This window comes from Hyla sarda, chromosome 8, assembly GCF_029499605.1.
Source record: "Hyla sarda isolate aHylSar1 chromosome 8, aHylSar1.hap1, whole genome shotgun sequence".
In the NCBI taxonomy this organism is placed as follows: domain Eukaryota; kingdom Metazoa; phylum Chordata; class Amphibia; order Anura; family Hylidae; genus Hyla; species Hyla sarda.
The window spans coordinates 50057743-50201921 of record NC_079196.1 but is presented as its reverse complement, the minus strand read 5'-3'; the positions used below and the strand labels follow the sequence as shown (position 1 = coordinate 50201921).

Below are 144179 nucleotides of genomic sequence, written 5' to 3'. Positions count from 1 at the left end.
CACTTACTGAATGTCATTTTGAATACTTTGGGGGGTGTAGTTTTTATAATGGGGTCATTTATGGGGTATTTCTAATATGAAGACCCTTCAAATCCACTTCAAAACTGGTCCCTGAAAAATACTGAGTTTGAAAATTTTGTGAAAAATCGGAAAATTGCTGCTGACCGTTGAAGCCCTCTGGTGTCTTCCAAAAGTAAAAACATGTCAATTTTATGATGTAAACATAAAGTAGACATATTGTATATGTGAACCAAAAAAAAATGTATTCGTAATATCCATTTTCCTTACAAGCAGAAAGCTTCAAAGTTAGAAAAATGCTAAATTTTCAAATTTTTCATCAAATTTACGGATTTTTCACCAAGAAAGGATGCAAGTATCGACAAAAATTTACCACTATGTTAAAGTAGAATATGTCACGAAAAAACAATCTCGGAATCAGATTGATAAGTAAAAGCATTCCAGAGTTATTAATGTTTAAAGTGACAGTGGTCAGATGTGCAAAAAACGCTCCGGTCCTTAAGGCCAAAATGGGCTCCGTCCTGAAGGGGTTAATGAGACTGTTACTGTTCATTGGATGTACCGCAAGTCTTTAAGTAAAGTTTATCCAAGTTCAAGTTCAACTACCTTGTGGACCTTCAGTCATTATATGCATGCACCTATCATTACTGGGAAGGGCGGCTATAGGCCGGAGAATTACCTCAGCATACTAGCCCTCAGCCTGGCGTCACGAGTGATAGGGTTAACCTTAACCCCTGATATACTGAAGCAACACCCTGACTACACTACCCCTACCCCTGAGGCCTACCACAAAGCCTTTTTGACGTTGCACGAACAGGATTCGGGTGTGTGCCTACTACAGTTGCCACTAGCGAAAGCTTACTCCCCCACAAGCAACAAACTTTATTCATGTGCTGTAAACCATGTTGTTGTGTACGAGAGCCATGTCCGTGGTGCACCATGCAAGGGGGCCACGAGAAAAGTAAGGGGGGAGGTGAAAATATATCTGCAACTAAGATGTGTAAACTGCGTAATGAGTTCATGCTGCGATCCTCTGATTCGGTCAGCACAGGCGGAGCTGAACTGCTGCCAGAAAAGCGCACGAAGAAGGCCCGCGCTGCGCCACACCCCGGAGAGCAGCGTTCCACATGGTGAAGTTGGCAAAATGGCGCCGGAAAAGCGGCAAGTTGTGTCAGTCGCAGCCCTACTTTTCCAAGAACTTGCTGACTTTCTGCAGCGGTTGTCATTAGACAAAGAGGGGGCCTGCAATCTTCCCCCACTACCTGATGATGACGACGATTGGCCAGAGACATCTCCAGCAGAGAGCGCAGGGACACCTGGAGGTCCATCGCCGGTGAGACTGTCCCCTCACCACAGAACTTGGGGCTCGTGGGCCGAGATCCCATCGGAGGAGTCTGCAGTGAGTACCCCGCCAGAGGCGGACTTCTCTTCCCCCTCCAGCCCTGAGGTCATACCTCAATCGAGCTTGCCAAGTGCACGACCGTGCTCACCAAAATTGCCGCAATGGGTGTTCGGAGATGAGCCGGAGCTGATTGAGTACATGCACAGAGTACTTCAACCATTACCTGGGAAGCCACTCCCACCAATCCCAACTGCAGAAAAAGAAAGGGCCCGTCAAGAAGCCGAGCTGGCCAAATTGATGGAAAAGCTAAAGGCCCGACACAAAGAACTCTATGCCCCCAAGCACGTGCATTTGCCTCATGAAGAGAAAGTACGGTGGCAAGAAAACACCAAAGAAATGGAGGCATTGTACATTCGTAAATGGGATCACCCCCGAGAAGGGGAGGAGCCATTGGAGAGAAGAAGAGCAACCGTGGCCAAGTTCGACAAGGTCAGAGGTTATGGGACACTCCTTGACTGCCACACTGGGCAGGCCATCCTCGTAAACCGGCGAGCAATTGCAAAGGCCATATCTCCATAAGAAATTCTACACCTTGGAGGTGGGTGAGATTGTAGAGTACACCCCCATCCATAGCCTTCGTGGAGAATGGGCTGCAGCGATCACCAGACCAACAGCCCCAACACAGCTTCCCTTCAAATATTTTCCGTCAACTGATTGGGAGTCCGATCCCTTCAACTTGAGGCCGAAAAGGTCTGCTCCCAAAGCCTCCACCAGCGTACCCAAGGAGGAGGAGCCTCAACAGCAAAGATCATCTTCTATGTACAGCAAAGAGTCAAGTTCATCATCTTCTGTGAACAGCAAAGAGCCAAGTTCATCATCTTCTGTGTCCCGCTAAGAGCCAAGTCCTGCACAGGATCAGGAAAGTAGGCCAAAGTTGCGGCCACCACAATCAGTACCTAGTCTTTAGTAAAGTTTATCCAAGTTCAAGTTCAACTACCTTGTGGACCTTCAGTCATTATATGCATGCACCTATCGTTACTGGGAAGGGCGGCGATAGGCCGGAGAATTACCTCAGCATACTAGCCCTCAGCCTGGCGTCACGAGTGATAGGGTTAACCTTAACCCCTGATATACTGAAGCAACACCCTGACTACCCCTACCCCTGAGGACTACCACATCACTTATGGGAGATACTGTATATATAATGTGAGCGGTGGACTCACTTATGGGAGATACTGTATATAATGTGAGGGGTGGACTCACTTATGGGAGATACGGTATATAATGTGAGAGGTGGACTCACTTATGGGAGATACTGTATATATAATGTGAGGGGTGGACTCACTTATGGAAGATACTGTATATAATGTGAGGGGTGGACTCACTTATGGGAGATACTGTATATAATGTGAGGGATGGACTCACTTATGGGAGATACTGTTTATATAATGTGAGGGGAGGACTCACTTATAGGAGATACTGTATATAATGTGAGAGGTGGACTCACTTATGGTAGATACTGTATATAATATTAGGGGTGGACTCACTTATGGGAGATACTGTATATAATGTGAGGGATGGACTCACTTATGGGAGATACTGTATATAATGTGAGGGGTGGACTCATTTATGGGAGATACTGTATATAATGTGAGGAGTGGACTCACTTATGGGAGATACTGTATATAATGTGAGGAGTGGACTCACTTATGGGAGATACTGTATATAATGTGAGGGGTGGACTCACTTATGGTATATACTGTATATATAATGTGAGGGGGGGACTCACTTATGGGAGATACTGTATATATAATGTGAGGGGTGGACTCACTTATGGGAGATACTGTATATAATGTGAGGGGTGGACTCACTTATGGAAGATACTGTATATATAATGTGAGGGGTGGACTCACTTATGGGAGATACTGTATATATAATGTGAGGGGTGGACTCACTTATGGGAGATACTGTATATAATGTGAGGGGCGGACTCTCTTATGGGAGATACTGTATATAATGTGAAAGGTAGACTCACTTATGGGAGATACTGTATATAATGTGAAGGGTGAACTCATTTAAAGGCTGAGGATCTCCCTGGGCAGGTGTTGGGACACTACAGTGACTGTCTCTTCTATTTAATCTGTTTAAGCAGTTTATACTATATTGTATCACGTTTCTTATATGCACTGTAAAATATGTTATTTATGTGTAATGTACCTTTAAGAGCAGAGAAACAGTGTAAGCCATGTGACCCTGCTTGCCAAATGGGAACCCCTAAATTCTGTAATATATAGTGTAGTGGGGGAGGAGTTGCCTCCAGTTCTTAGTGCAGGCTGAGCTCAAGTGTGGTAAAGAAGTGAAGTGGCGTGTGGAAAAATCCTGAAGGAGGCCCAAGAACAAATCTCTTCTCAATCCTATCCAGCCATTCTGCAAATGATCCCCTGTACAGTGGAAAGTCAAGCCCTGTCGGAGAAAGTAACAGGACCTTGTCAGAGCCCTAGCAGGGCTGGAAAATCTTCAGTCTCATATCAAATCAGTATTCGCATTCAATAGTTTATTTTTATTATATTTCGTAGAAGAATATACAACCAAGAAAAACAAGGAACATGTAACTCTATGTACAGACGCGATTGTGGGGCTATGCCCAGACACTGAGAACTGATAAGCTGAAAAGCTCTTTGTATACATTTAAAGGTTCCGTTACAGGTATGTTAAGACCCAATTCCCGCTCCCACTGCCTAAAAGGATAAGATGTAATGCAAATATCCGCTTATGTGTACACTAAGTAGAGTGGTTTAAGATCTTTCCACCGAGATGTTAGATATGTAAAAGTAACTGAATCAGTGCAAATAGTAGTAGATTTGAGGGATCCCAAGAAGTGTTGAACCCTTAAGAACTTATAAAAGTCTGTATTAGAGAGACCAAACTACCGGTGTATAGAGGTGAACACCATTAGTTCATGTCTCTCGTAGATGTGCCCAACTAGAGAAATTCCAGCAGCCAACCAGTTTGATAAATCGATATTAGGGATAGAGGCTTGTACAAAAGATAATGGTAGGTCCAGGGGATTAGGATCTACCCGACTTGTACTTTTAGACAGGTAGTCTGACCAGGCACGCGGGGAGGCACAAACGATAGGGTTAGTTATGGTTGGAGTGTCCACATTCCAAGCCGGTGTGTAAAGGACATCATCAAAAGAGAAAGGAGCGACCTACAGGCTTTCAATAGCAATCCAAGGAGGAGGAGAAGGAGAAGACCACCAATGCTTCAGAGAGGCCACCATTATAGAAATGTAATAACCCTTGATATCAAGAGTACCGAGTCCTCCAGCTAGGTTAGAATTAGATAAAAGTGATGCTTTTAAGTGAGGTTTTTTCCCCGCCCAAACAAATTTACATAGGAAGGAAGAAATCTTCCCTAAAGAAGGATTCAGGTAGTTAAATTGGTAGAGTGCGAAAAAGGTACAAAAGCTTAGGCAATAGAAACATTTTAAAGGTGGCTACACGACCCATCAAGGAAATTTCAGTTTTAGAATAAGTACAGTGGGGATCAAAAGTTTAGGCACCCCAGGTAAAAATTTGCATTAATGTGCATAAAGAAGCCAAGGAAAGATGGAAAAATCTCCAAAAGGCATCAAATTACAGATTAGACATTCTTATAATATGTCAACAAAAGTTAGATTTTATTTCCATCATTTACCCTTTCAAAATAACAGAAAACAAAAAAATGGCATCTTCAAAAGTTTGGGCACCCTGCAGAGTTAATATCTTGTACTGCCCCCTATGGCAAGTATCACAGCTTGTAAACGCTTTTTGTAGCCAGACAAGAGTCTTTCAATTCTTGTTTGAGGTATCTTTGCCCATTCTTCCTCACAAAAGTCTTCCAGTTCTTTGAGATTTCTGGGCTGTCTGTCACGCACTGCTCTTTTAAGGTCTATCTATAGATTTTCAATTATGTTGAGGTCAGGAGATTGTGAAGGCCATGGCAAAACCTTCAGTTTACGCCTCTTGATGTAATCCCCCAGTGGATTTCGAGGTGTGTTTAGGTTCATTATCCATTTGTAGAAGCCATCCTCTCTTTAACTTTTTCACAGATGGCATCAAGTTAGCATCCAAAATTTGCTGAAATTTTATTGAATCCATTTTTCCTTCTACTCGTGGGATGTCCCCTGTGCCACTGGCTGCAATACACCCCTAAAGCATGATTGATCCACCCCCAAGCTTAACAGTTGGACAGAGGTTCTTTTCATTAAATTCTGTTCCCCTTCTTCTCCAAACATACCTTTGCTCATTCCAGCCAAAATGTTCAATTCTAACTTCATGGGTCCACGGAACTTGTTTCCAAAATGCATCAGGCTTGTTTATATGTTCATTTGCAAAGTTCAAACGCTGATTTTTGTGGTGAGGACGTAGAAGAGGTTTTCTTCTGATGACTCTTCCATGAAGACCATATTTGTACAAGTATCTATAGTGGAATAGTGTACCACAACTCCAGTGTCTGCCAGATCTTTCTGGAGGGATTGTGCAGTCAAACGTGGGTTTTGAATTGTTTTTCTCACAATCCTGCGAGCTGTTCTGTCTGATATTTTTCTTGGTCTTCCAGATCTTGCTTTAACTTCCACTGTTCCTGATGACTGCCATTTCTTAATTACATTCTGAACAGAGGATATTGACATCTGAAAACATTTTGCTATCTTCTTATAGCCTTCTCCAGCTTTGTGAGCGTCAACTATTTTCAGTTTCAGATTTCTAGACAACTGCTTAGAAGAACACATGGTGCTGATTGCTGGGGCAAGGTCAGATGAGTCTGGGCATTTAAAACCTTTGAGATTGACATCACCTGGTCTTTCCAGATGATGATTGAGAACAATCCATGACACTGGCAGGTCTCAGCTTTGCAAAGGGGGCAGTGCATGCTATAAATTCTGCAGGGTGTCCAAACTTTTGCAGACGCCATTTTTTTTGTTTTCTGTTATTTTGAAAGTGTAAATGATGGAAATAAAATCTAACTTTTGTTGACATGTTATAAGAATGTCAAATCTGTAATTTGATGCCTTTTGGAGATTTTTCCATCTTTCCTTGGCTTCTTTATGCACATTAATAAAATTTTTTACCTGGGGTGCCCAAACTTTTGATCCTAACTGTAAGTATATCAGAAGTCAGTTCTGCTAGGAGTGGAACATAGTTTATTTTATATAGTGTGGAGTGAGGGTATGCCAGGTTAACTCCAAGGTATTTAATGCTCTTCTGGCACCACTCAAAAGCATAGGCGGTCTTTGAAGGTAAGTTGTATTTTACTTGTATTGAGACGATAGTAAGAAAACTCACCAAAAGTCTTGATTGTGTCCATAACTGCAGGGAGGTAGACCAAATATCAAATCAGTATTAATCAATTGGGTGAAATGCACCATCAGTCCCAGCAAGGCAACATGGTTCTCAAAGGGTTACACTGGATCCCCTCCACTCTGCTCCATACTTTCTGAATGAAATAACATCTGCACACTGCTCAGTAAAAGGCAGTTATCCGTAATCCGACATTGGTGTGTTTCTTTACTCCCCGTGTCTGGCCCAGGAGAAGCTGTCTCCAACCTCGGATCATTTATAGGCTAAGGGTGCCCTGGCGTCACAAAGTGATCAGGTATCCCTTGCAGCCCCCGTGGCACCACATATATATATATAATGTGAGGGGTGGACTCACTTTAGTATGATACTGTATGATATACTAATATATGACCAGAGACTTTACCCTCTATAGGTCCAGGCTTTGGTCCCACCATGGCACATGAGACACTTCCTGCAGTCTGTACATATGGCCAACAATTATTTCAGTAAGTATTCCAGCTGTCATGTAAGTTCACTTTTCGTTCTAATAAACCCAGCCAAGGTAACTCTTTAGTATTCAGTGTCATTCATACAAATGGGGCAATGTAACCAAGTTCACTGTCAAAGCTTTTTGTTCACTCTGACAGAAGTCATTTTCGGGTTTGTGAATGTTTTGTCTCACAGGTGACCTTAGTACAAAAAATGGAGACTTGCTGGAAATCTATAACCAATCCCGAATATGCATACAGTGTTTTTCACCCCATAAGCAGAAGAGTCATTGAACTGTCAGAGAGGTACTCGCCCGGCCATTTACCTTTCTGCAAACATTTAGTACTGTATACCCTTTAAAACTTCTCTTCCTAATACACCACCCTCATTCTCAGTCCTGGAAGCCACAATGGACACGCTGCTCTCCCTCTAACAATCCTCAAGCAAATAATTTTATAGAAGCTAGGGTTGGACTACAGTGCAGGTAAATGAGTTTTATATTTTTTTATTTCTTGATTTATCTTTTTTGCTTTTCAATTCTAAGTATAGATTGTCATAATCACACTATTTTTGCAGTATCTGTAGCTATAGACTGAGTTGATTCTAATGACTTATTACAGTTCAACATGCAACTGAAGCCAAATTGCATTATTATTATTTTTATTGTATAATTTACATATTTATTCAACTTTGTTTTACTCTTTACTTTTCCAAACAAAAATGTAAGGGTGCATTCACACACACACTTAGGATCTGCTGCAGATTTTACAAGTCAGTTCTTATGTAATTTTGACTGCTTTGTGAAATTAATAAGTGAAAAATTTACAACTGCAGACCTGCAACTGCGAATTTGTTGTGTGTGTGAATACACCCTAAAAAGAATAATATTGTAAAGGGTAATCTACAACTCCCAGCAATCTCTGGCAGCCACAGGCCAGGAGTGCAGCTCTGCAGCAGCTGGTAGAGCCATGGCTTAGAGATAATGGAGTTGTTGCCTGTATGCATTAAAGGGGTACTAATGACCATAAACATCTCCCCTAGACCTCTAAAAGGGACACCGCACTCAAAACAATCCTAGTGATTAGTTAAAAAAATAAATAGAGCAGGAGAGATTTGCTATGGAGATTTGCTCCTGCTTTGGACAGTTCCTGACATGGACAGAGGTGTCAGCAGAGAGCACTGTGGTCAGACAGCACTGAAATTCGAAAAGAAAAGAACTTCCTCTGTAGTATACAGCAGCTGATAACTACTGGAAGTACCCCTTTAAAGTATGAGTTTTACAGAGGGGAGAGTCATGTTTGGTGTTTATGCAGATTTGGAGAGACAGCTGTTGGGATGATGGTCACAGAGGAATTTTTATTCACAGTGCACATTATTTTATTATTATTTTATTTTTTTTAACTGGGCTTGTTCACTAGGATTGTTTTGAGTGCGGTGTCCTTTTAAGTGTCCATTTTAGAGGTCTAGGGGAGATGTGTATGGTCATCAGGTTCCTCAACTTAGAACAACCTCTAGATCCCTATTGTAGGGGATGCTAACCAGTTTGGCTCTCCCAAGATCCTAGGTTGATACTAGAAGCATGTTGGTTCCACCTAAGTTTTGGTAAATGGGGGAGATAAATCCCAGACCCTTGCAGGTGCCTTTTGGCCCAGAGGTGAAGGGAATGGTCTATGAGGCCCCTCTCCTTTAGGAGAAGGACTTGCAATAGACTATATCCTCATCCCTTTTTTTGTGTGACACATTTGCACTTTTTTTGCACAAGGATCATAGAAAAAAAAAAGCTGATGGCCATACTCTTGTTTCTATTGCATGTGTATGGGCACCATTACAACTACTGATGGATTTCACTCTGCCAGAGAAATGTAACTCTCTTGCCAGTTCACTAACTCTAATTACTATTATTATTACTACTTGTTGTTATTACCAGCATTATTACCACTTACAGTATATAATATACAGACAACATATACCACAGCACTGTACTGAGAATATGTTGGCTCTAATGCTCTTTATAAAGCCATTATTTTTCACAAAGTAAAAATAAATACATACAATTAAAATCCAATTAATTAAAAAAAAAAGTAGACCCAATAAAGTAGTAGACACTGTTTCAGTAGAAATGCCAGGTACACTTTGTTGCTGTACACAGGCCATCGCTGATCACATGGTCAGCGGACCCTTGATCTGTCATTATGCAATTGCTTTGTACTTGCATAATTTAACTAGTGGAGGTCAGGTGTTGGAAACCTTTACTGAATACAGCATTTCAGGTTCTCTTACATGGGCTGTTTTGATGATCTTTTGACAGTGTCACCTGTCTAGGGGTGGGATATAATAAGTAGCAGGTGAACTGTCAGTTCTTGACTTTGTTGTGTTGGAAGCAGGAAAAAAGGAAAACATACAGATCTGAGCCATATAGATAAGGACCAAATTGTGATGACTAGTCAACAGAGTCAGCCTATAACAAGAACTGAAATTATTGTGGGGTGTTCACAATACGCAATAGTTAGTAGTAGTACCTACCAAGAGTGGTCCAAGGAAGAACAACTTTTACTAAAAAGGTCAATGTTGGACATAACAGATAGATATAAAAATGCACAGTATACCACAGCTTGAAGCATATGGGGTTGCTATTTATCATAGTGCCCATGCTGACCCCTGTTCATTGTGCCTACAAAGGGCACCTGAACATCAGAACTGGACTATGGAGTAACAGAAGAAGGTGTCCTGGACCTGTTGGCCCAGTGTGTGACTTGAGAAAGAGTTGGCAATAGGATGCATTAGGGGAAGAAGACAAGTCCCAGAAGCAGTGTGTTGCTTTGGGCAGTGTTCTGCTGGGAAACCTTGGGTCCTGGCATTTATGTAGATTTTACTATGATATGTACCACCTACCACATTGTTGTAGACCAAGTACATACCTTCGTGGTAATGGAATTTCAGAATGATGGTGGCTTCTTTCAGGTAGAAAATGCACCTTGCCACACTGCAAAAAATGTTTAGGAATAAGGAACATGAGAATGTGATCAAGGTGTTGACTTGGTCTCCAGATTCCTCAGATCTTAACCTGATCAAGCATCTGTGGGATATGCTGGAAAAACTATTTTGATCCATGGACGTCACACCTCAAAACCTGCAGGACGTAAAGGATCTGTTACTAACATCTTTGTGCCAGAAACCACAGAGCACTCTCAGGTGACTTTTGGAATCCATGCTTAGACAGATCAGAGATGTTTTGCTACAGATGGGGGTTGATCAGTACATAGCATAAGGGAACAGTATGTGTTTAAATACAGTATAATAAAGTCTACGATAAGAGATCAATTTAAACACACTAAAATACATAAAAACATCACAAGGTAAAACGTTTGTGCATCTTCTTAACCTGAAAAGTTACAGGGGATGTTAATAGTTAATAACAACAACATAACACAATGTTTAGGGGGCGGAGGTCTGACGTGGACATACCATATATGCAAACAGTGCACTTGCACAAGAAGCCCATTAAGGAAAGGGGGGCACTTTGTCATGCAGTAATAACTCAATTATGAATTATGGTCATAAAAACATCAATTATGAAAAATTTAAAATTATGAAAAAATATTATTAAAATTTTCAAAATTATGACCTGGTGAATTGTAGACAAAGCTGATCAATACAATTCACATCTGAGTCCGACTATTTCCTCAGATATCAACAAGTTCTTTTTATGACGGGATGACATTAACGCTTAAGGATGTAGTTTTGCAATATACAATAATACACAGGTATTATAAAGTATGCAGATTTATTGGTTATAAGGTTATAAACATAAATGAGTAACGAACACAATGATATATGCAAATGCATATCAATTAGATATATTAGTAAACATTATAAGCTTGTTAATTGACTACATATAGTAGAACAATACATGTGAGTAGTAAGTAACTTGTTAAAATAAAACAAAAGCTACTAGGTTAGGAATATCATAGAAGAAAAAGGTTACATATCACTGTGTTCAAAGGAAACCTTATGATATCAAGATGGGCAATATTTAATTATTGACATTTCAATATGGAATGCTAAATACACTCCCCGCCCCCTTCTAACCAACTACAAATCACATGACACAATGAATGTGGAAATCCATCTAAGGAAATAAACATGGAAGAACTATGATATACTTCCACCCCATTCTGGCCTATTTTCTATACATGATCTTGGTAAGACATTAAGACAAATAGCAGAGTTTCATGATCTCACTAGACTATATTTTAGGAGGAAGAACTTGAAACAAGTTTCCTGTGTGGGAAATATACTTATAACACTTAGCTTGGCGAGTAGGAATTCTATCAATATCTAAGCAATTATTTAATGCTTTGATATGATTCTTGATTCTTCTGCAGGTAGAATGAAGTCTCACAATATCCTAAAACTATAATCTCAATATGGACATAATTAATTATTTTATTTAAATAATCTATTCGCCAATCTAAATGGTATAATTCCATCCACATTATCCAAATTGGTCTTAATTAAATGCAACACCCTTTTTGTGTCTCTTACCAAGTCAATGTAAGAACCTTTCTTCGGCTCTTAGGAATGCTGGACGATCCATCTCATCGTCATGGATAGCCATTGGGTCGGGTACCGTGTGATCAGTCCGTCTGCTGGGATCTCACATGGCTTTCACCTGGTTAGACCTTTTTCCTGTGTCTTTGTGTTCTCTACAGCATAGCACAGTCTACAGTACAGAACAGTCTACAGTACAGAACAGTCTACAGTACAGTCCCGTCCACCTCTAACATCTGGTTTACCAGACTTTTTAATTAGTTAGACACACCCTCCTAAATTGGAATTCCCCAATAAATGTAGGTTGGGCGTGTACATATGGTAATGACTATGACATCACTATACCTAGAATGCATTGAGCATATCACCCATAATGCCTTTCCTGTGGGTGTAATGTCAACTACCCATCCGCTAGGGGGTGCTATTGCATAAGCAATTAGCATCATTACCATTAAGGGTTAACTGTCAATAACTGGTTTCAAACCCACATTCCACACTTAACATATGGAGCACTATATTAATAGGTGTGACACATATGTCACGATTCGGCTGGCTGGAGGTGGATCCTCTGTGCCAGAGAGGGATTGGCGTGGACCGTGTTGGTGGACCGGTTCTAAGTTGCTACTGGTATTCACCAGAGCCCGCCGCAAAGCGGGATGGTCTTGCAGCGGCGGTAGCAACCAGGTCATATCCACCAGCAACGGCTCAACCTCTCTGACTGCTGAAGATAGGCGCGGTACAAGGGAGTAGACAAGAGCAAGGTCGGACGTAGCAGAAGGTCAGGGCAGGTAGCAAGGATCGTAGTCAGGGGCAACGGCAGGAGGTCTGGAACACAGGCTAGGAACACACAAGGAAACGCTTTCACTGGCACAATGGCAACAAGATCCGGCGAGGGAGTGCAGGGGAAGTGAGGTATAAGTAGGGAGTGCACAGGTGAACACACTGATTAAGCCTGCTGCGCCAATCAGTGGCGCAGTGGCCCTTTAAATTGCAGAGACCCGGCGCGCGTGTGCCCTAAGGAGCGGGGCCGCGCGCGCCGGGACAAGACAGACGGGGAAAGAGTCAGGTACGGGAGCCAGGATGCGCATCGCGAGCGGGCGCCTCCCACATCGCGAATCGCATCCCGGCTGAGAGTGATATTGCAGCGCACCCGGTCAGCAGGTCTGACCGGGGCGCTGCGAATGAGAGGATGTTGCGAGCGCTCCGGGGAGGAGCGGGGACCCGGAGCGCTCGGCGTAACAACATGTAAGTAATCACACCATGGTTTCTCCAGGCATAGAGTCACCAACAAGAGATTCAAATTTATTGGAGAGATAAGAGTGCCATGGATGATTCTCCAACACAGATGTGTGAATGTCTATCTGTGAATGTCTATCTAGAATAACATTCACAAGAATGGCAAACTAGCCCTGTACAAAGGCTCATTCTCAAAGTCTATACTTGAGACCTTCCCAACATGTCTTAGGAATGCAAACACTGAGCAATACTGAGCAATCATATATAAGATAATAGATATATACTGATGTCCTTTACAATACTAACAGTATATGACAATACCATATGTCCTACTGATTACCATATATATATATATATATATATATATATATATATATATATATATATATAAAGAACTAATGTTCATTCGGTTGAGACATAGTTATTTCATAGTTTCTTATCTCACCCCCTTTCTGTTCATTCACCCCCCCCCCCCCTTTTACCTTGGGTGAATTGTAGTAGTGTCGTCTAGAGAGTGTAACTAGACCGGATCAGTCTTATCTAAATAGCCATAAATATCTAAGGAGACATCTAAGTATTCTTCGGACTGGTACTTTTAGAATAGAACTTTAGAATTGTGGCCTACTTAGATTATACACAAAATGGCCAACATCATGCTATTAAACATAGTGATTCATTTTGGGGGGTTAATTAGCACGACAACTTTCACCCTTAATACAGCTTCTTACCCTCTATTGCAGGGTTACTCAACAATTTTTAGTGAGGGTCCGCTTATCCAGTGTAACATCTGCGCTCTGGCCAGACATGCTGGCCGTGAGTGCTCTCGTCTTGTCCCCGCTGCCAGCGGGGCTGGGATTCACATCGCGGGACATGCCCACATGCGAAATCCCAGTCTGTCACTCACCTCCCTGATCTTCCTGTCCTTGCAGCCCCAATGCGCGTCCCCCCGTCTCCTAGGGCGCGCAAGCCAGAGCTCTTACATTTAAAGGGCCAGTACTCATTTAATTAAGTGTTCACACCTGCACCTTGTCTTTAAGTATCAGCTCCTCCCTTTGTTTCCTGCCGGATCTTTGTTGCCTTTGTGCCCTAGAGAAAGCATACTGTGTTTCTGTGTTCCTGATACCTGTGTACCAAACCCTTGTTCCGTTACCTGACCCTGCACCTGTGCCGCCTGCCCTGACCTACTGCTACCTAGACCACGTCTTGCCAGTTTCCTTTTGTGCCACGCCACATCCCAGCTCACTGTGTGGACGAGTCGTGCCAGTAGTAGCAACCTGGGTGCCGCCTGCCACAGCAAGACCATCCCAATTTGCGGTGGGCTCTGGTGAAAACCAGCGGCACCTTAGACTCCATGGGCTCCATGGCACAGCTCACATTATCATCCACACAGGCCAATAGGATCCACCACCTGCCATGACCAGTTACATCCAGGTCTGCAACTGGTAAAGGTCCGAGCAAAGCGCTGAGGCCTGGTTCACACTTAGTGGCCGCAGTGCCATGAAGGAAATAGGCCAAACGACTGGAGTCTGGAGGATGTAAACCTAAAGTTTCCTGTATTTTCTGAATACTGCCAAAGACTGTACCCCTGAAAATAATACTGCTGCATACTGTACTCCTGAATATGATACTGGTGCATACTGTACTCCTGAATAAAATACTTATACAGAATCCCACCCTTGTACTGTCCTCCCCCAGACCCCTAAGGGCTCATCCAAACTGCAAACATTCAGAAGGGGGAATGTTCCCTTGCAGCAGGCGCCACCGAACAGGACCATGTGGACGTGCACCACCTGTTAGACACCTCTTAGGCTGGGTTCACACTGCTGAATTTCTGTGTGGTATTTCCGTAGGAGATTCTGCGGGCGGCACTAGGACCGAGCGGACTGCATTGCTGCCCCCATAGATAGCAATGCATTTCTGGGTGGATCTTTTGGGAAATCTCAGAAATGCATTGCCATCTATGGGGACGGCAATGAAGTCCACGTGGTCCTAGTGCCACCAGGTCGATCTCCGACAGAAGTGAACCCAGCCTTAGAATGCCCATATTTATTCTTTAGACATCCATTCCACCAGCAGAATTCCACTGCTGTGATTCCGCAGTAAGCACAGAGCAGCAGAATCCCATTGAAAACAATGGGGCTCTGCTGCAAGTGAAATTCTGCAGTGTAATTTTACAGGTGAAATCTCTGCAGTGTGGAGAAGTACGAAGTCCCCCCAAACCTCTTAGTCCTGCTTCCTAAGTCCTCCACTAGACCCCTAAGTTCTCCTTTAGACCCCTCTTCTCCACACTCCTTCTCCCCCAGGCCCCATCTCCTCCACTTTTTTGACCCCCACCCATCCGCTCTCTCTGAGTCCCTCTGTCATCCTCCACACTCCAACAGGCCCCCTATCCTCCACACTCCAACAGCGCCCCCCGTCATCCTTCACACTCCCCCATCATCTTCCACACTCCTACAATGCCCCCCATCCTCCACACTCTTACAGTTCCCCCCCATCCCCCACACTCCTACAATGCCCCCATCCTCCACACTCCTACAGTGCCCCCCCATCCTCCACATTCCTATAGCCCTCCATCTCCACACTCCTATAGCCCCCCTCTCCCCCATCATTCTCCACACTCCTACAGTGCCCCTACCCCTCTGTCATCCTAAACTACACATTTCATCCCCAGCTGAAACCAGCCCAGCCCCACCCCTCTGTACACCTCCCTAGTGACCGCATCTTGTAGAAGCTGCAGATCTTATATCTCTCTCTGCAGCGTAGCAGCCGGGGCAGGAATGCATCCATAATGTCGGGCGTATTGGCAGTGTCTTTGCCCCAGCTCACTTTACTTGGGGTCGGGGGACTGGCCGAAGAGGGGAGCACTGAAAATAAAAAAAAAACAGTATGCCCGATGGCCAGTCCGGCCCTGCCTATACAAATGAATGAGGAGAAAGTTGGCGGGATGTTCGCATGACTGGCGGCAGCGGTCTGGATCTGGACCACGGTCCGCCAGTTGAGTACCCCTGCTCTATTGGCATGTAAGGGACCGAGCCTAAACATTTTAAAGCTCATTATCATAGTAGGCAAGTTTACAATGAGTTATATGATAAGGGTGATGATTATGTTTGATTAAAAAGAAATTATGAGATGCTTGTTATACTATCAGGAAAAACATTATTACCCTTATGAAGCTATCAGTTTGCTATTGTTAGTAACTAAGATGGTGCCTGTATCCGGGGACCAGCACTACGTCTGGCCACAAGAAGATGAAGATTTACAGTGCCATAAAAAGAAAAGTAACATCTAACTGAAATATATGAAGAAATGGGTCGACATGAACAGGAAGCCTGCATCATATAGCTGCAAAATCAATCACAAAAGGACAAGTTATCCTATACATTGAATCAAACCCTCCCCTTTTTGATAACCCTATATAATGTGTTTCCTAAATAAATTAAGCCAGTGTGCGCTCCAACCTTGGCAGAGTGAGGAGTTTAAACCAACTCTGTGTCTGTGTCGGTTCCTCTTGCCGGCACTCAGCTATTCATCTCTAAATAGGATAACAGTCAATCACTATTGTGGTCGAACCAGAACCGAACAGAGCCCTGACATATGCATAACAGAGGATCCACCATTTCCAATAGGTGATGTGCCCAGCTAAGGTCTCACATCTGCATCGGAGTCTTAGTTCTGGGCCAGAAAGAGGCACTGGATGGTCCATAATACAACAGACACTGTCCCCTTCGCTAATTAAAAGGATTCTGTGACAGAGCTCCACTGTGCAATGTATAAATTATTCTGGGGCATAAGGGATTCTTTACTATCTAAAATATTTGCATTTTTTGTCTTTATATGGCATACCAGGCCTGTCCATACACTACATAGTCACCAATTCAATGAGCGTCCAGCCCCAAGTTTCCTAAAATCCTCACTTCAGTGCTGTTTTCATACTTTACATTTGTTACAGGTAACCCCAGCGGTTACAGATGATTCCCAGGGGTTAGGGAAGCTAAGTTTAATTCAATAGGGTTTGTCCAGAAATAGACAACAAAAAGGAGAAAGGATCTTCAGTAAGGTCCTATGTGGTGTCCCGGCACCAAAGACTGTATTGTGGGCTAAATATTGCTTCAGGAATCGCTGCTGTCTCTATGTTGGGCCCATTGCTCCATGGTCAAATTTATTGTGTTAAAGGAGAAATGCGGCACTAAACTGTTAACTCCAATAGTGCCCGGGCTGCAAAAACTTAAAAAAACTAACTTTAACTCACCTCCCTACGTTCCCCCGTTGCGCCAGTATCGGCGACCCTTTCCTCCGCTTCTGCTTGTCTTTATGCTTCTTAGGCTCAGAACGTCACACTGTGGTCAGCGTATCACCGGCCGCAGCGATGTCCCGCCTCGGCCGGTGAGTGCACATGTCATGTACGGAGCCGACCCCGGCTCGATTCTCCACTAATGGCGGATGGCAGCAATTGAGCTTATGTCTGCCAATAACCCAATGCAGATGTCAATGCAGATCACAGCATCTACAGGAAAAATGTCAGATGCTGGTAGGTTTAGGGGGCTTATCAGACCCCTGCAGTTTGATCATAGGTCAGATGAGTTCAAATGTCATCCAAAAGGCTCTTACCCACCTCGATCATGCAGGATCTCCAGTCTTCTTGTGCTATCTCCCTAGGCAGACTTTACAAGAAGATCGCATATAGTACTGATCAGTATCATGTTATTACATAGTACTGAACAGCATATTGTAATCTAATAATTGCATATAATGGTCCCTTATGGTGATTAAAAAAAAAAGTAAAAAAAAAGTAAAATAAATAACAATTAAAAAAAGAAAAGTATGGCCCAATAAAAATTTACATTACCTCCCTTTTCCTATTAAAAGAATAATTAGAAAACAAACAAAAAAAAAATCCTTTTTAGGATATAAACATTAACATACAGTAGTCTCCCGACACACAATGGCCCCAACATACGATCCTTTCAACCAACATAAGATGGCCCCTCAGAGCCCATCATACGTTGAAGGCAGCATCAACATACAACGCTTCTGTGTGTCGGGGGCATCGCAAAATCGGATATCCAGCAGCGCTGACTGCTTCAGCAGCTGCCGGATAGCCGTTTAACTGATTGCCGTCTAAGGAGAAGGCAACCAGTGTATGGAGCGGGCTCCAGACTCAAGGCCACGCCATGCCGGCTGGCCCCCAGCTGGGGGCCGCCTTTAATAGCTGACATGCGCCGATTGCCGCGGCTGGCTATTAACCCTTATGATTGCCGCTATGGAGGTAGCCAGAGGGCTTACCTCTCTTTCCCTGGTGTCCGTGGCTCATCATTTGATTGAGCCTGGCTTGACCAGACTCAGCCAAATAAGCACAGAGTTCTATGGAACTCCATTGATCTGTATGAGGAATCTAATGATTCCTCCTAAAAGTCCCTTAAGGGGACTAAAAAATGTAAAAAAAAGTTCATGAAAAGTTTTAAAAAGCACACATTAACCCCTTCCATATTAAAAGTTTCCCAAATTCCATATAAAAAATATATAAACATAATAACAATAAACATATGTGGTATTGCTGCATGCACAAATGTCCGAACTATAAAAATATAATGTTAATTATACCACACAGTCAATGGCGTATACATAATAAAAGTCTAAAATTGCATATTTTTGGTCTAACAGTCTGATCAAAACAAAAATGGTACCGATAAAAACTACAGACTATGGTGCAAAAAATGAGCATACATCCCCATATATGGAAAAATAAAAAAAGTTATAGGGGTCAGAAGAGGAAATTTTAAAACACACTAATTTTCAGTTATAATTTTATAACAGAAGTATAACAAAATCAAACCTATATAAGTTGGGCAACATTTTAATCATATGGACCTACAGACACTCAACATACAATGGTCGTCCCGGAACCAATTACCAGTTTTCCATAGATATATGTACTCAACATACAATGGTCCTATTGGAACCAATTAATATCGTATGTTGAAGGACCACTGTATAATGTCAATGATCCCGCACAGAATACGACGTCAACGTACAAAAATTCCAAAAGCCAGAATTGCTATTTTTTGGTCACATCATGTGTCAAAAATAAAATAAAAGTTCCATAAAGACAAAATAAGGAAAACTACAGATCAAGGTGCAAAACATGATAAAAAAAATAAACAAAAATAAAGATTATGGTATTGAATATAGGTTGTCATGTGTTTTATGCAACTTGGTTTTCTAAACATATGTATGTAAAAATGTTATTATATATATTTGCTTTCATAAATAAAAGGAAAATGTCATACAATAATAATAAAAACTGTAAATATAGGTATCGTTTAATTGCATTGACCACCGAATAAAGACAACAAGTCAGTTTTAGCGTAAAGTGCACTGTATAATAATAAAAACCTACCCAAAAGTTATAAAATGGCAGTTTTTTTTTCTAAACCCCCTCCCCCCCCATGAAAAAAAAATGTATTAATATTTTTGTTATTTTTTTTGTGCTTTACCATACATTTTATGGTAAAATGAAAGGTATCTGCCCTGTAGTTAAAAAATAAAAAACAAAATAAAATAAAAAAGGAAAAAACTAAGAAAATGCTTGTGTAGCTTTTGGATAGTAATCCAGTTGTCTCTCTGTTATTAATGAGTTTCAAACTTTTTTCTCTTTTCAATGACAGCAAATTACCCACAGTGAGATGTAAAAGCTTTATTGAATATATGTCTTCCCTAATAAATGTTATAAGGAATATAAATGAATAAATCGATAAATAAATCAGAGGATCTTTCTGGGGAAGTCTATAGGTCAATTGCTGAAGTATTTTTCCTGATATTCTGCTTACCAGGCAAAAAATGGAATCATGTATCAGTATAATAAGATATATATCGACAATGTCATTTTGCAGGGTCTGGACCCCCGTAAGAGGAAACAACCATGTCGGTTACTCTGAAGAGCGTCAAGAAACTTGGGCGTGAGAATTCATCGTTTGAGTCGGATGAGTCAGGTAAATGTAGGAAAAATATATTGGGAGTGTTGTTATTTTATGGTGTACTCCCATCTAGCAAAGCCTTGGTCTCCAGACTATGGACCTCAAGCTGTTGCACAACTACAACTTTGCAGCAGCTGGAGGTCCACCGTTTAGAGACCAGTGTTGTAAAGTGATGGCTTATTGCTTAATACAGTGTTTCAGAACCAGTGTGCCTCCAACTGTTGCAAAACTACAACTCCCAGCATACCAGGACAGCCACTTACCTACCACAGCTCCCCCAGGTGCCACTGGAATCGCTGTCTCATCCTCCTGTGTGATCTTCCTTCTTCTGACTGAAAGGTTCTTCTCCCTCTAACACCTCAGATGGTATTTTGAATGGTATTTGATGGGTTAAGCGGCCAACAGAAGAGTTATGTCAGATCCCAGTTTCTGTATAACACATGTGGATAGGGCTCAGATCTTAAGCCTCTTCCATACTTTTCCAAAGCACATATACCATGCATGTCATTGAGAGGTTAAATGTAATAGTAAGATACTAAATGGCAAATAGGTCAGCACTTTTCTGTTTGTTATACTTAAAAAACCCAAAAAACCTATGTGAAAGGCAAATTACTTAAAGGGGTACTTCGCTCCTCAGTTTTTGGAACAAACTGTTCCGAACCATGGAGCCAGCGCCGGGAGCTCGTGATGTCATAGCCCGCCCCCTCATGATGTCACATCCACCCCCTCAATGCAAGTCTATGTGAGGGGGCGTGATGGCTGCCACGCCCCCTCCAATAGACTTGCATTGAGGGGGCGGGGTGTGACATCATGAGGGGGCGGGCTATGACATCACAAGCTCTCTGCGCCGGCTCCAAGGTTTGGAACAGTTTGTTCCAAACACTGAGCAGCGATGTACCCCTTTAAAGGGTTTATCCAACACATATGGCTAGCTTAAAGGAAAACTGTAGTGGAATATAACTTATCCGAAGGGACCCCCTGCGATCTCCTGTACGGGACCCCTGTAGTCTGCAGGAAGCACCGTACCGTCCCCAGCAGGATGTCCGGCAGACACTCCCTCTCCATGTATCTCTATGGGATACATGGAGGGGGCGTGTTGGCCACCACGTCATGGGGGGGCAGAACGCCCCCTTCTTGCGGATTGCCTCGGCCCCGTACTGGAGATGGGGGGGGGGGTCCCAGCAACGATCTATAATTTATACCTGATAGAGGATAAGTTATACTCCACAACAGTTTTCCTTAAATAAGTGCATGTTTACCACTGCAAAAAAAAAAAAAAAAAACTCCCGCATCTTATTTAAGTAATTTCCAGTCAAATATGTAAAAAATATTTTAAATAACAGCAACAATTCAATTTAATAAAAAGAGAGGAAGAAAGCTATCAGCTCACTGTGGGACCAGTTACATGTTGCTTATAAAAGATTTTGGAGAGGGGAGCAGGGGAAGGGGGAGAGAATAGGGAGTGGCAGGGAGAGCCAAATTTAGACAGAAAAAATACAATAGCTTTTCATGAATACCCCCTTAAGGACCCGGGGTTTTTCTCTTTTTGCCTTACCTTTAAAAAAATCATAACTCTTTCAATTTTGCACCTAAAAATCCATATGATGGCTTATTTTTTGCGCCATCAATTCTACTTTGTAATAACATCAGCCATTTTACCCAAAAATGTACGGCGAAACGGGAAAAAAATCATTGTGAGACATTGTAAATTTTGGGGGCTTCCGTTTCTACACAGTACATTTTTCGGTAAAAATAACACATTCTCTTTATCCTGCAGGTCCATACAATTAAAATGATACCCTACTTATATAGGTTTGATTTTGTCGTACTTCTGGAAAAAATCATAACTACATGCAGGAAAATTTATATGTTTAAAATTGTCATCTTCTGACCCCTATAACTTTTTAATTTTTCAGCGTATGGGGCGGTATTAGGGCTAATTTTTTGCACCATGATCTGATGTTTTTTTCGGTACCATTTTTGCATTGATAGGACTTACTGATCACTTTATTTATTTATTTTTTCATCATGTAAATAGTGACCAAAAATTCACTATTTTGGACTTTGGACTTTTTTTGCGCGTACGCCATTGACCATGCGGTTTATATTTTTATAATTCGGACATTTCCCGATGCGGCAATACCACATATGTTTATTTTTATTTACACAGTTTTTTTTTATGGGAAAAGGGGGGTGATTCAAACTTTTATTAGGGGAAGGGTTAAATGATCTTTATTCACTTTTTTTTTTTGCAGTGTTATAGCTCCCATAGGGACCTATAACACTGCACACACTGATCTTTTACATTGATCAGTGGTTTCTCATAAAAAACCACTGATCAATGATTCTGCCGCTTGACTGCTCATGCCTGGATCTCAGGCACTGAGCAGTCATTTGGCGATCGGACACCATGGAGGCAGGTAGGGCTGTCATGTAAGCTGTTCGGGATGCCGCGATTTCGCCGCGGCGATCCCGAACAGCCCCCTGAGCTAACCAGCATGGTTTTACTTTCACTTTAGACACAGTGTTCAACTTTGAACGCCGCGTCTAAAGGGTTAATAGCGCGCGGCACCGCGATCAGTGCTGCACGCTATTAGCCACGGGTCCTGGCCTCTAACACGCTGTGGCCCCGCGTTATAGAACGGGAGCGGACTCATGACGTACCGGTACGTAAGAGGTTACTACATCTCACCCCGATGCTGTATTCATGGCACCCCTCCAAGGTATAGGGCTATTGAAGAGCAGTTTTGCAACTGCAGGCACATTGGTTGGGAAACACTGGTTTGGGGAGTCAAATGGGAAATTGAAGAAATTGAAAATTGAAAAAATCCTGAGGCAGATCTTCTAACAAATGTTTTTCTCTCCTCTTTTACAAGGCTAAAGCCATAACAGGTTTAGGGAAGTGGGAAAATTGAGAATAATGCTTCTCTCCTTCAAGACTTACTCCCATCTCATGACATGATGACATATATCTAGGATAAGTCATCAATTTATGATCAGTGACAGGTCCATTACTAGGGATCGACCGATTATCGGTTTGGCCGATATTATCGACAGATAATCACGATTTTGGACATTATCGGTATCGGCAATTACCTTGCCGATATGCCGATACTACCCCGCCCCCCCGGCCAGAGACGACCATCGCTGCCACTGCTCCATTGCCTCCCTCCATCCTCAGCCCACATACCGACGCCGCTGCCTCATTGCCTCCCCCCATCCTCTGGCCACATGCCGCTGCCCCATCGCCTCCCCCCCATCCTCTGCCCACATACCGCCACCGCCCCATCGCCTCCCCCCATCCCCAGTTATAATTACCTGTTCCCGGGGTCCGCGATCCTTCTGGCTCCTGCCAGACGCCGACGGAACCAGAAGTATCGTGGACCCCCGGGAACAGGTAATTATAACACCGGGGATGGGGGGAGGCGATGGGGCGGTGGCGGTATGTGGGCAGAGGATGGGGGGCAGCGGTGGTACGTGGGCAGAGGATGGGGGGGAGGCGATGGAGCCCAGACTCAGGACTCAGACTCAGGACCCCAGGACAGGCAGGGGGAGAGAAGCGGGCAATGGCGGCGGCGGTCTCTGGCACCGCAAAAGCCGCTGCAGTTCATTGATTTAAAGCGCCTGCCCGGGGGGTTTGAAATAGCCGATAACTTATACCGGAATATCGGTATAAGTTATCGGCTATCGGCCTGAAAGGTGACCGATTATCAGTATCGGCCCTAAAAATCGATATTGGTCGATCCCCATCCACTACTGCAGTCTTTTGTCTTATTCATGCAAACCACTTGACCACTCTACTAGTGCACTTGTGGTGGCTAACTGGGGTGATGTGTCTGGAATAAGATTTGTGACACCAGGGTAGCATTAACCTCCATGTTCCAAGGGTAGTACCTTCCTTGGCCAAGTGCTGGGTAAAATATCAACCACAGAAGCAGGGTTACAGAATGTGCTAAATTTTACTCAGGAACATGCAAAAATATTCAGGAACAGTTGTACAGTTAATGAAAAGTTCACTGGAGTTTGCATAAGTGATCACAGTTGCTTTAGGACTCTATGGAACTTGTAGTCCTCTCTGACTGACTAGCAACTTGCTTGCTGAATTTTGTTTAGACTATTTTGGATTGGATAGAATAGCTTGTATAAGATTCAGGAGCTGACCAACAATGACTCTACTCTCCACTTAGGAATCCTGTAGGGCTTGCCGCCAGGTTTAGACTGTAGATTTATGGACCGGAGTTGCCCAAGGCTTTCTATCCCCTGTTATCCTCTTCTTTGCTAATGGGGTCCGTGGGCTCTCTTGGGTCTTCTCCCCACTGTAGACTTGCTCCTGACTGGGATGGACAAATTAGTCGGCAGGATCCTGTGAAGGGTGTTGTCGCTCTGAACAGATTAGTGCTGCAACTGGATTTCTTAAGGCCTGTCCTCATGTGGTGAGGTACAGGTCTGCCGCAGAGGTCTTGCAGTGACCTCCACTCTCCTCTCTCTCACACTAGACACTCACTAACTTTGCCCAGTCTAGCAGACTTAGGGGAGCAGGGCAGCAGTCCTGCTTGGCTGAAGCAAGCATGTGATCCCCTCAGCATCCTCCTGCACAGACAAATTAACCCTTTAGGACACAATAAAGCATGAATGTGCATCGAAGGTATATTACAAAAAACAATAAATTATACATTTAAACCTGAGTAGTGGGCCATGAGCAGACACGCTAAGTGACATCCACCTGACAGGTCAGGAAGACAGGTATGTTCCACACCGGGACACCACCTACTCTGTCTTAGGAAACTAGTACTACAATAGCAGAGTCCTTCATTAAGCATCCCCTATGTATTCAGTATACTCAGCTCCTCCGTTTGGTGTTGCAGTTTAGCCTTATTCAAGTGAATGGATATAATTTACAGTACAGTGGTCTTCTGGAACCTTATGATTGATGGCATATTCACAGGATAGGCCATCGATTGCTGATCAGTGAGGTGCCCTGCATTATACAGTTGGGAGCTGACAATGGGAGCTAAGCTGCAGTTACCCGATGCCACCATTATACAATTAACAATGCAATGTATAGTGAACTGCTGTGTTCTCCAAACTGCAGACCTACAGATGTTGCAAAAACTACAACTCCCAGCATGACCGGACAGCCAACAGGAGTTGTAGTTTTTTTTTTACATTTGATCTATATATGCATATATATATATATATATATATATATATATATATATATATACAAATCATAAAAAGTTGCAGTATCTTGTAACACCTTTTTTATTGGACTAACAGCATTTTGTAGAGACAAGCTTTTGGGATTCCTCCCTTTATCAAGTCCCTTGATAAAGGGAGGAACCCCGAAAGCTTGTCTCTACAAAATGCTGTTAGTCCAATAAAAAAGGTGTTACAAGATACTGCAACATTTTATGATTTGCATCTGCATCACTGGACTAATACAGCTACTCAAATTTACTGTATATATATATATATATATATATATATATATATATATATAAATAAATATATATCATAGTCTATACAACCTGACTATTGCTCTTTGAAATCAGAAATCCTAACCGTATTTTTTTTTATTACTTTTTTCATGACAGATAATCTGAAGAACACAGAGTAAGTATTTATATCAAATAATACTAAACATATTATAATGTATTCAGTAACAAACATATCCCTGGGCTGTGTTCACATCACATTAAGCCCTGTGTTTGGTGTACAAAATACCCTGGGAAATAAATCTGAACATAGCTCTCTGACCTAGCATATTCATTAGAAATGTAGGAACTGAACCCGAAGAACCCAAGTCCATAATGCCTTTTAACCCTTCAAAGGGGTACTCCGGTGAAAAACATATATTTTTTTTTTAAATCAACTGGTGCCAGAAAGATTTGTAAATTACTTCTATTAAAAAATCTTGATCCTTCCTGTACTTATTAGCTGCTGAATACTACAGTGGAAATTCTTTGCCGTTTGAAACACAGTGGTCTCTGCTGACATCATGAGCACAGTGCTCTCTGCTGACATCTCTGTCCATTTTAGGAACTGTCCAGAGTAGGCGAAAACCCCCATAGCAAACATATGCTGTTCTGGACAGTTCCTAAAATGGACAGAGATGTCAGCAGAGAGCACTGTTTCAAAAAGAAAATAATTTCCGCTGTAGTATTCAGAAGCTAATAAGTACAGGAAGGATTACGATTTTTTAATAGAAGTAATTTACAAATCTGTTTAACTTTCTGGCACCAGTTCATTTAAAAAAAAAAAAAAGTTTTCACCGGAGTACCCCCATAGCGTTTTTACACATTTGCCTTTTCCTCCTTACCTTTTAAAAATCATAACCCTTTCAATTTTGCACCTAAAAATCCATATAATGTCTTATTTTTTGCGCCACCAATTCTACTTTGTAATGACATCAGTCATTTTACCCAAAAATCTACAGCGAAACAGAAAAAAAAAGTAATTGTGCGACAAAATAATACCCTACTTATATAGGTTTGATTTTGTCGTACTTCTGGAAAAAAATCATAACAACATGCAGGAAAATTAATACGTTTAAAATTGCCCTATTCTGACCCCTATAACTTCCGCTTATGGGGCGGTATGAGGGCTCATATTTTGCGCCATGATCTGAAGTTTTAGTTTTGATCAGACTTTTTGATCACTTTTTATTAATTTTTTTATGGTATAAAAAGTGACCAAAATATGCTATTTTGGACTTTGGAATTTTTTTTGCATGTACGCCATTGACCGTGCGGTTTAATTAACAATATGTTATAGTTTGGACATTTACCCATATCACATATGTTTCTTTTTATTTTTTTCCACACTTTTTTTTTTATGGGAAAAGGGGGTGATTCAAACTTTTATTAGTGAAGGGGTTAAATCACATTTATTAAAGGGGTTATCCAGGAAAAAACTTTATATATATATATATATATATATATATATATATATATATATATATATATCAACTGACTCCAGAAAGATAAACAGATTTGTAATTTACTTCTATTAAAAAATCTTAATCCTTTCAGTACTTATGAGCTTCTGAAGTTAAGGTTGTTCTTTTCTGTCTAAGTGCTCTCTGATGACACCTGTCTCGGGAATCGCTCAGTTTACAAGCAAATCCCTATAGCAAACGTCTTCTAAACTGGGCGGTTCCCGAGACACGTGTCATCAGAGAGCACTTAGACAGAAAAGAACAACCTTAAATTCAGAAGCTCATAAGTACTGAAAGGATTAAGATTTTTTAATAGAAGTAATTTACAAATCTGTTTAACTTTCTGGAGCCAGCTGATATATAAAAAAAAGTTTTTTCCTGGATAACCCCTTTAACTCTTTTTTTACACTATCTTTTTGCAATTTTATAGCCCCTGTAGGGCTTGGAACAATCAAACACCGATCAGACAGCGTGGAGCCAGGTAGGGAGCCTCCCGCTGTCCTCTCAGCTGTTCGGGACACCGCAATTTCACTGCAGCGGTCCCGAACAGCTCCACTGAGCTAGCCGGCATGGATTTCTCCCGTTTTAGATGCCGTCATCAACTTTGATCAGGGTGTCTAAAGGGTTAATACCAGACATCAGTCCAATCGGCCCAGACACCACAGATACGAAGTGCGCTTAGCTTCTTAGCGTGCTTCACAGATCAGGAGCCGGCCACAGACGTATATATACAGTATACGTCCGTGGTCGTTAACCGTTTTTAAACAGCTCTCCCAACCAATCAGGGGCCAGTATAGGAATGATGTGCCTATGCACATAGCTTCAGCAGCCTTTTTAAAGGGGTACTCCGGTGCTTACACATCTTATCCCCTATCCAAAGGATAGGGGATAAGATGCCTGATCGCGGGAGTCCCGCAGCTGGGGACGCCCGCGATCATGCACGCGGCACCCCGTTAGTAATCAGTCCCCGGAGCGTGTTTGCTCCGGGTCTGATTACGGTCGACCGCAGAGCCGGCGGCGTGTGACGTCACGCCCCTGCCCCCGTGTGACATTGTTATATACAATCTGTTAGTGTCCACTGGTACCATCCATTTACCCATAGCCATACAGTGGGGCAAGAAAGTATTTAGTCAGCCTCCAATTGTGCAAGTTCTCCCACTTAAAAACATGAGAGGGGCCTGTAATTTTCATCATAGGTATACCTCAACTATAAGAGACACAATGAGAAAAAAAAAATCCATAAAATAACATTGTCTGATTTTTAAAGAATTTATTTGCAAATTATGGAGGAAAATAAGTATTTGGTCAATAACAAAAGTTCATCTCAATGCTTTGTTATATCCCCTTTGTTGGCAATGTCAGAGGTCAAACATTTTCTGTAAGTCTTCACAAGGTTTTCACACACTGTTGCTGTATTTTGGCCCATTCCTCCATGCAGATCTCCTCTAGAGCAGTGATGTTTTGGGGCTGTCGCTTGGCAACACAGACTTTCAACTCCCTCCAAAGGTTTTATATGGGGTTGAGATCTGGAGACTGGTTAGGCCACTCCAGGACCTTGAAATGCTTCTTACAAAGCCAATCCTTTGTTGCCTGGGCGATGTATTTGGGATCACTGTTTTGATAAACCTACCCCCTAGTGTTCTACAGTCCCAATCTTTTGCTGATATAGCTCTGTATAAAATTTTTACAGTAAGTTAACATATATGGGAGCAAGCGCTAGTACCCAGTTTAAATATGAACATAACTTTTTGCTTCATGTCAATATTTTTTTCTTTACAGAAAAAATGGCAAAGCACCATTAACTAAAGCAGCGTAAGTATTAAAAACCAGTCATTTAAGTTACATAGTAGAGCTGCTGATTTATGAAAGTATACACATGATGTCGGCCCAGATTTATCAAACTGTGAGTGATTTTCCCCCAGCAACCAATCACAGCTCAGCTAACGAGCTCTGGTAAAGTAAAAGCTGAGCTGTGATTGTTTGCTATGGGAAAATCACTTTTTTTCACACAGTTTAACCCCTTCAGGACCAAGCCCATTTTGGCCTTAAGGACCAGAGCGTTTTTTGCACATCTGACCACTGTCACTTTAAACATTAATAACTCTGGAATGCTTTTAGTTATCATTCTGATTCCGAGATTGTTTTTTCGTGACATATTCTACTTTAACATGGTGGTAAATTTTTGTGGTAACTTGCATCCTTTCCTTGTGAAAAATCCTAAAATTTGATGAAAAATTTGAAAATTTTGCATTTTTCTAACTTTGAAGCTCTCTGCTTGTAAGGAAAATGTATATTACAAATAAAAAAAAATTTTATTCACATATACAATATGTCTACTTTATGTCTGCATCATAAAAGTGACGAGTTTTTACTTTTGGAAGACACCAGAGGGCTTCAAAGTTCAGCAGCAATTTTCCAATTTTTCATAAAATTTTCAAACTCACTATTTTTCAGGGACCAGTTCAGGTTTGAAGTGGATTTGAAGGGTCTTCTTATTAGAAATACCCCACAAAAGACCCCATTATAAAAACTGCACCCCCCAAAGTATTCAAAAGGACATTCAGTCATCATTTTAACCCTTTAGGTGTTTCACAGGAATAGAAGCAAAGTGAAGGAGAAAATTCACAATCTTCATTTTTTACACTCGCATGTTCTTGTAGACCCAATTTTTAAATTTTTACAAGGGGTAAAAGGAGAAAATGTATACTTATATTTGTAGCCCATACCTCATATGTCTATGTAAAGTGTTCAGCGGGCGCAGTAGAGGGCTCAGAAGGGAAAGAGCGATAAGGGGATTTTGGAGAGTACGTTTTTCTGAAATGGTTTTTGGGGGCATGTTTAGGAAGCCCTTATGGTGCCATAACAGCAAAAAACCCTCACATGGCATACCATTTTGGAAACTAGACCCCTTGAGGTACGTAACAAGGAATAAAGTGAGCCTTAATACCCCACAGGTGTTTCACGACTTTTGCATATGTAAAAAAAAAGTATTTTTTTTCACTAAAATGTGTGTTCCCCCCAAATTTCAAATTTTTCCAAGGGTTAATAGCAGGAAATACCCCCCAATATTTGTAACCCCTTCTCTTCTGAGTATGGAGGTACCCCATAAGTTGACCTGAAGTGCACTATGGGTGAACTACAATGCTCAGAAGAGAAGGAGTCATATTTGGCTTTTTGAGAGCAAATTTTGCTCGGGGGGCATGTCGCATTTAGGAAGCCCCTATGGTGCCAGAACAGCAAAAAATACCCACATGGCATACCATTTTGGAAACTAGACCCCTTGAGGAATGTAATAAGGAATAAAGTGAGCCTTATTACCCCACAGGTGTTTCATTACTTTTGCATATGTAAAAAAAAAAAAAAAATTTCCACTAAAATGTGTGTTTCCCCCTAATTTCACCTTTTTGCAAGGGTTAATAGCAGAAAATACCCCCAAAATTTGTAACCCCATCTCTTCTGAGTATGAATGTACCCCATAAGTTGACCTGAAGTGCACTATGGGCGAACTACAATGCTCAGAAGAGAAGGAGTCATATTTGGCTTTTTGAGAGCAAATTTTGCTCTGGGAGCATGTCGCATTTAGGAAGCCCCTAAGGTGCCAGAACAGCAAAAAAAACACACATGGCATACCATTTTGGAAACTAGACCCCTTGAGGAACGTAACAAGGGGTACAGTGAGCATTTGCCCCCCACTGGTGTCTGACAGATCTTTGGAACAGTGGGCTGTACAAGTTTTCATTTTCATGGACCACTGTTCCAAAGATCCGTCAGACACCTGTGGGGGGTAAATTCTCACTGCACCCCTCATTACATTCCGTGAGGGGTGTCGTTTCCGAAATGGGGTCACATGTGGGGTTTTGTTTTTTTTGCGTTTGTCAAAACCGCTGTAACAATCAGCCACCCCTGTGCAAATCACCTCAAATGTACATGGCGCTCTCCCTTCTGGGCCTTGTTGTGCGCCCCCAGAGCACTTTGCGCTCACATATGGGGTATCTCTGTAGTCGGGAGAAATTGCGTTACAAATTTTGGGGGGCTTTTTTCCCTTTTACCTCTTGTGAAAATGTAAAGTATAGGGCAACATCAGCATGTTAGTGTAAAAAATAAAAAAAAATTACACTAACATTCTGGTGTAGACCCCAACATTTCCTTTTCATGAAGGGTTAAAGAAGAAAAAGCCCCCCAAACCTTGTAACGCAATTTCTCCCGAGTACAGCGATACCCCATATGTCGCCCTAAACTGTTGCCCTGAAATACGACAGGGCTCCAAAGTGAGAGCGCCATGTGCATTTGAGGCCTAAATTAGGGATTTGCATAGGGGTGGACATAGGGGTATTCTACGCCAGTGATTCCCAAACAGGGTGCCTCCAGCTGTTGCAAAACTCCCAGCATGCCTGGACAGTCAACGGCTGTCCGGCAATACTGGGAGTTGTTGTTTTTCAACAGCTGGAGGCTCTGCTTTGGAAACAGTGGCGTACCGGACGTTCTTATTGGGGGAGGGGGGCTGTGTAAGGGTATGTGTATATGTAGTGTTTTTAACTTTTTATTTTATTTTGTGTTAGTGTAGTGTAGTGTTTTTAGGGTCTGTTAGTGCATGCTGGGAGTCATAGTTTTGCAACAGCTGGAGGCACACAGGTTAGGAAACACTGAGTTAGAAACAGACAATGTTTCCCAACCAGTGTGTCTCCAGTTGTTGCAAAACTACAACTCCCAGCATGCCCAGACAGCTGAAGGGCATGCTGGGAGTTGTAGTTCGGCAACATCTGAAGGGCCAGATGTTGCTTAACTAAAACTCCCAGCATGCCTGGACAGTCAGTGCATACTGGGAGTTGTAGTTTTGCAACAGCTGGAAGAGCACAGATTGGAGACCATTATACAATGGTCTCCAAACTGGGGCCCTCCAGATGTTGCAAAACTACAACTCCCAGCATGCATGGTCTTTTAGTGCATGCTGGGAGTTATAGTTTTGCAACAGCTGGAGGCACACAGGTTAGGAAACACTGAGTTAGAAACAATGTTTCCCAACCAGTGTGTCTCCAGCTGTTGCAAAACTACAACTCCCAGCATGCCCAGACAGCTGAAGGGCATGCTGGGAGTTGTAGTTCGGCAACATCTGAAGGGCCAGATGTTGCTTAACTAAAACTCCCAGCATGCCTGGACAGTCAGTGCATGCTGGGAGTTGTAGTTTTGCAACAGCTGGAAGAGCACAGATTGGAGACCATTATACAATGGTCTCCAAACTGGGGCCCTCCAGATGTTGCAAAACTACAACTCCCAGCATGCCCAGACAGCCAAAGGCTGTCTAGGCATGCTGGGAGTTGTAGTTTTCAGACTCCTAGAAGCAGCAGTGAAGATCTTCACTGCTGCCTCTGAGGACCACATACTTACCCGTCGCTGCTCGTCCACGTGGCCGGTCCTGCCGCTGCTCCTCGGTCCCGCCGCTGGATCAGGTAAGTCTGCCGGTCCCCACGTGTTCCCCCCGAATGCCGCAGGTCCCCGCGAGCCCCTGCAGCCTTCGTCCCCCATTCTGCCCGACTTCCAGGGGCGGGCAGTGCGGGGGATCTGAACTTTCACCCCAGATCACTGTGATTGGTCCACAGGGACCAATCACAGTGATCGCTGACCAGGACCATCAATTGATGGTCCTGGGGGTGAAGCAGAAGTTGTCCCCTGCTGGAAACAGCGGGACTTCTGCCAGTTAACCCGTGCGATGCTGCGCATCGCCGGGTTAACTGCATGTCATTTATAAACGCCTGGATGCGCGAACGCACTGCACAACCCGGCGTTTATATATGACATTCTGCGGGAAGGGGTTAATAAATCTGGGCCATCGGTCATGTGTGAACAACCACATTGCTAACAGCCTATCACTGGCCCAGGTGGGACATCGCTATGGCTGGCGATACGCTGACCGCAGTTTGACGTTCCGAACCTAAGAAGCATGGAGCCGAGCAGCGCCGGAGGAACGGGACGCTGATACCAGAGCAATGGGGGATCGTAGGAAGGTGAGCTAAGGTTTTTTTTTTTTTTTGTTGTTTCAGCCCGGGCACAGGGGGACTTAAAAGTTTTCCACTGCATATCTCCTTTAAGGGTACGTTTACACGAGCGGATTTACGCTGCGGATCCACTGGTCAATGCCCGCTCTATGCTGTCTTTACATGTGCCTGCTCGTTGCGACAATATGCCGCGATGAGCAAACACACCAGAGCGATGTGCGCGGCGTACTTGCACGGCCACTCTCCCTGCGCTAAGCTAGACAGAGAGCTCCCGCGATGTGCGAGTATACTGCGACTTGCACATCGCAGTGTGTCTGCTCGTAGCGGCGTATTGCCGCTACGAGCGGGCACATGTAAAGACAGCATAAAGCGGGCCTTCACCAGCGGATCCGCAGCGTAAAATCCGCTGTAAATCCGCTCATGTGAACGTACCCTAAAGGGGTTATTGGGGGGTGGACAAACATAGCTGCTTTCTAATAGAAACAGTACCACTCTTATCCCGTTTGTGGTATTGCAGCTCAGTTCCATCAAAGTAAATAGATATTTTTCTTGTCTTGGAGTTCTTGTTGATGCAAAGCATACACATTAGACGGCAGTAGGACAAACCCTGGTTTACAAGCAGCTATCTCCCTCTATTATCTATATTTTATTAGGGGAATGGGGAGTAAATATAAGCCAAAACCCGGTTTACATCAAATTGTCATCCATTTCCTTTCAAGAAGAACTGAACTAAAAATGAACTTATCCCCGATCCCCAGCTTAGGGAATAATTAGCTGATCCAAGAGCATCTGTACATTTCTATTGGAGCGCTGATGATACCTGAGTGCTGTACTCGGGCTTTTCGGCAACCCTATAGAAATGAATGGAGCACCTGCCCCTCACTGAGTGCCAGGGCTCGTTCAGGAGATCACGGGGCATCTTTTATGGGTCTAACTGGCCACTATGGCGATCTTACAATTGATCCAGATGGATAAAGTGGTCTATAAGTGTATTTAGTAGGAATATTTGCTGTATTTCTACCTATTGATGTATGTTATGTCCATAACAGAAGTAACTTTATTTTGTAGGTCAAAGGACAATGAAAAAGGAGACAGCATACGAGTTGGCTTCTTCCAGCTGGTGAGTGTTCAACCTTCTTGTCACGATGCCGGCTGGCAGGTAGTGGATCCTCTGTGCCAGAGAGGGATTGGCGTGGACCGTGCTAGAGGATCGGTTCTAAGTCACTACTGGTTTTCACCAGAGCCCGCCGCAAAGCGGGATGGTCTTGCTGCGGCGGTAGTGACCAGGTCGTATCCCCTAGCAACGGCTCAACCTCTCTGGCTGCTGAAGATAGGCGCGGTACAAGGGAGTAGACAGAAGCAAGGTCGGACGTAGCAGAAGGTCGGGGCAGGCAGCAAGGATCGTAGTCAGGGGCAACGGCAGGAGGTCTGGAACACAGGCTAGGAACACACAAGGAAACGCTTTCACTGGCACTAAGGCAACAAGATCCGGCGAGGGAGTGAAGGGGAAGTGAGGTGATATAGGGAAGTGCACAGGTGTAAACACTAATTGGAACCACTGCGCCAATCAGCGGCGCAGTGGCCCTTTAAATCGCAGAGACCCGGCGCGCGCGCGCCCTAGGGAGCGGGGCCGCGCGCGCCGGGACAGAACTGACGGAGAGCGAGTCAGGTACGGGAGCCGGGGTGCGCATCGCGAGCGGGCGCTACCCGCATCGCGAATCGCATCCCGGCCAGAGGCGGTATCGCAGCGCCCCGGGCCCGGAGCGCTGCAGTGAGAGGAGTGTAGCGAGCGCTCCGGGGAGGAGCGGGGACCCGGAGCGCTCGGCGTAACAGTACCCCCCCCCTTGGGTCTCCCCCTCTTCTTGGAGCCTGAGAACCTGAGGACCAGACTTTTGTCCAGGATATTGTCCTCAGGTTCCCAGGACCTCTCTTCAGGACCACAACCCTCCCAATCCACTAAAAAGAAGGTTTTCCCTCTGACCTTTTTAGATGCCAAAATTTCCTTGACGGAGAAGATGTCCGAGGAGCCGGAGACAGGAGTGGGGGGAACAGATTTGGGAGAGAAACGGTTAATGATAAGTGGTTTAAGAAGAGAAACATGAAAGGCATTAGGAATACGAAGAGAAGGAGGAAGAAGAAGTTTGTAAGAGACAGGATTAATCTGGCGCAAAATCTTGAAAGGACCAAGATAGCGTGGTCCCAACTTATAGCTAGGGACACGGAAGCGGACATATTTGGCGGAGAGCCATACCTTGTCTCCAGGGGAAAAAATGGGAGGAGCTCTTCTTTTCTTATCCGCGAATCTCTTCATGCGTGAAGAAGCCTGTAAGAGAGAATTTTGGGTCTCTCTCCATATGATGGAGAGATCACGAGAAATTTCATCCACAGCGGGCAGACCAGAGGGCAAGGGGGTAGGGAGGGGGGGAAGAGGGTGACGGCCGTACACCACGAAAAACGGGGATTTGGAGGAAGATTCAGAGATTCTGAAATTATACGAGAATTCGGCCCAAGGTAGAAGATCTGCCCAGTCATCCTGGCGGGAGGAAACAAAATGTCGTAAATAGTCACCCAAGATCTGGTTAATTCTTTCTACTTGTCCATTGGATTGAGGATGGTATGCAGAAGAAAAATTTAATTTAATCTTGAGTTGTTTACAGAGAGCCCTCCAGAATTTAGACACAAATTGGACGCCTCTATCCGAGACGATCTGCGTAGGCAACCCGTGAAGACGAAAAATGTGTACAAAAAATTGTTTTGCCAACTGAGGCGCTGAAGGAAGACCAGGAAGAGGGATGAAATGTGCCATTTTGGAGAATCGATCAACGACCACCCAAATAACAGTGTTGCCATGGGATGGGGGTAAGTCAGTAATAAAATCCATACCAATCAGAGACCAAGGCTGTTCGGGAACAGGCAGAGGAAGAAGAAAACCAGCGGGCTTCTGGCGAGGAGTCTTATCCCGGGCACAGATAGTGCAGGCTCGCACAAAGTCCACCACATCAGTCTCTAGAGTCGGCCACCAATAGAAGCGAGAGATGAGTTGCACAGATTTCTTGATGCCCGCATGACCTGCGAGATGGGAGGAGTGACCCCATTTGAGGATTCCGAGGCGTTGGCGTGGAGAAACAAAGGTCTTTCCTGGTGGAGTTTGCCTGATGGAGGCTGGAGAAGTGGAAATAAGGCAGTCAGGAGGAATGATGTGTTGAGGAGAGAGTTCAATTTCAGAAGCATCTGAGGAACGAGAGAGAGCATCGGCCCTAATGTTCTTATCAGCAGGCCGAAAGTGAATTTCAAAATTAAATCGGGCAAAGAACAGAGACCACCTGGCCTGACGAGGATTCAGCCGTTGGGCAGACTCGAGGTATGAGAGGTTCTTGTGATCGGTGTAAATAATAACTGGAAATCTTGATCCCTCCAGCAGATGCCTCCATTCCTCAAGTGCTAATTTAATGGCTAGAAGCTCTCGATCCCCGATGGAGTAGTTCCTCTCCGCCGGAGAGAAGGTCCTAGAAAAAAACCCACAAGTAACAGCATGCCCGGAAGAGTTTTTTTGTAGAAGGACAGCTCCAGCTCCCACTGAGGAGGCATCAACCTCCAATAGGAAGGGTTTAGATGGGTCAGGTCTGGAGAGCACGGGAGCCGAAGAGAAGGCGGACTTGAGTCGTTTAAAGGCGTCTTCCGCTTGAGGAGGCCAAGACTTGGGATCGGCATTTTTTTTGGTTAAAGCCACAATAGGAGCCACAATGGTAGAAAAATGTGGAATAAATTGCCTGTAATAATTGGCGAACCCCAAAAAACGTTGGATGGCACGGAGTCCGGAGGGGCGTGGCCAATCTAAGACGGCAGAGAGTTTATCTGGATCCATTTGTAGTCCCTGGCCAGAGACCAAGTATCCTAGAAAAGGAAGAGATTGGCATTCAAACAGACATTTCTCAATTTTAGCATAGAGTTGATTGTCACGAAGTCTCTGAAGAACCATACGGACATGCTGGCGGTGTTCTTCTAGATTGGCCGAAAAAATTAGGATATCATCAAGATATACAACAACACAGGAGTATAACAGATCACGAAAAATTTCATTAACAAAGTCTTGGAAGACAGCAGGGGCGTTGCACAGGCCAAAGGGCATGACCAGATACTCAAAGTGTCCATCTCTGGTGTTAAATGCTGTTTTCCACTCATCCCCCTCTCTGATGCGGATGAGGTTATAGGCGCCTCTTAAGTCCAATTTAGTAAAGATGTGGGCACCTTGGAGGCGATCAAAGAGTTCAGAGATGAGGGGTAAGGGGTAGCGGTTCTTAACCGTGATTTTATTAAGTCCGCGGTAGTCAATGCAAGGACGTAGAGAGCCATCTTTTTTGGACACAAAGAAAAATCCGGCTCCGGCAGGAGAGGAGGATTTACGGATAAAGCCCTTTTTTAGATTCTCCTGGACGTATTCAGACATGGCAAGAGTCTCTGGGGCAGAGAGAGGATAAATTCTGCCCCGGGGTGGAGTAGTGCCCGGGAGGAGGTCGATAGGACAGTCATAAGGCCTGTGAGGAGGTAGAGTCTCCGCTTGTTTTTTGCAGAAAACATCCGCGAAGTCCATATAGGCCTTAGGGAGACCGGTTACTGGAGGAAGCACAGAGTTACGGCAAGGGTTACTGGGAACCGGTTTTAGACAGTCCTTGGAACAAGAGGGCCCCCAACTCTTGATCTCCCCAGTGGACCAATCCAGGGTTGGGGAATGAAGTTGAAGCCAGGGAAGTCCAAGGAGAATTTCCGAGGTGCAATTGGGGAGGACCAAAAGTTCAATCCTCTCGTGATGAGATCCGATGCTCATTAGAAGGGGCTCCGTGCGGAAACGTATGGAACAGTCCAATCTTTCATTGTTTATACAATTGATGTAAAGGGGTCTGGTGAGACTGGTCACTGGGATGTTGAACCTGTTGACGAGAGAGGCCAAAATAAAATTTCCTGCAGATCCAGAGTCTAAGAAGGCCACAGAAGAGAAGGAGACGGCAGAGGCAGACATCCGCACAGGCACAGTGAGACGTGGAGAAGCAGAGTGGACATCAAGGATTGTCTCACCTTTGTGCGGAGTCAGGGTACGTCTTTCCAGGCGGGGAGGGCGGATAGGACAATCCCTCAGGAAGTGTTCGGTACTAGCACAGTACAGGCAGAGGTTCTCCATGCGGCGTCGTGTCCTCTCTTGAGATGTCAGGCGAGACCGGTCGACCTGCATAGCCTCCACGGCGGGAGGCACAGGAACAGATTGCAGGGAACCAGAGGAGAGAGGAGCCGAGGAGAAGAAACGCCTCGTGCGAACAGAGTCCATATCTTGGCGGAGCTCCTGACGCCTTTCGGAAAAACGCATGTCAATGCGAGTGGCTAGGTGAATAAGTTCATGAAGATTAGCAGGCATTTCTCGTGCGGCCAGAACATCTTTAATGTTGCTGGATAGGCCTTTTTTAAAGGTCGCGCAGAGGGCCTCATTGTTCCAGGATAACTCAGAAGCAAGAGTACGGAATTGTACGGCATACTCGCCAACGGAAGAATTACCCTGGACCAGGTTCAACAGGGCAGTCTCAGCAGAAGAGGCTCGGGCAGGTTCCTCAAAGACACTTCGAATTTCTGAGAAGAAGGAGTGTACAGAGGCAGTGACGGGGTCATTGCGGTCCCAGAGCGGTGTGGCCCAAGCCAGGGCTTTTCCAGACAGCAGGCTGACTACGAAAGCCACCTTAGACCTTTCAGTGGGGAACTGGTCCGACATCATCTCCAAGTGTAATGAACATTGGGAAAGGAAGCCACGGCAAAGCTTAGAGTCCCCATCAAATTTATCCGGCAAGGATAGTCGTAGTCCAGAAGCGGCCACTCGCTGCGGAGGAGGTACAGGAGCTGGCGGAGGAGATGGTTGCTGGAGCTGTGGTAGTAACTGTTGTAGCATAACAGTCAGTTGAGACAGCTGTTGGCCTTGTTGCGCAATCTGTTGTGACTGCTGGGCGACCACCGTGGTGAGGTCAGCGACAACTGGCAGAGGAACTTCAGCGGGATCCATGGCCGGATCTACTGTCACGATGCCGGCTGGCAGGTAGTGGATCCTCTGTGCCAGAGAGGGATTGGCGTGGACCGTGCTAGAGGATCGGTTCTAAGTCACTACTGGTTTTCACCAGAGCCCGCCGCAAAGCGGGATGGTCTTGCTGCGGCGGTAGTGACCAGGTCGTATCCCCTAGCAACGGCTCAACCTCTCTGGCTGCTGAAGATAGGCGCGGTACAAGGGAGTAGACAGAAGCAAGGTCGGACGTAGCAGAAGGTCGGGGCAGGCAGCAAGGATCGTAGTCAGGGGCAACGGCAGGAGGTCTGGAACACAGGCTAGGAACACACAAGGAAACGCTTTCACTGGCACTAAGGCAACAAGATCCGGCGAGGGAGTGAAGGGGAAGTGAGGTGATATAGGGAAGTGCACAGGTGTAAACACTAATTGGAACCACTGCGCCAATCAGCGGCGCAGTGGCCCTTTAAATCGCAGAGACCCGGCGCGCGCGCGCCCTAGGGAGCGGGGCCGCGCGCGCCGGGACAGAACTGACGGAGAGCGAGTCAGGTACGGGAGCCGGGGTGCGCATCGCGAGCGGGCGCTACCCGCATCGCGAATCGCATCCCGGCCAGAGGCGGTATCGCAGCGCCCCGGGCCCGGAGCGCTGCAGTGAGAGGAGTGTAGCGAGCGCTCCGGGGAGGAGCGGGGACCCGGAGCGCTCGGCGTAACACTTCTATTATTAGTCAATTCTTCATGTACCTTTTTAAAGGTGGTTGTGCAGCGAAAACTAACTTATCCCCTATACACAGGATAGGTGATAAGTAGCTAATCGCTGGGGTCTGACCAATGGGACGCCCACCCAATCTCCTGCGCGGTGAGCCGGCTCTCTTGCTGCACAGAGTGGGAGTCAGCATGCGCCCTCCATGTATCTCTATGAGAGAGCCAGAGATACCCGAGTACAGCTAAACAGATAGATATGAGACAGATAGATGTGAGGTAGATGATAGAAAGATAGAAATAATTGACTCATAAATTGTGATGTGTCTCCAGTTTAGGTTTGCCTCTTGCTCAGAGACCTGCCTGATGGTCTTTGGTGGCCTTGCTGCTGTGATCCATGGTGCCGCTCAGCCGTGTATGTTGCTTGTCTTCGGCATGATGATTGACACATTTATATTGTATGATGTGGAGTTACAAGAGCTCCGAGATCCCAACAAGACTTGCATCAATAACACTATCATGTGGACAGAAGGCTCCTATTATATAAGTAATAATCAGACAATAAGCTGCGGGTAAGAGATACAATTATCCATTATATTAATATACACTTACTGATATCTATCATTGTGCTATGTGCGACATAATTATACATGAAGTCTGATTTCTTTTATTATTTCCTGACAGTACGCTGGATATTGAATTAGAAATGACTAGGTTTGCTGCTTACTATGCGGGCATTGGGTGTGCTGTCCTTTTTCTTGGATATATGCAAGTAAGTGTGATGGTCAGAGGAGCACAGAGGTAGTTAACCTTAAATTATAATGTGATGCAATAACACAGAACTTCCAGTGTGATTACTTTAGTATGAAAAGCATGTAAAGAATGTATGTAAAGAGGTTTTACCTGAGTGGATACAATTGTGGCAGACTACTAGCTTTAAGAAGTATTAGGTTTGTATATGCGTTAAAGCCCCAGATGTAAAACTTCTTTTAATGTATCCTAAATATGTATATCTTTTTTTTCAACCATCACATTACGTAAGCAGTCTTCTTGCATGTTCTAGAGCAGAAGGAGTTGAGCAGATTGATTATATATATGTAGTTTGTGGGAAAAGATTCAGTATAACTTGTTATGTATAAATTAAAATTTTAGCTCATTCTGGGATTAGGAGTCAGTGATTAACATCTCTGTATTCATGCTTATATAGAGAAGGCTGTCAGTCACAAAATGATCCTGCCCACTGGACACTTAAAGGAGTACTCCAGTGCACACTTTTTTTCATGTTATCCCATCCGGGCTGCAAAATAAAAGAAAACACACTTTCTCTTACCTGCCAACGAGCCCCCGGAGCTCCGGTACAGGTGTTCGGTCCCTGGGCTGTATTCTTCTTACGTCTTATTAGCCCGGCACGTCACACGGAGCTTCAGCCTATCACCGGCCGCAGCGATGTCCCGCCTCGGCCAGTGATAGGCTGAAGCTCAGTGTGACGTGCCTCTTCACATATTTGGAGCTTTGTGTATGGCCTGATGTAAAAGTTACAAGGGAGAGATCAGAGTTAATATAGAGAGATCTATGCACTAAGGTTAATAACATTATAATATAAGTAGCTTTATTATATTTTTGACACCATACACTGGTTGTTTCTGTCACCAGACAATCCCCACCTGGAATATGCTGTTTAGTTTTTGGCACCTGTTCATAAAAGGGACATTATGAAGATACAAAGAATAAACTAAACTAATAAAGGGCATGGGACATCTTAGCTAGGAAAGAATTGAAAGAAATGAAAAGAATTACATTTGTTTAGTCTTGAGAAGAGACTTTAAGAGGGGATATGATCAAATTTAACCAGTTGCCGTCTAAGGACTAGCCGGCTTGTCCTGAGACAGCAACTGTTGCTCCCAAATTGGGCCCGCAGCATACCAGCTGGCCCCCAGCTGATTCCTGTAGCTGGGGCCGGTGTAAATAGCCGACATGTGGCGATTGCCGCGGGCGGCTATTAACCCTTTAGATCCCGCTGTCAAAGTTGAGAGCGGTGTCTAAAGGAACATTTAAACCATTCCTGTTTGTCCAGTGGGATGGATCGCGGGCAAGCGATGCACTGCTGAGGTAGCTGAAGGGCTTACCTCATGTCCTGTGCTGGCTGCTGCGCTGTGAATGATTAAGCCTGGCAGAACCAGGCTTTATCAATTGAGCACAGAGCACACAGATCAATGTGGTTCTATAAAACCACATTGATCTGTATGAGGAAACTAATGATTCCTCCTAAAAGTCCCCTAAGGGGACTAACTGTGTAAAAAAAACAAAAAAAAACTGTTGAATAAAAAGTTAAAAAAACAAAACATAAAAAAACACCCATTAACCCCTTCCTGTACTGTGATGTCACAGTACAGGGAGAATACACACAGTGATGCTGCAGTACATTGATAATATACACAGTGATGTCACAGTACAGGGATGATACACAGTGATGTCGCAGTACAGGGGTAATATACACAGTGATGTCACAGTACAGGGATAATATACACAGTGATGTCACAGTACAGGGATAATACACAGTGATGTCGCAGCACAGGGATAATATACAGTGATGTCACAGTACAGGGATAATATACACAGTGATGTCGCAGTACAGGGATAATACACAGTGATGTCGCAGTACAGGGGTAATACACACAGTGATGTCACAGTACAGGGATAATACACGCAGTGATGTCACAGTACAAGGATAATACACACAGTGATGTCACAGTACAGGGAGAATACACACAGTGATGTCGCAGTACAGGGATAATATACACAGTGATGTCACAGTACATGGATAATACACACAGTGATGTCACAGTACAGGGAAAATACACGCAGTGATGTCGCAGTACAGGGATAATATACACAGTGATGTCACAGTATAGGGATAATACACAGTGATGTCGCAGTACAGGGATAATATACACCGTGATGTCACAGTACAGGGATAATACACACAGTGATGTCACAGTACAGGGAGAATACACACAGTGATGTTGCAGTACATTGATAATATACACAGTGATGTCACACTACAGGGATAATACACAGTGATGTCGCAGTACAGGGGTAATATACACAGTGATGTCACAGTACAGGGATAATACACAGTGATGTTGCAGTACAGGGGTAATATACACAGTGATGTCACAGTACAGGGATAATATGCACAGTGATGTCGCAGTACAGGGATAATACACAGTGATGTCGCAGTACAGGGGTAATATACACAGTGATGTCACAGTACAGGGATACTATACGCAGTGATGTCACAGTGCAGGGATAATACACAGTGATGTCACAGTACAGGGATAATACACAATGATGTCACAGTACAGGGATAATACACACAGTGATGTCACAGTACAGGGATAATACACACAGTGATGTCACAGTACAGGGATAATACACACAGTGATGTCACAGTACAGGGATAATACATACAGTGATGTCACAGTACAGGGATAATACACACAGTGATGTCACAGTACAGGGATAATACACACAGTGATGTCACAGTACAGGGATAATACACAAAGTGATGTCACAGTACAGGGATAATATACACAGTGATGTCACAGTACAGGGATAATACACACAGTGATGTTGCAGTACAGGGATAATACACACAGTGATGTCGCAGTACAGGGATAATACACACAGTGATGTCACAGTACAGGGATAATACACAGTGATGTCGCAGTACAGGGATAATACACACAGTGATGTCACAGTACAGGGATAATACACAGTGATGTCACAGTGCAGGGATAATACACAGTGATGTCACAGTACAGGGATAATACACAGTGATGTCACAGTTCAGGGATAATACACAGTTATGTCACAGTACAGGGATAATACACACAGTGATGTCACAGTACAGGGATAATATACACAGTAATGTCACGGTACAGTGATAATATACACAGTGATGTCACAGTACAGGGATAATACACACAGTGATGCCACAGTTCAGGGAGAATACACACAGTGATGTCACAGTACAGGCATAATATACACAGTGATGTCACAGTACATGGATAATATACACAGTGATGTCACAGTACAGGGATAATATACACAGTGATGTCACAGTACATGGATAATATACACAGTGATGTCACAGTACAGAGATAATACACAGTGATGTCGCAGTACAGGGATAATACACACAGTGATGTCACAGTACAGAGATAATACATACAGTGATGTCACAGTACAGGGATAATACACACAGTGATGTCACAGTATAGGGATAATATACACAGTGATGTCGCAGTACAGGGATAATATACGCAGTGATGTCACAGTACAGAGATAATACACACAGTGATGTCACAGTACAGGGATAATATACACAGTGATGTCACAGTACAGGGATAATATACACAGTGATGTCACAGTACAGGGATAATATACACAGTGATGTCACAGTACAGGGATAATACACACAGTGATGTCACAGTACAGAGATAATACACCCAGTGATGTCACAGTACAGGGATAATACACACAGTGATGTCACAGTACAGGGATAATATACGCAGTGATGTCACAGTACAGGGATAATACACACAGTGATGTCACAGTACAGGGATAATACACACAGTGATGTCACAGTACAGGGATAATACACACAGTGATGTCACAGTACAGGGATAATACATACAGTGATGTCACAGTACAGGGATAATACACACAGTGATGTCACAGTACAGGGATAATACACACAGTGATGTCACAGTACAGGGATAATACACAAAGTGATGTCACAGTACAGGGATAATATACACAGTGATGTCACAGTACAGGGATAATACACACAGTGATGTTGCAGTACAGGGATAATACACACAGTGATGTCGCAGTACAGGGATAATACACACAGTGATGTCACAGTACAGGGATAATACACAGTGATGTCGCAGTACAGGGATAATACACACAGTGATGTCACAGTACAGGGATAATACACAGTGATGTCACAGTGCAGGGATAATACACAGTGATGTCACAGTACAGGGATAATACACAGTGATGTCACAGTTCAGGGATAATACACAGTTATGTCACAGTACAGGGATAATACACACAGTGATGTCACAGTACAGGGATAATATACACAGTAATGTCACGGTACAGTGATAATATACACAGTGATGTCACAGTACAGGGATAATACACACAGTGATGCCACAGTTCAGGGAGAATACACACAGTGATGTCACAGTACAGGGATAATACACAGTGATGTCACAGTACAGGCATAATATACACAGTGATGTCACAGTACATGGATAATATACACAGTGATGTCACAGTACAGGGATAATATACACAGTGATGTCACAGTACATGGATAATATACACAGTGATGTCACAGTACAGAGATAATACACAGTGATGTCGCAGTACAGGGATAATACACACAGTGATGTCACAGTACAGAGATAATACATACAGTGATGTCACAGTACAGGGATAATACACACAGTGATGTCACAGTATAGGGATAATATACACAGTGATGTCGCAGTACAGGGATAATATACGCAGTGATGTCACAGTACAGAGATAATACACACAGTGATGTCACAGTACAGGGATAATATACACAGTGATGTCACAGTACAGGGATAATATACACAGTGATGTCACAGTACAGGGATAATATACACAGTGATGTCACAGTACAGGGATAATACACACAGTGATGTCACAGTACAGAGATAATACACACAGTGATGTCACAGTACAGGGATAATACACACAGTGATGTCACAGTACAGGGATAATATACGCAGTGATGTCACAGTACAGGGATAATACACACAGTGCAGGGTTAATATGCAATTACAGAACAGTACAGGGTTAAAATTCACTACTGGGGGGGGGGGGGGTAGTGAGGATTGGCAGGGGTCAGGGCACAGTGCTTATAGTGTTACCTGTGTAACCTGCCAGCCATGCCATTGTCCACTGTTCCCCTGCACTCAGGTCCTTCATCTGACCCCAATAGGCCTCCGTATGGACGGGGCGACGGGGCTGAACAGGAGGCTAATATCCCTCAGTGTATGGCAGTGTTTGCCAAGCAGGATATCTACAGACATTTCAAAACTACAACTCCCAGCATGGACATCCTTTAGCTGTCTGGGCATGCTGGGAGCTGTAGTTTTGCAACAGCTGGATGCACACTGCTTGGGAAACACTGCTGTATTGAGGCAGTGAAGGGTGAATTGCGTTTCACCCCATTTGCGTTTCACCCTGTGCTGTCCGCACCCCCCCCCCCCCCCCCCGCTCGTCACTAGCAATGCCACTGATCTTTACAATAAGAACTGTGAACTTTTGGAACAGTCTACCTCAGGAACTGGTGACATGGTTGAGGGATTCAAAACAGTGTTAGACACATTCCTAGAACAAAATATTGCAAATGCAGAAGCAGAAATACAGAGCCATTACCCCTACGTAGCTATGTAATTTGTTACTGAAATGTTGATATTTCAGTCTTTTTTTAAATTATTCATTACAGATTTGCTTTTGGGTAACAGCGGCTGCCCGACAGATTCAGAGAATTAGGAAGCTTTACTTTCGTAAGGTGATGAGGATGGAGATCGGGTGGTTCGACTGCACATCAGTTGGAGAGTTGAACACCAGGATGTCTGAGTAAGTTATATATATATGGTATAGAAGGTATTGAATGCTGACACTCTATACCAGTAATCTCAAACTATGGCTCTCCACATGTTGCAAACTTCAACTCCCAGCATGCCCGGACAGCCGACGGCCAGCCGTCCGGGCATGCTGGGAGTTGAAGTTTGCAACATCTGGAGGGCCACAGTTTGAGATCACTGCTCTATATAGTGGTGGTGGAAGCATACTGTTTGGGAAACACTGGTTTACAGTATGGCTCATAAGACAGACCACAAAGGGTTAATGGGAGGAGTAGCAGTTGCAGCAGAGCCAAGTTTGACATAGTAATAGCAGCTTTAGGGTAAAGTCACACGTAGTGGATCTGCAGCGTATTTCACGCTGCAGACATGCTACTGACTGCCCTTCGAGTCAGCCCCCTACTTTGCCCATGTGTCCTGTTTGTCTGCTCATAGAAGCAATATACGAACAGACACAGACCGAGCTGCGAGTTGCACGCGCGCATGCGCAGTGTACTTGTACTTTGCGGTCGCTCCCTCTGCTAGTGCCGCAGTGTCTGTGAGTATGCTGCACAGGGCGTATGCGACCTGCAGCTCAGTCTGTGTCTGCTCATAGCGGCATATTGCTGCTACGAGCAGACAAACCAGGACACATGGGCAAAGTAGGAGGCTGACTTCAAAGGCGGTCAGTAGTGTGTCTGCAGAGTCAAATACGCTGCAGATGTGCAATGTGTGACCTTACACCTTTGCAAACACGAACGGCAAAGAGACATTTGTGAAAACAATTGGGGAGATTTATCAAAACCTGTGCAAAGGAAAAGCTAACCAGTTGCCCATAGCAATCAGGTTGCTTCTTTTATTTTTAAAAAGGTCTCTGAAACATAGTTACATAGTTCATAAGGTTGAAAAAAGACCAGAGTCCATCAAGTTCAACCTATATCTCTAATGAGTCCCTACTGAGTTGAATTGATCCAGAGGAAGGCAAAAAAAAAAAAAAAAACTCATCTTAGAGGCAGTAATTCCTTCCCGACTCCAAATATGGCATCAGAATAAATCCCTGGATCTATGTTCTGTCCCTATAAATCTAGAATCCATAACCAGCAATGTTGTTACTCTCTAAAAATGCATCCAGACGCCTTTTGAACTCTTTTGCCGAGTTCACCATGATCACCTTCCCCAGGGAGAAAATTCCACAGTCTCACTGCTCTTACAGTAAAGAACCCCGTCTGTGCTGGTGTAGAAACCTTCTTTCCTCTAGACGTAGAGGATGCCCCCTTGTTATAGATACAGTCCTGGGTATAAATAGATCATGGGAGAGATCACTGTATGGTCCCCTGATATATTTATACATAGTTATTAGGTCGCCCCTAAGCCTTCTTTTTTCTAAACTAAATAACCCTAATTCTGATAATCTTTCTGGGTACTGTAGTCCTCCCATTCCCCGTATTACCCTGGTTGCCCTTCTTTGAACCCTCTCCAGCTCCACTATATCTTTCTTGTACACTGGTGCCCAGTACTGTACACAGTATTCTATGTGTGGTCTGACTAGTGATTTGTACAGCGTTAGAATTATTTCCTTGTCGTGGGCATCTATGCCCCTATTGATGCACCCCATGATTTTATTTGCCTTGGCAGCAGCTGCCCGACACTGGTCACTACAGCTAAATTTTCTTTTCCACGTCAGTCGTCCCAAGTGTTCTCCCATTTAATACATAATCCCAGCCTGGATTTTTCTTCCCCATGTGCATTACCTTACATTTATCAGTGTTGAACCTCATCTGCCACTTCCCAGCCCAAACCTCCCACCTATCCAGATCCACTTGTAACAGTGCACTGTCCTCTATTGTGTTCACCGCTTTACAGAGTTTAGTATCATCTGCAGCGATTTCTACTTTACTATTCAACCCCTCTACAAGGTCATTAATGAATATATTAAATAGGACAGGACCCAAGACTGACCCCTGTGCTACCCTCACTAGTAACAGTCACCCAATCAGAATAAGTACCATTAATATCACCCTCTGTTTCCTATCACTGAGCCAGTTACTTACCCACTTACACACATTCTCCCCCAGCCCAAACCTTTTCATTTTATGCACCAACCTTTAATGTGGAACCGTATCAAATGCTTTGGAAAAATCCAGATATACGACATCCAGCGATTACCCCTGGTCCAGTCTGGGACTCACCTCCTCATAAAAGCTGATCAGGTTAGTTTGACAGGACTGATCCCTCATAAAGCCATGCTGATATGGGGTCATACATTTATTTGTATCAAGATATTCCAAAATAGCATCTCTTAGAAAACCCTCAAACAATTTACATACAACGAAGGTTAAACTAACAGGTCTATAATTCCCGGGGTCACCTCATGACCCCTTTTTAAATATTGGCACCACATTTTCTGTGCGCCAGTCCTGGTGAACAGTCCCTGGCACTATAGAGTCCTTGAATATTAAAAATAGGGGTCTCTTTATTACATTACTTAATTCCTTTAGAACACGGGTAAATGCCATCTGGACCTGGCGATTTGTCTATTTAGATTTTTTGTAAAAAAGCAATCTTAGATTCCGGGTACAGGATATACACAAGGCAAGGACTCAGGCTCAGTTTTTGGGGTACAGAGTGGAGCTAAATCTACAATAAGCAATCAGCAGACTTATAAACAAGGTTCCAGGTGCTGGCTCCAGAGTACAAATCACAACAATGTTCCAGAGGGTATAGGATAAGGTTATATCAGTATTAAGATATAAGGGTACAGGCAAAAAGATTTGATTCCCAAAGCTCTTTTCTAGAATGAGGAAATAAGGGGTTGGAATACAGGTAAAGGTCCAGGACAGGGTTCAGGCTTACATTTGGGGTTCCGGTTTTAGGCATAACCCCCATTAGGGTTTACTCATTACCCATTATTTGATGTCCAGAAAACAAAAGAAAGATACAAAGCTGCTGTGGTTGGCTGCAGCAGATATATACCCCGAAACTCCAAGGATTCGGGCTTTGTTAACAGAAACACAGAAAAAAAAATGCTATACCAAATGGGCTGTGCTCTAAAACACATGGGCTCCAATATATGATAAAAGCCACATCGACATATTTATTAATTCTGCCATTACAGGGGTATAAGATGTCTGATCGCGGGGTCTTGCTGCGGCACCATGATCTCGGCTGCGGCACCCTACACATCCGGTGCACGAAGCGAACTTCGTTCCATGCCAGAAGACTGGCGATACGGGGCGAAGCCTCGCGACGTCACGGTCACGCCCCGCTCATGACGTCACTGCCATGCCCCCTAAATGCAAGTCTTTGGGAGGGGACGTGACGAGCCTCCGGCGCTCCAGCGTGGCACCCGACGCTCTAAACGGATGCCGGGTGCAACAGGGGTATATTGCAGATGTCTCCAGCAGCGGGACCCCCGCGATCAGACATCTTATCCCCTTTGGATAGGGGATAAGATGTCTAGGGGCGGAGTTCCCCTTTAAGATGCAAGTGTAGACTTCATTGAGTTATTTATTGGAAAAACAACATTTGTCACCACTGGGAGTTAATCCACTGCCTACATTTTGTACACGATATATAATGTGGAAAGAGTCCTTAATTCATTTTGCAGTCAGATCCGTATATAATACTTTTTATAATTCTCTGCAGCAAGTATGCAAAAAAGTGATCCCCCCCAGAGGAAAAATGATCTTACTGGTTGCATGTAGCATATACTACAACCTATTCTCCATTCTGGTTTCAAGTCATGATTTATGGGTTATTCAAAGGTTGAATATAAACTTTCATGGCAACTGATGGCACTGGAGAAGCAATTTCCATTCTTTTGGCACAAAGCAGTAAGTTTTGAAAACAAGTCAGCATTGCCTTAAAGTGGTACTCCGCTGCTAGACATCTTATCCCCTATCTAAAGAATATGGTATAAGATGTCTGCTGGGGTCCCCCATGATCTCCCACAGCACCCAGCATTCTAAACAAACACCGATGTTTCCTGCGGCAGTGGTCGTTACTTCAGACCATGCCCCCTTTATTCGTGTCTATGGGAGAGGGCGTGTTGGTCAACACGCCCCCTCCCATAGACATGAATGGAGGGGGCATGGCGTGACGTCACGACCACAGTGTCCAACTCCAAGTGTTCTGAACAAAATGTTCAAACTGCTGGAGCACCGGAGTACCCCTTTAAAGTATAGGAAACAGCTGGATCTCTACTAGGAGAACCAATACCTTACAAGAGGCTCATACTAGCAATGAAGGCTTTTGCTCTTATCTTCTCTTATTTCATTCTCCTAAACGGATATGTATGATAAATACTCTATTTCTTCTTCACCACAGTGATATCAACAAAATCAATGACGCCATTGCTGACCAAGTGGGGATCTTTATCCAGAGATTTACCACATTTTTAGCCGGGTTCCTTTTGGGATTTGTTAATGGATGGAAGTTGACTTTGGTGATCATAGCTGTGAGCCCGCTCATTGGTGTTGGAGCTGCCCTGATGGCCCTGGTAAGATGTCTTCTCCTTCATGACGCTGGCCAACGTGTCCCTTTGTTTTCTGAGCAGGGTGTATTTGCTTATTTTACTTATCCTTTGTTTTATAGGCGGTCGCAAAGCTGACGGGCAGAGAATTACTGGCCTATGCTAGAGCCGGTGCAGTTGCTGATGAAGTTCTGTCTGGAATTAGAACTGTAGCAGCATTTGGCGGAGAATTGAAAGAAGTGGACAGGTTTGTGACCCATTTAACCAATAATACTGTTATGGAACTTAAAGGGGTACTGCGGCCCTAGACATCTTATCCCCTATCCTGACGCTGGGGACTCCCTCAATTTCCTGCAGCACCCTGTGTCATCTGCTGCACAGAGCGAAGATCGCTCCGTGTCTGATGATTCACGATACAGGGGCCGGAGTATTGTGACATCACGCCCCACCCCCAATGCAAGCCTATTGGAGGGGGCTTGACGGCTGCCACACCCCTCCCATAGACTTGCATTGAGGAGGTGGGGTGTGACGTCTCGAGGGGGCAGAGCCATGATGTCACAATACTCTGGCCCCTGTATTGTGAGTCATCAGACACGGAGCGATCTTCGCGCGGTGAGGCTGATGACAAGTGCGCGCTGCAGGAGAGATTGCGGGGGTCCCGATCAGGCATCTAGACATCTTATTCTTTGGATAGGCGATAAGATGTCTAGGGCCGGAGTACCCCTTTAAGAAGAGAGTTTCTCATTCATGATCCACATCGATAAAATGTTTCACACTATGGTGGACTATGCAGGCTTCTAGGTTTTATCTATAGCTAATTTATTTCAGTGGAAACCATGTAATGCTTCACCTCTCCTGTAGTGGTGCTGTAGCTACATTGAGCAGGTTACTAAGTTTCCCACCATGTTACATGTAAGGGCAAGTTCACACCAAGACTGTGCCGTCCGTTACATGTATATGTCAGCAACCTGTAAGTACTTAAGAGTGGTGTATTATATAGTGTACTAAGACTTACTTTGCCCAGGTCATAGAATTCAATGGGGTCCATACCTGTCTGTGTCCATATATGTTGGCTTTATATATATATTTTTCCGTCATGTATATGTCATGAAAGGCGCAATATTGATGTGAACCCTTCTTCTAAAACAAGATTAGTGTTGGGCGCGAGTATTCGCATTTCAAATTTTTATCACGAATATAGCAAATTCACGAATTTGCGAATATATATTCGCTATATATTCTAAATTACTAATATTCTCTTTTTTCGCATATGCGCATATTCCTTCTTTTCACTTGTGGGCCAATTAGAATGATGCAAATACACTTGTCAGAGGTTATCAACAACACCCCTAGCAACCAATAGTAAAGTTGCCCACCCCCTCACTGTTTTCTTCCTCGAATTCGCGAATATGCGAATATTCACATATGCGAATATTCGCATATGCGAATATAGCGAATAAGTGAAATTCACCAATATAGGATGAATATTTGTCTATATATTCACAAAATTTCGCAAATTCGAATATGGGCAATGCCGCTCATTACTAAACAAGATTATTTAATGCCTACAACCTCTGTAAGACAAAAGGAAACAGTTCATCTCTCTATGCACTATAAGACAGGATTTCATTTCTAAATGGCATATACCTGAGTGAAGGAGTTAAAGGGGTACTCCACTGAAATTTTTTTTTTTTATCAACTGGTGCCAAAAAGTTAAACAGATTCGTAATTTACTTCTATTAAAAAAATCTTTATCCTCCCAGTACTTATCAGATGCTGTATGATCCACAGGAAGTTTTTTCTTTTTGAATTTCCTTTCTGCCTAACCACAGTGCTCTCTGCTGACACCTCTGTCCATTTTAGGAACTGTCCAGAGCAGGATAGGTTTTCTATGGGGATTTGCTTGTACTCAGGACAGTTCCTAAAATGGACAGAGGTGTCAGCAGAGAGCACTGTGGTCAGGCAGAAAGGAAATTCCAAAGAAAAGAACTTCCTGTGGATCATACAGCAGCTGATAAGTACTGGAAGGATTACGATTTTTTAATAGAAGTAATTTACAAATCTGTTTAACTTTCTGGTGGCAGTTGATTTAAAAACAAATGTTTTCCAGTGGAGTACCCCTTTAATGTATTTTCTGCACACATGCACAGATAGTGTTAGCCTACACTGAGGTGTTGTACGGTAATCCCCCCTATTAATGAACCCAGTGGAGGCAAGCTCTGTGTATACATCACTTGTATGCCTCATTATTACAACAGAGACTTCTACTGTATACCTTGTGCAGGAATGTTAGTGTAGAATGTGGTATGATGTATATAGCCTTGGGAGACCCATGCTGTATGTTGTACTGTTACGCTATATTCAGTCATTGTGTTAATTTATAATGTGCTGCCTTATGACCTGTGCTGCATCGCCATATGTCGTAGGTATGTTTGACGGCTGATTGTGAATAAAGTTATTTTTAATTAAAAAAAGGTCCATACTCCCGAAGGATGTACAGAGCCATAATATGACATGTGCATTAGGTCTTAAAGGTGCAGCTTAAACCCATACGCAAAACCTGTTAAACTAACTAGCATCACAGGCCACACATTTTAAGCATTACATGTGCATTTTGGCTTTCTCAAGTGTGCGTTAACAATCTGTATACCCCTTATTGTAAAGAGAAAGAGCTGATGAAAAGTTCTCTAGCTTGGAAACCCACCCAATACACAGGCTAGAAACAAAAGATAGTGGCAGGTACTATATACAAAGGGCATGACTACCAGGAGAGTTGTAGTAATGCCGAACAACTAAGACAGCCCATCCTTACTCTATAGTGAGGTGTAGTGATCACTGTCAGTGATGAACAATGAGAAGGGGAAAATGAATGCGGATGACTAGGAAAGGTGAAGAAGAGGTTGCAAAGAGTAGAGACCAAAATAATCATAAGCCTTCAATGTCCCATTGAGACCCAACCCCATTCCAAGTTTTGCTCAATGCTGACTACACCAGCATTGAGACATTAAAGGGGTACTCCGCCCCTAGACATCTTATCCCCTATTCAAAGGATAGGGGATAAGATGTCTGATCACGGGGGTCCCATAGACTTGCATTGAGGCGGCATGGCCGTGACATCATGAGCAGGGTGTGACCGTGACATCACGAGCCTCTGCCCCGCATCGCCAGTCATCCTGCATGGAGCAAAGTTCGCTCCGTGCACCGGATGTCTGGGGTGCCACAGCCGAGATCGCGGGTGTCCCCAGCGGCAGGACCCCCGCGATCAGACATCTTATCTCCTATCCTTTGGATAGGGGATAAGATGTCTAGGGGCGGCGTACCCCTTTAAGTAATCCAAGAAGTCTTAACCTTCAGTAGCATTGACTCTATGGATCCGACTGTAAATGACCTTTTAAAGAAAGGTTTTCTGCTGTTGGAAGAGAGCATTGCCTGTCGCTTTACCTCTCTGTGCTTTTTCCTAAGAAGACTTAATATTCCAGTAAGACTATGACTTAGATGTCATCGGAGACCACAGTAAATCTTGTATAACATAAAAGGTTAAACCTGTGAACATGTAGTGTGTTACATGATTTTGACAAGACTTTTGTATCATTTGTCTCTGCACAGATATGATAAAAATCTTGTGTATGCTCAGCGCTGGGGAATCAGGAAAGGCGTCATCATGGGGTTCTTCACAGGATACATGTGGTTTATTATATTCCTCTGTTACGCGCTGGCATTTTGGTATGGGTCCAAGCTGGTCCTTGAGGAGGAAGAGTATTCCCCTGGAAACCTATTACAGGTAAAATCTTATTGCTTCATTAAAGAAATGGGTTTTTAGATACAATTTTATTTTTCTGTCTATGACCTCTATATACAGTAGATGTAGTGGCTTTAATATGTATATGGTGAAGGTGTGTACATGGAGAAGAAGCTTCTACTATAGTGGATGTCTTTCGGCCTCCTGAGTGTAAGAAGCACCTGTTTGGTGAGAAATGGTCATTGCCTATTTACGTTACCTGCATGATCTCTGTCTTCCCGCTATAGTGTTTTGTCATTTGAGATATTGAATAAACAAGTTTTTTACAGATATCCGGTGAGTGCTCCATCCATTTCTCCTATCATATATTTTTGTTTATCTAATAATTAATTTTTTCGCTCAGGTAAGTAATATATGCACTACAATAATAAGAAAACTATACTCACTTTGTAAACCTCCTGCCACTGCATGGCTTACTGTGAGTGGTCTCCTACCAGTCTTTGTTTACGTTAACCGTGCTGTATCGGTATGGACCGCTGCAACCAATCACTGGTCGCAAAGGTCCTGTGGCCCACCTACTGACATCACCTTTGCAGCCAATGATTGGCTCACATCTCAGTACAGCGCATCTTCATGCTGGCAAGGAAAGGAGTAGGGCTGGGTGGTATGACCAAATGTATGTATCATGGTATTTTTTAAACTTTTGGCAGTTCCACGGAATATAGCGGTATTTCCTAGCCCCCCCCCCCCCCATATTAATTATCAGCCCACATCCCCATCGGGGTAAATACTCACATATCACCCGCAAGCATTGCCCTCCTCGTCCGGTTTGTTGTGGCCGCCGGCGCTGACACTCTATACTGTGCGGTATCCCTATGCCCGGGCTGCAGAAGGTAAACAAAATAAACTTTAACACACCTACGTCTGCCTTACGCTGGGGACGGGAACGTCTGACAGCTGTCAGCCTATCACCAGCTGCAGCGATGTTATGCCTCGGCCAGTGATAAGAAGCCGGCTTCTTACATGACAGTGGGCTCAGCCTATCACAGGCCGAGGCAGAACATCGTTGCGGCTGGTGATAGGCTGACAGCTGCCTACGTTCACGTCCCCAGGAAACAAGTAAGGCCGGTACCGGACCAACGGGAGGTGAGTTAAAGTTTATTTTGTTTATTATTTGCAGCCCGGGCATAGGGATACAGCATACAGTATAGAGCAGTGGTCTCCAACCTGTGGACCTCCAGATGTTGCAAAACTACAACTCCCAGCATGCCCGGACAGCCAACGGCTGTCCGGGCATGTTGGGAGTTATAGTTTTGCAACAGCTGGAGGTCCGCAGGTTGGAGACCACTGGTATAGAGTGTCAGCACTGGCGGCCGCAACAAACAGGACGAGGAGGGCAGCGCATGCGGGTGACATGTAAGTACCCTGATGGGGACAGCGCTGGGCTGAGCTAATAATTAATTGGGGGGGGGGGGCAGAACAGCGCTTGCAGGTCACAAAAGATTAGTTCCCTGATGTGTGGACAGCGCAGCACTGGGCTGATTCATTCATTCTCGAGGGGGAGGGGCCAAACCGGTATTGCGGTATGGGTTAAAATTCATATCGTGCAGCACAAAAATGTCGGTATTCGGTATGAACCGATATACCGCCCAGCCCTACGCTGGAGTTGAGGAGGGGGTTTCATGGGTGATTGTTTTTTTTTGTTTTTTTTTTTACTACATTTTCTGCTGTTCTTCTACAGCTCTGTACTAGTGATATTCTATAACGTAGTTTAATGAATCATTCCGGTAATACTTTGTTCAAATAATTAATTCATATTAAGCAGCTTATTTATTTGGTAATTGGAGTTAGGAACCTTAAAACCTTGTCCAAGGTTGAAATCTAAGTAGTTGGTGATTAATCTTGTGCACACGGGAGATGGGGGGGGGGGGCATGTTTATAGCAATGGCTGCTCGTACAAGAATGATTTATGGAAGAGCCAATCAATTACCACAGTTACATGGCATGAAATAAATATATATATATATATATATATATATATATACATTAATTTGGAGAACAAAAACAAGGGGAGCCATGTCCATGCCACATAGATACCATGACATATTCCCCAAGATCTACTGGCCACAAGCTAAAACAATTGGCCATTTCATGTATGCTCTAAAAGCAAATATCTGTCCGTCAACTCCCAGCTTTTTCCCTGACATGGCTGGAGTATGTTGGGATGGGGAGCTCTCCCAGAGATAGGCATGGCAGCACAATGATAGCATGGTGGGAAGTGTCAGCTGAGAAGACAGCCATCAGCTTACAGCTATTGAGCGCCCTCTGCTGGCACAGAAGCTGTTTACACTGTTGTATGGCTCAGATCCTCATTCTCCTACTGAGTAAAGCTGGGTTCACATCACGTTTTCTCCCATACGGGAGCGCATACGGCAGGGGGGAGCTGAAACCTCGCGCTCCCATATGCCTTTCTATGCGCTCCCGTATGTCATTCATTTCAATGAGCCGGCCGGAGTGAAACGTTCTGTCTCGTCGGCTCATTTTTGCGCCGTATGCGCTTTTACAACTGGCTCAGATCCTCATTCTCCTACTGAGTAAAGCTGGATTCACATCATGTTTTCTCCCATACGGGAGCGCATACGGCAGGGGGGAGCTGGAACCTCGCGCTCCTGTATGCCTTTCTATGCGCTCCCGTACGTATGTATCGGCCAGAGTGAAACGTTCGGTCAGGTCGGCTCATTTTTGTGCCGTATGCGCTTTTACAACCGGACCTATAACTGTGGTTGACCTCAGTTTTAGGTCCGGGGAAAAAGCGCATAAGGCGCAAAAATGAGCCAACCGGACCAAACGTTTCACTCCGGCGACTCATACGGGAGCGCATAGAAAGGCATACTGGAGAGCAAGGTTTCAGCTGCCCCCTGCCGTATGCGCTCCCGTGTGGGAGAAAACGTGATGTGAACCCAGCCTTACAGTGCAGGCAGTGGTGAATTGGGGCAGCATTTCTGCCTCTCCCCTTTGTTGGCCGAGTGGCCACTTCATACACTGTTCGTGAAGATTTTGCTAAAGGTCCCAATGTTGCTGGACATACACAGAAACCTAGATGCACCAATAAATGTGTAATGGAACTAGCATCAGCTTTAAAACATGCCATGTGCTGGAAACAACCATCCTCAGATAAAACAATACATTTTAAACGATTACGATTACTTATTTAAAATGGACTAATCAGCAACCTGTTCATTAATATAAAAATGAAACATTCCCATGGAAAGAGCTTTGGGTTACCACCACCCTTCCTGGTGAATAAGAGGAGATGTGATGGCTGACCCTGGGCTCCATAGAGACACCTCCTGGGTTCTTGAGCTTCATCTACATATTAATAGGTCCACTTTTAGCTATCATTTGTGATGAAGATAAATAAGTCAGTCACTGAAGGTGCCTAGTAGAAATCTGGTGGTATTCTATCACTTGAATAATGGTATGTTGGCTGCTCCAGTTTAGGTGTAAGTTATTTAGGAGGTCAAACATGAAATAAAAAATGTGTGGTGAGCTGGGGTGGTTAAATAGTGTAGCAGGGTCTGGTGGTATTAACTCTGGGGGGGGGGGGGGGGCAAGATATTGTTAACCCCTTAAAGTTTGTGATGCCAGGATGTGTTTATTCCGGTATGGTAACCGCCGTCAACCAACCCAAAACAGTTTTCACTAAAGGAATGCGCTCTCCACTACATCCCACATCTGCATTCACAATTCTGCTGGTTGCCTTTGAAAATAGTCAACAAGCTTGTTATTAGACAGGTATATGAAGAGCTCATACAATTCAGCAGGACGCTGTAGTTAGGATCTCTGTCGCGTATAAGTTATACAGTACAACAGTTTTCTACATTGGATAACTGCAAAGTACAATTCTAGAAGGCAAATCTCTAAAGCAATATCTATCCAGGCATCAAGCCAAGAAGAAATCTTTTGTCTCTCTAAAGGAAGCTGTCACCATGGGGTAATGTCCAATCTATCAGCATCATGTTATAGAGCTGGAGAAGCTGATTAGACTCATATACGGTGTTGCAGGAAAAGATTCAGTGTAACTTTATTCATTGTGATCTCTTCTCATTCTGGCTTTAGCAGTCCAGGGGGGGTGGGGGGGGGGGGTGTCTCACTCATGATGGACAGTCTGGATGCCTCCAAAAAACTGCAGAATTTTTTTGGGACCTCATATATTTTCTAATGCAGTTTTTGTAGCATGTTCATATGATAGTGTGTGTTTTTTGTTTGTGTTTTTTCCAGTCACATTTTTTCCTGTTACATCTTTGATCATGTGATTCAACAACAAAAAATTCACTACACACATTTACACATGTGACAGGAAAAGTGGTATGGGAGAAGAACAAAACACCATATGTGACACCAACCTTAATGTTGACTAGAGGGGTTCTCATACCTTATGCTAGGCCATAGATCAATATCAGATAGGTGAGGGTCCGACTCCTGGCACCCTACCAATCAGCTGATTTACCAAGCCAGTCTTTGTTTCCCAGCTATCAGTAATGATATGCCATAATGGCACCACTTATGCAGCCAATAACTGGTGCCAGTAGTATGGCCCACAATTGCCGAGACTATTAAGGCATTGCTGGCATCTCGTAAACAGTAACTGCTGGACCATCTGAACTGAATCAGTGGAGGATTGAAGAGATGAGTAGTGCGGTTTTCTTTTTTTGAACAGACGATCAATCCCTTTAACCACAGCAGGTTAAATATAGCAATAGGTTTTTAACATTACGTTTTTCTCTCCTAGGTGTTTTTTGGTGTGTTGGTTGGTGCTCTTAATCTTGGTCAAGCATCTCCTTGCTTACAGGCCTTTGCATCAGGACGAGGAGCAGCCACAAACATATTTGAGACCATTGATAAAGTAAGTTTAGTTCTCACTCAGATGCAATGGAGACATACTGGTTTTGGGACTCATTTTGAGACCTAAAAAGTTTGACAGAAATAATTTTACAGGCTTAGAATAAAGGGATTGTCTGGTGAAAGAAATAACCTGTGTATGGTGTAAAAAAAATATATAAAAAAAGCAACTTACTAATATAATGTTATTAGCTATAGTGCATAGATCTTTCATATCAGCTGTGTAAGCTGTGACATCATGTCATAGGCTCTGAATGCAGAGAGGTCCCCCGTCCGTCCTTCCTTCCTTCTCCCCTCCTGACAGCATGTGACAAGACCAGTGATATGAAGGGGGAGAGCTGGTGTTTTGGCTTATTAGATTCATGACTATGTTTCATAGATAAGGCAGCAGGGAGCCATTGTAAGTCATAGTGGTTTCCACCAGAACGGGCTTCCCTGCTGCCTTATCTAATTCTGAATGAATTATTAATCTAATAACCAGTAATACCATCTTTCTTCTTCACAACACTGGTTTAGTATCCTGTGCTGACAGGAAGGAAGGGGTGGAGAAAGGACAGAGCAGACTGTTTTTAAAGCCTGTGACTTGACGTCACACAGTATAAAAAAAAGGCAAAGCTGATATGGATAATCTCTGCACTATGGCTAATAATATTATATTAGGTTTCGGTTAATGTAGTGATTTACAAACAGGTTATGACATGAGAGAGACAATTTTGAAATGAAATGTTCAGCTCATTTTATTGTATTGCAGGAGCCACTTATTGACTGCATGTCAGAAGAAGGCTACAAACTGGACAAGGTGAAGGGAGAAATAGAATTTCATAACATCTCTTTCCGTTACCCGTCCAGACCAGAAGTCAAGGTATGAGGTCTGACTACAGTCACAGTTGCAATTGTCATGTTTTATGATATTGCAATGTTTCCCAACTAGTGTGCATCCAGCTGTTGCAAAACTACAACTCCTGTGAGTTATAGTTATGCAACAAAGGGAGGCACACTGGTTGGAAAACACTGTGATATAGCCTTATCCCACCTACCCAGGTGTTGACAAGGGGTGGAGTGGGGAGCTGCCTAGCACACTAGTGGGGGTAAGGGTGATTTATTGATATATAAAAAAGTTTGCATTTAAACTTCTTTAAACTGCTAACATATATGTAGCCCATGCCAATCCTGCAATTGAAGACTGGCTTACAGTAGTTCTGCATCGCTTAACTCTTTTCTTCTGCAAAGGGAACTACAGGGCAACCACATTCAAGTCAGTGGGCCAGCTACAAATCCAGATGGCCAGTGCTGTGCGTGTGCATGAAAAACCTAAAAAAAAACTGTTTTGTGGCACCCGGTAGTCATTCTATTTCATGGGGTGGAGGGTAGTATTACTACTGAAGCTAGTGATTGGCCGCACTGGTTTGGGTATATGGGGTGATTGACTTCAGAATCATAATGTTTTTTTTTTTGCCTTCCTCTGGATCAAGACAGTAGAAACACAATGGAGAAATATACACAACAAACACAAAAACCAAAAACAACTCTCACCCCCTACTGGTAGGCATCTGCACGAATGGCCATGAGCGATGGCCTGCAGTAAATCAATATAGCAGAAACATGAATATCAGCAAACTGGATCCAGAAGGGCCTACGATTACGGTCTGTGGATCAAAATGAATCATGCCTGATACGCATGTTTTAATACTTTATATTAAAGGGGTTATCCAGGAATAAAAAAAACAGGCCTAATTTCTTTTAAAGACTGCTCCCTGTCTGTCTCCACTTTGGGTGGATTATTACAACTCGGCTCCATTCACTTCAATGGAACTGAGCTGCAGAACCATACCCAACCTCGAGAAAGACTGGGTGCGGTCTTTGAGGGTCTATTCACATGTACAGTATTCTGCACAGATTTGATGCACAGGATTTCCAGCTGTGTTCAGTCATTCAGTCATTTGAAATCTGCAGCAGAAAATCCTGCGCATCAAATCTGCTCAGAATACTGTACGTGTGAATAGACCATGAAAGAAAATATCTGTTTTTCGATTCCTGGATAACCCCTTTAAGAATATATTTTCACCTCGATCCAGTTTGTTAAAGCGTACCTGTCATAGTGCAAAAAAAAATAAAAAAGTGATATATTACTCAGGACCCAATCCTGATCATGTGCATATAATTTGTATGTGTCTCGGACCTATATATCCAGAGATATAAGCAATTATCTGCTGGTGAGTTACTTTTTCATTGTGCAGGCTGGAGGGGGCGTGTCAGTCTGTCTCCCTCACAGGAGCAAGCCTGGGCAGTCAGCCAATCAGTACTCTCTACTCTGTAACCCTCTCCTCTCTGGTTTTATGCTGTGTCATGTTACACAGAGGAAGATGCTTGGAGCTTGCCTGCAGTAATCAGAAGACATTATGGTGAATTCATAACAGGATAAAATGTATAAATATAAGAATAGATCTTTATAACATTAGTGCAAGGATTTTTTAGATAAAAGTACAGCATTTTTATGAATACATGTTCTATCTGTTTTATCTTCTCCTAGTAAAGCTGGATGCTAATCAGTATAGCTGTCACTATGTGTGTCATTCATCTTTCACAGACTCCTGAATGTCTGATCAACTTCTTTGTCATTCAGGAGTCTGAGAAAGCTTTGACTGTTTCAGCATGCTGGGAGTTGTAGTTTTGTAACAACTGAAGCTGAAATGTTTGTAAATGACTGTGTTAGAGCAGTGTTGCCTCCAGCTGTTGTAAAACTACAGCTCCCAGCATGTCCACACATCCTTTATCTGTAGTTTTGCATACACTCAATAGAAATCTCCTATACTGGATACCGGTAGGCTTTATGGCCAGTATCCAGTATGCTGTAAAATCTAGACTAGTCTGTCTGGCTAAAAGACAGGCGACCCCTAGTGGCGGCTATTTTGAGCTTGAATTTCAGGTGAAAATTTACATTTTTTTTAACAGGTGTATATTGTGAAATGTCATATTATAATGAGTCCTGCAATATATGAAAAGTTTTTAACAATGACAGTGCCTCTTTAAGACCCGTTTTGTTACTATAATGACAATAGGGATATAGGTTGACCTTGATGGTCTTTTCAGATTGAACAGGTAAGTAAGGTTTGTTTATTATTATTCTATTACCTGCAGCTATTGTAATTTCTGCAACTCATGGACAACCCCTGACCACTGGGTTGTTGATACTTGTATGATGCATACTGCCTATTTGTACCTCTGTAGGAAAATATATAGCGTTGCAGTAGAAATTGCTTGATAACTTGTTATAAGTGATTTCTTTTTTGTACAATACCTCATGCAGTATGTTATGCCTTAGATTTTAGACAAAGTAAACATGATCATCAAGTCTGGAGAAACCACAGCATTTGTTGGACCAAGTGGAGCTGGAAAAAGTACAACGATACAACTTATTCAACGATTCTATGATCCTGATGAAGGCATGGTGAGTGCTGGCCTACAAATCATGGGGTAGCCCATCTCAAAGAGTTTTCAATGTATAGTAAGGAGTTTCAATTCTTAGCAAATATGGTAATATCTCTTTTTCATGTACGTTTGCTGCTATACCATAGTTGGTCTATAGTTTTCATACCCTCTTTCTATAACCATTCACCTATCTCCTGCATGCTCAGTCCTTCTTACCCTACCTTGTTCAGGTGCTTTTTATATTCCAGCTCTTAACATTAATGGTCTTGGTGCACTACATAGTTGTGGTTACTGCATCTTGGTGACTTAAAGGGGTACTCCGCCCCTAGACATCTTATCCCCTTTTCAAAGGATAGGGGATAAGATGTCTGAGGTTGGGGGTCCCGCCTCTGGGGACCCCCACCATCTCGGCTGCGGCACCCCAGACATCCGGTGCACGGAGCGAACTTTGCTCCATGCGGGATGACTGGCGATGTGGGACGGAGGCTCGTGACGTCAAAGCCACGCCCGGCTCATGACGTCACGATCAGGCCCCCTCAATTCGAGTCTACACTTGCATTGAGGAGCATAGCCGTGACGTCACAAGTGGGAGAAGGGGGTGTGACCGTGACATCATGAGCCTCCGACGCTGCACCCAACACTCTAAAAGAACGCTGGGTGCAGCAGAGAGATCACGGGGGTCCTCAGCGGTGGGATTCCCGCGATCAGACATCTTGTCCCCAATCTTTTGGATAGGGGAGAAGATGTCTAGGGGCGGAGTACCCCTTTATGGAACCACAAGAATGTGATGCCTCTTGCCAATCAGGCAGAGATCTGGCTTTAGTAAAAGGGGCAATCTAGAGTTATAAAATTAAAGGCCCAACCTTAGGATAGACTATCAATATTAGATCACTGGGGGTCCAGCTCTTGGTAACCCTGTTGATTATCTAAAGGGGCCGTGGCATTTGAGCAAACACCGTAGCTTCTTCAATGTTTACCAGTGGCCGTGGTGATGATGCAATACTGCAGGATTGCCCTGTTTACTTGAAAGGGACTGTACTGCAGTATTTTGCACTGCCGCTACGAACTTAGCAGGAAAACACATTTAAAGAAAATAAATATAATTCTAATAGTAATTAAAGAACTTCCCTGATCACACACCTTTTTACAATTTTACACCTTTTTTCTTGATACACTTTTCTGTTCCTAAGATATGAGGGTTTGTAGTTTGTCTCACAATTCAAGGAATTAGTCAGATGGGCGTCAACTTAATTTTAATAATAAGAGTGGCTGTCAGGTGATGGGCCTGGGTTATATAGTCAGGTGGTATACTAGGCATACATGCCCCTCAATATATAACATGAACACCCCCCCTGACTGTATAATCACGCCCACCAACTAATAGCCCCTCCCATTATTAAAATTAACTTTATGCCCATCAGACTGTCCCTCAACTGTCGGACAAACTATAAACCCTCATATCTCAGGAATGAAAGGGTGTATCAAGAAACTGTAAAAAGGTATGATCAGGGTACCCTATTAAAATGTACATTTTTTTTAGGGGCAGGGGTTGTCTACAGGTTCTTTTAAATGTTTTATCCTGCCAAGTTGGTAGAGGTGGTGCAAAGTACCCTTTAAAGGAGAACTGCAGCGTACATTTTTATGTCCCCCTGTGCCCGGGCTGCAAAAACATAAAAAACAAACTTTAACTCACCTTCCTACTTCCCCCCCATTGCTGAGATGTCGGCATCCAGTTCCTCCGGTGCTGCTGGCTTTTGGCTTCTTAGGCTCGAAATGTCACAGTGCAGGCAGTATATCGACCAGTGATAAGCTGAGTGCACTGTCATGTAAGGAGCCCAGACAGCAGGGAGAAGGCGGGCCCAAGCTCCTTGCATGACAGTGCGCTCAGCCTATCACCGTCCGAGGAGGGACATCGCTGCGGCCGGTGATACGTTGCCTGCACTGTGACGTTTCGAGCCTAAGAAGCCAGAAGCCAGCAGCATCAGAGGAACGGGACGCCAATATCTCCGCAATGGGAGAATGTAGGAAGGTGAGTTAAAGTTTGTTTTTTTATGTTTTTTGTAGCCCGGGAACAGGGGGACTTAAAAAATTTATGCCGCAATTCTCCTTTAAGCACTTGCTTTCAAATGATGTCCTCAACTTGAGTCTGGTGGCAGACTTCCCTTGGCAGCTTGGCTTTTGCTGAATTGCTAAGATGAGCCTCAGAGAGAGGAAAGCAGGGTTAGGGCAACTCACTTGGGCCTACTGCTAATCTTGGTTATTTTGGCCTTTTTTTTTGGACTTTTATAGGTCACCTTGGATGGACATGACATTCGCTCATTAAACATCCAGTGGCTGCGCTCTCTGATCGGCATTGTGGAGCAAGAGCCGGTCTTATTCGCTACAACAATTGCTGAAAACATCCGTTTTGGTAAGGATAGCGCAACTATGGATGATATCATTACAGCAACAAAAGAAGCCAATGCCTACAACTTCATCATGGACTTACCTCAGGTTGGTTTCCTTTATCAACGTGTCATTGAAGCAAAGCGCAAAAATTTATTGCATTATAATAGTAAATATCAAGATACTGAGAACTTGACATTTTTTTTTTGTTTGGGTTTTTTCACAAAATTTTACCCACATTCTTTTTCATACCAAGGGCATACATACCATATAGGTAGAAAAGGCAGCCCCCATGGGTCTTTCAGAGAAATGGGGCACAAATCAAGAAGACTTATCTTTCTACATCATCGTTAGCCTTGTGTAGGTTCAGCCAATTCACATAAAACAGTGGTCTCAAACTGTGGCCCTCCAGTTGTTACAAGACTTTAACCCCCAGCATGCCCGGACAGCCAGCGGTATTAGGCTGTTTGATATATGTGGCACATCGTTCCATTGTCCAGTCTAAGTTTCTATCTATTAGTTGGCAAACATTTTCCTTTAAAGGGGTACTCTGCCCCTATACATTTTATCCCCTCTCAAAAGGATAGGGGATAAGATGTCAGATCGCGGGGGTCCCGCCGCTGGGAACCCCTGGAATCTCGGCTGCAGGACCCACCTGTTGCGGCTTCAGGCAATGCTGGAGGCTCTCATCCTAACACCTCCCGACCACGGTGATGTGAAATCGTGACGTCATGACATCGCCCCGTGTGATGTCATGCCCCGCCCCCTCAATGCAAGTCTATGGGAGGGGGCGTGTCCTCCCATAGACTTGCATTGAGGGACGGGGCGTGACGTCACACGGGGGTGGAGTCGTGACATCACGATCTCACGTCACCGTGGTCGGGAGCCGAAGCCTCCAGCGTTTCCGGAAGCCGCAACAGGTGGGACCCCCGCGATCTGACATCTTATCCCCTATCCTTTGGATAGAGGATAAGATGTCTAGGGGCGGAGTACCCCTTTAAATTTGGCACATTTTATGTGGTGCATGAAAGGGGTATTCCAGGCAAAAACTTTTTTTTATATATCAACTGGCTCCGGAAAGTTAAACAGATTTGTAAATTACTTCTATTAAAAAATCTTAATCCTTCCAATAGTTATTAGCTTCTGAAGTTGAGTTGCTGTTTTCTGTCTAACTGCTTTCTGATGACTCACATCCCGGGAGCTGTCCAGCTCCTATGGGGATATTCTCCCATCATGCAAGGGATATTCTCCCTTCATGCGCAGCTCCCGGGACGTGACATCATCATTGAGCAGTTAGACAGAAAACTTCAGAAGCTAATAACTATTGGAAGGATTAAGATTTTCTAATAGAAGATATTTACAAATCTGTTTAACTTTCCGGAGCCAGTTGATATATAAAAAAAAGTTTTTGCCTGGAATACCCCTTTAAGCCACACCGCCTTTTAGTAAAGCCAGGCCTACTTTCTGGTATGCCACACCCTTTTGTTGAATGGGAGGCAAAACTGTCTACAAAATATCTAAAACACACTGAAAATGTGATGTAACCTAGTTTTTTGGTGCGCCAAATTTTTTGCCACATTCAGTTCTACTCATCTTACCCATTACAGGGGAATTGACTAAATCTGTCTTTCTCCGCACTAGTTTAAGACAGGCTGTTTACATTTCTGCATGAATTTACTGTATTTGTGCATTTCGTCCATTTAGAAATTTTGCACAATTTACATATGTGCATGTTTTTTGGAGCTTTTTGCACATGCACCAACATAGCTTTTACACAAAAAAAGTGTCTGAAAATACAACTGACCCTTGCAATATCACTGCCAAATCGCCAAAAGTGTCTTACAGTTCTTAATCCAAGAATACAAGGGAGGGAGATTTATCTAAACCTGTCCAGAGGAAAAGTTGCCCAGTTGCCCATAGTAACCAATCAGCTCACTTCTTTCATTTTGCAGAAGCCTTGTTAAAAATGAAAGAAGCGATCTGATTGGTTGCTATGGGAAACTGGGACACTTTTCCTCTGTACAGGTTTTGATAAATCTCCCTCTGGAAACACAATCAGAGAAGTTCCCCTTAAATCAAGCAGGCACTAGAGTTGAGCAAATTGGGAAACTCTATTTCCAGTCATGATTTCCCCAATGGTGCTGGAAATGTTGATGTTAAAGGGGTACTCCAGTGCTCCAGCATTTTGAACATTTCGTTCAAAACGCCCCCTCAAGACGTAAAACCACACCCCCTCCATTCACGTCTATGGGAGGGAGGCCTTGTCAAAAATTAAAGAAGCGATCTGATTGGCTGCTATGGGCAACTCAGCAACTTTTCCTCTTGACAGGTTTTGATAAATCTCCCCCTAAGTGCAACCATGTAGTAAACTCAAATAGAAACCTGTCAAGGCTGTTTTTGGCTTAATATTGACCCCGAAATGTAATATATGTTCTTTAAATGATGAAATGAGAGACAGATATTTTATTACTATTTTATTTCTAAATAATAGCTATAACATAATTTTGATCAGGCATTAGTAGTAACTAACAATGCATGTTTCTTTGGGCCATCATTCATTTGAAGGCTTAGACACATGTAAAATTTATACATTGAGTAAACACGAGGTATTCGGCTGCTGAAACTGGTGGTTAAGCATAGCCTAGAATTAGGGATGATGACTTATATCTGGAGCATGTGACCCATCAGCATATTAAGCAGATGGTGGATCACTGGCTGGAGCTGCCTGATCAATGCTCAGAACTTGTGGCTGGTCTTGTGGTTCTCCAATATTCTGATCTTGTGGCTGGTCTTCTGGTTCTCCAATATTCTGATCTTGTGGCTGGTCTTGTGGTTCTCTAATATTCTGATCTTGTGGCTGGTCTTGTGGTTCTCCAATATTCTGATCTTGTGGCTGGTCTTGTGGTTCTCCAATATTCTGATCTTGTGGCTGGTCTTGTGGTTCTCCAATATTCTGATCTTGTGGCTGGTCTTGTGGTTCTCCAATATTCTGATCTTGTGCCTGGTCTTGTGGTTCTCCAATATTCTGATCTTGTGGCTGGTCTTGTGGTTCTCCAATATTCTGATCTTGTGGCTGGTCTTGTGGTTCTCCAATATTCTGATCTTGTGGCTGGTCTTGTGGTTCTCCAATATTCTGATCTTGTGCCTGGTCTTGTGGTTCTCCAATATTCTGATCTTGTGGCTGGTCTTGTGGTTCTCCAATATTCTGATCTTGTGGCTGGTCTTGTGGTTCTCCAATATTCTGATCTTGTGGCTGGTCTTCTGGTTCTCCAATATTCTGATCTTGTGGCTGGTCTTGTGGTTCTCCAATATTCTGATCTTGTGGCTGGTCTTGTGGTTCTCCAATATTCTGATCTTGTGGCTGATCATCCTGTTGAACTTGTGTCTCATCAATGACCGGACGTTGAGGTTCTTTACTCTTTGTAGAGGATATTTGCTCACTGTCTAATAGTTCCTTGGTTTCTAACTCTTGCTGCTGTTTATTATTTTCATTCGGCGGCTGCTCATATTCTAACACCGTAGATGTATCAGATGAAGTTGCAGCTTCTGGATCATTTGTCATGGTAGGAGGCCGCTCATCTGATGGAACTGATGGTTGCTCACCAGCCAAAACTGGTGGCTGCTCACCTGATTCTGGTAATGGTAACAGACTGTTTGGTGGAGATTCTGGTTGTTCAATAACCTGGCCAGGTGACGATTCGTTGTTATCTTCATGGCTATCATGACTATTGGTTTCCTCTCGTGAGTCTTCTTCTGAACTATCATTCTCAGTGTCTGTAAATGTATTGAAATTGTTATTGAACTTTTGTCTTCTGTCTTCCACTTCTTTTCGATTATTAATTGTATGCTTTTCAGTGACTTTTTCTTTATTTTTGTTATGTTCATGTCTTTTTGTTAGGTGATGGGGACATTTTGTTTCCTTATTTCCTGGGTTTTGATTCCTTTCTCCCTGCTTTTGTCCTTCCCTTTCTCCCTGCTTTTGTCCTTCCCTTTCTCCCTGCTTTTGTCCTTCCCTTTCTCTCTGCTTTTGTCCTTCCCTTTCTCCCTGCTTTTGTCCTTCCTTTTCTCCCTGCTTTTGTTCTTCCCTTTCTCCCTGCCTTTGTCCTTCCCTTTCTCCCTGCTTTTGTCCTTCCTTTTCTCCCTGCTTTTGTCCTTCCCTTTCTCCTGGCATCAGACTCCTCTTGTGACAGGGATTTTGTGCCCCTGGTTTCTGCCCTACCCTTTCGCCTGGCTGATGATTATTTTTCTCTCCATTACTGTTCTTTGGTGTATGCCTCTTTTCCTTTGTGTGTGCTCTGTCCTCATTGTTTGTACAATTCCCCCTATGATATTTGTACTTTGCTAGACTTTGCTCCTTTGCCAGTGTGCCGTGTCCCCTATGATATTTCTCTTTCTTTTCATTGTCCTTACCATGCTTCCTTGTACAATTCTTCCCATTTCCTGATTTCTGCGCTTCATTAATTTCTTCTTGCTCCTCTGTTTTTTGGAGAGCATTGTCAAAGACTTCACGTTTTACCCTTTCTATGTTATCTGCCTGGCTATTTTTTATATTATCTGTTTGTCCTGTTTCTTCTGTTCTCTCCTGTAATTTTTCTACAAGTTCTTGTGGTCTCTTTTCCTCTGCTATCTCCTGCCCCTGTTCTCCCTTTGTTGCATGTTTCTTTTCCTCTGCTGTCTCCTTCCCTTGTTCTCCATGTTTTGCATCTCTATTTCCCTCTGCTTTCTTCTGCCCCTTTTTGCCATATTTTGTTTGTTTTCTTCCCTCTGCTATCTTCTGCCCCTGTTCTCCCTTTGTTGCATGTTTCTTTTGCTCTGCTATCCTCTGCCCCTGTTCTGCTTGGCCTTCTATTTTTTGGAGAGAACTTTCTGGGACCTCAGGTTTTACTCTTTCTATATTATCCATTTGTCCTGTTTCTTCTGCTATTTTCTGCCTTTTTTCTCCTTGTTTTGCATGCCCCTTTCCTTCTGCCATCTCCTGACCCTTTTTCCCATGTTTTGCATGTCTCTTTTCCTCTGCTATCTTCTGCCCTTCTTCTCCATGTTTTGCATGTCTCTTTTCCTCTGCTATCTTCTGCCCCTGTTCTCCATGTTTTACATTTTTCTTTTCCTCTGCTATCTTCTGCCCCTGTTTTCCATGTTTTTCATTTTTCTTTTTCTCTGCTATCTTCTGCCCCTGTTCTCCATGTTTTGCATGTCTCTTTTCCTCTGCTATCTTCTGCCTCTGTTCTGCTTGAACTTCTGTTTCTTGTAGAGAACTTACAGGGATCTCCCGCTTTACTCTTTCTATATTATCTGTTTGGCCTGATTGTTCTGCACTTTGCTGCCCTTTTTCCCCATTTTTTGCATTTCTCTTTTCCTCTGCTGTCTCCTTCCCTTGTTCTCCATGTTTTGCATGTCTCTTTTCCTCTGCTATCTTCTGCCCCTGTTCTCCATGTTTTGCATGTTTCTTTTGCTCCGCTATCCTCTGCCCCTGTTCCGCTTGGCCTTCTGTTTTTTGGAGAGCACTATCAGGGACCTCATGTTTTGCTCTTTCTATATTATCTGTTTGTCTTATTTCTTCTGCTCTCTCTTCTTTTTCTCCACGTTCTGGTTGTCTATTTTCTTCATCTGTTTTATGTCCTCCATATTTTTTTTGTCTCTTTCTCTCTTCCCTTTCCTGCCCTTCTTCTCTATGTTTTCTATGCCTCTTTCCATCTGCGCCTTTCTGGCCTTGTTCTTTATGTTTTCCATGTTTCTTTTCTTTTTCTTTCATCTGTCCCCGTTCTCCATGCTTTTTATGTTTCTTTTCCTCTGTTATTGGCTGTCCCCGTTCTCCATGCTTTTTATGTTTCTTTTCCTCTGTTATTGGCTGTCCTTGTTCTACTTGTCCCGGTTGTAGAGTATCATTAAATATCTCACGATTTACCCTTTCTATGTTTCCATCACTTTTCTCTGTCACATTCCTATTTTCCTCTCCAACTTTCTGAGTATCCTGCTTTTTTTGTTCTCCCTCATATCCTTGTCTTTGCCTCCCCTTTGAGTGTCTATTCTTTTCAGACTTTTTGCTACAATTTTCTCTGTGCTCTTTTCCTTCTTCACATTGACATTGCTTTTGTTTCTTGTGTTTTCCAAGCTTTTTTGCTTCTACAGGTTGAGTATTGTTGATGTCTCTTTTATCCCTTGAGTGACCATAATTGTATCCTTCCTCTTCCTCACTGCTCTGCGAATCTTCACTTTCCTCGGAATTCTCATCATGTCTTTGCTCTCTTTCATGAAGATCTCTTTCACTTCTAGCCTTGGCAAGCTTCCTCCCCTGGTATAATATATGGTTACCTTGATTTTGTATTTCCCTTGCTATTTTCTGATTTTGTTGGTCCTGTATAGGGGCAAATAGTTTTCCTTGGTCCTGTCTGGGCTCTTTAGAGAGCTGATAATTTTTTTTCTGCAGGCCTATAACAGAAATATTAATGCAAATGGTTAAGAACATTTCCATTTTGGTATCATGTAATTGACTCAATAAGGTATTCATATATCCCTGATCAATGGTTTTACCATTTTATTTGAGGATATGCAGAGGAATTCAATAAGCACAAAAAAATTGATCTCTTTGTCACTAAGTAAAACGCTTTTATGTGATATTCACCCAGGTGGCTTGAACATCTAGTAAATATAGTGGTAACAACTGCCCTGTTCTCTTAAAGGGGTACTCCGGTGGAAAAAATGTATTTTAAATCAACTGGTGCCAGAAAGTTATACAGATTTGTAAATTACTTTGATAAAAAAAATATTAATCCTTCCAGTACTTATCAGCTGCTGTATACTACAGAGGAAGTTCTGTTCTTTTTGAATTTCCTTTCTGTCTGACCACAGTGCTCACTGCTGACACCTCTGTCCATGTCAGGAACGGTCCATAGTAGGAGCAAATCCCCACAACAAACCTCTCCTGCTCTGGATAGTTCCTAACAGGGACAGAGGTGTCAGCAGAGAGCACTGTGGACAGACAGAAAGGAAACAAAAAGAAAATTACTTTCTCTGTAGTATACAGCAGCTAATAAGTACTGGAAGGATTAAGATTTTTTTTTATATAGAAGTAATTTACAAATTTGTTTAACTTTCTGGCACCAGTTGATTTAAAATAAATGGTTATCCACCAGAGTACCCCTTTAAGTAAAGTAAAGGTGAACAGGACTTTGGAAGGAGGACTTATAGTCATTATAGTCTTGCCTGTAAAGTTTTATAGCTTTGTGCATGAATTTTTACTATGAGGCGGGTAGAGTTTTGAAGGATATGTAACTTTCTGTCTTATCTCTCTCGCCCTATTTTTCTCGCCAGAAGAACTGGAGGAACATTTTCCTCCTGTGCGATATGTTTTTAACTATTCTAAAATAATTTGTTATAACCATTACCAATATAAATATGCATTTTAGTGTACAGTGGTCCCTCAAGTTACAATATTAATTGGTTCTAAAGGCACCAAAATGTCATCCAAAAATAGGAAAAAAGTGAGGATTAAAGAAAAATAAGTAGATAACTAATATAGATAAAGCAAATCCTTACATATAACAGTAAGAAAGATTTGCTTGGAGCTGTATATCACTGTCTATGTCAGTGTTTCCCAAGCATGGAGCCTCCAGCTGTTGCAAAACTACAACTCCCAGCATGCCCGGACAGCCAAAGGCTGTCCGGGCATGCTGGGAGTAGTAGTTTTGCAACAGCTGGGGGCACTCTGCTTGGGAAACACTGATCTATGTAGAGGACAGGAGCTTCTTCGGGGTCCTGTACAGTACACAGTGTCCTAAAAAGTAACGGAATCGCCCTCACCTGGTGTCCAAAGGAGCAGCTAACCCTGGTACAGGTAAAGTGTACAGAACATGTAATACCTCCCTGTACTGTTGGGGGCGCTACCAGACACCAGTCAGTGTATACACTTCAGTAATACAGGTGTTTTACCAGTGAATGCCCATTCTGATTGGTCGGTTCTTCCAGCCATTGACACGTTTCACAGATCTGGACTGTCTGTAGCATTGTATGTTGAATCTGGTTTCAACTTACGATGGTCCAGAAAAGACCATTGTATGTTGAAACCATTGTATGTTGAGGCCATTGTAAGTTGAGGGATCACTGTATATGTTATTTGTTTGATATTGTCATTGTACTGTATGTCTGGTACAAGGCTCACTTTTTAGTATACATTTAAGTTACAGTTAGAGGTTGGCATTAACTCTTTAAGTCTAAGAGAAAGGCAATCCTCTAGCCATGGTTCCATGCAGGTTTCCTTCACAAGGTTTTTTTTGTCTCCTGGGTTCCGTGGGTTAACTCTTTGTGAGTCAAAGATATGCTGTGTTTAGCACCATTTTCATACCTGTACTTGTACATAACATGTGGTATGGCATCTCTTATAGACTTTCACAGCTTTGGTTTGATGGTTCAGGAGTTGGGTGGAAGTTGCAGTCAAGTTATGGTCGACAAATTTAAACTAACAGAGGATGTTAAAGGGGTACTCCGGTGAAAAACTTTTTACATTTTTTTTTAAATCATCTGGTGGCAGAAAGTTAGACAGCTTTGTAAATTACTTCTATTAAAAAAATCTTAATCCTTCCAGTACTTATTAGCTGCTGAATACTATAGAGGAAATTGTTTTCTTTTTGAAACACAGAGCTCTCTGCTGACATCATGACCACAGTGCTCTCTGCTGACATCTCTGTCCATTTTAGGAACTGTCCAGAACAGCATATGTTTGCTATGGGGATTTCCTTTTACTCTGGGCAGTTCCTAAAATGGACAGAGATGTCAGCAGAGAGCACTGTGGTCATGATGTCAGCAGAGAGCTCTGTGTTTCAAACGGAAAAGAATTTCCACTGTAGTATTCAGCAGCTAATAAGTACAGGAAGCATTAAGATTTTTTTAATAGAAGTAATTTACAAATCTGTTTAACTTTCTGGCACCAGTTGATTTAAAAAAAAAAAAAGTTTTTCACCGGAGTACCCCTTTAAACCTTGTGGTGGGAATTAGGCTGAGCTTTTGAAGTGGCTAACCTTAAAGGGGTACTCCGGTGGAGAACTTTTTTTTTTTAATGAACTGGTGCCAGAAAGTTAAACAGATTTGTAAATTACAAAAAAATCTTAACCATTTTAGTACTTTTTAGCAGCTGTATGGTACAGAGTAAATTCTTTACTTTTTGAATTTCTTTTTTGTCTTGTCCACAGTGTTCTCTGCTGACACCTGATGCCCCTATCAGGAACTGTCCAGAGCAGGAGAAAATCCCCATAGCAAACCTATCCTGCTCTGTAGAGTTCCTGACACGGACAGTGGTGTCAGCAGAGAGCACTGTGGACCAGACAAAAAAGAAATTCAAAAAGTAGATAATTTCCTCTGTACCATACAGCTGCTAAAAAGTACTAAAAGGATTAGGATTTTTTAATAGAAGTCATTTACAAATCTGTTTAACTTTCTGGCACCAGTTCATTTAAAAAAAAAATTAAAAAAAGTTTTCCACTGGAGTATCCCTTTAAGAATGTCCTAATTTTAAAGTCGACATGCCGATTAAGCAGAGTAATAAGGATCTTCAGTAGGGTCATTGGTGCTAAAGTGTACTGGTTTGCTAGAAGCAAGCAAGTGCGTTCTGCCTCTTTTTGACTGAGAGCTAAATGTCAAACAACTGGGGTCTCACAGTATTCATGAAATTCAATGGTCTAGGTCAGTGGTCTTCAACCTGCGGACCTCCGGATGTTACAAAACTACAACTCCCGGCATGCCCGGACAGCCAACGGCTGTCCGGGCATGCTGGGAGTTGTAGTTTTGCAACATCTGGAGGTCTGCAGGTTGAAGATCACTGGTCTAGGTTATCACCTAACTCCTGTGGCTGTTTTAGTCCTTTGATTTAAACAAAACTGTGGCCAATTTAACACCCAAAAAGCATTTATTCCAAAGTCTACACTTAGTGGTGTTAGAGCTGTTTTAAATGGGTTTTTCCATCTCAACTAACACAGTAAAACTAGTGAGGAAGGTTAAGATAACTATTTTTCCAAATAAATTTATTTAGCAAAGTTGCCTCCTTCTACTGATATTCTTGTTCTTCTTGGCAGCTCGTTGTCTAGGTTACAGACCACCTCTCCACCTCTAGAAGTGGTGGTCGGGCTGGTGTGTTTGTGTATGTGTGTGTGTATATATATATATATATATATATATATATATATATATATATATATATAATTACCTAGTGGTGATCCGTAACCTAGGTGACAAGCTGTTAACAAGGGAAGGAAAAGAGCAGGAATATCAGAAGAAGGAGACAAATTTGCTAAATGAATGTATTTGCGAAAATATTTATCATGACGTGCCCTACAAGTTAAGCTGCATTAGTTGAGATAGAAAAAAAAAACTCTTTAACCCCTTAAGGACGCAGGACGTAAATGTACGTCCTGGTGAGGTGGTACTTAACGCACCAGGACGTACATTTACGTCCTAAGCATAACCGCGGGCATCGGAGCGATGCCCGTGTCATGCGCGGCTGATCCCGGCTGCTAATCGCAGCCAGGGACCCGCCGGCAATGGCCGACGCCCGCGATCTCGCGGGCGTCCGCCATTAACCCCTCAGGTGCCGGGATCAATACAGATCCCGGCATCTGCGGCGGTTCGCGATTTAAATGAACGATCGGATCGCCCGCAGCGCTGCTGCGGGGATCCGATCATTCATAACGCCGCACGGAGGTCCCCTCTCCTTCCTCCGTGCGGCTCCCGGCGTCTCCTGCTCTGGTCTGTGATCGAGCAGACCAGAGCAGAAGATCACCGAAAACACTGATCTGTTCTATGTCCTATACATAGAACAGATCAGTATTAGCAATCATGGTATTGCTATGAATAGTCCCCTATGGGGACTATTCAAGTGTAAAAAAAATGTAAAAAAATGTAAAAGTAAAAGTAACATATTTGGTATCGCCGTGTGCGTAAATGTCCGAACTGTTAAAATAAAATGTTAATGATCCCGTACGGTGAACGGCGTGAACGAAAAAAAATAAAAAAAGTCCAAAATTCCTACTTTTTTAATACATTTTATTTAAAAAAAATTATAAAAAATGTATTAAAAGTTTTTTATATGCAAATGTGGTATAAAAAAAAAGTACAGATCATGGCACAAAAAATGAGCCCCCATACCGCCACTTATACGGAAAAATAAAAAAGTTAGAGGTCATCAAAATAAAGGGATTATAAACGTACTAATTTGGTTAAAAAGTTTGTGATTTTTTTTAAGCGCAACAATAATATAAAAGTATATAATAATGGGTATCATTTTAATTGTATTGACCCTCAGAATAAAGAACACACGTCACTTTTACCATAAATTGTACGGCGTGAAAACAAAACCTTCCAAAATTAGCAAAATTGCGTTTTTCGTTTTAATTTCCCCACAAAAATAGTGTTTTTTGGTTGCGCCATACATTTTATGATACAATGAGTTATGTCATTACAAAGGACAACTGGTCGCGCAAAAAACAAGCCCTCATACTAGTCTGTGGATGAAAATATAAAAGAGTTATTCGAATTCGCGAATATTCACGAATATATGGACGAATATTCGTCATATTCGCGAATATTCGCATATTCGTAATATTTTCTTTCTATTTTCGCATATGCGAATATCCGCATATGCGAAAATTACATATACAAAAATTAACATAAGTGAAAATTCGCATATGCGAAAAGTAGCATATGCAAATTTTCGTATATGCGAAAATTCGCACACCAGTCTCACACAGTAGTATTAGAGCCTTCTTACACCACATAAGCTGGAAGCAGAGAGGGATGATCACTGTGATGTGTACTGTGATAAAAAAAAAAATACAAAAAAAAACTAATATTCGTAATTACGAATATATAGCGCTATATTCGCGAATATTCGCGAATTCGCGAATATGCGATATTCGCGAATAAAATTCGAATTGCGAATATTCGCGAGCAACACTACCCAGTACTGAAATAAGTTTAGATCAATGAGAAATAAGAGCTGATGTCTTCTTATTCACTATGGGGGAGATTTATCAAAACCTGTGCAGAGGAAAACTTGCCCAGTTGCCCATAGCAACCAATCAGCTCGCTTCTTTCATTTTCATGAAGGCCTGTGAAAAATGAAAGAAGCGATCTGATTGGTTGCTATGGGCAACTGGACAGCTTTTCCTCTGCCCGGGTTTTGATAAATCTCCTCCTATGTGATCAATAATGGATTCCCCCACCACTCCCTCTGCCTAAAGAGAGGGTCTAAAAATTTCTGCTTTAATACTTTTTATAAGGACATAGGGGGAGATTTATCAAAACCTGTGCAGAGGAAAAGTTGCCCAGTTGCCCATAGCAACCAATCAGATCGCTGCTTTCACTTTGCAGAGGCCTTGTTGAAAATGAAAGAAGTGATCTGATTGGTTCATATGGGCAACTGGGCAACTTTCCCTCTGGACAGATTTTGATAAATCTCCCCCATAATATCAAGACATTTATATAACGGGCCAAATGTGGTATTTCACTTGGAATAAGATTTCACCATTTTATATGATACATGAAAGATTCGATTAACTTCCTATGTGCCCTAAAGGGGGTGGAGAATAACACATTGAACCACAAAGAAACCCCCTAGGTGGGTCAGGGATCCCACTAATATATATCACACAAACCCGGGGCCTAAGCCCAGGGCACAAATCCCTTTAAAGTGAACCCCCTAATTAAAGTAAAATGTAACTTTTATTCTTTTATCATATAAAATAATGACAAGTGATTAAAACCACAATTTCACAGTTCCAGATAACTAGTGAATTCTGGGATCAACCCAGTGATCTCTTGTCTTATGGGTCTGCAGTACCCAAACAAATGGAATCTGTGAAATTGATTAAAATCTGAAATTTGCCTCCTCTACTAGTTTTGACGCATCTGCGCCGTCCTCAGGAGGAATGTGCCGCAATGTGCGCAGATGCATCGAAACTAGTAGAGGAGGCAAATTTCAGATTTTAATCAATTTCACAGATTCCATTTGTTTGGGTACGGCAGACCCATAAGACAAGAGATCACTGGGTTGATCCCAGAATTCACTAGTTATCTGGAACTGTGAAATTGTGGTTTTAATCACTTGTCATTATTTTATATGATAAAAGAATAAAAGTTACATTTTACTTTAATTAGGGGGTTCACTTTAAAGGGATTTGTGCCCTGGGCTTAGGCCCCGGGTTTGTGTGATATAGAATAACACATTGTATACAAGTAAGCCTAAACTTCATAAGCAATATTTGGACTGGAGAACTATGCCTATAAATATCAGTATTACAGTGTTAAAAGACTTTAGTTGTTGCTACTTGCCGGTAAGATTATATATACATCTGAAGCCGCAGGAGAGCTCACAACAGATATGGGTTTCCTGGCAGTCAGCGTCCGTGGTACATGGTGGTAATAATGAGCATGGATCTGTCCTATTCAATCTTTCTTGCTTGTGTCTGGTTATAAGGGCGGTGTAATTTCTTTTCCAAAAATTAGGGCACTTGGAATATTTTTCTTTTTCAGTTTCGGCTCCTGCAAAAAGGAATGTAAGGTTTTTGAATATGAGGTCATACTACTTTTTCAAATACTCCAGTGGAAAACAATTTTTTTCATATCAACTGGTTCCAGAAAGTTTAACAGATTTGCAAATGACTTTTATTAAAAAAAAAAATCTTAATCCTTCCATTAATTATCAGCTGCTGTATACCACAAAGGAAGTTGTGTATTTATTTGTTGTTTGACCACAGTGCTCTCTGCTGACATCTCTGCCCATGTCAGGAACTGTCAAGAGTAGAAGCAAATCCCCATAGCAAACCTCTCCTGCTCTGGACAGTTCCTGACATGAACAGAGGTGTCAGCAGAGAACACTGTGGTCAGACAGAAAAAAAACAAATCAACTTCCTCTGGCATATAATAGCAGCTGATAAGTACTGGAAGGATTAAGATTTTTTAATCTGTTTAACTTTCTGGCACCATTTGATTTGATTATTATTATTATTATACATTTTTTTTTTTTTTTTATTCCCCTTTAATTTGGAAACCCAATAAGATTGTCTGATTCAGACTGTTCCATATCCAATGAAATAAAGAAGAACAGTCATCAATAATATCAGTAATGTAAGAAAATACATATAAGCGTCTGTCAATATTTCGTGGCTGTTCTTCACCCGAGGACGACAGCTAAGCCACCCATAGATTATCAAAGAACAAAGCCAAATTGAATTAAAACCAATTAAATTCATGTTCGTTAAATAAATAAAAAAATCTTTAATAACTAGAAGAGTGCAAGCTGTAGTCATCTTATGGTAGCTAAATTGCCCCTATAAGTATAGCAGCCAAGGTGCCCCCACTATCACTGCGATTCCATAAAGCTGAATGCAGAGGATATTTTTAGTTGCAAATTGACAGTGTTTTGGAGTTTGATGAAATATCTCAAGCTTTACCTTTTCTATGTTTTCAACTCTTCTTCGTTACATTCCCACTTTCCTCTCCAGCTTTTTGAATATCCTGCTCTTTCTGTTGTCCTAAATGCCTATGATTTTCTTTATTTCCCTAAGATTCTTGTCTTTGCCTGAGCATCTACTTTTTTTTTTTTTTTTTTAGACTTTTTCTATAATTTTCCTATCTTTCTTTCTTTTACCCCTTCTCCTTATAGCCATTTCTATTTTTCTATGTTGCTTGTGTTTCTCATTTATGGTTTTCCTGATATATGATTTTACCATTTTATCTAAGGAGGTTTTGCATGGCACAGGAATTCAATGAACACCCCCTGTGTCCTGATCTGCCTCCTCTGGGCTGTCACTATAGTGTGTCTAATTCTTAGTGTAAATGTAGCCCTAGCACTCTAAGGATGCTTTACATTGATCATATGGAGTATGTGCTCTTCATTTTAGTCTTCTTTTTATACTTCCCCCGTGTTCCTTTCCTTCCCCTTCTCCACGTTGAACTTCTAAGGATTTTGCAGAAACAATGAGGCGCAAAGGGGACTGTTACGCCGAGCGCTCCGGGTCCCCGCTCCTCCCCGGAGCGCTCGCTTCACTCTCCCCGCGGCAGCGCTCCGGTCACGTCCTCTGACCCGGGGCGCTGCGATTCCGCTGCCAGCCGGGATGCGATTCGCGATGCGGGTAGCGCCCGCTCGCGATGCGCACCCCGGCTCCCCTACCTGACTCGCTCTCCGTCTGTTCTGTCCCGGCGCGCGCGGCCCCGCTCCCTAGGGCGCGCGCGCGCCGGGTCTCTGCGATTTAAAGGGCCACTGCGCCGCTGATTGGCGCAGTGGTTCCAATTAGTGGTTACACCTGTGCACTTCCCTATATCACCTCACTTCCCCTTCACTCCCTCGCCGGATCTTGTTGCCTTAGTGCCAGTGAAAGCGTTCCTTGTGTGTTCCTTGCCTGTGTTTCCAGACCTTCTGCCGTTGCCCCTGACTACGATCCTTGCTGCCTGCCCCGACCTTCTGCTACGTCCGACCTTGCTTTTGCCTACTCCCTTGTACCGCGCCTATCTTCAGCAGCCAGAGAGGTGAGCCGTTGCTAGTGGATACGACCTGGTCACTACCGCCGCAGCAAGACCATCCCGCTTTGCGGCGGGCTCTGGTGAAAACCAGTAGTGGCTTAGAACCGGTCCACTAGCACGGTCCACGCCAATCCCTCTCTGGCACAGAGGATCCACTACCTGCCAGCCGGCATCGTGACAGTAGATCCGGCCATGGATCCCGCTGAAGTTCCTCTGCCAGTTGTCGCTGACCTCACCACGGTGGTCGCCCAGCAGTCACAACAGATAGCGCAACAAGGCCAACAGCTGTCTCAACTGACCGTTATGCTACAACAGTTACTACCACAGCTTCAGCAGTCATCTCCTCCGCCAGCTCCTGCACCTCCTCCGCAGCGAGTGGCCGCTCCTGGGATACGCTTATCCTTGCCGGATAAATTTGATGGGGACTCTAAGTTTTGCCGTGGCTTTCTTTCCCAATGTTCCCTGCATCTGGAGATGATGTCGGACCTGTTTCCCACTGAAAGGTCTAAGGTGGCTTTCGTAGTCAGCCTTCTGTCCGGAAAAGCCCTGTCATGGGCCACACCGCTCTGGGACCGCAATGACCCCGTCACTGCCTCTGTACACTCCTTCTTCTCGGAAATCCGAAGTGTCTTTGAGGAACCTGCCCGAGCCTCTTCTGCTGAGACTGCCCTGTTGAACCTGGTCCAGGGTAATTCTTCCGTTGGCGAGTATGCCGTACAATTCCGTACTCTTGCTTCAGAATTGTCCTGGAATAATGAGGCCCTCTGCGCGACCTTCAAAAAAGGCCTATCCAGCAACATTAAAGATGTTCTGGCCGCACGAGAAATTCCTGCTAATCTACATGAACTTATTCACCTAGCCACTCGCATTGACATGCGTTTTTCCGAAAGGCGTCAGGAACTCCGCCAAGATATGGACTCTGTTCGCACGAGGCGTTTCTTCTCCTCGGCTCCTCTCTCCTCTGGTCCCCTGCAATCTGTTCCTGTGCCTCCCGCCGTGGAGGCTATGCAGGTCGACCGGTCTCGCCTGACACCTCAAGAGAGGACACGACGCCGTATGGAGAACCTCTGCCTGTACTGTGCTAGTACCGAACACTTCCTGAGAGATTGTCCTATCCGTCCTCCCCGCCTGGAAAGACGTACGCTGACTCCGCACAAAGGTGAGACAGTCCTTGATGTCTACTCAGCTTCTCCACGTCTTACTGTGCCTGTGCGGATGTCTGCCTCTGCCTTCTCCTTCTCTACAGTGGCCTTCTTGGACTCTGGATCTGCAGGAAATTTTATTTTGGCCTCTCTCGTCAACAGGTTCAACATCCCGGTGACCAGTCTCGCCAGACCCCTCTACATCAATTGTGTAAATAATGAAAGATTGGACTGTACCATACGTTTCCGCACGGAGCCCCTTCTTATGAGCATCGGATCTCATCATGAGAGGATTGAACTTTTGGTCCTCCCCAATTGCACCTCGGAAATTCTCCTTGGACTTCCCTGGCTTCAACTTCATTCCCCTACCCTGGATTGGTCCACTGGGGAGATCAAGAGTTGGGGGTCCTCTTGTTCCAAGAACTGTCTAAAACCGGTTCCCAGTAACCCTTGCCGTAACTCTGTGGTTCCTCCAGTAACCGGTCTCCCTAAGGCCTATATGGACTTCGCGGATGTTTTCTGCAAAAAACAAGCTGAGACTCTACCTCCTCACAGGCCTTATGATTGCCCTATCGACCTCCTCCCGGGCACTACTCCACCCCGGGGCAGAATTTATCCTCTCTCTGCCCCAGAGACTCTTGCCATGTCCGAATACGTCCAGGAGAATCTAAAAAAGGGCTTTATCCGTAAATCCTCCTCTCCTGCCGGAGCCGGATTTTTCTTTGTGTCCAAAAAGGATGGCTCCCTACGTCCTTGCATTGACTACCGCGGTCTTAATAAAATCACGGTTAAGAACCGCTACCCCTTACCCCTCATCTCTGAACTCTTTGATCGCCTCCAAGGTGCCCACATCTTCACTAAATTGGACTTAAGAGGCGCCTATAACCTCATCCGCATCAGAGAGGGGGACGAGTGGAAAACGGCATTTAACACCAGAGATGGACACTTTGAGTATCTGGTCATGCCCTTTGGACTGTGCAACGCCCCTGCCGTCTTCCAAGACTTTGTCAATGAAATTTTTCGTGATCTGTTATACTCCTGTGTTGTTGTATATCTGGACGATATCCTAATTTTTTCTGCCAATCTAGAAGAACACCGCCAGCATGTCCGTATGGTTCTTCAGAGACTTCGTGACAACCAACTCTATGCCAAAATTGAGAAATGTCTGTTTGAATGCCAATCTCTTCCTTTTCTAGGATATTTGGTCTCTGGCCAGGGACTACAGATGGATCCAGACAAACTCTCTGCCGTCTTAGATTGGCCACGCCCCTCCGGACTCCGTGCTATCCAACGCTTTTTGGGGTTCGCCAATTATTACAGGCAATTTATTCCACATTTTTCTACCATTGTGGCTCCTATCGTGGCTTTAACCAAAAAAAATGCTGATCCCAAGTCCTGGCCTCCTCAAGCAGAAGACGCCTTTAAACGACTCAAGTCTGCCTTTTCTTCGGCTCCCGTCCTCTCCAGACCTGACCCTTCCAAACCCTTCCTATTGGAGGTTGATGCCTCCTCAGTGGGAGCTGGAGCTGTTCTTCTACAAAAAAATTCTTCCGGGCATGCTGTCACTTGTGGTTTTTTCTCTAGGACCTTCTCTCCAGCGGAGAGGAACTACTCCATCGGGGATCGAGAGCTTCTAGCCATTAAATTAGCACTTGAGGAATGGAGGCATCTGCTGGAGGGATCAAGTTCTCCTGTTATTATCTACACCGACCACAAGAACCTCTCCTACCTCCAGTCTGCCCAACGGCTGAATCCTCGCCAGGCCCGGTGGTCTCTGTTCTTTGCCCGATTTAATTTTGAGATTCACTTTCGTCCTGCCGATAAGAACATTAGGGCCGATGCTCTCTCTCGTTCCTCGGATGCCTCAGAAGTTGAACTCTCTCCGCAACACATCATTCCACCTGACTGCCTGATCTCCACTTCTCCTGCCTCCATCAGGCAGACTCCTCCAGGAAAGACCTTTGTTTCTCCTCGCCAACGCCTCGGAATCCTCAAATGGGGTCACTCCTCCCATCTCGCAGGTCATGCGGGTATCAAGAAATCTGTGCAACTCATCTCCCGCTTCTATTGGTGGCCGACTCTGGAGACGGATGTTGTGGACTTTGTGCGAGCCTGCACTATCTGTGCCCGGGATAAGACTCCTCGCCAGAAGCCCGCTGGTTTTCTTCATCCTCTGCCTGTCCCCGAACAGCCTTGGTCTCTGATTGGTATGGATTTTATTACTGATTTACCCCCTTCCCGTGGCAACACTGTTATTTGGGTGGTCGTTGATCGATTCTCCAAAATGGCACATTTCATCCCTCTTCCTGGTCTTCCTTCTGCGCCTCAGTTGGCTAAACAATTTTTTGTACACATTTTTCGTCTTCACGGATTGCCTACGCAGATTGTCTCGGATAGAGGCGTCCAATTCGTGTCTAAATTCTGGAGGGCTCTCTGTAAACAACTCAAGATTAAATTAAATTTTTCTTCTGCATATCATCCCCAGTCCAATGGACAAGTAGAAAGGATTAACCAGATCTTGGGTGATTATTTGCGACATTTTGTTTCCTCCCGCCAGGATGACTGGGCAGATCTCCTCCCATGGGCCGAATTCTCGTATAACTTCAGGGTCTCTGAGTCTTCCTCCAAATCCCCATTTTTCGTGGTGTACGGCCGTCACCCTCTTCCCCCCCTCCCTACTCCCTTGCCCTCTGGTCTGCCCGCTGTGGATGAAATTTCTCGTGACCTTTCCATCATATGGAGAGAGACCCAAAATTCTCTCTTACAGGCTTCATCACGCATGAAGAAGTTCGCGGATAAGAAAAGAAGAGCTCCCCCCGTTTTTTCCCCTGGAGACAAGGTATGGCTCTCCGCTAAATATGTCCGCTTCCGTGTCCCTAGCTACAAGTTGGGACCACGCTATCTTGGTCCTTTCAAAATTTTGTGTCAAATTAATCCTGTCTCTTATAAACTTCTTCTTCCTCCCTCTCTTCGTATCCCTAATGCCTTTCACGTCTCTCTTCTCAAACCACTCATCCTCAACCGTTTTTCTCCCAAGTCTGTTCCTCCCACTCCTGTTTCCGGCTCCTCGGACATCTTCTCGGTCAAAGAAATTTTAGCTGCCAAAAAGGTCAGAGGGAGAAATTTTTTTTTAGTGGACTGGGAGGGTTGTGGTCCTGAAGAGAGATCCTGGGAACCTGAGGACAAAATCCTAGACAAAAGTCTGCTCCTCAGGTTCTCAGGCTCTAAGAAGAGGGGGAGACCCAAGGGGGGGGGGTACTGTTACGCCGAGCGCTCCGGGTCCCCGCTCCTCCCCGGAGCGCTCGCTTCACTCTCCCCGCGGCAGCGCTCCGGTCACGTCCTCTGACCCGGGGCGCTGCGATTCCGCTGCCAGCCGGGATGCGATTCGCGATGCGGGTAGCGCCCGCTCGCGATGCGCACCCCGGCTCCCCTACCTGACTCGCTCTCCGTCTGTTCTGTCCCGGCGCGCGCGGCCCCGCTCCCTAGGGCGCGCGCGCGCCGGGTCTCTGCGATTTAAAGGGCCACTGCGCCGCTGATTGGCGCAGTGGTTCCAATTAGTGGTTACACCTGTGCACTTCCCTATATCACCTCACTTCCCCTTCACTCCCTCGCCGGATCTTGTTGCCTTAGTGCCAGTGAAAGCGTTCCTTGTGTGTTCCTTGCCTGTGTTTCCAGACCTTCTGCCGTTGCCCCTGACTACGATCCTTGCTGCCTGCCCCGACCTTCTGCTACGTCCGACCTTGCTTTTGCCTACTCCCTTGTACCGCGCCTATCTTCAGCAGCCAGAGAGGTGAGCCGTTGCTAGTGGATACGACCTGGTCACTACCGCCGCAGCAAGACCATCCCGCTTTGCGGCGGGCTCTGGTGAAAACCAGTAGTGGCTTAGAACCGGTCCACTAGCACGGTCCACGCCAATCCCTCTCTGGCACAGAGGATCCACTACCTGCCAGCCGGCATCGTGACAGGGACCCATCACATCAAAGATGGTAAAAAGGTATAGTTTATTCACAGACATGCGACGCGTTTCACTGCGCTTGCGCAGTGAAACGCTTCACATGTCTGTGAATAAACTACCTTTTTACCGTCTTTGATGTGATGGGTCCCCTTTGCGCCTCATTGTTTCTGCAAAATCAAACTTTTCCTTTACTAATTGAGTTTTATTGCGGTCCCATTTATCCCTTGTTTTTCAGTATCATCTTTATACTCTCTCTCACTAGCCTTCCCCACTCCCCCCGACGCATTACATGGTTTATACCTTCATTTTGGTGTGTAAGATTTTTCTTGGCCCACAATGGTGGCATTTTCTTTAGTGACTCAAGTACAGGGGCAAAGGATGTTCTTAGGTTCTGTCCAGGCTGTGTAGAGGACTTATTTGATTCTTTCAACATAGCTCAAAACAGAAATAACAACATAAGTCATGCAAGTCATTAAAGAGTACCTACCATGAACTCATCTGTTCATCTGTCCCTATTGTCCCCCCCCCCATCTGTCCCTGACTCTTCCTAATTCTAATCCTACTTTTTTTTTTCTAAAACCCCTTTTACTACCATTATCATTATCAGTTTGTTGCTCAGTCCCATGCCGTCTTTGAGAGAGGAAGGGGGAGTGGCCCGGCAGTCGTGATGTCAGCTGAAGCCTGCCTGGGCTCACTTCTGCCCTTCTTCTGCGCGCCGGCTTGCTGCAGCCAGCATGTAATCATGAGATGAGGGGAGGGGGGGGTATGGTTTGGGGATACTTTCGGGCGCTGCGGCCGGCATGTAATTCCAGGGGGAGGGGGGTTGGGTGCTGTCGGGCGCTGCGGCTGGCATGTAATCATGGAGGAGGGTGTTGGCGGCTTGGAGTACTGTCGGGGTTGTGGGTTCTGCGGGTCATCATGGCCAGGTAGAGCTTCATGTATCAGGCACAGCAGGCGTCCGGCCTGCTGTGCATAGCCCTTGCTCCCGCCTGTCTGATTGACAGGCAGAGAGCTGCGCTATGCTTTTCAGTGTCCCAGCTGCACTGAGAGTTCAGACTTATGCCAGGCTAGCATGAGTCCGTACTAATTGAGCTGGGACATGTAGGGAGACCCCTAGTGGTCAGTTTTTAAAAGTAAAAAACATATAAAGATACATTTTTGTTAATCAAATGTTATTAGAAAGTTGTCATACCCTGTCCTATGTATATTTGTGTCAATAAATTTGATACTTTTTACATCTGGACTCCTTGTGAAATTGACTTGATCGAGCAGCGCCACCGCACGTTTTTTTCCTCTGCCTCAACTCCTGTCTTTAGGGTACGAACTGAGCAAAACAGTGGGGCAGATTTACTAATCGTCTCTGATACTGTAAATTTACAGTGTAAAATTTATCACATTCTTCTACTTTTTAGACTTTTGTCTACACTTTCCCTATGTTCTATTCCTTCCTCTTTTCCACACTGATTTATTATGTTTCTTGTGTTTCTCAAACTTTTCTTCTTTACAGGTAGATTTTTGCCTACATCCCTTTTATCCTCAGAGCTATGATCTCCATATCCTTTCTCTTCCACATTGCTTTGTGCATCTCATCATGTTTTCCTTCACTGTCATGAAGATCTATTACATTTCTGTCCTTTCCCTACTCACTCTCCTGGTATAGTACATGGCTTATACATTTATCTTAGAGTAAAAGATTTTACATAGACCACAATAGATGGGTTTGGTTTAGTTTCTGCTGTATAGGGGCAAATGCTCCTGGGTCCTGTCTGTGCTGTATAGAGGACCCACCACATCAAAGATGGTAAAAAGGTTGTTTATTCCCAGACATGCAACGCATTTCACTGCGCTTGCGCAGTGAAACATGTCACATGTCTGTGAATAAACAACCTTTTTACCGTCTTTGATGTGGTGGGTCCCCTCAGAGCCAAATTGATTCTGCAGCCTCCTTTAAAGTTCAGGTTCAGTCGCTATGATTCAGTAGCAGGAAGGCTGCAGACGGGACCCTATCTCTTCTCTATACGCTCATTCCATTGTTGTGTATGAGGCTACACAACCACCTGTGGTAAGTGATCTCTAACCCTTCCCACCTCTCTGCCTAGATGTGTTTACGCTATTGAGCGCCTTTGTTTCCCTTTTTACCTTCTCCACATTGACATTTCATTTGTAACTTGCGTTTCTCAAACCTTTCCTTTACTAATTGAGTTTTGTTGGGGTCCCATTTATCCCTTGTTTTTCAGTATCATCTTTATACTCTCTCTCACTAGCCTTCCCCACTCCCCCCGGCACATTACATGGTTTATACCTTCATTTTGGTTTGTAAGATTTTTCTTGGCCCACAATGGTGGAATTTTCTTTAGGTACTCAAGTACAGGGGCAAAGGATGTTCTTAGGTTCTGTCCAGGCTGTGTAGAGGACTTATTCGATTTTTTCAACATAGCTAAAAACAGAAATAACAACATAAGTCATGCAAGTCATTAAAGAATACCTACCATGAACTCATCTGTCTCTAATTGCCTACCCAATCTTTCCATGACTCTTCCTAACTCTAATCCTACTTTTTTTTGTCTAAAACCCCTTTTCCTTCCTTTATCATTATCAGTTGGTTGCTCAGTCCCATACTGTCTTTGAGAGGGGAAGGAGGAGTGGCCCAGCAGGCGTGACGTCAGCTGAAGCCTGCCTGGGCTCACTTCTGCCCTTCTTCTGCAGGCCGGCTTGCTGCTGGCAGCATGTAATCATGAAATGAGGGGAGCATGGTTTGGGGGTGCTGTCGGGCTTCGGCCGGAATGTAAACACAGTGCTGTCAGGATTGTGGGTTCTGTGGGTCATCACTGCCAGGCAGAGTTTCATGTATCAGGCACAGCAGCTGTCCGGCCTGCGCTGTGCTTTTCAGTGTCCCAGCTGCACTGAGAGTTCAGACTTATGCCAGGCTAATGTAAGTCCAAACTCAATGAGCCGGGACATGTAGGGAGACCCCTAGTGGTCAGTTTTTTTAAAGTAAAAAAAAAAACATATAAAGATAAATTTTTTGTTAATCAAATGTTATTAGAAAGTTGTTTCTAATACATTGATTAACAAAATATAAAAAGTTTTTGTGGTGGCAGGTACTCTTAAAAATACTACCCTGTGAATGAGAACAGGTCCTATAGCCCCTATAGTCTTGTCTGTAAAGTTTTATAGCTTTATGTGTGTACCCAGTGTTTTACTATAAGGAGGGTGAAATTTAAGAAAATATGTAACTTCCCATCATATCTGTCTCATCCTCTTTTTATCACATGAAAAACTGAAGGAAACATTTCCCCTCAGTGCACCCTGTTTTTATCACTATTCTATGACTTTTTTGTTTAACCATCACCTGTATTCAGGCACATGTTTTATTGTACCTATGTTTTGTTTGATATTGTCATTGTATATCTGGCATATAAAAATGACAATCATTCAGCCATGGTTTCCTGGAGGTTTCCTTCATTAGGGTTTTTTTTTCCTCTCCTGGATCCGGCAGAATAACCCTTTGTGATATTGTAAAGAATTTCACAGCTCAAGGGTACGTTCACACTAGTGGATTTTTTTGTGGGTTTTCCGCTGCGAATTTGAAAGGGGGCGGGCTCTTCTCAGCTGTCCACAGCAGATTTTCCACGGTGGAATTTACGCTGCGTAAAATCCGCCACAAGCCCCATTGAAGTCAGTAGGGACTGCGGCGGATTTTCCGCAGCGTAAATTCCACCGCGGAAAATCTGCTGAGGACAGCCGAGAAGACCCCGCCTCTTTTCAAATACGCAGCTGAAAACCCGCAAAAAAAATCTGCTCGTGTGAACGTACCCTTAGTTTGGTGGTTCAGAAGTTGGGTAGTTGCAGTCCAGTGATGGTGGACTAAGTTTAACTAACAGAGGATGTTAAAGGGGTACTCCGGTGGAAAACTTTTTTGTTTTTTAAGCAACTGGCGCCAGAAAGTTAAAAAGATTTGTAAATGACTTCTATTAAGAATTCTTAATCCTTCCAGTACTTACCACCGACTGTATACTACAATGGAAATTCTTTTCGGATTTCTTTTCTGTCACAACCACAGTGCTCTTTGCTGACTCCTCTGTCCATGTCAGGAACTGTCCAGAGAAGGAGAAAATCCCCATAGCAAACATATCCTGCTCTGGACAGTTCCGAAAATGGACAGAAGTGTCAGCAGAGAGCACTGTGGTCGTGACAGAAAAGAAATCCAAAAAGAAAATAACTTCCTGTGGAGCATGCAGCCGCTAAAAAGTACTGGAAGGATTAAGAATTTTTAATAGAAGTAATTTATAAATCTGTTTACATTTCTGCCACCAGTTGATAAAAATAAAAAATAAAAAAAATGTTTTCTACCGGAGTACCCCTTTTACACCTTCAGGTCTCTGGTTCAGTGCCCTGTTAGATGGCCCATATTTTTGGTACATATTACCGCTTCCGCATGTAGTTATCTGTCTAAGCATACTATTTCTGACATATCAGTATCACGGGGTTTAAAGACTTCAGTTGTTTCTACTTGCCTTTGAAATCAAGTATACATCTGAACCCGCAGTGGAGCTCACAACAGTTACTGTGTGCCTGGCAGTCGGCATCCGTGGTACATGGCGGTAATGATGAGCATGGGTCTGTCCAGTTATATCTTTCTTGATTGACACTGATATAAAGGGCGGTGTAATTTCTTTTCGGAAATTTAGGACACTTTGTATATCCTCCTTCAGTTTGTGTCCCTGCAAAAAGGAGCATGGCCATTTGAAATATAGGTTGATTCTACTTTTTCACGACTCCATTTGGAATTAAGAAGAACAAACAGTCACCAATAATATCAGAAAATGCATAAGTGTCTACCAATATTTCATGGCTGTTCTTCCCCAGAGGACGGCAGCTCAGCCATTCATCATGTCTATAAGTGTGCGAGAAGATACTACATTTTGTTGCAATTTGCTCACTTTTTATGATTTTCATCAGATTGAATTAGTAAAAAATAGAAACTTTATAAGAATCATAACATGATCATCATATAATGATAATATTTATGTATAAAGCGCCAACAAATTCTGCAGCAATTTACAATTTAACATGACTACGGTAGTTAAAGTGAAAGCCCTTATAATGGAGAAGAGTACTAGCTATAGTCACTTTATGGTCCCCAAATGACACCTATGAGAATAGCAGCCACCATCCCCCACTATGTGGTTTCATAAATCCAAGTGCAGAGGACTTTTCAGTTATAGGTACGCTGATCCCTCAACTTACAATGGCCTCAGCATACAATAGTTTCAACATACAATGGTCTTTTCTGGACCATTATAACTTGAAACCAGACTCAACATACAATGCTACAGACAGTCCAGATCTGCGAAATGTGTCAATGGCTGAAAGAACTGACCTATTAGAGAGGGCATTTTACTGGTAAAACCCCTGTATTACTGAAGTGCATGCACTGACTGGTGTCTGGTAGCGCCCCCTACAGTACAGAGAGGAACTGCAAGTTCTGCACTACTCCTTACCTGTGCCAGGGTTAGCTGCTCCTTTGGACACCAAGTAAGGGCAGCTCCATTTGGGACACTGTGTGTACTATGACCCTATAAGCTCCTGTCCTCTACATTAACCATTGTTTTCCAACCAGGGTGCCTCCAGCTGTTGCAAAGCTACAACTCCCTGCATGCCCGGACAGCCAACGGCTGTCCGGGCATGCTGGGAGTTGTAGTTTTGCAACAGTTGGAGGCACCCTGGTTAGGAAACACTGACATAGACAGTGATATACAGCTCCCAGCAGCTCTTTCTTACTTTTATATGTAAGGATTTACTTTATATACAGCTCCCAGCAGATCTTTCTTACTTTTATATGTAAGGATTTGCTTTATTTCTATTAGTTATCTACTTATTTTTCTTTAATCCTCCCCTTTTCCTATTTTTGATGACATTTTGGTAGTTTCAGAACCAATTACCAGGTTTCCATAGAGTTATGGTATCAACATACAATGGTTTCAACATACAATGGTCGTCCTGGAACCAATTAATATTGTAACTTGAGGGACCACTGTATTCTTGTGGATATTCTTGCTATACATGGATGGGGTTTAGAAAACCCTATCCACACATTTTGTGCTGTAAATTGTTATTGTAAATTTCAGTGTAAAATTCAGAATTGAAATTCAAAGCAATTCCACAGTGTACAAATTCATCAAGTGCCAGCTACAGAGTCCAAAAGAGAGACATTGACCTCTTATAGGAATATAAGAGGATTACCGGTCAGCTTTAGTGTCCCCCATGAGAATGGTAGCTAAATTTCCTCCATAAGAAATGCCAGTAAAAGGACCCCATAACAGAGTTATTACAGTGGCCCCATATCAGTGCCATCTGAAGGGTGGCTGGTTACCTCATTTTGCCCTTGAGCCTTGGTCTCCACTGGGAGACCCAAGCAACTATCCTCTAAATCAGTGTTTTTATCCTAACCCAGTCCTCAAAACCCACCAACATTCCATTTTTTTAGTTATTCCATTGGAATAGAAAAGGAAACAAATATAATCCTGGACTGTTGGTGGCCTGGAGTACTGGGTTGGGGCCCTCTGCTCTAAATCATATGGCTGCCTTACTTTGGCAGAACATATACTAAAATTGGAACAATACTGAAAAGATTAGGATGGCCCCTGTACAAGGATGACACCCAAATATGGGAAGTATTTCATATTTTGCTACTCCCTCCTGCTCCTTGCTCATCCTCCTCCATTGAGGGAAAATATGTGAGCAACAGGGAACATCCAAATATAACTTTCACTTAAAGGGGTTGTCAAGGAATCGAAAAACAGAGATAATTTCTTTAAAAGACCACTCCCTGTCTGTCTCCAGGTTGGGTGTGGTTCTGCAGTATGGCAAATGGTGGGGTGTGACATAAAACATAACTTTTACTAGTTAATCACTAAAAGACATATATTATAAAGTGAGTGAATACATGGGCAAATGGTTGGCCCTCCAAAAAGACGCAATAGATGGACTCCTGTTAAAGTCAATAATTATACAATTGCATTATCTAAATGCTAGCGTATATAGTCACTATCTCAGTCTGCACGTCTCCAAAATGTAGCCCATTTTGGAGACGCACAGACTGACATAGTTACTATATACGCTAGCATTTAGATAATGCAATTGTATAATTATTGACTTTAACAGGAGTCCATCTATTGCGTCTTTTTGGAGGGCTAACCATTTGCCCATGTATTCACTCGCTTTATAATATATGTCTTTTAGTGATTAACTTGTAAAAGTTATGTTTTATGTCACTCCCCACCATTTGCCATATTGACATAGACTGGGAGCACTGCATATCTGGGTTTTGGATACCTGACCTATCCTATATTATTTTCGTGTGGTTCTGCAGCTCAGTTCCATTGAAGTAAATGGAGCCAAGTTGTAAAACCACACCCAAAGTGGAGACAGACAGGGAGCGGTCTTTGAAAGAAATAAGGCCCGTTTTTCAATTCCTGGATAACCCTTTAATGTCCTGAGCTCTTCTAGAGAAGACATCTGCCTGATAGAAACAGCTGAAGAGCCAAAGTATTTTGCCTGAAAGACCATGCGGGCAAATTGTCTCTTACACCTTTGCTCCTTGGATGCAAATAATAGTAGAAGGTTACATGTGCAGTACCAACCATGAAAATATGCACAGCTTGTCCAAATACTATTTGATATTGCTTTACAGCCACGAATAAGAATAAACTGGACATCCAAAATGCATCAGTTTGTCCTGTAAATGGGCACTGTCACTTTAAAAAACTATTGACCTGTCAAAAGTTTTAATCGGTCGGGGTCTGAGTGTTCAGAGCGAAACCCATAGCTAGAACTAACTGGGAGAAGCGCGCACTAAGCGAGTCAAGCTTACTATATAAGTCTCTGGGATTATGGTGCAAAAAATTAGCCCTCATACAGCCTGGTATGCGAAAAAAAAAATGTTTTAAAAAGGCTACAGGGGTCAGAAAATGGCAATTAAAAAAAATAAAATGTTCCGAATTTTTAAAAAATTTGTAAAACATGACAGAAACATACAAATCTGTTATTGCTGTAATCAGGTGACCTAAAGTATCAAAACAAAATGTTAGCTCAACCACAAGGTAAATGGCATTGAAAAGAAAACCACCAAATCTGCAAAGTTATCTTTTTCTATCGCTTCACCAATATATATATTTTTTGGTTCGTAGAATGTTATGGAAAAATTAAAAGGTATCATTATAGTAGGTAGTTATGGCTATTATAGGGTGAGGAGGAAAAAAACAAGAGTGTAAAAGCGAAAATTGGGCAGGACAAGTGGATTGTCTTGAGGGAGTTGTAGTTTTGCAACACCTGGCGGTCTGCAGCTTGCTATAGATTTCGAGAATTCTGCATGAAAGCTGAAATTTATCAAAAGGGGGAGATTTATCAAAAACTGTGTAGAGGTAGAGTGGTGCAGTTGCCCATGGCAACCAATCAGATTGCTTCTTTCATTTTTAAAGAAACCTGTGAAAAGTGAAAGAAGCGATCTGATTGGTTGCCATGGGCAACTGCACCGCTCTTTCTCTACACAGGTTTTGATAAATCTCCCCCAAAGTGCTAAACTCTTGTCGGACCGTCTGTCCATGATCTGTAGGCACTTACTATTTGGGAGAACTCTCGCTGCCACAGCTCCCAGCAGGAGGGAGAAGATGAGAAGCTTCATACTTGTCGGGGCCCAACAGCGCTCAGCCGGGGTAGATTCTGTATAGTTCTTCACAAAGAAGAATCTAATATCTACCTGATACCCATGTGCTGTCTGCACTGCTATTTATACTAGGTCAGAGCCAATGAGTGGCTTACATCGTATGGACCCCACAATTAGGGGATTATTCCAGATCACGAAACCTGTGATTAGTCATTGTTCATAGAAACACGTCTGTTCAAATGAGATTGATGTCATTCTATTGAGAGGTGACATTTCACATATTCATGTCTTGAGTTGTGTTCACATGTTGTAATTGTGTGTGTTGTATGGTCAATGACCACATAACATAGAATAGATATAGGATAGATAGATAGATAGATAGATTAGATTAGATAGATAGAAAGATAGATCCCCCATAGTTTTACATATTCTTGTCTTGAGTTGGGTTCACATGTTTTAGTTGTGTGTCATAAGGCCAATGACCACATAACATAGACTAGATCTATGATAGATAGATAGATAAATGATAGAAACACTAGATAGATAGATATATTAGATCGATAAATAAATAAATAGATACATAGATAGATATGAGATAGATAGATATATGATATGAGATAGATAGATAGATAGATATGAGATAGATAGATGATAGATAGATATGAGATAGATAGATAGATAGATATGTGAATGGTAGGACCGCACCGAGGACCACCCTACATTCTTGTGGTTGCCCAGGCTGCCAGCCCAGGATGAATGAACAGCAATTCCAACAAATTACCGCACAAGTAGGTCTTGGATCAAAACACCTACTTGTGCGGTGATTTATTGGAATTGCTAGATAGATAGATAGATAGATAGATATGAGATAGATAGATAGATATGAGATAGATAGATATATAGATATGAGATAGATAAATAGATAGATGTAAGATGGATATATATGAGATAGATAGATAGATAGATAGATATGAGATAGATAGATAGATAGATAGATAGATAGATGTAAGATGGATAGATATGAGATATATAGATGAATGAATAAATAAATAGATAGAAAGATAAAAAGATAGATATGAGACAGGGAGATAGATCACATAGTTTTAGATACTTTTGTCTTGAGTTGGGTTCACATGTTGTAGCCAATGACCACATAACATAGAATAGATCTGGGATAGACAGATAGATAGTAAGACAGCTATTATACAGCTATTTTTGTTTTAGAATGTTAGAGGGTATACAGCTGAACATATATACTGTATTCATCTAATCCGGTGATCATGAAAGCGTCCTCATGGTAATAACACATATCTATTTATATTTTTAGACATTTGACACGTTGGTTGGAGAAGGTGGAGGACAGATGAGTGGAGGACAGAAGCAGAGAATTGCCATTGCACGGGCCCTTGTCAGAAACCCCAGAATCCTCCTCCTTGATATGGCCACATCTGCTCTGGATAATGAGAGTGAAGCTATCGTCCAAGAGGCCTTAGATAAGGTAAAGCTGTGCTAAAAGTTCCATGTGACAACTCAGCAAGGCCATATGTTCTGTACTACTGAGGAAGGGTATTGTTAGGTAACAAGGGTCGGGGAATCAGCACATAGGTCATGAAAAGACATTCAAGAGGCAATGATCATAAGCCCCTCTGTCCTGGGTGGCAAATCCTGGCATCATAAGGCAGAACCTAGTGGTCTCACCATGGGGATGTCTCTATTCCCAGGGCATCCAACTTTTTGGCTGTGGGTCCAATATGGCCTGCCGAACATAGAGGGGCAGCCCACAAGAGATCTCCATCGGTAACTGCACCACCGATTCACTGATAAAAGAGCCGCAGAGCATCTCAGCACTGGCAGCATGATGGTGTAGCTCTGCCCACCTGCATAGCATGACCACAGTCATAGGACCGTGTTACTGATAAAGAAGGCTATGTATGATGTGACGGCACATGCATGACCCTGCCCTGCACAGCGCTCCCAAGTGGCTGAGGCAGGCTGAGTGTACACTGAGTGTGTCCGCCGAGTCCTCAAGTTTATTTTTATTTGATTATAGTGAGTGCTTTAAGCCTCCAATGATCATATTTTTCTTTTAAGTCAACGCCTCAACAAATATATATATATATATATATATATATATATATATATATATATATACACTGTAAATATTCTCCATTTACTATTTAACATAGTTTTGGGATATTATACTTTATATTTTAAAGTGAGTGCCCCAAAGACGATATACTTTTACCATGCAAGTAGATCCAAGCAAACAAACAATGGCATGTTATGTATAACCAATTAGGTAAGGGATATCTAAATATTTATTTTCCACTCCTAGTAAATACTTATAGCATTCTAAAAAAATTTTTAATATGCGTTACATTGCTGTGGAGCTCTGCTGCGGAGCATTTTAAACACATTTTAATACGCATATTATAGCAGCTAAAAGACCATATTTTTGCTCAGTAAAAAAACAATTAGTACGGCCCATGCACACAATGATTTCAGATAAAGTGGCCCATTACAGAAAATAACTGGGCCTCTGCTATCTGTTGTGTTTGCCACTGAATCACTGATATTTGCAAAAAAAATAAAAAATAAATTATAATTGCTAAATACTTGCATCTTTATCCTATTAAGTATCATAAAATGTTCTTCATCCAGTAAAGATCAAATATCATTGCAAAAATTCTAATTACAAATTAACATATGAACAATGTTTAAATGCAAATATAGGGGGCGCTGAAGTGTTAGAATCCAGTAAATGTTACTAATATTACTTTTATTTACATTGAGCCTTGAATTGTAATGTTTCTATATTGGTAAAAGGTAAATGTATGCTTATAATGTCAATGAGGGGCATTTACTAATCTTTTACTATGTAGTCTGGTTTTTACCCTGTTTTTTTCTACTTCATTTTTGACTATGTGCGACAAATTTACTAAATTGTTGCACGGTGTTAATATATTTGGCACACATAGGCAAAAGTGGGAAATTTACTTCATATAGTAGAAAAAATAGTCTGTTCCTTTTTCCTGCTGTCTGAATAGGTTTGGCTGCTAGGTTTCCTTCTAGCTTTTTCACCACATCTAAATAATTCAGTAACTAAATTGTAGTCATGGCTCAGAATAGTGGTAAACGGCGTTTAGGGTGTGTGTTTATTACATTTTTTTTAACTTAATTATTACCCCGGTACCCAACGCCACAGGGGTGTCGGGAAGAGCCGGTACCAACAGACCCGGAGCGTCAAAAATTGCGCTCCTGGGCCTAGGCGGTAACAGGCTGGCGTTATTTAGGCTGGGGAGGGCCAGTAACAATGGTCCTCGCCCACCCTGGTAACGTCAGGCTGTTACTGTTTGGTTGGTATTTGGCTGAGAATAAAAATAGGGGTGACCCTACGTGTTTTTAAAAAATATTTAATTATTTATAAAAAAAAAAAAAAACACATAGGGTCCCCCCTATTTTCATTCTCAGCCAAATACCAACCAAACAGTAACAACCTGACGTTACCAGGGTGGGCGAGGACCATTGTTACTGGCTCTCCCCAGCCTACATAACGCCAGCCTGTTACTGCCTAGGCCCAGGAGCGCAATTTTTGACGCTCCAGGCCTGTTGGTACAGGCTCTTCCCGGTATTAATAGGGGGTTAGCGCTAGCTGTTTTTGTGGCTAACTCTAAGCCCAGCTTAGTTATGGACTCCGTCTATAAGACAGCTTCCACTACTAAGCCTGTCTAGTAAAGTAAGGAAAAAACACAACAGGTTTTAAAAACATTTTATTACAAAAAACACTCCCCCACAAGCCCTCATTAACCATTTTATTAAAATCAAACAAAGAAAAACACTGGTCATCGAAGTAGTCCACCGAATCCAAAGGAGTCCACAGGATACACGGATCTGAAATGAGAAGAAAAAAAAAATGAGTTAGTACATTTATTATCACCTGCTCACACATCTCACGCCCCGCACGACTACAACTGCCAGCATGCCCTTACAGTAAGGATATGCTGGGAGTTGTAGTTGTGTGGTGCAGGAGATGTGTGGGCAAGTGACAAGCTTGTCCCCTGCCCCCAGCTGCAGGACTACAACTCCCAGCATGCCCTTACAGTAAGGTGGGGCGGAGGCCGGGCACAGTGTTTCCCAACCTGGGAGTTGTAGTTTTGCAACATCTGTAGGCACCCTGGTTGGGAAACACTGTTTTAGGCCAGTGTTTCCCAACCAGGGTGCCTCCAGATGTTGCAAAACTACAACTCCCAGCATGCCTGGACAGCCAAAGGCTACAACTCCCAGCATGCCTGGACAGCCGGTCCCCTTCAGCAACAGCTGAAGGACTACAGTTTACAGACCACAAACCAGTGGTCTGCAAACTGTGGCCCTCCAGCTGTAGCAAAACTACAACACTCAGCATGCCCTGACAGCCAAAGCTTTTACAGTGACATTACAGTGCAGCCGCCCGGGCTCCTCATACTGCCTCCCCGCTACCTTCAATTATGGGGACACTGATATCCCCCCTCCCCTTGTCTCCCGCCCGCGCCGCTCAGCTCCCGCTGCTACAAGACTACAACTCCCAGCGTGTCCTCACTGTAAACCCCTTAGTAAATGCCCCTCAATATTCAAGTTTAATGTGTTAAGTTCTACAGCAGATATAACGCAAACATTTTGTGTCCAGGTTCGTTTCGGCCGCACGACCATCTCCATTGCTCATCGGCTGTCCACTATCAAAAATGCAGATGTCATCATTGGATTTGAGCATGGCCGGGCTGTGGAGAGAGGAACCCACGATGAACTGCTGGAGAGAAAAGGAGTGTATTTTACTTTAGTCACCTTACAGAGTCAAGGAGATAAAGCTCTGACTGAAATGGAGAAAGGAAGTATGTGATACTATGTTATAAGTATGTGATACTATGTTATAAGTATGTGAGATAAGGTAAACTCCCCAGTACAGGTCACCTGTCTAACCCAGGAAGAAGTACAGTGCCGCCTACAAAAAATCAAAATAGACAAATCACCAGGTCCAGATGGCATTCACCCCCGTGTTCTAAAGAAATTAAGTAATGTAATAGACAGACCCCTATTTTTTATATTCAGGGACTCTATAGTAACAGGGACTGTTTTCCAGGACTGGCGCATGGCAAATGTGGTGACAATATTTAAAAAGGGGACAAAAGGTGACCCCGGGAATTATAGACCTGTTAGTTTAAAATCCATCGTTTGTAAATTGTTTGAGGGTTTTCTAAGAGATGCTATTTTGGAATATCTTGATACAAATAAATGTATGACTCCATATCAGCATGGATTTATGAGGGATCGGTCCTGTCAAACTAACCTGATCAGCTTTTATGAGGAGATGAGCTCCAGACTGGACCATGGGGAATCGCTTGATGTCGTATATCTGGATTTTTCCAAAGCATTTGATACGGTTCCACATACACGGTTGGTGCATAAAATGAGAGGGATTGGGCTGGGGGAGAATGTGTGTAAGTGGGTAAGTAACTGGCTCAGTGATGGGAAACAGAGGGTGGTTATTAATGGTACTTATTCTGATTGGGTGACTGTTACTAGTGGGGTACCACAGGGGTCCGTCTTGAGTCCTGTCTTATTTAATATATTCATTAATAACCTTGTAGAAGGGTTGAATAGTAAAGTAGCAATCTTTGCAGATGATACTAAACTCTGTAAAGCGGTTAGCACAATAGAGGACAGTGCACTGTTACAAATGGATCTGGATAGGTTGGAGGTTTGGGCTGGGAAGTGGCAGATGAGGTTCAACACTGATAAATGTAAGGTAATGCACATGGGGAGGAAAAATCCGGGCTGAGATTATGTATTAAATGGGAGCACACTTGGGATGACTGACATGGAAAAGGACTTAGGAGTCTTACATAATAATAAATTTAGCTGTATTGACCAATGTCGGGCAGCTGCTGCCAAGGCAAATTAAATCATGGGGTGCATCAATAGGGGCATAGATGCCCACGACAAGGAAATAATTCTACCGCTGTACAAATCACTAGTCAGACCCCACATAGAATACTGTGTACAGTACTGGTCAGACCACACATAGAATACTGTGTAAAGTACTGGGCACCAGTGTACAAGAAAGATATAGTGGAGCTGGAGAGGGTTCAAAGACGGGCAACCAGAGTAATACGGGGAATGGGAGGACTACAGTGCCCAGAAAGATTATCAGAATTAGGGTTATTTAGTTTAGAAAAAAGAAGGCTTAGGGGCGACCTAATAACTATGTATAAATATATCAGGGGACAGTACAGAGATCTCTCCTGTGATCTATTTATACCCAGGACTGTATCTATAACAAGGGGGTATCCTCTACAATTAGAGGAAAGAAGGTTTCTACACCAGCACAGACGAGGGTTCTTTACTGTAAGAGCACTGAGACTGTTGAATTATCTGCCCTGAGGAGGTGGTCATGGTGAACTCTGTAAAGTATTTAAAAGGGGTCTGGGGGCATTTTTGGAGAATAATAATATTACAGGTTATGTATACTAGATTTATAGGGACAGAACGTTGATCCCGAGATTTATTCTGATGCCATATTGGAGTCGGGAAGGAATTTTTACCTCTAGTATGAGGCTTTTTTGCCTTCCTCTGGATCAACTCAGTAGGTACTCATTAGGGTTATAAGTTGAACTTGATGGACTCTGGTCTTTTTTCAACCTCATGAACTATGTTACTATACTGTGTTATAAGTATGTGATACTTTGTTATAAGTATATAATACTGTGTTCTAAGTATGTTTTACTATGTTATAAGTATGTGATACTATGTTATTACTATGTTATATTATGTTATCAGTATGTGATACTATGTATGTGATACTGTGTTATAAGTATGTGATACTTTGTTATAAGTATGTGATACTATGTTATAAGTATGTGATACTATGTTATAAGTATGTGATACTGTGTTATCAGTAGGTGATACTGTGTTATCAGTATGTTTTACTATGTTATAAGTATGTGATACTGTTATAAGTATGTTATACTATGTTATAAGTATGTTATACTATGTTATAAGTATGTGATAGTGTTATAAGTATGTTATACTATGTTATAAGTATGTTATACTATGTTATAAGTATGTGATAGTGTTATAAGTATGTGATACTGTGTTATAAGTATGTGATACTGTTATAAGTATGTGATACTGTGTTATAAGTTTGTGATACTGTGTTATAAGTATGTGATACTGTGTTATAAGTATGTGATACTGTTATTAGTATGTTATACTGTGTTATAAGTATGTTATACTGTGTTATAAGTATGTGATACTGTGTTATAAGTATGTTATACTGTTATAAGTATGTGATACTGTGTTATAAGTATGTGATACTGTGTTATAAGTATGCGATACTGTTATTAGTATGTTATACTGTGTTATAAGTATGTTATACTGTGTTATAAGTATGTGATACTGTGTTATAAGTATGTTATACTATGTTATAAGTATGTGATACTGTGTTATAAGTATGTGATACTGTGTTATAAGTATGTTATACTGTGTTATAAGTATGTGATACTATGTTATATGTATGTTATACTGTGTTATAAGTATGTGATACTGTGTTATAAGTATGTGATACTGTGTTATAAGTATGTGATACTATGTTATATGTATGTTATATTGTGTTATAAGTATGTGATACTGTGTTATAAGTATGTGATACTGTGTTATAAGTATGTGATACTATGTTATAAGTATGTGATATTATGTTATATTTATGTTATACTGTTTTATAAGTATGTGATACTGTGTTATAAGTATGTTATACTGTGTTATAAGTATGTGATACTATGTTATATGTATGTTATACTGTGTTATAAGTATGTGATACTATGTTATATGTATGTTATACTGTGTTATAAGTATGTTATACTGTGTTATAAGTATGTGATACTGTGTTATAAGTATGTGATACTGTTATAAGTATGTGATACTGTGTTATAAGTATGTGATACTGTGTTATAAGTATGTGATACTGTTATTAGTATGCTATACTGTGTTATAAGTATGTGATACTGTGTTATAAGTATGTTATACTATGTTATAAGTATGTGATACTGTGTTATAAGTATGTGATACTGTGTTATAAGTATGTGATACTATGTTATATGTATGTTATACTGTGTTATAAGTATGTGATACTGTGTTATAAGTATGTGATACTGTGTTATAAGTATGTGATACTATGTTATATGTATGTTATACTGTGTTATAAGTATGTGATACTGTGTTATAAGTATGTTATACTGTGTTATAAGTATGTGATACTATGTTATATGTATGTTATACTGTGTTATAAGTATGTTATACTGTGTTATAAGTATGTGATACTGTGTTATAAGTATGTGATACTATGTTATATGTATGTTATACTGTGTTATAAGTATGTGATACTGTGTTATAAGTATGTGATACTGTGCTATAAGTATGTGATACTGTTATTAGTATGTTATACTGTGTTATAAGTATGTTATACTATGTTATAAGTATGTGATACTGTGTTATAAGTATGTGATACTGTGTTATAAGTATGTGATACTGTGTTATAAGTATGTGATACTACGTTATAAGTATGTGATACTATGTTATATGTATGTTATACTGTGTTATAAGTATGTGATACTGTATTATAAGTATGTGATACTGTGTTATAAGTATGTGATACTGTGTTATAAGTATGTGATACTATGTTATATGTATGTTATACTGTGTTATAAGTATGTGATACTGTGTTATAAGTATGTTATACTGTGTTATAAGTATGTTATACTGTGTTATAAGTATGTGATACTATGTTATAAGTATGTGATACTATGTTATATGTATGTTATACTGTGTTATAAGTATGTGATACTATGTTATAAGTATGTGATACTGTGTTATAAGTATGTGATACTATGTTATAAGTATGTGATACTGTGTTATAAGTATGTGATACTGTATTATAAGTATGTGATACTGTGTTATAAGTATGTGATACTGTGTTATAAGTATGTTATACTGTGTTATAAGTATGTGATACTGTGTTATAAGTATGTGATACTATGTTATAAGTATGTGATACTGTGTTATAAGTATGTGATACTGTATTATAAGTATGTGATACTGTGTTATAAGTATGTGATACTATGTTATAAGTATGTTATACTGTGTTATAAGTATGTGATACTGTGTTATAAGTATGTTATACTGTGTTATAAGTATGTGATACTGTGTTATAAGTATGTGATACTGTGTTATAAGTATGTTATACTTTGTTATAAGTATGTTATACTGTGTTATAAGTATGTGATACTGTGTTATAAGTATGTGATACTGTGTTATAAGTATGTGATACTGTATTATAAGTATGTGATACTGTGTTATAAGTATGTGATACTGTGTTATAAGTATGTGATACTGTGTTATAAGTATGTTATACTGTGTTATAAGTATGTGATACTGTGTTATAAGTATGTTATACTATGTTATAAGTATGTGATACTATGTTATAAGTATGTGATACTGTGTTATAAGTATGTGATACTATGTTATAAGTATGTGATACTATGTTATAAGTATGTGATACTGTGTTATAAGTATGTGATACTATGTTATAAGTATGTGATACTGTGTTATAAGTATGTGATACTGTATTATAAGTATGTGATACTGTGTTATAAGTATGTGATACTGTGTTATAAGTATGTTATACTTTGTTATAAGTATGTGATACTGTGTTATAAGTATGTGATACTATGTTATAAGTATGTGATACTATGTTATAAGTATGTGATACTGTGTTATAAGTATGTGATACTATGTTATAAGTATGTGATACTATGTTATAAGTATGTGATACTGTGTTATAAGTATGTGATACTATGTTATAAGTATGTGATACTGTGTTATAAGTATGTGATACTGTATTATAAGTATGTGATACTGTGTTATAAGTATGTGATACTGTGTTATAAGTATGTTATACTTTGTTATAAGTATGTGATACTGTGTTATAAGTATGTGATACTGTGTTAAAAGTATGTGATACTATGTTATAAGTATGTGATACTTTATTTTGTCCCTCTGATAAGAACATTAGAGGCAGAATTGCACGCTGCAGGCTGAGAGTTGTAGTTGTGCGACATCTGGAAGCACCCTGGTTGGGAAACACTGCCCTAGAAAAAGGGCACAGAACTCCTGGAGACTTATGGATGTGTATTTTATCTCTTAATTCATTAACTAATTGATTTTATTTTTGAATTTCTGAATGTAACGCCAACATTTCTTAATCTATTTGATATCTATCTATCTCATATCTGTCTATCTCATATCTATCTCATATCTATCTATCTATATATCTCATATCTATCTATCTATCTATCTATCTCATATCTATCTATCTATCTCATATCTATCTATCTATCTATCTATCTCATATCTATCTATCTATTTATCTCATATCTATTTATCTCATATCTATCTCATATCTATCTATCTATCTATCTATCTCATATCTATCTATCTATCTATCTATCTATCTCATATCTATCTCTCTCATATCTATCTCATATCTATCTATCTATCTATCTATCTCATATCTATCTATCTCATATCTGTCTATCTATATCTCTATTATATCTATCTACTGTATCTATCTCTTCTATCTTTCGATCTACCTACCCACCTATCTATACATTCATCGGTCAATCTAATAGCTATAGTACAACTGTACTTTTGTGAACGTGTAACCTATTCCATTGCAGGTTCATACATATATATATATATATATATATATATATATATATATATATATATATATACAGAGAGAGAGAGAGAGAGAGAGAGAGAGAGAAAGTAAAATACATAATGCAACTTTTCTCTATAGTCTTTTCACCTAAAAATGTCTACCTTTCATTTTTTATTTAACTTTTTCCAGATACAGAAGGCAAACAATTTGAGGAGCCCAAACTAGAGAAGGTTCAGTCCTTCAAGCGAGGCAGCTATCAGTCCAGCTTACGGTAGGCTTGTAAAGTTCACATACTACTAGGAAATGAAATAATGGTGGATACATGTAATTATATGAGGGGAGCTGTAATAATGTGGGGACGGACACAAAATGCATCTTTACCTCATTCTATGAATGTCATTTTTCTTCTGTGAATAACTGTACACTGAAGTCTGACACCTGATAACTCTGCTAGAACTTTGAAGAAAAAGAAGAATTGTTTCAGGTTTCCATATAGAGAAAGGTCATATAAAATAGGTATAATTATACATACAATACACATACTATGTCACTGACTAGTCAAAATGATGCAAGATCTAAATAATAATACTACATTTTCAGACTTATGGGGAAAAATAGAACTGTTTAAGTCTTTTATTTATCTTTAAGAAACCAATAGAATAATAAACAGTTTTACTAAAATATCTAAAAATCATATCAGAAAATTACAAAACAAGTTAAAAAAAATGATATAGCTTCAAAGCATAAAAAACATCTCTATATATGTTGAACTCTATGTATGTATGTATGTATGTATGTATGTATGTATGTTCCAGCATAACATCCAAATAGCTGGAGATATTTCTATGAAACTTGGTACATATGTTACCTAAATGTTAACCCTTAGACGAGAGTGGGGGGTTTCCTCTGAATAGGGGCGTAGCTATAGAGGTAGCAGTCGCACCGGAGCCCTGGTGCCTAAGGGTAGCCCAAAACACATTTCCCCCTTAAGAAACCAGTATTATAATGGGCATATAGGGCCCTGTTGCAGATTTTGCATCGGGCCCAGAAGCTACAAGCTACACCTCTGCCTCTGAAGTCTCATACAAGTCTATGGTACTTCTGATACATCTCCCGTTCACGGGATATGAGGTCTTGATATGAGGATGTGATATGAAGTCGGGATATGAGGTCAGGATATAAAGATGGGATAGGAGTTCGGGATAAGAGGTTGAGATATGTGGTCGAGATGTACAGTGGGGCTAAAAAGTATTTAGCCAGCCACCAATTGTGCAAGTTCTCCCACTTAAAGGGGTACTCCGCCCCTAGACATCTTATCCCCTATCCAAAGGATAGGGGATAAGATGTCAGATAGCGGGGGTCCAGCCACTGGGGACCCCCGGGTTCTCGGCTGCAGCACCCACCTGTTGCTGCTTCCGGAAACGCTGGAGGCTTTGGCTCCCGACCACGGTGCCGGGAGATCCTGACATCACGACTCCGCCCCGTGTGACGTCATGCCCCACCCCTCAATTACATCACGACTCACGCCCCCTCCCATAGACTTGCATTTAGGGGGCGGGGCGTGACGTCACACAAGGGCTGAGTCATGACGTCACAATGTCCCGTCACCGTGGTCGTGAGGCGTTAGGATGAGAGCCTCCAGTGCTGCCGGAAGCCGCAAGAGGTGGGTGCTGCAGCCGAGATCCCGGGGGTCCCCAGCGGCAGGACCCCCGCTATCTGACATCTTATCCCCTATCCTTTCGATAGGGGATAAGATGTCTAGGGGCGGAGTACCCCTTTAAACAAAAATTAGAGATACCTGTAATTTTCATCATAGGTATACCTCAACTATGAGAGACATAATGAGAAAAAGAAAATCCATAAAATCACATTGTCTGATTTTTAAAGAAATTATTATTTAACAAAGGCTTCCATCAGTAACACACTACTCCGCCAGGGACTCAAATCATGCAGTGTCAGACGTGTCCCCCTGCTTACGCCAGTACATGTCCGGGCCCATCTGAAGTTTGCTAGAGAGCATTTGGTTGATCCAGAAGAGTATTGGGAGAATGTCACATGGTCAGATGAAACCAAAGTAGAACTTTTTGGTAAAAACTCAACTCGTTATGTTTGGAGGAGAAAGAATGCTGAGTTGCATCCAAAGAACACCATTCCTACTGTAAAGCAAGGGGGTGGGAACATCATGCTTTGGGGCTGTTTTTCTGCCAAGGGACCAGGATGACTGATCCGTGTAAAGGAAAGAATGAATGGGGCCATGTATCGTGAGATTTTGAGTGAAAACCTCCTTCCATCAGCAAGGGCATTGAAGATGAAATGTGGCTGGGCCCTTCAGCATAACAATGATCCCAAACACACTGCCCGGGCAATGAAGAATTGGCCTTGTAAGAAGCATTTCAAGGTCCTGGAGTGGCCTAGCCAGTCTCCAGATCTCAACCCCATAGAAAACCTTTGGAGAGAGTTGAAAGTCCATGTTGCCCAGCGACAGCCCCAAAACATCACTGCTCTAGAGGAGATCTGCATGGAGGAATGGGCCAAAATACCAGCAACAGTGTGTGAAAACCTTGTGAAGACTTAAAGAAACATATGACCTCTGTCATTGCCAACAAAGGGTATATAACAAAGTATTGAGATTAACTTTTGTTATTGACCAAATACTTATTTTCCACCATTATTTACAAATAAATTCTTGAAAAATTAAGACTGTGATTTTATGGATTTTTTTTCTCATTATGTCTCTTATAGTTGAGGTATACCTATGATGGAAATTACAGGCCTCTCTCATCTTTTTAAGCGGGAGAACCTGCACAATTGGTTTAAAACTACCACTTTCAGCATTCCCGGACAGTCAAAGGTTGTCTGGGCGTGCTGAAAGTTGTAGTTTTGCAACAGCTGGAGGCACCCTGGTTCAGAAACACTATATGGTTTTGATGAGATCTTTAAAGTGAAGCTGTAGACTAAATATACATACCCCTATATGTTCCAGCGCTTCTATTCGTCAACGCTCAAGATCCCAGCTATCAAACATAGTCCCTGACACTCCATTTTTGACAGTACCAGATACATCTGAGGCTTTACAACATTATGAGGAGAAAAGCAAAGCTAAGAAGGTAAGTAGTCCGGGCACGCTGGGAGTTGTAGTTTAGCAAAACACAATAGTTTTGAAAACACTGTTTTAGGGAGCAGAAATTGCCCAAAGCACACCACACAAATACAATATAATAAAATGTTCTGTACTTTGTCCCAGGATATTCTTATTGATGATGATGATAAAGTAGAGCCGGCTCCGGTTGCCCGAATCCTGAAATACAATGCCCCAGAGTGGCCGTACATGTTATTTGGTTCATTTGGAGCTGCAGTCAATGGCGCTGTCAATCCTCTCTATGCCTTGCTCTTCAGTCAGATTCTTGGGGTAAGACATTTCTTTCTTGACTATCGTTCAAAATCTTTTCTTTTACATGTTTTATACTTTGTGATGTAACAAACACATATGAAACCATCTTCCTGCTAACAGCAAACAGCACATAATAGCTTGGTGTTGGCTTATCATTAACTGCAGCCACCAACAAGAGGAACTCTCCATATGGATTTAACCCCTCCTGTAGTTGTATAGTTTTTTCTAGTCTGACCACAGTGCTCTCTGCTGACACATCTGTCTGTATTAGTATTAACCCCATAAGTATTCACCCCCCCAATAAGTATTTATCCCCATAAGTATTTATCCTCATGAAGTATTCACTCCCAATAAGTATTTACTCCCAATAAGTATTAACCCCCATAAGTATTGACCCCCCCATAAGTATCTACTCCTGATATAAGTACCACCCTAATAAGTATTCTCCTCCATACGTATTTACCCCCCCCCCCACACACACACACACTTATAAGGCCCCAATAAGACATTCACGCCAAATTAATATTCAAAATAAATTAATGAATGAAACCTGTGAAATATGTATTGCATATGTATTGACCAACCCCTACCCCATGTATTGATCCCACCATATACCGTATTTTCTGGCGTATAAGACAACCCCCAACTTTTACAGTTAAAATATAGAGTTTGGGATATACTCACCGTATAAGACTACCCCTCTACCGCGATGTACGGTACCTTACCAGTGATTGGCTGGTTGTTGTATACAAAGCCTGCTTGGATTGGTCAGCTCTCCCTGTCTGCCCAGCCCTCCCTGTCTCCAAGACTATCAGAGCGGTATATGCCTCTTTCACCCGTCTGGCCCGTCCTTGTATCCTATTACCGTACCTCAATCTCTGACTCTCTGATCTCGCAAATGCACACCAGCGCCGCCTGTCAGATTTTGCACATGTGCACCTGCGCCTCCTCAGATCTCGCACATGCGCACCGCTTCACTGCAGTCCTCAGGAGGGAGATCTGAGAGGCAGAGAAAGAGGTACGGTAATAGGATATATACAAGGGCCGCCGGACGGTTGAAAGATGCGTGTTTTTCTGGGCACAGCGTGGCTCTCTCCCTATCCATACCCCGGGTGCCTCGCTCTATCTCTATCCATACGCCGGGCATCCTGGCCGACTGCAGCACCCGCCCTATAAGATGACACCCGACGTATAAGATGACCCCAGACTTATGAGAACATTTTCCTGGGTTAAAGAATGTTATATGGAGTCTTATATGCCAGAAAATACTGTATATTCTGCCACCATACTTAATTAGACAAATTACCCTGTGTGGCAGAATTGCTCCTAGAGTGGAGAAAAAAAAGGCTTTTCTCCTGTTAAGGTTCGATCTAAAGCCCAAAAACAGGAGCTGGATGGTGTAGGGAAGAGAAGATTCCACTCTAACTACTACTCACTCCTGCTAGAAATTGGTTAGGCTTCTTAGAAGCGCTACAATTCCTATTCAGAGACATAGCTTGGAACTCCTGAGCCCCAATACATAATCTGGAACAGGCCCCCACCCCCAGGAGGTACCTCATGCTCTTAGGGGGTATATCAGTGCCAAAATGAATACTTGCACCTATACAGAAATGTAAGGAAAGCAATATGGAGCACTCACCAGATAAGAATCTTTATTTAGGTAAAGTCCAAGCAGATAAAAGTACTGATCAGTGGGAAGTGGAGGCAGTAGCGTGCTCTTTAATCTACTTGGACTATACCGAAATAAAGATTCTACTATCAAGCTTACCTGGTGAGTGCTCCATTTTCTTTCCTTTCATTTTTGATATGTTCAGCATCTGTGTTCCACGTGCAGCACCACCGTAGCTAACAATCAACTCTCTGCTATATACTCCTCAATATCCATGCATGGGATTTGTACTTGTCTGGGCCAGTGCCAGGTTCTGGTTTGCTTCCTTATCTTATGAATCCCTGCACCATTGGCTCCCTCCCCTGCCTCTCCTATCAGTTATTTGAGAGCTACAGAGCCCATTTTTGGGACCACCAGAGCTGTCAATCATAGCGTAGAAGAGGAGCCAAGGAAGCTTTCAATGCAGAGAGTTCAGGTACCTTAGCAGAAGAGCCACTATCCTTGTCAACTGGAACATTACACAAGATTTTTCTTAGTAATTTAAGTTGCATGACCGAGGCACCAGGTATTGTGAAACTTCTTTCCCTGACCTATGTAAATGGCTCAAAACTTCTGTCAGATTTCCTTTTAGTGCCCCCCCCCCCATCTTTACTGCTGACAAGCCAGCTTAGCTTTGTTTCCTATGTACTAACATTTTTATCTTTCCTGCAGACATTCTCCCTACAAGATGAGAACGAACAGAGAGATCAAATCAATGGCATCTGCGTCCTTTTTGTTCTTATCGGAGCTGTATCCTTTTTGACACAATTCTTACAGGTAGGTATTTTTAAGATTTTGGGATAAAAACCATGTTTGGACCAGTGAGCAACTGTTTTTTTTGTCTTTTTCATCAGGGATACACATTTGCAAAGTCAGGAGAGTTACTCACCAGAAGACTCCGTAAAATTGGATTCCACGCCATGTTGGGTCAGGAGGTTGGTTGGTTTGATGACCCAAGGAACAGTCCAGGAGCCTTGACCACAAGACTTGCAACAGATGCGTCACAAGTACAAGGTGTAAGTAAAGCATAGCACATTTTTAATCAGGCACTACAAGGTTAAAGGAGCACTGTGGCATATGAAAACTTACCCCTATCCTAAGGATAGGGCATATGTTTCAGATCACGGGAGGTCCAACCGCTGTGACCCCCCCGCGATCTCCCGTACGGGGCCCCAGCAGTTTGTAAAAAGGGGCCTTGTTCGACCACTGCACAAAGCGGTGCCTGACATGCTCCCTTATATGGCATAGCCGAGGCAATGCATTCAGCAATCTCTGGCTCTGCCATATAGCTGCATAGAGGGGCCATGTCTGCTTCGTGCCTTGGTCAACATGCGCTATTTGGCTGTACAGCCAGGGTCCCGTATGGGATAACGCAGGGAATTCCAGTGGTTGGCCCTCCCGTGATCTGAAACGTATCCCCTATCCTTAGAATAGGGGATACGTTTTTATATCCCGGAGTACTCCTTTAACAAACATTCATGCTGTCCAGGTATGCCGGCACTGCACAAACCTACGTCAGGTGCACCGTGATCGCACTACAATCCGTGCGGAGGATACTGCAACAAGCTAAAGCAACTGTCTCATCGCTAGTGGTGCTCAGTCCATAGAAGCACAGATAGGCATATATACTGCTCAAAAAAATAAGGGAGCACTTAAACAACACTTCTGTGAAATCATACTGTCCACAATTTCACATGCTGTTGTGCAAATGGGACTGACAACAGGTGGAAATTATAGGCAATTAGCAAGACACCCCCAATAAAGGAGTGGTTCTGCAGGTGGTGACCACCAACCACTTCTCAGTTCCTATGCTCCTGGCTGATGTTTTGGTCACTTTTGAATGCTGGCGGTGCCTTCACTCTAGTGGTAGCATAAGACAGAGTCTACAACCCACACAAGTGGCTCAGGTAATGCAGCTCATCTAGGATGGCACATCAATGCGAGAGGTTTGTCTGTCAGCGTAGTGTCCAGAGCATGGAGGCGCTACCAGGAGACAGGCCAGTACATCAGGAGACGCGGAGGAGTCCGTAGGAGGGCAACAACCCAGCAGCAGGACCACTACCTCCGCCTTTGTGCAAGGAGGAGCAGGAGGAGCACTGTCAGAGCCCTGCAAAATGACCTCCAGCAGGCCACAAATGTGCTGTGTCCACTCAAACGGTCAGAAACAGACTCCATGAGGGTGTGAGGGCCTGACTTCCACAGGTGGGGGTTGTGCTTACAGCCCAACACTGTGCAGGACGTTCTGGCATGCCAGAGAACACCAAGATTGGCAAGTTCGCCACTGGCGCCCTGTGCTCTTCACAGATGAAAGCAGGTTCACACTGAGCACATGTGACAGACGTGACAGAGTCTGGAGACGCCGTGGAAAACGTTCTGATGCCTGCAACATCCTTCAGCATGACCGGTTTGGCGGTGGGTCAGTAATGGTGCGGGTGGCATTTCTTTGGGGGGTCGCACTGCCCTCCATGTGCTTGCCAGAGGTAGCCTGACTGCCATTAGGTACCAAGATGAGATCCTCAGACTCCTTGAGAGACCATATGCTGGTGCGGTTGGCCCTTGGTTGCTCCTAATGCAAGAAAATGCTAGACCTCATGTGGCTGGAGTGTGTCAGTAGTTCCTGCTAGAGGAAGGCATTGATGCTATGGACTGGCCCGCCTGTTCCCCAGACCTGAATCCGATTGAGCACATCTGGGACATCATGTCTCGCTCCATCCACCAATGCCACGTTGCACCACAGACTTTCCAGGAGTTGCGTGATGCTTTAGTCCAGGTCTGCGAGGACATCCCTCAGGAAACCATCCGACACCTCATCAGGAGCATGCCCAGGCATTGAATGGAGGTCATACGGGCACGTGGAGGCCACACACACTACTGAGCCTCATTTTTACTTGTTTTAAGGACATTACATCAAAGTTGGATCAGCCTGTAATGTGGTTTTCCACTTTGATTTTGAGTGTGACTCAATATCCAGACCTCCATGGGTTGATAGATTTGATTTCCATTGATCATTTTTGTGTGATTTTGTTGTCAGCACATTCAACTATGTAAAGACGAAAGTATTTCATACGATTAGTTCATTCATTCAGATCTAGCATGTGTTATTTTAGTGTTCCCTTTATTTTTTTGAGCAGTGTACAAAGATAGACTTGAAAGATGGCACTCACAATAAAACGAGTACTTTATTCTTCAGTTGCAGGAATACACATCAGATCAGGAGGGGAATGTGCGGGTTGTAACGTTTTGTGCGCACAAAACATAATGGCCCGCACGTTCCCCACTGTCTGTGTTACCCCCCCTGACCTGATGTGTATTCCTGCAACTGAAGAATAAAGTACTTGTTTTATGGTGAGTGCCATCTTTCAAGTCTATCTTTGTATATATTTTAACAAACATTGTTTAAATAAAAAAAAGTACATAAAAAATACATGAGAAGCTTTGTTATAATGACTTCCTCTTTCTCTGCTTATGAACCACTTCATCTTCTCTGTCCTGCAATGATCATTCACTCACAATTCAATGGAAAATTCATCTTGAGAGACCAAACTGACCATAGAAGTCTATGAAAAAGGGAGGGGGCAATGGCTGGAAAAAAACAGAGGAAGAGAGTCACATACAGACATAGTGGAAAGCTCTAGTAAGTTTCGGATCCATGCTGTACCGCAGTGTTTCCCAACCAGGGTCTCTCCAGCTGTTGCAGAACTAAAACTCCCAGCATGCACAAACAGCCTTTGGTTGTGTGGAGCTGTATACAAGGGTCCAGACTTTGAGCTTTCAGACCATTATGTGACATCTCGTTCAAGATTTGATCAGCAAACATCTATTATTTTCTTCCAATAAAGAGTACCCCTTTAAATGCAACAATTGTTCACCAGTTTGGTCCAGTAATGCTCTGCCCCTAGACATCTTATCCCCTATCCAAAGGATAGAGGATAAAATGTCTGATCACGGGGGTCCCGCAGCTTGGGACCCCCGCGATCCCTTTGCTGCACCCGGTATTTGTTTAGAGCAGTGGATGCAGTGCCGGAGGCTTGGGATGTCACAGCCACGACCCTTCAATGCAAGTCTATGAGAGGGGGCCTGACGGGCGTCACGTCCCCTCCCATAGACTTGCATTGAAGGGGCATGGCTGTGATGTCACGAGCAGGGCATGACCCTGACGTCATGAGCCTCCGCCCCGCATCGCCAGTCATCCGGCACAGAGAAAACTTCGTCTGGGGTGCCGCAGTTGAGATCACAGGGTCCCCAGCGGTGGGACCCCCGTGATCAAACATATTATCCCCTATCCTCTGGCTAAGGTGTCTAGGGGCAGAGTACCCCTTTAAATGCAACAATTTTTGGCCAGTTTGGTCCAGTAATAAGTGAATGGTCATAAAGACAGCATTTTCTTCTTGTCCAGATAATCACTTACAACGTAGACAGATTTGTTCGGTGAATGGTCTGACGGTTTGTGTTTGTAGACGTCGGGCCAGATAAGTGTACTTTAAGCCTTTTCCTCTCTGGCTGTCAATTTACCAGTGATAAATGCCACCCACCCTTCTGCCTTTCCAGATCCTCTCCTCGCTGAAAAGAATCTTTCTGACATTTGTGTGAATAATTGGCCTTTGTGGGCTTAGCATTTACATAAAGAGCAAATTAATACCTTATTTCCATTGCCTTTCAAGCAAACAGAAAAAAAAAATTCCTATGTGACATAAAAGTGTCACATTTCCGGAAAACTCAAATGGGCACCGGGGAGATAGATAGTCAATGTATAGAGAAATGGTAAAGGACTTGATGCATATTGATCAGAAGTGCAGTGTTTTGTGGTAACATTTTCAAATTTATATTTAATAATTATATTTAAAATGTATTATAATCACTTCAGGCTCCTATATTAAAGGGGTTTTCTGCTTATTTCCCGATTTTCATTCTGGGGGGCCTGAGCTGGGACACCCCTTAAAGGGGTACTCTGGTGAAAAAGAAATGTTTTCAAATTAAAGGGTGCCAGAAAGTAATACAGATATGGAAATTACTACTATTAAAAGTCTTAATCCTTCCAGTACTTATCAGCTGCTGTAGACTCCAGAGGAAGTTGTGTTTTTTTTCCAGTCTGACCACAGTGCTCTCTGCTGCCACCTCTGTTTGTGTAAGGAATTTTTAAGAGCAGGAGAGGTTTGCTATGTGGATTGCGCTGGACAGTCCCTCACACGGACAGAGGTGTCAGTAGAGTTGACTGTGGTCAGACTGGAGAGAACTACATAACTTCCTCTGGAGCATACAGCAGCTGATAAATACTGGAAGGCTTAGGCTTTTACATAGAAGATATTTTCTAATTTGTTTAACTGTCTAGCACCAGCTGATTAGATTTTTTTCCCCACTGGACTAACCCTTTAACTACATCCATATTGGGCACATGGAAAGGTGGTATTGTTTTGTGTACCTGTCATATCACAGAAAACATAATGCTTCTAAATGTTACTCACTAGGTGATGCAGATGCTTTACATGTCTTCTTTATGTGTCTGACTTCTGTATTTGGCTCACATATGCCTCTGTTCTGCTGCCCTCTTGGTTACAGGCTACTGGATCACAGATCGGAATGATTGTAAACTCTCTCACCAACATTGGCGTAGCCATCATCATTGCGTTTTACTTCAGCTGGAAGTTGAGTCTGGTTATTATGTGTTTCCTTCCATTCCTGGCCTTATCGGGAGCCCTGCAGGCTAGGATGCTCACTGGATTTGCTAACCAGGATAAACAGGCAATGGAATCAGCTGGAAGGGTAAATCTACCTACCTTTATGTTGTAACTTGGTCTAACTATGTTGGCATAGAAGCTGCTTATGAGACATAATATATTTATAACTTTCTGGTATTTTTGGTAACATGAATAGAGTTGTCTGCAGCACAGTTCTTGCAGTTACAACTAACTTATAACACATTATAAGTCAATGGGATCTATCAGGAGTCATTGGAATCCATTCAAAAATGGATCCATCAGCATGGATCATTGCCCCTCCTCCAGGTTCAATAGCAAAAAAGCTGAAAAAACAAACAAGAAGAAATTACAATGTAACAATCATTTACAATCCATTGTAGTTATAAAGCATTGTGTGTATGTTTGCCATAAAACAATAGCAGCTCTACAATTTATTGTTCATCATAAGGTATGCCCTTCCTAAAGAAATACTCCAGAATTTGTTCCCCATATTATGCACACTCATTATCACTAGTCCTACAGCACCATTTGTTTTATTCCAGTACAGCTGCATCTCTACATCTTAAAGGGATACTCCACTGGCCAGCATTCAAAACATTTAGTTCCGAACGTTGTGTGTGTGCACTGCGGGGTGCGGCCATGCCCCCTTGTGACGTCACGCTACACCCCCTCAATTCAAGTCTATGTCCATAGACTTGCATTGAGGGGGTGTGGCGTGACATCACGAGGGGGCGTGACCGACCCCCACAGCATGCGCACACAGCGTTCGGAACAAAGTATTCCGCACGCTGGCCAGTGGAGTATCCCTTTAAAGACTTAAATTCGAAGAATTCCTTTGTCATGCCCATCAGATTTAGCAGGAGTGTTCCTTTAATAATTGAGCATACTAAATATCTCAGTTTTGCAAATATAGGAAATTTAAAACATATATTAAACATTTATTCTGTAGATTTCAAGTGAGGCTCTTGGAAACATTAGAACAATTGCTGGAATTGCCAAAGAAAAGAGATTTATTGAAATGTATGAGGAGCAGCTGGAGGAGCCCTACCGATCGGCCATCAAGAAAGCCAACGTCTATGGACTGTGCTTCGGTTTTGCTCAATGTATTATTTTCATTGCTAATTCGGTTTCATACAGATATGGAGGATATCTGGTAGACGTAGAAGGACTTCACTACAGCTTTGTCTTTAGGTATGACATAATTCTCACATATACTGCTCAATTCAATAAGCTATTTAAAAAATAACAAGAAAAAACTTTAAGGTCTACTCACACATACAAAATGCTGCACTTATTATTATTATTTGATACTACAGATTTGAAGTCGTATTCAGTCATTTAGTTTACAGTGGAATCTACAGCTTCAAATCCTACGCAGGATACTGTACGTGTGAATATACCCTGAATAGGAAAATGAAGTCCAATCTGTGAGTAGCACGTTATAGGACAGGAGAGGAAGAGAAGATACATCTATAACTTTTTGGGAATGATTCATTAGAACTTGTTAATCATGTCACCACTGCTCATTCTGGGCCTAGGAGTCCAGTGGGCAGTCCTACTCAGTAACTGACATGTTTGAATAGAAGAGATAGCTGTTTATCATTTCTTAGGACCGCCCACTGGACTCCTAAGCAAGAAGAAGCAGAAGATTAAATGACTAAGATACAAGTAATACTGAATCTTTTCACACAAACTATATATCAATCTGATCAGCTTGCTCTGCTCTATAACATGTTACCAAAAGATTGAACAGCATTTTCATTGAGATAGGTTCCCTTTTACCCCTCCACAACCCTTGATGTACTGGTACGTCATGGGACAGGTAAGGAAATATAGGCGCAGGCTTGGTCCGCACCATAACAGGCAGATGCCCGCTGCTTTAAGTAGCTCAGAACTGCAGGTAATGGCAAACTTGGGGAGCACTTCAATGTCAGTCATTAAAATGGTTAACTGTCGCAATCAATAGCCATCATAGCATTCAACCATTAAATGTCGGTCACCCCTGGTGTCTTGTGGTCCCATTGTGGGGTGCCAATGTGTTGTTGGTGAAGCCTGAGGTCTTTCTTTTATCAGCGATTGTTAAAGCTTGCCTAGGGCAGAATTTAGCAATCAAGCGCCGATAACATAGAACAATGTTATGAAATACACTGCTCAAAAAAATAAAGGGAACACTAAGATAACACATCCTAGATCTGAATGAATGAACTAATCGTATGAAATACTTTCGTCTTTACATAGTTGAATGCGCTGACAACAAAATCACACAAAAATTTTCAATGGAAATCAAATTTATCAACCCATGGAGGTCTGGATATGGAGTCACACTCAAAATCAAAGTGGAAAACTGCACTCCAGGCTGATCCAACTTTGATGTAATGTCCTTAAAACAAGTCACAATGAGGCTCAGTAGTGTGTGTGGCCTCCACGTGCCCGCATGACTTCCCTACAATGCCTGGGCATGCTCCTGATGAGGTGGCGCCAGTCTGTGGTGCAACGTGGCGTTGGTGGATGGAGCGAGACATGATGTCCCAGATGTGCTCAATCGGATTCAGGTCTGGTGAACAGGCGGGCCAGTCCATAGCATCAACGCCTTCCTCTTGCAGGAACTGCTGACACACTCCAGCCACAGGAGGTCTAGCATTGTCTTGCATTAGGAGAAACCCAGGGCCAACCGCACCAGCATATGGTCTCACAAGGGGTCTGAGGATCTCATCTCAGTACCTAATGGCAGTCAGGCTACCTCTGGCAAGCACATGGAGGGCTGTGCGGCACCCCAAAGCAATGGCACCCCACACCATTACTGACCGACTGCAAACCGGTCATGCTGGAGGATGTAGCAGGCAGCAGAACGTTCTCCATGGTGTCTCCAGACTCTGTGACGTCTGTCACATGTGCTCAGTGTGAACCTGCTTTCATCTGTGAAGAGCACAGGGCGCCAGTGGCAAATTTGCCAATCTTGGTGTTCTCTGGCAAATGCCAAACGTCCTGCACGGTGTTGGGCTGTAAGCACAACCCCTCATGTGGATGTCGAGCCCTCATACCACCCTCATGGAGTCTGTTTCTGACCGTTTGAGTGGACACATGCCTGCTGGAGGTCATTTTGCAGGTCTCTGGCAGTGCTCCTCCTTGCACAAAGGCGGAGGTAGCGGTCCTGCTGCTGGGTTGTTGCCCTCCTACGGCCTCCTCCACGTCTCCTGCTGTACTGGCCTGTCTCCTGGTAACACCTCCATGCTCTGGATACTACGCTGACAGACACAGCAAACCTTCTTGCCACAGTTTGCATTGATGTGCCATCCTGGATGAGCTGCACTACCTGAGCCACTTGTGTGGGTTGTAGACTCCATCTCATGCTACCACTAGAGTGAAAGCACCGCCAGCATTCTAAAGTGACCAAAACATCAGCCAGGAGCATAGGAACTGAGAAGTCTGGGGTCACCACCTGCACAACCACTCCTTTATTTGGGGGTGTCTTGCTAATTGCCTATAATTTCCACCTGTTGTCTGTTCCCTTTGCTCAACAGCATGTGAAATTGATTGTCAATCAGTGTTGCTTCCTGAGTGGACAGTGTGATTTCACAGAAGTGTCATTGACTTGGAGTTACATTGCATTGTTTAAGTGTTCCCTTTATTTTTTTGAGCAGTGTAGCATCACATTGATCTATGTAGGCTATCTACTGCTCATACGAAGAATTCCTCAGAAAATTTGGTGCAGCAGCCTCCCATTGTTCTTAGTAGGATTCTACTACACCATTCACACTATGGAATTTCTGTGGCGGATATTCCTCAAACTTCACCAAGAGAATGAATATGTTCATTTTTTCTGCGGAATTTGCTCTGAAATGCATTACTGTCTACTGAGACAGAAGGTTTCTGAGCAGTCCTAGCTGTTTTGCCAGCATCTGCTCCAGATGGAATCTCTGCCCAAAATATTGGAATATTTCAAGCAGAGATTCCGTAGTTTGAATGAGCCCTTGGTTAATGTCCAAACATAGAGTGAAATTTATCAAAACATTTGTAGAGGAAGAGTGGGACAGTTTCCCATAGCAACCAATGAGATTTCACCTTTTAGAAGCCTTTTTTTTTTTTTTAAATGAAAGAAGTAATCTGATTGGTTGATATGGGCAACCGCTTCACTTTTCCTCTACACAGGTTTTTAAAATTTCCCCCATAGTTTTTTTGTAACATATTGGGGGCCATATAACAGCTGTAATATGACTCCTAAAATGCCCCTCAAAAATTGCTATTTGTTCCATTGGATTCTGTTGAACCTATTGAAATTCTATTGAAAGCAGCTCTCTGTGTACAGGCATATTAATGTGTATACAATATTATACGCTATTTTAGCAGAACTTAATAACGTGGTCTGCTGCGCTATTGCGTCCTGTTAATATGGCATATACCTGCCAGGGCTGGTGCAAGGATTTTTGCCACCCTAGGCAAAAGCTAATTTTGCCACCCCTTGTCTCTGCCCATTGGTCCGCCCCCCCTTCTACTGGCTTGACACACTGTAACAAGCCCCCTCCTCATATAATTAGCTTACTACTGGGGTGACACTGTAACAAGCCTCCTCCTTATGCTGCTGACTGAGCAAGTGGTTCGGATGCTGGTTGTCTAAGGGTGTATGCACACCACATTTTCAGGCTAAGCTGCCGGATCCGGCTGGGGGAGGGGAGAACCGTGTGCTCCCGTACCCCAGCCGGACCGGCGCTGAAATCCATTGACTTTCAATGTTTGACTTTGGTCGGCTCCTATTTGACCCGTATCCGGTTTTCTGGCCGGACCTAAAAACATATCATACTACAGGTTTTCCCCTCCCCCAGCTGGCAGCTGTAGCCTGAAAATATGGTGTGCATGCACCCTAACTTTGTTGTTGCAGGCAGAACGGCGCCCCCCCCCCCCCCCCCATCCCCATCAAGAGGGCGCTCTAGGCGGCTGCCTATTTTGCCTATAGGCAGAGCCGGCCCTGATACCAGCAGAAAGCTGCCCCAACAGTGTCCTAGGTGACTGTTTGGGCCTTTGAAAGGAATGGCACCCCCTGCCGTCCACCACAGTATATGCTGGCATGCTGTTTTTGCCGTGATGCTGACTGACACCTCTGACAGAAACCATAAACCTAATGTGTTCCCAGCCCAACCTGTACGTGCATGAAGCTGTGCTGTCCTGTCATAGGCCCATAGGGAACAGCAATGACGTGTGAACCCCAGATATAAATATACTTCTATAACTAGAATCATAATTTTACCCTGATTGTGTCTTGTGATCCATTCTAGAGTAATATCATCTATTGTAACAAGTGGAACAGCTTTGGGAAGAGCGTCCTCTTATACTCCAGATTACGCCAAAGCTAAAATATCTGCAGCCCGCTTCTTTAAGTTGGTGGATCGTGTCCCCAAAATTTGTGTCTATAAAGATGAAGGGGATAAATGGGTAAGTGACATTTTTTTTAGTCTGAGAACAAATAAGACATAATATTAGGTATATTGAGGAAACATACTATTCTTATTATTCAATGAAAAAAATTTAAGCAAATACCTGATGTGTTTCTATGAGCAGCAGCTTCAATACCTTATTGTGTGAGAAATACTGCCATGCCTTTCTATAAGAGTAAAACGTAGCCTACTACAGAAATATATTTCAATTTAAGGTCCATTCTGTACAGTTTTTGGGTAAGGTCACACATAGCGTATATACAGTGTATTTTACGCTGCGAGAAACCCACCGGGCAGCAGGAAATATGCTGTGTATTTAGCTGTAAACAGACACACAATGGCCTCCCCAGTGGCAGCCCTGTGTGTGCAGTGAGGTATGGAGGCGGGCCTTTAAGGCCGGAAGAAGCGCACCTGTGTGCGTGAAACCGCCGGCAGTCGCCTCTGAGCGCCCCACACTATCTTTGCTTGACATGCTGGACTGACCAGCCCGAGATGGGAGCTGTTTGATCAGATTTCTGACGGTGAGTGCAGGATGCCTGTTTTTCTCTTATCCTATACTGTTATAAATATATAATAACAAAATTAATAATTAAAGGAGCACTCAGGCATAGCAAAACTTATCACCTGCGATCTCCCATACGGGGCCCCGGCTCTCGTCCTGAATGGGGCGTGTTCGCTTTAGGATAGGTCTCGGATGATGTGGTGAAACATGTATTTTATTCATACATGAATCGGTCGTGCAAGACGCATTTTGAGGGTAGAGCTTCCCTCTTTATCAATTGCACTTGATAAAGAGGGAAGCTCTACCCTCGAAACGCGTCTTGCACGACCGATTCACGTATGAATAAAATACATGTTTCACCACATCATCTGAATCCGATCTTCTTGTTATCCACCTGGGCAGCACCACCGCAGTAGTTTTTTCTTTCTGCGACCGTCTGGACCTCCACCGACTCCCGCAAAGAGCCCGGTTTTCTCTGCAGGCTGCAGCCGAGGATTTCTCCAACCACCCCGCCACTCAGGGGTTCAATGCACAAAACCAAGTGTCACTTAAAAGGGGTATTCCAGGCAAAAACTTTTTTTTATACATCAACTGGCTCTGGAAAGTTAAACAGATTTATAAATTACTTCTATTAAAAAATCTTAATCCTTCCAATAGTTATTAGCTTCTGAAGTTTTCTGTCTTACTGCTCAATGATGATGTCACATCCCGGGAGCTGTGCATGATGGGAGAATATCCCTTGCATGATGGGAAAATATCCCCATAGGAGCTGGACAGCTCCCGGGACGTGAGTCATCAGAAAGCAGTTAGACAGAAAACAGCAACTCAACTTCAGAAGCTAATAACTATTGGAAGGATCAAGATTTTTTAATAGAAGTAATTTACAAATCTGTTTAACTTTCCGGAGCCAGTTGATATATAAAAAAAAGTTTTTGCCTGGAATACCCCTTTAAGGTGAACAATATTTCAGGGCATTCGGGACATTTAGCCCACGGAATCACACGAGGCGCCGTCCTCTCCTTTTTTGGTTCGCACCATTTCGCTATAGGATAGGCGATACATTTTTCTATCCCAGAGTTCTCAGTGCACATATGGTGGAAATACAGTAATTCTATTGTTGGAATTACAGCTCTTTTTTAAATAATATGTGTATTGACGGCCACTTTTTCATGCACATTATTAAAGGGAAAAAACTGCTGCTTTATATACCTAGTTTCGTTTTTTTTCTTCCTTTATTTATACACTGTGTGAGCCCAGCCTCAGAATGTGTTTCTACTATTGAATACTAACAATGCGATATGCTGCCTTAAATAATTAGGATAATAATTAGGATAAATTTGAGTGATACAAAAGTGTCTGGTACGCAGATTACACTTGGATGCACCCATTTATAAAAGGTAACACAGAGTTTCTAAAACCAGCATCAACTAATGCTAATGTCCTAAATCTCACATAACATTTACTGGAGAAAATTCACAAATCTAACACAAAATCACCATTTAACAAAAATTATTTTATATATGACCTTCAATATTTGAAAATAATAGTCTGTTTTTCTCTCTACAGCAGCGCCCATAGTTTTTCATGGGCTGCATCTCATATTCAAACTCAGCCTCATTGAAATGAGTAAGGCTATGGATATTTGTGGAATGTCGGCCTGGAAAACACAGGTGGATTCCACAAATAATAAAAAAAACATGTCGGCACTAGGACTGCTCAGAAAAGTGGCATCTCTATAGACGGCACTGCATTTCTGAGTGGATTGCGCCGAAAGAATTAGCATTTCATTTCCTTTGGCGGAGAACCAGGATTTTCATAGCAGATGCTTCCGCCACGGAAATTCTGCTGTGTGCACAGTGCAGCAGAATCCCATTGAAAGCAATGGGACTCTGCTGCAACAGAATTTCCGAGCTGAATTTTACTGCTGGTTTTCTGCTTGGAAATTCCATTGTGTGAACACAGCCTTAAACTGAACAATTAACTACAGCCAATGGACAGGTAAAGAGCTGTTTCTGGAAAAAGCAGACCCCTTACTTTCCAATTCAGGCAATTTAGTGGTATCAGACAGTGTTGGAGTCCACTGGTCTTAGAAACATTCACAAACTGTAAGTTTTATCCTTATTTCCTTAGAATGACTTTAAAGGAAGCATTGACTTTCATGACTGCAAATTCACATACCCCACCCGTCCTGATATCCAAGTATTGAATGGACTAAATGTGTCAGTAAAGCCGGGACAAACCCTTGCATTTGTGGGAAGCAGTGGATGTGGAAAGAGCACCAGCGTGCAGCTTCTTGAGCGCTTTTATGATCCAGACAAGGGCAAAGTTGTATGTATTACACTATATCTTTAACATTTATTTCGAACTATAGGAATTGTAGATCTTAGAAATGATTAAATATCTAGGCTCTAACACTCATCATAAGATAAACAACAAGATAAACAAACAGAGAATTTGGAAAATTGCAAAATGCATATTTAATTTTTTGTTTATCCCTTTGGCGCACAATGACATACATGTACAATATTCTGGCCTTTAGATCATCCATACTCAGTAGATCAACTTTGATTAGATCATAACTAAGCTTAGCTGATCGCTTAGGAGAACATAGGATTGCCTGAGATCAAGCCATCATACTAGATACTTGGAAGCCGCAGAACCAACACAGTTCAATCTGTTTAATGAAAAACCTATTCCAAAAATTTTTTTGATAACAAAATAAAAGCATCAAAATTCCAAACCTCTTCCTCATGTAATCTACTTACTACTGGGGTGACACACTGTAACAAACATACAAAAAAAATCAAACAATACAAATTAAAATAAATGACTACTAGGAAGGCGAGTCACTACCACAACAGATGATAAATAAGATTCAAAGAAAAACTCCCATTTCATTACGATCATTTAGCCTGATGTATTGTCATTAGAAGAACGCCTGACGAAGGCCTGACGAAGAGCTATGTGCACACAACATTCATTCGCCTAACCCACCCCCCCCCTGCACCTAGTACCTGTCCACTCCCCTTTGCTATACCCGATGTACTATTTGTATCACGCCCCCTCCCATAGACATGAATGGAGGGGTGGTGTGACATCACTAGGGGGCATGGCCATGACATCACATCCCCGTTTCGGAGGCAGTGCCCATTACAGAATGCCGGGGGCTGCACTGAGATCGCGGTGGTCCCCAGCGGTGGGACCCCTGTGATCATGCATCTTATTCCCTATCCTTTGGATAGGGGATAAGATGTATAAAGCCGGAATACCCCATTAAGTACACGCCTATCTCCCCTGAAGGGAATCTGGGTTGTGGTGAGCTGCTGGCCATCTAGGGTCCCAACTGGTAACCTATGCAGGCACCGTGATGAGCATGAAGAGAGCAGGAAAAGAAGGCACTGTAGCAGGCGCTGCTTAAAATATAATAATTTTTTTTTGTCCACCCCAAGAAGTATTTTTTTTTTCTCATCTGTATTTTACATAAATAGTACATAAAACTGTATAAATAAAACAAAATAAAATTAAATTACAAATTATACCAATAACTAATTTTGAAAGTAATTACCCCCTTCATCAAGTTGAGGCCACAAAGTAATGTAATATTGGCCTATCACTTTTTAACTAAATCAGATTTGCTGAGAGGGTTAACATAAAGCCAAAAGAACTTGAACTAGTTCATCCGTTACGTGCCCAAAATCGGATCGGTACAATCCCTAAATTCTATTGCAACAGTCTTAAATATTAACTTTTCTATAAAATAGTATAAAAAAATGATTGCCAAGAGTTATTACTTTTTCATATACATATAATACATATGTGCCAAAATAGCTGCAATATAAAATTTTTGTGCCTAATTTAGTAATTTTTTTTTTATTTTTTACAAATGATAAATAAGTAAAAAATTTCATTTCAAGATATTGCAAATGTAATGTCTGGTTTGATGAGGCCCTAATATAATACGATTGATGCGATGGGAGACCTACTAGAATGTGAAAGTAGGCCTTGTTCTCTATGGACATAATTATCTAGTTTTTTATTTGAACATTTCCAACCATATATGATTTTATTTATCCTATATAATTTTGCTCATGCACAGTGTATAACAAACAAGTACATGTGAGAACACTTTTATAAGTCTCTCCTGGGTCTTCTAAAGTTCTCACTACAGATGTTTTCTTTATGTCTGTCTTACACAGCTTATAGATGGTCATAACTCCAAGAACATCAATGTTTCATTTCTCCGATCTAAAATTGGAATCGTGTCCCAGGAGCCGGTGTTATTTGACTGCAGTATTGCTGATAACATCAAATATGGTGATAACTCTAGGAAACTGACCATGGACCAAGTGATGGAGGCAGCAAAGAAAGCACAGCTACATGACTTTGTTATGGGCCTACCAGACGTAAGTTAATCTTTCTGCAAGTGCTGCCAATATAATACTTGTTATAGATTAAATGCACACTGTGGTTTCAACAAACTTTACATAGATCAATAGTACAAGCCCCCATTCCCTGAGCAAAAACAGCTAAATTCATATTTACAAGATGAATTGGCAGTTCACTGTGAGATCAGATTACATGCTGCCTTTACAATTTCATGAAGAGCTGTAGGAAATAATAGAAAAAAGGAGGAGGACGGCGCATAATTCCATGCAGCAAATAACCCCACAATTCCCTGGGGTGGTAAGGTGTTCACCTTTTGTGAACCTTGGGTTCATGCATATCACCCCTCCGTGATGGGGTACAGATGTCTGATCACGGGCTGCAGCCTGCAGGTTCAGGACCTGTCTCCTCAAGGGGGGTGGGTAATGCGTGAAGTAGATGAAATACTTCTCCCCTTTTCAATTGCATGTGGAGCTGTCTGGTGCAGCAGCACACTCGTGGAAATTAAATACAGTTGTATGTGGTGTCAAAATGTAGGGTCAAAGGTCACAAATGTTAATTTACTATTGTGTACATCAGAGGTTAAAATAGCACTTTTAGCAAATAATTTAGTAAAACCTATGATAAGTCAGTTAAAATACACGATATTGAAAGCAACACAAGTATTAAAGACAGAAATGGTATACATATATATATATATATATATATATTTATATATGTAGATGTGCACCATGTCTGTTTTCTACTTGAGTACACATTGTGTTTTCTACCCCCTCTTTTTTTTGTTTGAACATGTTGTCTGCACTCTTCCCCACCCCCTCAGCCTAACCCTATATAAGTAGTAGTTAGCTACACATGGGCCTTTTCTTTCCTGGCAGCCTCCCAGTCTGACTGGGAGAGCATGGTAAGTGAGCTGTAACATCCTGTTCACACTGGTGTGGTGCTGTGCGGCGTCTGTTGCTGCCGTGGCGCCGTGTCTGCGAGGAGGTGCGACCCGTGGACTTGTTTGAGTGCCATTGGGGCCACTCTGCCAGTGAGTCGTTCCCCCCCGTGGGCACTGGTGTTGCGGCGCCGCCCAGTGCTACGCCATTTTATGCTAGGGACGTTAGGGACCCACTCTAAATAGGTGGCCTTGACGTGGCGAGTGGGCTTTGTACTTTTTAATCAAAACGTATATACTAACTACCTGTTAGTTTTTGAAATTATGCTGAGAAGCAATTGGATCATTGTGCAAGATTGTAGATGTGCGCCATGTCTGTTTTCTACTTTAGTACACATAGTATATATATATATATTTCGTCTTGCTCCGGGATATATCAGAGCGAGGCTTGGGCGTTCCATTATGAGTATGAGGCTTGGATGGCACGTCGTATGTTTTGAAGCACCCACCAGTTCATTCATCCAAAAAGAGCGACCAATAGAAGTTGAATAGTAGTGACATCATGTATGGGGAAGTTTTCTCCTTTATGTAATCACGTGGTTTCTCGGCGACCAATCAGGTCTGCCCAAAAAAGATGTACAGCCAATCAGCATTTGTTCTATCGGATGGTGGTAAGAATCGCGCAGTGTCCTGGCCAATTGAATTTTCTGGCTTCGTCCACTGTTTGGTTCATATGATTGGTTGGAGTGATATTCACTGATTGGTCAGTGTATGATGCTGGATGTCAAGTTTCAGCCAATCAGATCGATGCCTACATGACAAGTATATTACTTAGGGGTTGAAAGGAGTTTTTAACGTGGTAAATGCAAACAAATATATAGAACCTGTTGTAGTCCCATATACAGTGTTTTTGCTGGATTATTCTTGCGTATGTGCGTGGGAAAAAACAGGGGCTTGAGACTGGCCAGTGAATTAGGTAGATTTCATCCGTTCTTCAGTTAATAAAGGTGCTTGGGTTCGAGATCACCGATTGGCAAGTGCGTAAGTCTTCAGCCAATCAGGTGTGTGCCTACTGAAAATTGCAGAACGTGGGAATTTTTAACCTGTGCCTGGGTGGAAAACAGGATGGCACAGCATAAGGGTAGTAGGGGTTATATGCAGGGCTACAGAGTGTTTTCAATGCATTCATTTAACCCTTCGGGGATCAAAGTTTTCAATTTGAAAATCCAGTAGCTTTCCCTTAGCACAGTAGCACAGTTGTGTGTACCGACGACTGCAAGTGGTGGGAATTTTCTCTATAGGTGTTACAGAAAATTTTGAGAAGTCGCAGTGGTGCAGAAAGGAGGCATGTCGCGATACACTGTGTAGTTGGTATCCTGTTTTTACATTAAAGCGATGTTTGTTTAATCTTGCGCTTAAGGTCTGGATAGTCCGTCCCACATACTGGGTACCACAGGAACATTCTAGTAGGTGTACTACATAAGAGGATTTGCAGGTCGACAAGGTTTTGATCTGGTGAGTTTCTCCAGTGATTTTGGACTTGAACTCCTTACAGCGGTTTTTAATACTTATGCAGCACTTACAGTTAGAAGTGCCACACCGGAACGAAACTGTTATTGCTTCGCTTAAAAAGGTGGGGGTTTTTCGAGGTTTTAAGCTTGCTGGGGGCAAGAATGTTCTTTAGAGATTTATTTTTTTCTGAAAGTGATTTGGGGTCGTGGTGGTAATACGTCTTTCAGGAAAGAGTTCATCAGGAGAATATTCCAGAGTTCCTGTAACATTTGATAGACCACTATATGATCTGCGGAGTATGTGGTTAGGAAATTGTAGGAGCATAGTTTATTTTCTGATCCAGGTTCTTCTTGGTTCCTTACTTTAGGCTGTAGGCAAGTTATCTGGTCTAGATGACTGGCTTTTAGTTTGCTATTTCTGATAAGTGATTTGATAGCCCTTTGCCCTGAATCTCTCATCCAGTATTTTACTCTGATCTTGGAATTCTTTTATATGTGCAATTGCGGTGTATCCGCTTGTATTGTCCATATGGGACATTATGGATCCATTTATCAAAATGGCAGCTACAGTAATCTAAATAGCTATTCCCATCCACTGTTTTAATGAAGGTTTTTGCTTTGATTTTCATGTCTGTGTTATGCGATACTATTACATCCCGGAATTCCATGGGATTTTTATAATGATTGTGGGTGAAATGCACATTCCAGGTGTTGTTATTAAGGGAGGATACGAAGTTGTTGAGGTCACTTGTGTCACTGTCCCAAACGATGAATATATAATCAGTGTACCTCCGGTACAAAATGCAGCGATGCAATAGGGGATCACAGTTCACCACTTGTTCTTCAAATGCGCCCATAAATAAGTTAGCAAAACCTGGTGCGAACCGCGTCCCCATCGCTGTCCCACAGTGCTGCCGGTAGATCATGCCATTAAAGGGGTACTCCCACCCTAGACATCTTATCCCCTATCCAAAGGATAGGGGATAAGATGTCTGATCTCGGGGGTACCGCCGCTGGGGACCCCTGCAGTATTGCATGCGGCACCCACTTGTTTTTTGTGCGGAAGCGCTGGAGGGTCTGAGTCGCGACTACGGGAACGGAAGTCTGTGATGTCAGGACTCCGCCCTCGTGTGACGTCACGCCCGTCCCCTCAATGCAAGTCTATGGGAGGGGACCCCCGAGATCAGATATCTTATCCCCTATCCTTTGGATAGCGGATAAGATGTCTAGGGTGGGAGTACCCCTTTAAATTGAAAAAAATTGTGTTCTAAGATAAATTTTATTGCATCGAGAAGAAATTGACATTGTGGGTCTGGCACTTGCTGGTCAGAATGTAGATAGTGTGATACTGCTGCAATGCCTAAGTCGTGTTGAATAACTGTATGAAGGGATGATATGTCCATAGTTGAAAAAGAATAGTCATTTTGCCATTCAAGGTCAGATATAGAGCATATTAAATCGCTGGTGTTTATGGAGATGAAAATCAATGTACTGTGATGAGTTGGAGGTCAGGGAATTTATGCCCGAGATGATGGGGCGACCTGGAGGTTTTAATGGATGCTTGAACCAAAAGTTTATAAGCATTAGGGATCGACCGATATCGTTTTTTTAGGGCCGATACCGATAATCGGTGGAGGTTAGGGCCTATAGCCGATAACTTATACCGATATTCCGGTATAAGTTATCGGCTATTTATCCCCCCGTGACACCGCTGCAGATCATTGATTTAAAGTGGGCGCTTTAAATCAATGAACTGCAGTGGCTTTTGCGGTGCCAGAGACCGCCGCCACCACCCGCTTCTCTCCCCCTGCCTGTCCGGGGGTCCCGAGTCCTATCATAGCCACCACTCCCCCCCACCGCCGCACCGCTCTGCGCCCCCCCTACCACCCCACCGCGCCGCGTCGCACCCCCCACCGCACCGCCCCGACCCCATTGCCTCCCCCATCCCCGGTTTTATAATTAATCCTCCAGAGCTGTCACTGTGCGCACTGACGGTGACGTCACGTCGCGTCACGTCACTCATCATTGCGCACAGCGTAATGCAGGACGCAGCAGGAGCCAGACGTAGCGTGGACCCCGGTAACAGGTAACTATAAAACCGGGGATGGGGGAGGCAATGGGGCCGGGGGGGGGGGAGGGTCGTGGTGCGGTGGGGGCGGTGCGGGGGGAGGCGCATTATCGGCTTATCGGCAAGGTAATTGCCGATACCGATAATGCCCAAAATCGTGATTATTGGCTGATCATATCGGCCAAACCGATAATCGGTCGATCCCTAATAAGCATCCATTAAAACCTCCAGGTCGATATTCCGGAGCAAGACGAAATATATATACATACAATTTCTGTCTAGAATACTTGTGTTGCTTTTAATATCCTGTGTTTTACACTGTATTTTAACTGACTTACTAAATTATTCGCTAAAAGTGCTATTTTAACCTCTGATGCATACAATAGTGAATTAACATTTGTGACCTTTGACCCTACCTTTTGGCACCAGATACAACTGTATTTAATTTCTACGAGTGTGCTGCTACACCAGACAGCTCCGCATGCATTTGAAAAAGGGAGAAGTTGCTCTTGAAACTTGTCTTGCACCCTGTCACCCCTTTTATGTTTCATTTTTTATTATTTAATGTGTCAAATACCGTAAATATTGATACTCTGGGTACTCCGGTGGAAAACATTTTATAAAAAATTTTTTTAAATCAACTGGTGCCATATAGTTAAACAGATTTGTAAATGACTTCTATTAAAAAATCTTTACCCTTCCAGTACTTTTTAGCAGCTGTGGACAAGACAAAAAAGAAATTCAAAAAGAAAAGAATTTTCTCTGTAGTATACAGCTGCTTAAAAGTACTGGAAGGATAAAGATTTTAAAATAGAAGTAATTTACAAATCTGTTTCTCTTTCTGGCACCAGTTGATAGAAAATGAAATCGATCATTAATGGCAGCCCCATACCAAGGTATTTTTGTAACTAAATCTATCAAGAGGGATGGACTGAAGAGGGAGATGGGGTGGGTAAGTGACTGTAGAGATAAGAAAACATAGAGACAAAGATAAACTATATAGAGACTACAAAGAGCTTACTGTGACTAATAGACTCACCCGAAACATCATTTCAGCTTAAACTGCTCACTACTGTTCTATATTTTCCTTCTTAGTGCTGCTTCTTCTTACAGTGTGTATGCTACTAATTGGCAGCAAATAGTGCAAAGATAAATTCCAAATATACTGTAATAAGGATACACCGACACATAGAGTAATGCTGTGGATTTTTTGCAGTGGAAAGTTCAAAGCATTTTTACACCAAAATCCACAGTAATATTCCAGGGTAAATCCTCAACTGTGAATTTGCCCAAAAATTGTTTACTTAAAAAATAATAATAATAAAAATAGTAATAAATAAATCAATAAATAAATATCTCCTTGGAACAGAGAGTTTTTCTTTTACATATGTAACTCTAATAGTTAACTCATCATTAACCATTTTATATTGATCATTGTTCATGTAAGGATATGGTGTCTCTTACAGAAATACGACACTAATGTAGGAGCTCATGGATCTCAGCTCTCTCGTGGTCAAAAGCAGCGTATCGCTATTGCCAGAGCCATTATCCGGGACCCTAAAATCCTTCTACTTGATGAAGCTACATCTGCACTTGATACAGAGAGTGAGAAGGTAAATGTTTTAAATGCAGAACATCTCTATCTCTAAAGGACTCATTTAATCAAAGGCTATGTCCACACTGGTCCCTGTGGTGAATAAGTCAGCATTAGGACCGATCGATGCACCGTCTCCATAGGCTGCAATGCATTTTTTTATCCCGATCACTCTTTCGTTTGAGCCGGGAATTAGAATTTCCATGGCGGAATCCTATTTAAAACAATGGGAGGCTGCTGCACTGGAATTTCCGAGTGGAATTTCTCTGCTTGGAAATACTTTAACTCCATATTAATTTGTCTTTTACTCGTGTTTCCATTCCAGACGGTGCAAGCAGCCCTTGACCGTGCCAGAGAAGGACGTACATGTATAGTCATCGCCCATCGACTGTCAACTATTCAAAACTCGGACATCATTGCCGTCATGTCTCAAGGAATTGTCATTGAGAAAGGAAATCATGACCAGCTAATGGAGAAGAAAAGCGCATACTACAAACTGGTCACAACCGGAGCACCTATTAGTTAATACTGTGTTGTAGTAGAATAAAACAACTTGATCCTACAATGATGATATGGACGTGACTATAGCTCTCACTATATTTCAGGAATGGCATGTGGTCGTGAGGCTGTGCAGTCATACTGTATTACCGTATTTGCTTGTACAGGGCATTTTTGTATTGACAGAAAATAGACACAGATGTGTGCTCAAGTGGGGCAGACATGTACCAGCCATGTCGTGCCATCAGGATTTACATATATTTATACACATAGATGGAGAATAGAATTTGCAAATATATTATGGGGAAAGATGAATGAAAAGTAGTTATAGCTGTCGTCAGGCTGAAAAAACGTGAGGATATGATAGTCTGTTATAGGTACCAGTTATCATTGGAAATAACTTTTACCCTATTTTTCGCCATATAAGACGCACTTTTTCTTTAACAAAACTGGGGGGGGGGGGAAAGTTGGTACGTCTTATACGGCAAATACCTGTCCTATCGCGGCGGTCCCTGTGGCCATCAACGACCAGGACCCGCGGCTAATACAGGACATCACCGATCGCGGTGATGCCCTGTATTAACCCTTCAGACGCGGCGATCAAAGCTGACTGCCGCACCTGAAGCGAAAATAACACTAACCCCGCTGTTCTGTTGGACTGTTCGGGACAGCCGCGGTGAAATCGCGGCGTCCCGAACAGCTTACAGGACACCGGGAGAAACCTTACCTGCCTCCTCGGTGTCTGCTCCGTACCGGGATCCCCTGCATGGCCGGCGCTCTCCTTCGTCATCATCACGTCGTCGCGCACGCCGTCCCGTCATCCAATAGGAGCGGTGTGCGGAGCGACGTGATGGCAGCGCCGGAGAGCGAGGATTCTCGGCAGCGGAGACGTTCCGGAGCGACAGGGATACCCCGGGGATGCGGCGACAGCGATGGAGGGCGACATGCAGGGCAGCGGTGACGGTTCCGGAGCGGCGGGGACACGTGAGTATTACCTCCTATACCAGTGGTCTTCAACCTGCGGATGTCCAGATGTTGCAAAACTACAACTTCCAGCATTCCCGGACAGCCAACGGCTGTCCGGGCATGCTGGGAGTTGTAGTTTTGCAACATCTGAAGGCTCGCAGGTTGAAGATCACTGTCCTATACTTTACATTGTATTTGCTTCAGAATCTTTATTTTCTAGATTTTTATCCTATAAAATTAGGTGCGTCTTATATGACGAAAAATACGGTACATATCCTCCCATTGTCTGGAATGTAAATAATAATTAAATATATTTATTAATAGATGTACATTTAATTCACTTTAGTTCAGATATACAGAATATTGCAAGCAACAAATATCTTAAAGTGGTACTGCCATGATGCTTTAGATTAAAAGGGTTCTTCACTTTGTAAATCCCTAATGGTTAGAAGGGTCATTTGGTAATGAGTTTATTGCAAAATACTGTATTCCCCTCATGTGACTCCCGGTTATCAGTTGTAAAACCTGGCAATAAGTGTTCTGTTTCCCTGCAGCGCCACCACAGGATAAATAAAGCATTACACCATGTCTATTCACATCAGTGGTTTTTCTGTGTAAAGCAGAACACGGCAGGTCCTCCAAAGAGAGAAACACTCTTTGTAACCTGTCTCCACTCTGAATAAGAGATGAGGGTCCTGAACAGGGAATCCCCCAATATAAACAGAATTTCCTAATCGATGTCTGAAAAGAGAACAATCCCAGTAGGTACACGGCACCTGCTTCATATGTCCCTAGCTCTGAGAAACTGATTGGAGGGCAGGACTCAGATCCTCTTAAGAGGGACTACAGAAGGGGCCTACGACACCCTTACAACTCCATACCAGTTGGGTTAACCCTTTATGGGCATTTAGCTGAAACTCTCATTTAAAGTGGTACTACCATGGAAAACTTTTTTTTTTTTTAAATCAACTGGTGCCAGAAAGTTAAACAGATTTGTAAATCACTTCTATTAAAAAAAATCTTAATCCTTCCAGTACTTTTTAGGGGCTGTATACTAAAGAGAAATCCAAAAAGAAATGCATTTTCTGTGATGTCCTGACCACAGTGCTCTCTGCTGACCTCTGCTGTCCATTTTAGGAACTGTCCAGAGAAGCATATGTTTGCTATGGGGATTTTCTCCAGTTCCTAAAATGGACAGCAGAGGTCAGCAGAGAGCACTGTGGTCAGGACATCACAGGAAATGCATTTCTTTTTTTTGATTTCTCTTTAGTATACAACCCCTAAAAAGTACTGGAAGGATTAAGATTTTTTCATAGAAGTGATTTACAAATCTGTTTAACTTTCTGGAACCAGCTGATTAAAAAAAAAAAAAAATTTTTTCCACGGCAGTACCCCTTTAACATATCATTTACTCATGATTGTTGCGCTTCATTTTACTCTGTATTCGCATAGTGGGTCAGCAATTAGGAACCATCCAAATTAGTAAAATGCTTAAAGTGTTCACCCTTGAATATGCTTTTGTCTTTTTTTTTTATCTAAATAGTTAATTACTTGTAAATATATCTTTATCAGAGCCCCAGATTTCCTTTACAAGTTAAGAAATTATAAAATTCTGGCAACTTGCATCCACCACTAGTGGGGCATTTAGGAGCCTGCTAATATGAGACACACTAAATTCAATAACCAATATGAACAGAACATAGTAAACTGTTGAACTCTCTTTTAATTCAGATTATTATCTCCTTGAAAGCTACAATCCTGAATACAAATAAAAAAAAATCAGAATAATAAGGTTTGTTCCTGACTCAAAAATAAAAACTAAATTAAAATGTTTTTACATGCAATTTTATATACCTCAATGGAAAAGAATTTGCTAATACTAGATTCTGTTAGAACAGAAGTTTCTAAATTCTGTATAGAACTTGATCAACTTTTAGATTGTTCTCAGAGAAGATAATCTCGTAGAATATTAGAAATACTATTTAACTCATGGATTCTGCATGTGATCTACAGTATTGATATCTGAGAAATAAATGATTATAAGAACCTGAAGTTTTGTTTTTTTCCTTTAGATGGTATTAATGTATAGTTGTAGCTAAATGGTCACACATTTTTCATACAACTTTTGCTCATTTATAAGTATGTAGTTATACAGTACTGTTAAAGGGGTTCTCCACCATAAGGTGATTTTAGTAGGTACCTGGCAGACAGTAATGGACATGCTTAGGAAGGATCTGCGCTTGTCTTGGGGCTAAATGGCTATGGCATGTTTCACACTATGCAGCTCATTTATGTTTCAATGAGTGGGGGTGACTGATGTGTGGGAGGGAAGAAAATGGAATTATGGAATTTGTAGTCAAAAAAGAAAACAGGAAACAGGAAATAACAGTTCACAAAAAGCTAGCCACAGTATTATGGTAATCTCACAATATAGGCCCCTTTCACACTACAAAATTACTCTGTTTAAAGATCAATATGAAGTTTCATCAGCTGAAAACGGCAGTTACAAAATCCTATACCTATCCTATAGTCTATGGGATTTTTCTAATAGCCGTTTTAACCCATTATAGCCCGTTACTATCTTCTGTCAAGAAATAACGTCCGTTATTAATAACGGGCTATAGCGGGTTAAAACGGCTATTAGAAAAATCCTGTAGACTATAATGGTATTTTCTAACGGCTGTATAGGATTTTGTAACTGCCGTTTTATAGCTGATTTTCAGACTGAACTTCGTACAGATCTTTAAACAGAGTAATTTTGTAGTGTGAAAGGGGCCTATGTTGTGAGATTACCATAACACTGTCGCTTTTTGTGAACTGGTATTTCCTGTTTCAGTTTTCTTTTTTTGACTACAAAAACCATAATTCCATTTTCTTCCCTCCCACACATCAGTCACCCCACCCATTGAAATATAAATCAGCTGCATCCATTCAAAAGACCTGTGGTTTTCAGTCAGGGTGTCTACAGATGTTGCATTAGTTGCAGATTGATCCCTCCACCCATTGAAGCAGACAGGCTCCCTGTCATCAGCTGACTGGTGAGTCAGGTCTCAGCCGCATTGCAACCTGGGAAAAATCTGAGACAACAGTCATGTTGTATGCTGTTAAAACTAAATAGTGGGGTGAAAATCACAGAAGAATTGTGAGAAAACATCACACACAGCTACAGACACTATATTATGAACTACACTAACTTTACAGCCCCTGTAGCATAGTCAAATAAAAAAATTCCTGGAATACCCCTTTAAAGAAAAGACTCATGTCCATCAAAGGAGGGGGAAGATATGTGAGCATTATTCATATTGCAGTTTAGTCTTATTGAAAAAAGTTGCCATTTTTCAAGTTTCAGCCACTGATGACGTCCCTTCAACTCAATTTGCTGTTTACTGCTTGTTGTTAGGCTCAGTCTGTCTCTACTTACTTACACAGCAATATGGAGTACAGGAAATTGAGGTGTACCTATCCTGTGGGGATCGGGCTGCTAACCGGCTTATATGACATGCCATAATAGATGTTATGCTTTCAGCATTACTAACTTTGGTGAGCACAACTGATTCTTATAACTATTGTCATCTTGGATAATGCACGAGGATCGCGCTCCTGTACTTTTTTTGTTTTCTCAGTTGGATTTATAAAAAAAAATTGTCTTGGTAATCTTTTATGTTACCTATATTCTTATGAGACTTGTTCATCTCATCACGGTTAATTTATTTTGGTATAGTTATCATTCCTACAAAATGTATCAGACTCATGTGGCTGCAAAATGGTAAACACTTCAGTGTAGCTAAAACATATAGGTGTAGGATACTGGGATAACGTATATATTTTAGTGGCTCGTCAGCATAAAACAACGTTTTTACTAATCATTGAGTTATGAGCTGCCAGTCTGATGTATGGCTGCCTCCTCTGTTGTCTCAGTTAACAAGCACATATTGAGGGCGGACCTGATGAAGAAGGAAGTCCCCCCTTGAAATGCATAGTCTGTAACTGTAAGAAAAAAATCCTTTGTGTAATGTGTAATCCCAGTGTGTGGACAAGCCTTAGTGATTGTCCCCACTAAGAACAGTCAAACAGCAAGAGTTGGTGAATACTTCAGTAGCAGGACCGCTCGGCCATGTGCCATCTCATAGACGGCAATGCAGCCAGGCAGAATCCAGCCCAACATGTTCATTCTTCGGGAGGACGTTCATTCCGTTGGCAGAATTTTGCTGCAGAAAACCTGCAGTCTGAACTTTCCACGGCGCTGGTTCTTGAGTAAAAGCAGGAGCTAGAACATCAGGTATTATCCTTGAAGATAGATTTATTAGCACAAAACAACGCGTTTCCAGTCTGTTACAGACTCTTCGTCAGGCAAGTGCACTTTTTTACCACAGAAAGTGAGCAGATTTCTGCGGAAATATCTGGCTCCAGAAAGTTATACAGATTTGTAAACTGCTTCTTAAAAAAAAAAAATTGTAATCCTTCCAGTACTCATTAGCTGCTGTATGCTCCAGAGGAAGTTGTGTATTTCTTTCCAGTCTGACCACAGTGCCCTCTACTGACACCTCTGTCCATATCAGGAGCTGTCCAGAGTAGGAACAAATCCCCATAGCAAACTTCTCCTGCTCCGGACAGTTCCTGACATGGACAGTGGTGTCAGCAGAAAGCACTGTGGTCAGTCAGAAAATAATTACTCAACTTCCTCTGTAGTATACAGCAGCTGTTAAGTTCAGGAAGGGTTAAAGTGGTATTCCAGGAAAAAACTTTTTTTTATATATCAACTGATTCCAGAAAGTTAAACAGATTTGTAAATTACTTCTATTAAAAAATATTAATCCTTTCAGTACTTATGAGCTTCTGAAGTTAAGGTTGTTCTTTTCTGTCTAAGTAATCTCTGATGACACGTGTCTCCGGAAACTCCAGGTTTAGAAGCAAATTCCCATAGCAAACCTCTTCTAAACTGGGCGGTTCCCGAGACACGTGTCATCAGAGATTACTTAGACAGAAAAGAACAACCTAAACTTCAGAAGCTCATTAGTACTGAAAGGATTAAGATTTTTTAATAGAAGTAATTTACAAATCTGTTTAACTTTCTGGAGCCAGTTGATATATATATATATATAAAAAAAAGTTTTTTCCTGGATAACCCCTTTAAGATTTTTTTAATAAAAGTAATTTAAAAATAATTTTTACTTTCTTGCACCAGTTGATTTGAAGAAAAAAAAAAATTCCACCAGAGTACCCCTTTAAGAGCTGAGGCTCCCATTGAAGTCAGGGCTGCACATGGATGTGGCTTATTCTTCATGTGCATCTAAGGGGGTTTTATAGACTTTCTATGACCATCTAGTAATCCAGGGTATGTAATAATAAGGTCTCTGATACCAGATTAATGAAATTAGATTTTTTTATTTTTAATGTGTTTATTATCAGTACAAAGCATCAATTATTATTAATAATGTTATATATATTTTTTTTATTTATTATTTAACACAAACTCTTGCTACCAGTTTGCTGTTTAAATGGCCAGTTTCAGATAACTGTAATGCTGTGACTAGAGATGAGCAAATCGAAGCTGACGAACCCGAAATTGTTACGCATTTCATGAAATATTTGATTCACAACGAATGCGAATATCGCCGCGATTCTATCGCGCAAATCTTTTCATTAAAACTCCATTTACTGTGGTCCAGGCTCCAGGGCATCTAAAATGGCGGATCCATGTGTCAGTACATGGGGCAAGGAATGATGGGAAGGCAGGAAGGCAAGGCGGGAAGGGAAATAGGCGGGATGACCCTGAATTCCATGCAGGATGCAACCTATCAGCAGCCAGTCACCCCTGTGATGTCACAGCCCTATATATTCGGCAGCCATTTTTCGGCTCGTCATATCATTCATTACACTGCAGAGGGATAGGACGGACACCACTATGTGTGTGTTAGGGTGATTTCACACCACGTTTTGTACTTTCGGTTTCCGTATACGGCTGGGAGGAGGGGGGGCTTAATCGCGAGGCGCCCGCACTCAGCCGTATAGGGGAACCGTATTTAATGCATGTCTGTGAGCCGACCGGAGTGAACCGCAGCCTCCGGTCGGCTGCATTTTCGGCCGTATGCGGGATCCCGACCGCAGGCAAAAACGGGGTCGACCGCGTTTTTGCCTACGGTCGGGAAACCGCATACGGCTGAAAACGCAGCCGACCGGAGGCTGTGGTTCACTCCGGTCGGCTCATAGACATGCATTAAATATGGTTCCCCTATACGGCTTAGTGCAGACGCCGTGATTAAGCCCCGCCCCCCCTCCTCCCAGCCCTATACGGGAACTGTAAATACAAAACGTGGTGTGAAACCACCCTTACACAGAAAAGCTCATTCCAGCAGCGTTTAACATCCTAGTCATATCAGCTTTCTGGTGGACAGAGAGCAGTGTTTTTTCTCACTGAAAATGATTTTTACTGCAGCCATTAACCTCCCAGTCACTTTCTACAGCATTGTATTAAAGAACGAGGCAGAGAGCTGAATGTTGCCTCACACATTTCAACAAGCTGCCTCAACTTCATAAACCTTAGCAGAGGAGGCAGGAGGAATTTTTCAGTGCAATTCTGTGTCTTTGTTCCACAACAACTCATCTGCTAGTTATACTAGTCTGCAGACGGTATAATACCCATCAGTCCATTCCTAATAGTCTTTGACAGAGGGAAATTTTGTGTTTAGTACGCAGTTTTTTTGTGCTGCAGCACTGTTGTGTTCTGCTGGTGTTGTGCAAAAATATGTTTTTTTAAGTGTACTGTAGCGCATTTTTCTGCCCTCATAAGTGCATACCACATATGTACATCTAAATAGTGTACTATTTTGTACCTGTTAATCTGTCAAGGGCCTACATACTGTGAAAGGACAGCCAAAAGTAATCACCGGCTGGTGTTTTACTCCAATACGTTTATTAAGCGTACAGTAGCGCATTTTTCTGCCCTCATAAGTGCATACCACATACCTACATCTAAGAAGTGTACTATTTTGTACCTGTTAATCTGTCAAGGGCCTAGATACTGTGAAAGTCCAGGCAAAAGTACTGGTGTTGTACTCAGATACTTTTTTAAGTGTACTGTAGCAAATTTTTCTGCCCTCATAAGTGCATACCACATACCTACATATAAGTAGTGTAGTATATTAAACCTATTAATCTGTCAAGGGCCTAGATAATGTGAAAATCCAGACAAAAGTACTCACCCCCCCCCCCGGATTTTGTACTTAGATACTTTTTTAAGTGTACTGTAGCGCATTTTTCTGCTCTCATAAGTGCATACCACATGCCTACATCTAAGAAGTGTACTATTTTAAACCTGTTAAGGGACTAGATACTGTGAAAGTCCAGACAAAAGTACACACCTGCTGCTGTTCTAGACAAAGACTGTTTTAAGCGTAGTGAAGCGTATTGTACTCCCTTCATATACGCATTAAGTATGTCAGGCAGAAAAGTGCCAGGATGTGCACAGAGGAGTGGCAGAGGCCTAAATTCATCAGGCAGGGGTCGCAGCAGACTAGGGGCGACTGGCAGCAGGAGTTGCAGCGAGAGGCCTGAGCTCCCGGTATCAGCTAGCAGTCGCGTCTCAACCAGCAACACATCTGCCGTCATTGATTGGTTAACATTGTCATCCACTTCATCACAAGTGACAGTCGATGGGTTCCTCAGACACAACAATTAGTTGGCATGGCCCAGGAGCAGTCCCTGTCCTTCCATTGCCTCTGTCTTATGCTTTGGGTTCAGCTCCACTATTCACTGAGGATGATCTAATAGAGGACAGTCAGCAGCTACTGTCCAGCCAAGAAGTGGAGGAGACAAGTAGGTGGGCAAGTAGTGATGAGGAGAGGGATGTGGGAGGTGGTGTTGCCAGGGTTCAGGGTCCTGAAGCAGACACTATTGAAGAACCTGAGGAGGACATCAGTGATGTGCAGACACTTGTTGATGATGATGATGAAGCCGATTGCAATTGGGAGCCGGGTGCAGAAGGGGGTTCATCATCATCAGGAGAAGAGAGTTGCAGGTTGCCCGTGAGGCAGCAGCTGAGCCAGCAAGGTGGTAGCATGGTTGGCAGTCAGCATGGTGGCAGAAGTGGAAATTCTGGAGCCAAATGTACCCGGGGGAGTCCACCTGCTTCGCAGCAGCCTACCATCCCAGGAGGTAGTGGAACAGGGGTTTCTGGAGATGATGGCAGTAGCAGTCAATTAGTGCGGACTGTGTGTGGGAAAATCAGCTACTCGGCGGTGTGGCAGTTTTTCATCAAGCATCCGGAGGAGGTTCACATAGCCACATGCAAGATATGTCGGCAGAAGGTGAAGCATGGCCAGGGTCCCAATGGTGGCACCATGGCCCTGCATCAACATATGCTTCGTCACCATAAAGCGGTCTGGGAGAACCGTGGCTCCGATGTAGTGGTCCAGCCTGCTACATCACCCAGTGGCACACCGCTCCCTCTTTCAGCCAGCCAAGGCTCCACCACCTCAGCCAAAGGGAGCTGTATGTCATACCCTCCTTCTGTCGCTCTAGATGCTCCTGCTCCTCCTACTTTTAGTCAGCCATTCTGCCAACAATCCATCGGCAAAGCCAAGTCCAAGAGACAACAGTATGAGCCCACTCATCCAACAGTGCAGAAGCTGAATGTGCTCCTGTTCAAGTTGCTGGTGCTGCAGTCCCTCCCTTTTCAAGTGGTCTCCTCATGCTTCTGTGCCATTCAGACAATATATGGTTTACTGATGCTACCTACCATAATGTTGTTATGGTAGGTAGCACTAGCTACCCAAAATCTTGAATTTAAATTTCAAAATTAATCTTTTAATCTTAGGGATTGTAAAGCCCTAGTGTCTACTCATGCTGCTGCCAGCTCCAGGCTGTGTCATTCAGACACTATATGGTCTCCTCATGCTTCAGCCAATTTCAGGCTGTGTCATTCAGCCAATATATGGTCTCCTCATGCTGCTGCCAACTCCAAGCTGTGCCATTCAGACACTATATGGTCTCCTCATGCTTCAGCCAACTTCAGGCTGTGTCATTCAGCCAATATAAGGTCTTATCATGCTGCCAACACCTCCACGCTGTGTCATTCAGCCACTATATGGTGTCCTCATGCTGCCAACACCTCCACGCTGTGTCATTCATCCACTACATGGTCTCCTCATGCTTCAGTCACACCCAAGCTGTGTCATTCAGCCACTATATGGTCTCCTCATGCTGCCAATACCTCCATGCTGTGTCATTCAGCCACTATATGGTCTTTTCATGCTGCCACCACCTCCACACTGTGTCATTCAGCCACTATATGGTCTCCTCCCGCTGCAAACACCTCCACGCTGTGTCATTTAGCCATCATATGGTCTCCTCATGCTGCCAACACCTCCATGCTGTGTCATTAAGCCACTATATGGTCGCGTCATACTGATGCCACCTCCAGGCTCTGTCTTTGTGCCGCTCTAAATTCTAAAAGCGATGTCGGTAATCTGCATGTCATTCTGAATAACAGTATTATTTCACTACCCCAGCACACTCCAAGGGTGAGATTTATCAAAGTTGTCTATTTCCCACGTCAATATACACCAACCTACAGAGGGTTAGGCTGATCTATTGTGCGCTTAATTTATCAAAAGTCGCATGGCTCTTGATAAATTCTGTGCACAGACTATGGTATTTAAACCTGCTCCAGCATGGTCTGATATTTCAGCGTACTTTCGCCCAATGCGACTTTTCGCAGAGAAGTTTCTATTGATAAATTTAGCACCAATGCATTTTTCCATCTAAAATAGACTAGAATGCATCATGTTCTAAAAATCCTCTAAAACAAAAGTCGCAAAAAAGTCGCACATATTTAGACAGCGACTTTCTGTGTGACAAATTTAGATGGGAAAAACCAGTCTAAATCTTTTGATAAATCTCCCCCATATGCGTGTTAGAACAAAGCAAAGTGTTCTACACCCCTATTGAGGCTTCCTGTAGTCCAGAAATAGCTGTTTTTAATATAGATTCGCCGCGAATAAATTCTGATCAAAACACATTTGTTTGAAAATTTCGGCGAATCGGCCGAATTGAATTTTTCAAAAGTTCGCTCATCTCTAGCTGTGACTATGGTGATTTGTGAATGATTTGGTGTGACCCACGGTGGTGGTCCAGGGTATAGGAGCCATAAGGGAATCACATTACAGCCATCTGAATCTATCCATTGAACGTACAGCATGGGGAATTAATCAATGTCTTGGCATCAGTGAGAAGAACATAATACAGCATAAGTCAGTTATAAGACAAAAATAAAGAAATTCGGTCCTCAAGTGCTGGTCTTAGGGACTGTGCCTCTGTGGGGCAGGGGTTTTGTTTAATATAGAATTAAATCTAAAGGAGATTATAAAGCAAACTATAGCTGGTGGGTGAGCAGGGGTGTG

General features: G+C 42.7%; 2 protein-coding genes and 1 non-coding gene across 10 annotated transcripts; 2 read left to right on the top strand and 1 right to left on the bottom strand.

The window, feature by feature from the left end:
- The first annotated feature begins 39900 nt into the window (after positions 1–39900).
- LOC130284387 (bile salt export pump-like) lies at positions 39901–133483 on the top strand. 8 transcript variants are annotated; one of them, XM_056534683.1, is made up of 24 exons: positions 39901–40166; positions 40279–40366; positions 46151–46284; positions 50595–50766; positions 50862–50986; positions 54346–54520; positions 59271–59384; positions 60132–60242; positions 62703–62828; positions 65099–65302; positions 95794–95964; positions 99130–99331; positions 105403–105484; positions 108197–108320; positions 108458–108622; positions 110925–111029; positions 111107–111268; positions 115809–116012; positions 116898–117139; positions 121219–121375; positions 124010–124207; positions 126076–126282; positions 132188–132334; positions 132641–133483. In XM_056534683.1, the coding sequence occupies exons 1-24, from the start codon at positions 39916–39918 to the stop codon at positions 132839–132841; spliced, it is 3867 nt and encodes a 1288-aa protein (XP_056390658.1). In that variant the 5' UTR covers positions 39901–39915; the 3' UTR covers positions 132842–133483. The 8 variants fall into 8 exon arrangements, with proteins under 8 accessions (XP_056390658.1, XP_056390665.1, XP_056390663.1 ...); XM_056534690.1 differs by lacking the exons at positions 39901–40166; positions 40279–40366; positions 46151–46284; ... (5 more) ...; positions 62703–62828; positions 65099–65302 and adding exons at positions 77408–77426; positions 78686–78735 and having other exon boundaries at positions 132641–133475; XM_056534688.1 differs by lacking the exons at positions 39901–40166; positions 40279–40366; positions 46151–46284; ... (5 more) ...; positions 62703–62828; positions 65099–65302 and adding exons at positions 77596–77679; positions 78686–78735 and having other exon boundaries at positions 132641–133475.
- LOC130284388 (trichohyalin-like) lies at positions 67709–73697 on the bottom strand. The gene is made up of 2 exons (XM_056534692.1): positions 73536–73697; positions 67709–71623 (listed from the first exon to the last, which is right to left on the bottom strand). Exons 1-2 carry the CDS (start codon positions 73564–73566, stop codon positions 67887–67889), a joined length of 3768 nt encoding a protein of 1255 aa, XP_056390667.1. The 5' UTR covers positions 73567–73697; the 3' UTR covers positions 67709–67886.
- Positions 92388–92490, top strand: LOC130290141 (U6 spliceosomal RNA). Its single transcript, XR_008847518.1, has one exon. It is a non-coding gene; the product is annotated as a U6 spliceosomal RNA (small nuclear RNA).
- Positions 133484–144179: the final 10696 nt, after the last annotated feature.

Coding starts and splice junctions, on each gene's coding strand:
- LOC130284387 (XM_056534683.1), top strand. CDS start 39,916: ATGTGTCTCCAGTTTAGGTTTGCCTCTTGCTCAGAGACCTGCCTGATG. Junction 108,321..108,457: donor AGAAAAGCAAAGCTAAGAAG/GTAAGTAGTCCG, acceptor ACTTTGTCCCAG/GATATTCTTATTGATGATGA. Junction 124,208..126,075: donor ATCCAGACAAGGGCAAAGTT/GTATGTATTACA, acceptor TGTCTTACACAG/CTTATAGATGGTCATAACTC.
- LOC130284388 (XM_056534692.1), bottom strand. CDS start 73,566: ATGCCATACCACATGTTATGTACAAGTACAG. Junction 71,624..73,535: donor CATGTTATGTACAAGTACAG/GTATGAAAATGG, acceptor TTTCTGTTATAG/GCCTGCAGAAAAAAAATTAT.